At 41.6% G+C, this 101,090-nt stretch overlaps 1 protein-coding gene across 6 annotated transcripts; it reads right to left on the reverse strand.

The window, feature by feature from the left end:
• Positions 1-573: 573 nt before the first annotated feature.
• LOC144271612 (multidrug resistance-associated protein 1) lies at positions 574-96,574 on the reverse strand. 6 transcript variants are annotated; one of them, XM_077829061.1, is made up of 32 exons: positions 96,424-96,574; positions 52,906-53,082; positions 51,048-51,173; positions 49,515-49,652; positions 47,766-47,891; positions 44,007-44,068; positions 42,997-43,128; positions 40,717-40,944; positions 39,658-39,835; positions 38,770-38,931; positions 37,790-37,882; positions 35,384-35,587; positions 32,357-32,503; positions 31,586-31,673; positions 28,763-28,832; positions 27,434-27,560; positions 24,416-24,592; positions 22,533-22,700; positions 21,580-21,757; positions 17,793-17,819; positions 15,427-15,511; positions 14,327-14,465; positions 12,118-12,325; positions 10,829-11,139; positions 9,682-9,881; positions 9,104-9,230; positions 8,373-8,474; positions 6,782-6,928; positions 5,627-5,785; positions 4,106-4,272; positions 3,003-3,197; positions 574-2,106 (listed from the first exon to the last, which is right to left on the reverse strand). In XM_077829061.1, exons 1-32 carry the CDS (start codon positions 96,469-96,471, stop codon positions 1,998-2,000), a joined length of 4,605 nt encoding a protein of 1,534 aa, XP_077685187.1. In that variant the 5' UTR covers positions 96,472-96,574; the 3' UTR covers positions 574-1,997. The 6 variants fall into 6 exon arrangements, with proteins under 6 accessions (XP_077685187.1, XP_077685192.1, XP_077685191.1 ...); XM_077829066.1 differs by lacking the exon at positions 96,424-96,574 and adding an exon at positions 75,293-75,310; XM_077829065.1 differs by lacking the exon at positions 96,424-96,574 and adding an exon at positions 74,792-74,828.
• Positions 96,575-101,090: the final 4,516 nt, after the last annotated feature.

A 101,090-nucleotide genomic window follows, 5' to 3' on the forward strand; every position in this document is an offset into this window, starting at 1 on the left:
GTAGAGCAGGGAGGTCTGGTAAAAATACAGAAAAGGCCTTGGAAACTACTCCTGGTGATCAATGACCACATCCCTTAGTCTAAAAGTCAGCCCTTGGTAACCAGAAGAACCACCTTTATTTGCAAATGTTATTTTAATGGAACAGCTATGCAGTGAAAGCGCCACCTGAAAAGAGCAGCAATCATCAGTTGGACATCTTGGGCACTGCAAAGCACCCACATTGGGGAGCCAATCTTTTTTACGTGCCACCTCTGAGAAGCGCTCTCTGCTTATTTCACATTGTAGTACTGCCATGGTAACAGAGTTACCATGTAATCGGAGTACTATGATCTGCTCATCCAAAGCACACACTTCCCCACATTCCTCTCAAAACAGGCCTCAGAACAAGGCTGATTATTCTCATCTATTAATTCTTTAACTGGTGATGATATTTTAGAGGCTTTGTTTTCAAGGCATGATCATCAATCTCCGATGCACCCACAGCTCTCCAGGCCTTAAGCCCTTTGTCAATAATGGCGCAAACACTTTTGTCATTAAAAAATTACAAAAGGAGTATAAAAATCGGGACAATCATTTTCAACCAAAGAAAATTTACTCCAAGTTCTTTGCAAATATTCCTATTTCCATTATAGTCGTTACAAAAAATACCAAAGAAATTTTCAGCATACTCAATTTTAAAGAATCATAAATTACAAAAAAATAAATAGCTTTTATTCTAAGGGAAGACACTTGTCTAGTTTTAAGGTCGGCAACATAACTTCCAACAGTCCACATTTCCAGAGTGGTAGATATTTGGATCCATCTGAACTCAAACTACAGTAATTCAGCAATCTTTCTATAAAATAAGACTGTATGGAACTTTTCTTTTTCCTACTAAGTAAAAAACAAAAAAACAGAACACACTTAAGTTGGAGCTAGACTCTATTGTGAATTAAGCTCTGTCAAGCTACTCTGGAACCCACGCATTTTGATTAGTAAAAATATGTATATTTTTTGGAACAGTAAGAGCATTTTGCACAACAGTTATTAGCAGCAGCAGCCTCTAGAGAAGGTTTCTCCGTTTCCATAGGGCTAACAGTCCTGGATGTGGCACGGCTTCTGTATTAAATGAGACAGTGAAATGCAATGACCAGTAATACTACAACCAAATTATAATATAACTGACTCTGAAGCCTTCACTCAGGTAAATCCTTACTCATAAGAGTAACCCTGCCCCCACTGGTACTTTTCGCATAAGAAAGAATCATTGAGTGAACAGAGAGTACAGAATTGGGTACTTAATATTGAAATACATTCATTTTTGCATTCAAGCAAGAGTTTGATGTTATAGTGACTTCTGACGATGATTATGCTTTTTCACATCAATGAGATGGACATATTTCTGCAAACTTGCTGCTATAAAGTATGAACACATATGAAAACTTTAACGTGATGCATAAAAGCACTGACCACATACAATAAGTGCCAAGACAAGACCGGATACATGACAGTATTTCATAAGGAATAAAAACATTGAGCCATATTGCTATTCCATAAAATGTCCTGAGTGCATCCCACACCAGATGGTTCTTAAAATGGTAAATCTCAACTGAACAAATAGGTAGCATTTTACAACGATTTTTCAAACAAAAAGGACCTTCAGAACATAAGCAACTCAAAAGAATGTCTTCTGAAAGCAAGAAAAATCCTAACATACATTTTTTGGACTGCAGTTTAATCTTTTGCCTCAAATCTATCAAACAGGTCTAAGTTGGGTCTTTAGCACAGTACATTCAGAACTTCTACTCCTTGCAAAATAAATCCTTAAGGAAAAAAGACTTGCATTTTTGTTACTTTTATCTTTTTCATGCTAAACTTAGATTTTTCCGGGTCTGAGGTGAAAGCGTTTGGTTTGAGTAGCAGAACAAAGGAAGTCAGAATTCTCAAAATCCTCTCAATGTGTATAGTCAGTCAATTTCCACTCCTTTTCCCCCACACATACAAGCTAAGTTCTTGTATTATACCAAACCCGAATCTTTGGCCATACTATAGAAAATGCCTTTCTTCTGAAGTAGATTGGCTGGGGAATCACACTCCACAATTTCACCTTTATCAAGGACTATAACTCTAAAACAAGAAAAGAGAAAATGGTCAAAATACTGACTTATTTGGAATTTTAGCCATCTTAGCATAGCATCTCAGCCTGCGTTATTTTCCCATGGTTATTTGCAAGAGCTTTCACAAAAGGTGAAATTTGTCCCCAACCTCACTAATCCTACTGCAGATACACCGATTTACTCTGTGCTTAGACTGCCTAAGCAAAGCAACAGTGTTACTGTAACATTAAGGCTGTGAAAGCAAGCTCTAAGAAGTCAGGAAACCCAGCGTTCAGAATCGAAATGCTACCCCCAACTTGCTGAGAGCTGGGAGAAAAATACTGCTAGTACCCCCAAGAGGGAGCATCGACCAAATGTGGGGGGGCCTCCGCTGCATGAATGGCTGGAATGCCTGAATTAGTACTGAGTGAGTGTTAATAGAGGCAGTGAACAACTGCAAGTTTGGTGGGGATATAATGCCCACTTCTCCTGCTTTGTCCCATCCATAGTGTGGCTTCCCAGTCCAATTACAGGGGTCACAGAAAAAGTGGAAGAGTAGAACACCTGAGTCAGGGGCTTATCGAGTTTTGATTCCTACCCCCCACTCAGAGAAAGAGGGAACATTATAAATCTACGTTTCAATTGTCAGAACAAGTGCTGCCCTCAGCCACATCTGTGCAAGCATGCTGTGGACAATGGGGTTGCACAACCATAACCCAGGACAGAACTTGACCCTCAGCATGCTTACACTAGCAATACAGACACACACAAACTCACAAATTTTAGCTGATAACAGATCTACAAACGTAAGGAAAAAATATTTTTAAAAGTTGATTGGTGTCCTTTTTTGGTTAACATCGATTCCTATTCATGTAAGATACGGACACTAAAGACCATTCTCCCTTTGCAAAAGTTGCATCACTTTACCTTTCATAGTCCATAATAGTGTTTAGACGATGTGCTATAGTTAAAACAGTGCAGTCTTCGAATTGAGTCCTTATTGTTGACTGTATAAGGTCATCAGTTTCAAGATCAACAGCAGCAGTGGCTTCATCTAAAACCAAGATTTTGGACTTCCGAAGTAGAGCCCGAGCGAGGCACACCAGCTGACGCTGTCCGACACTTTGTAAAAAACACAAAAAAGTTAACTGTAAGAAGAAACTTGTATTTTATTTCACATCCTAACTTTGTTACCTGCACAATCTTCTGTGAATTTTAGGTGCCGAGAGTCTAGCAAGCTTTAGATATGGAATTAACTTCAAGTTCTGTTATTTCTTCTCTATAAACGGAGGGTGTCTTACTACAGCTTCCTAATTCTTTAATTTTTGAAGAACTTTTGTTTTTAAAAAGGTACATGGAAACCATTTGTGATGTGTAAGTACACCAGACTATAGTATTTAAACGGTGCAGACTGTGGCAAAGTTCTCCATAGTTTTGAATTTGAACTGGTTTGGTGGCCAATTTACAATCAGTAGATTAAATGTATTTAAGATTAGTACTGCAGTTATATTACAGCTGCAGTATGAAACCTGCATTCGTTAGGTACAATTTTCTCTCCAAATTATAAGCACTACAGCAGCCTGAAGTTAACCAAAAATTTCCCAAAATTGCCCAAGCCAATTTATATATTTAATATTAATATTAATATATTTAACTTACTATTTCTTAAGTATGTACTTTCACTTACGTGGCTTAAAGCTTAAAATATTTTTTTTAAAAAACACCTAATTGTCTCTTTGGCAATTTCACATTAAAATTTCTCTGTTTCCCCAACACAAGATAATCCAGTCTTATGCAGTGAATAAAAACTACAATATTTATATTTTTAGGTCTGTTTTGATGTCCGAGATGTATTTTAAGGTCCATGGGTCAGTGATCTCATGTTTGTACTGCACCAATCACGTCACAAGTAGTAAAATTGAACCTGCAGTCTGAAATAAAGTGGGAGGAACATACAAGCATACGTTTCTCATATGCTGTCAAAAGTTTTAGCTTTAACAGAAAATTTTCACTGAAAAGTTTTATTGTACCTTAGATTCTCTCCACCTTCAGAACACTCATGATTAAGTTTATCAGGAAGAGACGAAACAAAATTTTTCAAGTGAGCCAATTCCAAAGATGTCCAAATTTCTTCGTCAGAGTATTTGTCAAAAGGGTCAAGATTCATACGCAGAGAGCCAGAAAATAATACTGGATCCTAGTCAGAAAATAACATGCACTCAACACTTCCACATACAAAGAAATATGGCAAATGTTCAAGAGATTTCATTTAAATGGCAAAGGAAATGGTGTATTTGGTAAGCAACCCAAGGAATATAATTAATTATAACAAAAGATCTTTTGAGTTCAATTGTTTTTAAATAAAGTGACTCGTTTCTTTCTTGGAAAATGAATCTGCAGAAAGATCCTCAGACTAGTTGCAATACCAAAGAATATATAGAAACAGCTTCAATTTAAATGCCAAAACATTTTTTTCAAATAAAATGGCATGTGAAAAACAAACTGCAAAATACACTCCCACAAGATTCAAAGTCCAAACTGGCTGCATCAGTAAATGCATGGTGTCTACAATCTACTTATTCCATTTCCTCTTATGGCAATTAGTGATAGCAAAGCTGAAATCTAATATGGAATGATCAAAAAAGGGCAAAAGCAATATAATCCCCGACCTCAAACCTATTACCCAGATCCTAGACAGATGAATTGCAGAAAACCTTTTGCAATTATTTAAATCCAGTTCCTTCTTGCATTACTATAAATAGGCAGAAAAGCGTGTACACTAAAAGCAAGTAATTTATTAACATAATAGTTTTAAAAACTGAATTCAAAGACATTTGACCACCAAGCCTAGGATGCGGAACTGACTCAGTCATGTGGCAATTTGATAAGCAGACATCAAGCCCAAAACAATAACATGAGCCTGAACCCTCAAAACTAGAGTGCCCTGTGGCATAGCTCCATATGATTAATGTTGTTTCTTACTGTTCCTAAACAGAAGTGAACTGCGGAGACCAGACTTGATCTGCCAAGTTATTGTCAAAACAGAGTGAAATTTATTGTGTCCTAGTGTAATTCTAGTGAGAAGTCTCCACCTTGTAATATGCAGTCTATATATGTCCTCTATTGGTCCAGAAGAGCTAGAGGGTTCTAAACCTACTAAGGCCCACATCATGCCAGCTGCACTGCCTGGTCAGACCTCCACACTCATGCTGAGCAATTCGCAGCATCAGGTCCTATGTGACTATTGAAAATCTATTACAAGGCGTTAACTAAATGAGTTCATAATTTCAGAACGCCCTGGATCCTGCCTCCATGCCAGCAAACCAATTCAGATCCAAGTTTGACTTGTTACATAAAGAAAAGGAAACATGCCTAAGCCAGCACAAAAGTCTGATCCAAAGTCAACTGAAGTCAATGGAAGGAGTCCCATCAACTCCACTGGGTGCTGAATCAGACACTAATAAGGTATTAATAAAATACGCATCCAGTTGATTAAAGCCTCAATAGCCTTAAGAAATCAATTATGGTATTGGCAGGAACTTTGCACCTACCTGGGGAATAATGGTGATCTTGAACCGCAGGTCATGGAGCCCTATCTTTGCCACATTAACTCCATCAATAATAATCTCTCCCTCTGCTGATTCATTGATTCGAAATAAACCCAGAGTAAGGGAGGATTTTCCAGCACCTGTTCTTCCAACTATTCCCACCTATTAGAAGGCACACAGAAAGAAGTTATCATTTAATAATTCTGCGGGAAAGGATAAAGTCAAAGTGCCACCGAGAATCTCCTGAAGTGGACACAATTTCAGATGTAATCCATACATTTACCCAGTACAAAGCAACTATGTTAAGAAAATGGAGAACTAAGTTGGCACAAGCAACTGATGGTGCATATATACAGAAAATGAAAATATCCTTCAAACAGCACATCGAAATTTCAGTGCACCTAGAAAAGCTTTGGGACTTTTCTGGACAGGAAAATGGAATTGTGGTGAAAATGTGAAGTAGGAAGTGCTGACAAAGTTCAGATCACACCTGTTCCTTTCTTTTGTATGTGTTTTGTAGTTACAGTGGTGGAGCTATAGGTTTTGATCTTGTTTTTCCACCTGAATTCAGGCTACAATTGTGCTCATTAACATAATACACAATTGCATGTCTGATTAGGAAGTTACATAAACTTGTGCCTTTTTTTGGATTTGTGCTTGCATACTAATATAAACTGCCTTGTATTTATTTTTAAATAAAATACATACTAACCTACATAAAAAAAGGATACACAAGTCAGTAAAATGTGGTACATGACACACGACTTAGGCTTTTAGAAGTGCAATTTAAACTTCATCAATTTGCCATTTCATTTTGCTTGTGTTGAATAAAAAGGGCAACTGGTTAAGGTCACGTTCTCCAGTACAGTCCTTTGTATTTCTATACCAGAAGAGCACACGCCCAGGAAAACAGTGAGCACGTGCAACCCACAACAGGGGTCTTGTCCCACTTTAGCTGGCAGCTGTAGTGGGCTCTTATTGTCTTATAAAGACCAGCCACTGAAGGACTCATTCTTTTAGCTCCAATGGTAGAACCTCATCCTTTTAGTGCTGAAAGTCTCAGGGCTCAAATCCCATTGTCAGCTGAAGTGCTATATATATATATATGATAGCTTATAAAACGCAGTGTGGGTATAAACAGCGAGCCATGTTACTTACCTTCTCTCCTCCATTTATAGTAACACTTATGTTTTTCAGAACTAAATCCAAGTCCTCCCGGTAACGTAAGCCATAGCCTCTGAACTCCACTTTGCCTTCATGAGGCCAGTTGTTTGGTGGAGCAGTTTGCTCAGTACACCATGGAGCCTGAAAGAACAATTGCCCACCCATTCAGCTAGATCATTAATAGATCTATTACCCTTTTGACCCATCTGACTGAGCAAATGAAGAAATAGCTCCACCAGGGGTTGAATAAGGAAGAAGAGGCAGAAGTCTCATTTTCAAAAAGGGCTGTCTGGAAAATCAAAGGGGCAAATTCAGCTGCATCGAAGACAATGAGGTTACAAGGTATAATCAAGGGCAAGATTCGACTCTAAAGCTATGAAAAATGTGTGTCTTGACTAAAACAAGCCTCACCTCCCGGGATAAGTCTCTCTACAATTGCTGATGTGAGAACAGCAGACAGCAAATATTATGACAAACTGGTCATGCAACAGAAAGAATGAGGAGTACTTGGGGCACCTTAGAGACTAAAATTTATTTGAGCATAAACTTTCGTGGGCTAAAGCCAAGTACTCCTCATTCTTTCTGCTGATACAGACTAACACGGCTACCACTCTAAAAAATGGTCATGCAACAGTTACACACTGTTGTGCCAACCCAGAGAGCCAGGTTTAGAACTAGAAGAAGCTTGCCTGAGACAAAGGAAACTGAACACTTTGCATGGTGGTAATGAATGAGTTCTGACTCAGACTTCAGTGGGTGTGTAAACAGAGCAGGGTTTTCACCCTAATCAGCAGTTATATTAAAGCAGAGATCCCAGTGGGTTCATTACTAGAGCCAATTAAAAACAAACATTCTTAAAATCAGGAAATTTTCCAAAAGTTTTTAGTTTGGAGGAACCACAAGTGGAAAGGAGGGAGGAGGAACTCTCTGGTTTGTACCCCACCCCAGACATAACTCACACTGGGCTGGGTTTTGATTTGAGGGTTTGGGCTTCCTATGAACACATTGCCCAAAATAAATAACGTGGGGGAAGAAGGTTAAGAGGAGAAACACATGTGACCAAAAGAAGTTTACATGAGTCATCATCAGACTGAAAATGAATTTTGCATAGCTCCATTTGTTAATTTAGTATGGACTAGACAGATGACAAAGGCTTCCTACAAATTAAGTGCATATAGCGATAGAGAAAACAAATGCTAGAAGTGAAGAAAAATACCTGCAAAGTTAACATTCTGCCACTAGGGGGCACTCTCAGCATTAAGGATGAAGAAAACAACTAGCTCTTAAAAAGCAAATTCCAAGTACAAGTATCTCTGGATTCCCATATCAGTAAGGGCTGAGATTCCATGAATGCAGCAAATTCTGCCCACTAGCAGAATGGCAAGAAACATCTTAGAGTAAATTCTTCTGTTCAGAAACCAATACTGTCGTCTAGCCAGTTAGGAGGCAGGTTGACTGATTTGAAAGAAAGTCCCCTTTCTGTCCCATTAGAAAGGCAGTGACCGTACAATGCAAGCCTGAAGCATTGGTTAATAGCAGGGAAGATCTTTAGACGTAATTATACAACCTACTAGCCACAATGTACCTCTTTCTCCATTTCAGAGTATTCTTTGACTCTTTCCACAGCGACAATGTTAGTTTCCATCTCAGATGACATGCGAACCAGCCAGTTTAAGTATGTTGTAACCTGCAGAAAATTCCTAAATGGAGCGTTTACAATACAAATGGACATCAGCATAGAAAAGAACATTTAGCATGCAATACTGAGATGAAAACCCGAAGTGCCATCTGCTCATTAAACGCACAACACAGCACTTGGCTTTACCTGGATGGGATGAGAACAACGCGCCCAATTATGAAATACAACTGGGACCAAGTTTTACCCTCAGATACACATGTGCAATGGGAGCTGTATAAGCATAGAGCAGAACTTGGCCACTAGTGTGACCCCGAAACCAGCTCCCCATTTGTCCTGCTGGAGTCAGTGTCTCACATCACAATTTTGTTTCATTATTTCAAAAGGTTTCTCCTTTCAGCCCCTCCCACATAAGAAAGCCCCATCCCACCTGGGCTCTAAATCTCTTTTCAAATCTCATCTGTAAACATTTTCCCCATCACATGCTCCACAAATCAGTTCTCTCTCCAGGACTTGTTTAGTTTCATGAAGTATATGGGGATTCAGTTCCTACTGACAAAGCCTATTTATGACTATAGACGACAAATCAATTCTCAACTCTAATTCCATTACAGATTTATATCCTGATACCGGGTGGACGTGGTCTTAAAAGTGCAGAAAGATTTCCTGAAGTATATTACCTGCAATGAATAGGACACTGACAGTCCAACTAATCCAGGGCTGAGGCTGTTGCGAGCAATCACTGCAAACAGCGCCGCAAAGAGGACTATACAGTTCCCCACACATTCCAGCCGGACAGCCAGCCACCTGCAAGACAGACAAGTGATTCCATTTTCCAGAAATATCTGATTAAACAAACAAAAATTCAGGGTGAACATGCTTAAATTCGTATTTTTTTTTTTAAATATATGGTTACACTGAGGCATTTACATCTACTCATCCCCTTCTTTGCCAGTGACATGGGAACTGACACATTTGGAGCTATCTGATCATTTCCAGAAGCATGGGGCGCAGAAGCACACGAAACTAACTCTTAGGGGCAGAAATTCCTGTTTTAACCTTGAAAATGTGGGGTCTCAGGTACCCAACACAGCCACAGTTCAGCTAAATGAACAATGTGCAGAGAAAGTGAAGGGAGGAGCAAAACTTCCTCTGAAATCAATGCGTTGTACCTGAGTAATGGAGCGAGGACTGCACAACTGCACCCTCGCTATGCCGCTGCTGTCTATGTGCTGACCCAACACTCATGCCCATCTACCTGTTTGCAACAATGCTGGGGAAGTACGCTTTCTGATTTTCATCCACTTTTAAGTCACTCTGCTGTTTGAAACGTGTCTGCTCCTCAAAGGCTCGAATGACACTGACACCCAGGAGAGTCTCGTTAAAGTGAGAATACACTGGAGAGCGGCTGACAGATTCAAGACGTTTCAGCTGGCGAGAGGTGGCCACATAAAATCTCTGGAAATCAAGTTGAGTAGAACACTGAGTTCAAAGGTGCAGCACAGCCTGGACACAACTTCAACTACAGGGAGTCGAGGCAGCCAACTCTCACCCTTATTACTCTGGATAAGAGTACTACACATCACTTAGAGAAATCCAATTTGCTTCTATGAAAATGCACTGATTCATGGATTTTAAAACCAGAAGAGACCATATGATTATCTAGTCTGACTGCGTTTTTAAGAAGCATGGTAAAAATAGTATTGTGGGGGCCCGTGTTTGTGATCTCCAAATGGCTCAAGATCACATTTTCTCACACCAGGAAGATTTATTTTCCCCTCAAATGCCAGTCCTGCAAGCTCAGTCTGGGACCTGAGAGTCAAGCTGAGTTCTGTTTGTCTCAGGCACCACCACCAGGAAAAAAAGATTCCACAACTGGAACTTGGCGAACAAACCCACTGATACAGGAGCCAAAAGAGAAGCCAATTCCCTTTCCCATGGCTGTATTGGCTCTGCAGGGATCACCAGAGTAAAGCAGTGAAGTGATTTTTTTTTTTGGGGTGGGGTGGGGGGTTTGCCACTAAAGTAAGCAGGAACGACAAACACAGGGAGCAAGACTGGAGAGTAAAAAAGGCTGCTGTCAATCCTATCTTCTCCCTGTTTTAGGCTCACTTTTCTGACTATACCTGCACTTTCTACAGCTGTGCCTCTCCAAAGCACACACTCATTGCTTGAATTATAGGAGTTTCTTTCCAGTGTCCTATTCAGACAGGACAAGTAGAGAATGCTCAGCTACTGGAAATCCAGCAAGCTGACGGGCCTGCCATGCACAGTGCACTTTAGATAGTATCCGAAAATGGTCAGTCAAACGTGGACTCGAGACACATTAAAATCTAAAACCTAAGTAACAAAAGGAGAGGAGAGAGACACGCTGGCGAGAGAGCTCAATGGCCGACGTTCCCTACCTGCACAAAGAAGTAGACAAGTCCCAGCGGCGGAATGATGATGGCAGCTATTGGTGTGGCCAAGAGAATGATGATGCAGGCCCCGATGACGTTAAACAGTGAGCCCATGAACATTTTGATTATCTGAGGAATCACAGAGTCTATAGTGTCCATCTCTTTAGAGAACCGGTTCACTAAGTTCCCACTGGGTGTTCGTTCAAAAAAACTCATTGGAGACCTAAGGACACTGTGAAGCAGGCCAATGTGTAGGTGTCGTGAGGCAAATATCCCCCCTATTGACACAGCCATTGAGTAGCCAAACACAGCAATACCTGAAAAAGAAAACCAAGTTGACAACTTTTCCCTCCCTGAGCAGAAACGTTTTTCCTAATTGTGTTTATTCTTTGTTTGTAATCAATGAAATCTAAACCATAGTAAAATTTAGTCAACAAATTCAAATCAATCAATCCTCACTGAAGAAGGCAGATGGTGATCTGAACTAGTTGGACTGAGCAGTAAAAGACTCTTCAGTGAAAAAGGTAAGCTCATCTGAAGGAAGTGTTTGCCTTTCAACATGTGTTTTCAGAGTATTTGCACATGTGGCCTGCTTACATTCTGCTCCACTTTAATATAAGCTGTTTATTTCTTGTTGCAAGACTGGATGCGGCAATTCTGAAGATAAGTGGGATATCGTGTGCTTAATTTCAGGTCAGACAAAGCCTATTTATGCACAGAACAGACCTAACAGGCAGCAATTGTGCAAGCTTCTCTTGGATACTCTGTCAGCGTGTCTGAATCCTGAGGTGGCAGGACCCGTGTAGTAGTGAGAGGATAGTTTAGTAGTCCACATGGCTCTGGCAATCCTTAGCTGCTGCTCTAGAACTACCAGTAAGGCTGCCAAAGAAGATCAAAAGGTGTGGCAGCTCCTGACCACTGGGAACTGGACAGACACAATTCATTTCATACAGGTCAAAGAGCCATCGGATGGCGGTAACTTTCAGTCACCACAGACCTGGGATGGATTTGAACCAGGCACCCAGAGGCTAAAGGTTCCAGATCCCACAACCATATGCATTCTAGCTTTGTTTCTTACGTTAAAAGAAAACCAAATTCACTAACTGAATAGTTTATTGCCATTAGTTAAACCTTCCCATAAAAAGCAAAATAAAATTCATGGGAGCGAAAGACTCCTGAGGAAGCCTTTGTGCAGTGCTGGACACACCAAGTCACTGATCTTTTTAACATTTGGCTTAATATTTTGAACCAGTCAGTTAGTTTTAAAATAGCTTAACAGATAATTCCAGGCAAACCTTGAGACATTCCCAGTGCTCCATACACTCCTAGCCGGACGTGCGTGTGCTGCTGAGTCCCATTAATAATGGGATCGTCTGTCCATAAACTTAGCCAGTAGTTGGAAGCCAGGGCGGCTATATGGTTACACATAAAAAGGAAGATGCTCAGAAAAGAGACAAAGAGTCCAATGGCTTTCATATATTCCCAGTACACTGTCGCCTTTACCTAAAGATGCAAGAGGAAAAAAATAAAGGTCACTTTACACAGGAAGTGTAAGGCCTAAAACACCCATATATGTAAACACCACCTACAGGATGGTGAAGTCAACATACTGGTTACACAGTTTACACCTTTATGGTGGGCCACAAAATACCTACGAGTCCTGTCCCAGAAAGATAATGCCTGGCAGCACCAGTGCACATTCTAACAGAATGCCTTTCAAAGGTTAGCTCAGTGACCCACAACTGCCCTGGGATGTTGGCAGGCAGTGCTGCCTTAACACACATGGAGAAAGCAACACAAAGATTAAGCGACTTCCACAAGCTCACACAGGAGATCTATGGCAGAGCCAGGAATAGAATGTCAGTTTCTGGGCTTTAGCCATAAAACCCTCCCACCTTTTAACTGGAGGATCCAACCATAGGCAGATGGGAGTACCACAACCGAAGGAAAAACTGAGCCCAAGGTTACTTCCCAATACGTATGGTTTGGACTTTTTATAAGCTACATTTAGAGATATATTCAAGTGAAATAGTTGTCATCTATGCTGTAGCAGAGAAGTATTTTCCCCTTAAAGCACTAGCTTACAGATCTCTTACAAAAACCCTCCATGTGCTGGGATTCAGCACTTGGATCTGACAGTGGAAACTTGGTTTTCATCCAGTTGTCAGTTCCAATCCCTCTAGAGTGTGGCTCGGGTCACAGAGCTGGTCACAACCTTGTAGCCTCTTTCCAAGAAGTGACCGCAATAAAGTTATAATTAGCAGCTGAAATTTTCACCTCATTTTTTCCAGCTTGCCAGGTAATGGTGCCAGCCACACCAGTTTAAGTGAAGCTCTCATTTCCTCCCTCTCTGCCCTTTCTGGGCCTTCAAACAAACCTGGGACACAGGTTTAATAGCATAGAAACAATCAATGAAGTTACAACGAAGTCAACTAAAAAAGTGTGTTCACCCTCCTTCCCAAAACTAGTTACTTGCTCTTTGCAGAGATGCTGCAACAATCTGTATAGTGGTAGTGCTGTGAGGCACTGAACCAAACTGTAAACCCTGTATATCAGGGGTCTCAAATTCCAATCACCAAGAGGGCCACATGAAGACTCGTACGTTGGCCCAAAGGCCGCATCACCCCCACTCCATCCGCCCCCCTGCCTGCCGGGTGCAGCAGGGGGCTCAGGGCAGAGGCTTGGGGTGCAGGAGGGAGTGCAGTGTGTGGCAGGGGGTTGGAGTGTGGCAAGGGGCTCAGGGCAGGGGGTTGGGGTCTGGGGTGCAGGAGGGGTTCGGATTCTGGCCCAGCACCGCTTACACCTTGAGTGGCTCTGGGGTGGCAAGGGTGTGGACCTGGGCCAGGGTAGGCTCCGTGCCTGCCCTGGCCCCGTGCCGCTCCACTCCAGGAAGCGGCAGGCACCCTGTCCCTGCAGCCCCAGGGGGAAGGGGGAGAGCAGAGAACTCCGCGAGCTGTTCTTGCCTGTGGATACCTCCCCTGAAGCTCCCATTGGCCACAGTTCCCCGTTCCTGGCCAATGGGAGCTTCAGGGGAGGTAACCACAGGCAAGAACAGCTCACGGAGTTCTCTGCTCCCTCCCCCTCCCCCCCCCGTGGTCACAGGGAATTAGTGCCTGCCACTTCCCGGAGCGGCGTGGGGCCCTCAGCATCACGGGGTTGGCAAATCCAAAGCCCTGTGGGGCCAGATCTGGCCCGGGGCCGTAGTTTGCCCACCCCTGGCCTGGAGGGAGGCTGGGGAAGCGGCGCGCTGGGGAGGGGACTGGGGGTGTGTGTGCAGGGAGCTTGGCAGGCCGCAGGGAAGAATCCCACGGGCCGTATGCGGCCCATGGTCAGCATGTTTGAGACCCCTGCTGTATATAATGGAAACCACTTCAAGCCAGGGGGTGCTGCCGCACCCCAAGCACCGCTAGTTCCAGCACGTACATTTGAATGCTATTGTCTCCTAAATCATAGGGATTTTTGATCAACTAAATTTGGAAATGAAAAGAAATAATTAAATCTCACCCTCCCAGTCTTTGCTGTGTCAGCCTCCGTAAGTCTCCAAGCATTCTTTTCTGCTGGTGCCTTCTGAAGCTCTGTTGTACTAGTCTGGTTCAAAGACTTCCCTGTTTCCCCACTGTAAGTTGATGAGTTACTGAGTTGTCTGAAAAAACATTTTTAAACAAGCCATCATAACAGGGACCAGTTGTTTACTTGGCAAATGGATTTCAATGACCTAGATCTACAAGTCTGGATACAATCTTACTCTGTGCTTCGCTGAGCCAGACAGAAACCTCCCTAGCAGGAGAATGCATGAGAGAGTGTTCAGCAATAACCCACTCTTCTCTACCTGATTGCACTTCCTTACCACCTGAAGACAAATGCTTCAGAATAAGTACAAAATGATGGACTAACAAGCCAGAGAGGGGTTCTTGCTTGAGCAATCAAACTCAAGCAAGAAAGATTCCTTGGTTTAAAATAATCAGCCTTTCTGTATCCTGCCCTTGTATTGTGCAGATGCATGGATTCAAGAGTATTCCCATCATCAGCAGGACTGGAAAATTAAATACATTGAATACATTACTCATCAGTCTTCAAAATTTGCAGTCAAACTACTTCCAGAAATGGGCATATTCATCTCTATGACGTTTAAAGGAGAAATGGAATGACTTGTGGGTATCCTGAATTGAAGCTAACCTACAAAATGCAAACCCATGCATGGAACAGGCTCAGATTTTCATGGGATATTCAATTTTTGCTGGCACGTGAACTTCCTTAGCGCAAGGCTTACACTACAGAACGACAAAACAACCTTAGATGTTCTCTTTGGGAAGCATGAAGGAGAGAGACTATTTTCCAAGTCTTTGCTCAGGTCAAAAGACATTTAAGACTTTTAATCATTTAAGGAAACTCATTCTCATGAAGAGCAGAAATACTGTACTTTGCACAGTAAGAGTAGGCTGCAAACTGTCCAGCATAAAGCAGAAGTAAAAGACTAAGGGCTTGTCTAGGTGAAGAGAAAGTGCACAGAACACTGGGCTGTAAATGTACAACATACTAGTGTGCCGCGCACTAACAGTTCCCTAGTGCACTTTGACCTACTCTACTTTGAAACAACTACACACCTACGTATCGGTTTTCCTGTTGCTTCATTTGAGAGAACACCATTTTCCATATGCTTTCCTTCTTTCACAGTTGGGCTGTTTGCATCTGTAGGAAAAGCAAAAATGAACAAAGTTGGCCACAGCTAGAGAAGTCATAGTCAAAACCCAGTCAAATATTTCACACCAAAATTGCACCCAAAGGGGAGAACACAATTAAGCAATTAATACTCAATATGATAATTACTTCTAATAGGTTTTAACAATCATACTTTTTAGCACTAGTTTGAATCTTAATCTTATGAGCAAATGCAAAGACAACAGAATATTATGCTCCTTTCCCTACTCAATGCACACTAATTTTAATAGTTTGAAATAGAGTTAAGAGAAGTGTTTGACACTAAAGCACACATCAACTTCATAGTACAGTACATGCTAGGGCTAATTCAGAGGATGCTCTAAGCTTTTTCTACTCTTCAAGAATTCATGCTTTGACTATTCATAAAAAGGCAAAAAGTTACTATTTTAGAGCAAGCCAGAAATAACACAAAAGCTTTTTCTGGATTTTTAGTGCAGAGGTAGAAGATACGTTCAGAATAACTTGGAGAATGCTAGCTTTCCTTCAGCACCCTAAAACACCACACACACTACACAGCAGGCAACAAATTTTCCAACAGGATTAATCAAGTACATGCTACTGAGGCTGAGTAACTAGAAAGGCATTTCTATAAATCTAACATTAAGCAAAAAATAGATGTTAAGTTCCCCCTTAATACATCTATATATATCCATTCTATTAAGAAGACGCAGTATTGCATTTAGGCAAGTTAACCCGAAACTCTTAGAAAACCAACTCAAAATTTGAAGTTTATGTAGCTTGTGAAACAGTAAAGATAAACAACAAGAATTAATTTCAAAGCTTTCTTTGGGATTCTTTAATGAAACTCTATGAAACAGTGTCTAGTGTGGCTATTAGCTCCTGACATTTATATTTCACCATTTTCCACACACAAATCAAACAACTTTTTTCCCTTAAAGAAGTACCTTCTCTTAGTCTGGGCAATAATGTTTCCATGTATGCAGGGCTGTTCAGTGTTTAACCCAGAAGGAATTCTGCACACACACATTCTTAAAGAGGCTGAATACAGCCAAAAATAGTCAGTTTGTACCTATTAGGGGAAAAAAAGCATTTAACAGGGAGACAATTATTTAGACCTAAAAATGTTTGTTTTGTTAAAAATGAAAATGTTAACTGTTTCCATGAACTATTTTTCTGAACAACAAACAGCTAACTCCACTGAATCGCAGCTGTTTGACTTATGGCATTCTCTACTGCGTTTGCAAATGAAACACTGACACATCGTGCTAACGCCAGAAAGTCAGAAAGCTAAACTGATTGGTGCTATTTCACTGTCCATCATGAGTGAAGTGCAAACAGTGAATAAAACAGCATAAATGAAAACTTTACAGTATTAAAACTAAGAAATTTACAAATGAAGTTTTTAAAAGTGAGAAAATATTTTAAGTTTTTGGGTTTTACCCAGACAGTATTTCTTTAGGAGAACTTCAAGCATTCAAAATTCCTTTCAATTGCAAACACTGAATTTAATGGCAACCCTTATTCCACTTTAAAAAAGCCCACAGCTCCCAAACAGCTCTTCAAAGTCAGATTTAATTTTGTACACAATAAATATTTCTGCGCATGTTGAATGCAGTATTTGAGAAACAAGGAAAGCTCTCAGAAGTATAATTAATCTGGCACCATACCAGTGAGGATGCAAACTCACGAACAACTATCCTTATTTCATGTCTTAGTCACCACTGAAGAATTCCTTTTCAAATCATAAGGTCATATAGTTAGAACACTAAACAGGCATTAGAGAAAGGAAATGAAGGAATCATTAACGCACCAATCCTGCAAACTCTCATGCATGTTAGTGGTCTCGTTTAATTCCATGTGATTACTCACATGCATAAGCATTTGCAAGATTGGGCCCTCAATTTCTCTCTTCCTGACAGGTTTGATGTTTAAGAGACAAGACCCATCTCACCCTGTCAATGGGATATTCAATAAGGATTTCCATCTTTCATATTTATTTTCCCACCCTGCCAAAAGATTAGGCTGCACTGAAATAAACTTAAAAACCTAATAGTAAAAGTTTAAGACTTTTTACAGTGTTTACTCTCACCAGATCTAGAAACATACCAATCTTCCTTATTGTGAAATGGACTAAGAGGGGCCATTAACATCTGGAAGGGGGTATTGTAATGAATATTTCGAGTTTAAACGTATACACTGACTTTTCCAAAACCATGCACATCTTTCATAGCACAGTCAACTATTTCCACTATCTACATGCAGAAAAGCACCTGAGCAAACCAACACAAACCTTCCTTGTCTTCTCCTGTCTTTGGATCTGTGTTCAGGATTGGGGGGGGGAGGGAGAGGGAGAAAGGGGAAAGAAGGTGATGAAACAGTTAAAGGCTATAAAATAAGACTCAGACAAACTTTCTCCTTTCTTTGCAGCTGTATATTAATGGAAGCAAGAAGAGAATGGTAAAAAGAGTGGGATTTAAAAAAAATAAAATGATTACTTGCTATGAAAGTTTACTAAAACAGCTGCCCCGCCCCCAACCTTCCAAAATTAGTTGCAGGCTTATAAAGAAAAATTCAGAGTTAATGCTGGAGCCCTTCATAAATATGTTGAGATGAAAGCATGAGACATTTATGCTATTCTAAGTCAAGTTGGGTGGAAGGAACAAGTGAAGAGGTTAGACTAATGGGTAGCCCAATTACTGCACCAACAGAGGAGCAGGAAACAGGTAAATTGGAAAGAAACTATGGGAGGGTGGACGGAAAGCTGTGTAAGGCTGAGACAGCATTAAGACAACATGGGAGGACAGGCAGCCAAACTGAGCTTTGGAGGTGGCGGACAAGTACTAAGGCCTCGGGAGTTTAGGACACTTATTTATATAGTGGTGACTCCTTTTTGTTAGTTTCCATAGACCTATACAGTCTGCCTATGTGACTACAGATAGAGATACACAGTAATTTGACTTTAGAAATGAAGACTTCTCGTTTATATGGCCCTGTTAATTTACATTAGTCCATGTGAACTAGGTAGAGAGAGCAATACCTCCATTTTACGGATAGGGAAAAATTAAAGCAGAGATAAAGAGATTTGCCCAAAACTGAAGGACAAATAGTGATCAAACACTATGATAATACATTGCACTAGCAAACACCACAAAGGTGCCCCATGTGCATCTGGGTCATAGTAATTAAGAAGAATTACATGCAGTGATGGCAAATCAGTGCAGCATACTAAAAATACTGGATTTCTTTCCAAAACAAGATACCCAACACACCAGTGGGAAAAGACTTTCCAACAAAAGCAAGGGCATACTTGTTAAGCACGTTTACATGTACAAAGCCTTCAAAAAAGAAAAAAAAACTGCCTAGGTGAGCTGACAAAGGCTAGAACCAGCAACTTACAGGAAATACCTGTTCAAATTGCAAAGTATTAAATTTTATTGAGACTACAAAAGAAAAAGACAGATTAATCCTTCTCTTTGAAGTCTGCTCATACATTGAAGTCTGTATCAGCTATCCTTTAAATAAGAGTACATCTAGCTGCTTAAACTTAAAGTATTATTTCTTTAATTCTATACAGTGCGCAAGTTAACCATATTTCTTCTATTGTAAAGGCTTCTCTGTGGCACTTGACCCAGTGGTAGGTGAGAACCTCACAATCTTTACTTTGCCCCACAGCTCTCCCAGCATGAGAGAATGGGAATTGAGACAGAGATTAAGTGACGTGCCCAAAATCATACTGTGACAGGGACAGAAGACCGATCTTCACAGTCTCGGCTCAGCGCGTTAGCCAGAGGATCATACCTCCCCCAGAACGCCAGTGCCTACAAAAGGTCCAGTGGAGCTAGGGTTGCCAACTTTCTAATCGCACAAAAGTGAGCACCCTTGCCACGCCCCTGCCCCACCCCTTCAAGGTCCTGCCCCTTCTCTGAGGCCCCACACCCTGCTCACTCCATTCCCCACTCCTTCTGTCACTCGCTCTCCCCCACCCTCACTCACTCATTCATTTTCAGTGGGCTGGGGCAGAGGAGGGGGGTGAGGGCTCCGGCTGCGGGCAGGCTCTGTGGTGGAGCCAGAAATGAGGGGTTCAAGATGCAGGAGGGGGCTCTGAGCTGGTGCAGGGGGTTGGGGTGTGGGCTCTGGGATGGGGCTGGGGATGAGGGACTTGGGGTACAGGAAGGGGCTCTAGGCTGGGAGATGAAGCTGAGGGGTTCAGGGTGTGGGAGATGGCTCAGGGCTGAGGCATACGGTTGGGGCATGGGATGGGGTTCAGGGTGTGGGAGGGGGCTCAGGGCTGGGGCAAGGAGTTGGGATGTGGAAGGAGAGTGTGGGATGCAAGCTCTGGGAGGGAGTTTTGGTGCAGGAGGGGGCTCAGGGCTGGGGCAAGGAGTTAGGGTATGGGACAGTTGTGGGGTGTGGGCTCCGGGTAGCACTTGACTCGGGGGGGGAGGGGGGCTCCCTGGAAGCGGCAACTTGTCCCTCTGCTCCTAGGCCTAGGGATGGCCAGGTGGCTCTGCGCAGTGTGTGCTGCCTCTGCCCACAGGCGCCACTCCCGCAGCTCCCACTGGCTGCGGTTTCCAGTCAAGGGGAGCTGCAGAGCTGGCACACAGGGCAGGGGCAGCGTGCAGAAATCCACAGGCCATTCCTCTGCCTGGGAACCAGAAGGACACATCACCACTTCTGGGAGGCGCGCAAAGCCAGGTGAGGAGGCTGCCAGCCCTGCCAACCAGACTTAACAGCTCGGTCAGCGGCACTGACTCTGAGTGGTACTGACCGGATGTCCTAGTCAAAAACCGGACACCTGGCAAGCCTAAATGGAGCAGATTCAACAAGCACATTCAGAAGACAAGCTGAGCTCTTCTACGCATTAATACATGCTCTCACCAAGGAGGCACATTCTGCTCTGCTTTCTCCAATAATCAGAGGGGCACTGTCATAGCTTTCTATGGGCTGGGAAGGACAGGGCCTAAATAGGGCAACTCTGCTTCCTACCTTACAGACCCTCTCACTGATCTCACTCTCCACCCTGTTCCCTAGTCACTCTCTTTTTCAGCCTCTCTTCGCCTGTCATTCCCTTCCCATTCACCTCTCCCATTGCCAGAAAGGGGATGCAAGCACTGCACTTCCCTCTCCTGGCCCATGGTAGAGTGCAGAAAACTACTCACACTTCTCTCCTGGCTGAGAGAACAGGCAGCAAGTCAGTACAGCTCTACTGCTTCTCTGACAGCTTCGTTCATGTTCTGTGGTTCAGTGCACTGCTCATGTTCTACTGGTAATGTTCAGGCAGGATGAGGATTAGAGCTCCAAGCACCCATGCAGGACTCCAGGTGACAGTGTGAATTATGCAAAAAATAGCAAGAGCAATCCACTTCCTGCAAAACCTGCCATTTGTGAGCATCAGCAGAAGGTGCATGCCAAAGAACACGTCCTATGTGCACACAGAGGGAATATCAGTAGAACACCAGCCAAGCACACTAAATACACTGCTTGTATTTGAGCATTAACGCAGGGAACAGAGCCAGAAAACAATTTGAGCAGGTCTTGTAAGAAATCAGACTGGGAGGCCTAGATCCTTCTTCCGAGATTTGCAGACAAGGTGCAATACTAGAAAGTTACAAAGATTCCCCACGTTCTCTAAGTGTGGAAGCAGCTGTGTTGTAACAGGAAGCGCCGGGAAAAGAAACAGCTGCTCTTTCCTGCTCTCAGATTAAGTAAGGTCCTATTTACCTGCGGGACTCACCAGCCGTGTGGATAAGAAGTCAGAGATTCCACGACTTTTAGAAATAAACAGGTGCCCAGCCTTAGACTGACTTCAGAGCTGTATTGGACAATCTGAAAGGATTAACGATTGGGCTTCCACAGGAGATTATTCTACAGCCCAACAGACCTCACCTGTTATGCTGAATATTGAATACCTGGTTTTCAATTCTACCAGCCAATCATGGATACCTTCATGAAACAAGGATCCCTGACTATTTTGATCTACCATGGGGAAGGAAAGGCACTTGAGGAAGTATGCTACCACAAACCCACTAGCAAGCAGCACATCATTTTAGCTCAGTGGAGTTTCTTTGTAAACTTACCTCCATTCTCCACATCCTGGTCAGCGTTAGCATACGTACGAAGAAACTCGGCAAAGGCCCCGTCTTGCTTTAGCAGCTCTTGGTAAGATCCCATCTCAGATATTTTACCATCAGTCATCACTATAATTGTATCCATGAGAGGGAGATAACTGACCCCATGGGTTACCAAAACCCGAGTCTAGATTTAAAAATATAATATATTATATATATTTTGAGTACAAGGCTCTCTTTAAACAGTAACTAAGTGTTAAATTCTTGCAGTAAGTGATGCACATCAGATTTTAATTATGTGCATAAGGACACACGCAACAGGCACATGGTAATTTTTAGAAAAAATTAGTTCTCATTTTTTAATTGTTGTTTTCTCCAGCTGACCTACATCTTAGGCCTTTGGAGTCACTGAACTCTCTCATAATACTTTGCATGGATGCTACTGTATCTTTCATCAGAGAGGCTCAAAGCACTTAATAAACACTAAGCCCAGATTTTTAAAGCTATTGCTCTGCTCAGTATTCCAACATCTGACATAGGAGCATGTTTCTCATTTTCAAAAGTGACTTAGGCACCTAAGTTTCACTGAAAGTCACTGGGACTTAGGCACATAAGCACCTAAGTCACTTTTGAAAATAAGGCTTAGGCATTGCAATGCTGAACTGAGTAACACCTAAATACTTTTAAATATCTGGGCCTACATCTTCACCTCTCTTCACTTTACAAATGAGTAAAGCAAGGTCAGAGGTTTCATGTGACTTTCACAAGATCATGTAACAAGTCAGATCCAACTGGAAATAGAACTGAGGAATAAAAATGATAACCAGGAAGTAAAATGGATGAAGTTGTTTGAAAGGAGCTTTCTAGTTCTTGGAACCTTTTGAACCAACCTTAAAAATCACAGAAAGGATCATTCCACAGAAAAGTCACCCCGATCCAAAGCATCATTTAAAAATACCTACTTTGTTTTTCAGGATTCCCTTTGGTCCAATAACTTTGTCAAAAATATGCTTCCCAACATGGGCATCAACAGCAGATAAAGGATCGTCAAATAAATAGACATCGGTGTTACAGTAAACTGCCCGAGCAAGGCTGACTCTCTGCTTCTGTCCTCCAGAGAGATTCACACCCTGGAGAGGAAGGTAATGAAGTGCTGTTAGGTTTTGTAGTAAAATACATTGTTTCAGTTTGTGAAGGAGGGTAAAAGTCATAGAAGGCTTCTGTGAAGGCATTAGAGGAGCTTCAGCTTCATGATAAACATACCAAATATTAGACATTATTTCAGTAGCTTAATAGTGTTTAAAATCGCGGGCTAATGCCTCCTTTTCTGATATGTCTGGAAAATCTAGACATTAATTAACGTCTGTCCAGGCCTCTAAACACGTGAAACACCATAGAGTGGCAGGGACCATATCTATCGGTCTCTAGAATACCTCTCACAAGAGGGAAGAAGTTCTAGATAGGGACTTTTGACACGACTGTAATACAATCATCTCTACTGCATGTCCTGTAACTTGTTACATTCACAGGAGTTCCATGAATTAAAGTGGGAGTTTTGTGAATGGAATGCACCTCCTACATTTTGCCCAGAGCTCGGAAAGCATTTTAAACATGATTGTAGTTAGTTTTCTTACTAAAATGGGAAGCCACTTCAGTGCTGTACTGATAAACAAGCATTTAGTATCCATGATGAAAAGAGGAGTTCTTGATTGTATAGGAACTATTTCATATTACAAGTGAAAAATGGAATGCTTAATAAATATACTCTGAAAAATAACCCATTTGCAAACTCAGTTCTGTAGTTATCATGAGAGCAAGCCAAAGCACGACTAGCCCTAGGTTTTGCAAGGGCCTTATTCAGAGACAGAAGTGCAGAATTCCTGTTTAAAAATCCTCTCCTCTGTGGTCTGGCACTCTATCTTGCAAAATTAGCGACAGACCACGTACACTCCATAATCTGGAACTGTTTGGTCAGCCCACACCAGAACTGTGAGCCCTATGCACTCTCCTTAGACACTGTATACTCCCAGGATGCACCAGTGTGGGAGCGCCTTCTGTACACCTTACAAAGCATGCAGGCGCCTTCCCTCCACCGCTGTATGCTTTGCATGGTGTGCAGAGGCTTGGTAAGGGCTTTTCAAGGGCTCTCCTCCTGTTTCCCCATTGACAAACAGCCCAATTCACCTAGCTGCCTGCTCCTTTCAGGTGAGGGGTGGCTGTACTTGGATGAGCGCTTAGCTTAGTTTGGTTGGAAAGTGGATTTGTACAGGCACCAGGGGCCTTTGGGGCCAATGAGACAGCTGCTGGAAAGAGTCTGCCCAGTGAAACATCAAGCTGTCTTTCTTAGCAAGTCCACAACTATGGTCACTCCAGGCGAATTGCATAGGTGGCCTCAGTCCCTGTTAACATATGTTTACACATTTTTCAACACTTAATTAAATTTGTGCTAAGGGTCAGTACTCTGAAAATCAGAACCAGTTTTCACAGGAACATGCAGCAACGAGGGTGATTTCCGTACTGTTCGTCAAGGTTCAGCTCTTGGACTGCTTAATAATAATAATAATGAAAATCCTTGTAACTACATCAATCTATTAATGGGGACAGGCTCTCTTCCCCAGCTCTCTTAGCATTCTAAAAGCACCACTTTTGCTCAACCTTGAGAGAGAGAGAGAAAAAAAAACCCAAAAACCCGAAACCCACCTTCAGGTGGAGACCCGGTCTGGAAGATTTCTGCCCAAAAGGTTTTCAAGTTCTGTACAATTCTAAACAGGGAGTTAGAATGGAAAGTATGTGTCTTTAACTCCAATGACTGCATCCATTAGGATGCAGGGGAGTATCTCAATACCTTTTCCCCTATTTCTGTTCTGTCTCCCGAAGGAAGAATCTCTATGTCAGGTAGAAGTGCACAAGCCTCAATTACACGTTTATAGTGGCTCTCTTTCATCTCCCTCCCAAAGATAATATTGTCCTTCAGAGCTGCATTCTGTATCCAGGCTTGTTGAGGAACATAGGCAACTGAGCCCTATAAGAAACAAAAGTCAGCTATTCAGATTTCACTCTATTTAAACATCTTAGACATACTCAAAGCACCATGCAAACAATAATCTACACTCAACACCCTTGTAAGATATGTATGAGGCCCATCGTACAATTGGGCAAACAGCGATAGTGTATGTTTTATAGTGCAGCTGGGAGTGTGCTTCCCAGTGCGGGCAAATAGATAGGCTAGCTAAAGAGAGCTAGCCTGCTAAAACAGCATGCGGCTGTGGCAGCTTTGGTTATCCATGCCCTCTCTTCCATGTAATCATGTTACAAGTATGTTTTGGGGTATGGTCTTCAAATGGAACACACGTCCCCCCCAACATCCACCTTGCTGAATTCTCCATCCAAACACACGTGCTCTGTAGAAGTAGAGAGTGCTAAAAAGTAGGGCTGTGGCGTGATTTAAAAAAATCAAAATAAAAAAACAATTTTTTTTTTAAAAAAAATCATGGTTAAACAATAGAATACCATTGATTTAAATATTTTTGGATGTTTTGTAATTTTCACTTATAACAGACTACAGAGTGTACAGCGCTCACTTTATATTTATTTTTGGATTACAAGTATTTGCACTGTAAAAAAACAAAACAGTATTTCAGTTCACCTCATACAAGTACTACGGTGCAATCTCGAACCTGAGAGTTGAACATAGACATGTAGAATTATGTAAAAAAACTGCATTCAGAAATAAAACAATGTAAAATTTTCTACCTTGCAAGTCCACTCAGTCCTACTTCTTGTTCAGCCAGTCACTCAGAACAAACAAGTTTGTTTACATTTGCAGGAGATAATGCTGCCCGCTTCATATTTACAATGTCACCTGAAAGTGAGAACCGGTGTTCTAATGGCACTTTTGTACCTGGTGTCGCAAGATATTTACATGCCAGATGCTCTGAAGATTCGTATGCCCTTCACGCTTCAACCACCATTCCAGAGGACATGCGTCCATGCTGATGACAGGTTCTGCTTGATGACTATCCAAAGCAGTGCAGACCGACGCATGTTCATTTTCATTATCTGAGTCAGATGCCACCAGCAGAAGGTTGATTTTCTTTTTTGGTGGTTCGGGTTCTGTAGTTTCTGCATTCCTCTTTTAAGGCTTCTGAAAGCATGCTCCACACCTCATCCCTCTCAGATTTTGACAGCCCTTCAACTTCTTAAACCTTGGGTCAAGTGCTGTAGCTGTCTTTAGAAATCTCACACTGGTACCTTCTTTGCATTTTGTCAAATCTGCAGTGAAAGTGTTCTTAACATAAACAATATGTGCTGGGTCATCATCCGAGTCTGCTATAACATGAAATATATGGCAGAATGCGGATAAAGGAGAGGATATACAATTCTCCCCAAGGAGTTCAGTGTCAAATTTAAATTAATTCATTTTTTTTTAAATGAACATCATCAGCATGGAAGTATTTCTTCTGGAATGGTGGCCAAAGCATGAAGGGGAATACAAATGTTGAGCATATCTAGCATGTAAATACCTTGCAACGCTGGCTACAAAAGTGCCTTGCACATGCCTGTTCTCACTTTCTGGTGACACTGTAAATAAGGAGAGGGCAGCATTAGGTCCTGTAAATGTAAACAAACTTGTTTGTCTTAGCAATTGGCTGAACAAGGAGGAGGACTGAGTGGACTTATAGGCTCTGAAGTTTTACTTTTAGTTTTTAGTTACATTGTTGCAGTTATGTAACAAACAAAATCTACATTTGTAAATTGCACTTCCATGACAGAGATTGCACTACACTACTTGTATGAGATGAATTTTGATTTAGTTGGGGTTAGTCCTGCTTTGAGCAGGGGTTGGACTAGACATCCAGAGGTCTCTTCCAACCCTAATCATCTGTGATTCTATGAATTGAAAAATACTATTTCTTTTGTTTATCATTTTACAGGGCAAATATTTGTAATCAAAAATATACACTCTGATTTGAATTACAACACAGAATACAATATATACGAAAATGTAGAAGAACATCCAAAATATTTAATAAATTTCAATTGGTATTCTGTTTAACTATGTGATTAAAACTGCGATTAATCGTGCTTAATTTTTTTTTCAGTTAATCGTGTGAGTTAACTGCGATTAATCGACAGCCCTACTAAAAAGGCAGTCAGGCTCATATCTTGACTAAGAATGCTTCAGAAATGCATGTCACTGCTGAATTATTAAATGAAAGATTGGAGTATTTCTCCATCACATACAACAAGCTGTAAGGAAAAAGATGGCTAGTATTGAATATATTTTGTTAAAAAAAGGGGAGAAGGGGAGAGAGGGGAATGGGGGTTGCAACATGAGAAGTCATGTCTTGTCCACTTTGTTTTTCCAGGAAGATTCAAAGGATGACAGAATTAATAAGACTACATCATAGGCACAAAGGAAATGAAAGTCAAAAAAAATTAAGAGGGGAAGTGATTTTTTTCAGATAATTTAAGAACTTTGGATTTTTCAACTGAAATCTGTATTAAGAACAAATTTACAGCTAAAAAAAGGTCTTTGTAAGAGATTCAACCCTGCCCTCTCCCTTTCAGTTTAGGGCTGAGAGTGCTTCCAAATAATTTCTCTAGGTCCTCCACAAAGACCCCCTGCAAAAACAGGAACAAAGTTTTATATTCCCGATATTTCCATGATAAAAACAAAATGTTAAATACCATGCACACTTTCAGGCCTCTATGTACATCATAATGCAGCACAAGCACAATTCCTCCCCCCACACCCATAAAAAAAGAACTTGTTAATTTGAGAGGCTCCCCCCCACAAGCTATGGAAGTATCATCACTTCAGAAGTGCCCACAAACAGAACTGTTATCCAGACATTCCTACCTTGACAGCCACATATCCTTCCCTCTTGTCCATCTCTCCTAGAAGGGCAGACAACAATGAAGACTTTCCACAGCCAACCTGTCCAACAATGGCAATCAGGGAGCCTTCAGGGACAGTGAAACTAATGCTGAAATAAATCACACACAGTTCAGCCTCCCTTGGTACAATACCACACACAAATAATGGTGAGCATTTTATTGTAGTATCAAATACAGAGAAACACCAGATACAATCAGAACACCCACTCTATAGCTGCTGACAATTGCAACAGTTCATTGATTCTTTAACAAGAACGTGAGTCTGAGACTGCAACCTTCTATATGCAGAATGTGCCCAGCTCTGCTTATACATAAACAATCATATAGTCTCAGTATGTGATCAGTCCTCCAAAAAGCAGCTGCCAAGACCATCCTTCTTGCCGACCAGTCTGATACTCTCACCCTTTCTTGAAACTCTCTGCACCAGCTTTGCCTCATATTGTCTATACAGCACTATAAATATGCATGGTGTTTTATAAACACCAGACAATGTCTGTGTCCTAGAAAATATATGATAAAGAACAAGGGTAATTAAGGGAGAGGATAGGGAGAAGGGAAGGCTTCCAGCAGTAACATCCTGCAGGTCCACTGGTTAGCACAGTGTGCATCCTGAGGATTTTGTAAAGTTCCTCTCCTACCCATCCCCAGTACTCGAAAGAAGAGGGCTATAGATAAAATGTTTAAGGGGGAGACTTGGAGGATAGGGTGGAAGCATGGCAGGGAAGCGGATATAGGTGTAAGGAGCCCCATGGTTGAAGTCATAAAACAAGAAGGGCTCGTTAGTTGTGCAGCTTGTACTAATTACAAACCATTCTCATCACTTTGAGCCTCCGGAGAACTCTGCTCCTACCTCCATCTTCTCTTATTCTCTTCCTCTACCCTAGCCCTGCACATGCTCTACACCAGATTTTCTCCTGGCTATTCCTTTTGACTCCTTACCCCACTAATAACTTGGTCTTCTTTCATACCAACCTGTATGCTTGAAAGAGACTCCTAATTAGAGGATGCAAAAGCTCCATTCCCATTCAACAGTCTCTCTCTCCTCATGCCCCCCCCCCCTCCAAACCCACACACCTTATAAAGCATGAAACATCATATCTATGTCTAAGTGAAATGGGTTTGTATTGCTGTTCCTTCAAGGTTGTAAACTGTTTGGAGCACAGAGTTACCATTTTAGCAGAGCTTATTTATTGTGCAGTGATGCACACACTTCAAGCTCTACAGAAATAATTAAAGTGATAAAGATTTAGTGCAATTATAAGCCAGAACTAATTAGGATACCAATTCTTACTCGTTCAGTGAGGGAGGATCATTTCTTGACCAACTAAATGTTGCATTCTTCACAATAATGCTTCCTCCAGCTAGCAAATAATGAAAAAAAAATTATGTTTAGATGCAGGCCAATAAGGAAACAGTTGTATGATGTACACTGCACTGTGCCATGGGAAGTAAATCCAGACACACAGAGAGAGAGAGAGAGAGAGGCAGGTCCAATGCTATTTTAGGAACAGAACTCCAGCACTCTGTTTTCGTTAATAGCTCACACTCCATTTTTGACTGATTCTACAAACAGGGCTGGGGTTTTCAAGTTACAATCATTTGCTGGCCATAGTACAGGTATAGCAAGAATATCAAAATACTACCTTGATACTCAACTGACAGGACTTTGAATACACACAGGGTGTCAAGCTGCTTCCTCTTCCAAGAAATTAGATTTTACTATTTACTCCTTTTAGCACTATAAAGCCAACAAAGAATCCAGTTGAGGAAGCTGGATTCTATTCGGACATGCAATTCAAAGGAAGCACTAAAGGCTGAGTTAACAAAACTGACATTAGAAAAAGCAGCCCTAACTTTTAAACGGAGCAATTTTTCTGTTCCTACAATGCCACATTGCACATTCACTTTTCAGACTTTAGAGCAGTGGTCACCGACTGGTCGATCCTGGGGACTCTCCCAGTTGATCGCAATCTACAGCGGTGCAACTAAGGCAGGCTCCCTGTCTGCCCTGGCCCGACGCTGCTCCCGGAAGCGGCCACTGCGGCCTTGTGGCATCTTAGCATGCTGCTTCTGCCTGCAAGCACCGCCCTCTGCAGCTCCCATTGGCAGGGAACAGGGAACTGTAGCCAATAGGAGCTAAGGGGCCTGAGGTAAGTGCCGCTCAGCGAGAGGCTGCATCCCGACCCCCAGCCCCCTCCCAGAGCCAGCACCTCAAACCCCCTCCTGCACCCCAAACCCCTGCCCCAGCCCTGAGCCCTCTCCCAGAGCCAGCACCCCATACCACCTCCTCCACCCCAACCCCTTGCTCCAGCCATGAAACCCCCCCCTCCCCACCTGAGCCAACACCCTGCACCCCCACCCTATCCCAACACTATCCCAACACCCTGCCCCAGCTCGGAGCCCCCTCCTGTACCCAAACTCCCTCACAGAGCTTGCACCCAACCCCCTACCCCAGGCTCAGCCTGGAGCCCCCTCTCACAAAGCATACCCCTTGTCCCCAGCCTGGTGAAAGTGAGTGAAGGTGGGGGAGAGCGAGCGACGGGGAGGGTGTGTGTGGAGTGAGTCGGGCGGGGGCTCAGGGAAGGGTGGGGTAGATCCTGGGTTGCCCTTAAATTCAAAAAGTGATCTTGGGTGTAAAAAGGTTGGACACCACTACTTTAGAGGGACACACTTTCATATCCACCAATCCTAGCAGAGCAGAAAAAAATCGAGATGTTACTATTTATTCCTTTTAGCACTGTAAAGCCAACAAAGAATCCAGTTGAGGAAGCTGGATTCTATTTGGACATGTGATTCAATTGAAAAAAAGGAAGAAGGCAGACAATAAGGGTCATAGCATGAAACTCTGCTGACAGGAAAACCAAGTGGATCTAGTAATGGAGAACCCACCTGAATGCATTCATAGAGAGAGAGAGAGAGAGAGAGAGAGAAAACATGAATGAGAGAATATTGTATTACCTTTATAGAAAGGATGGCTAGGGAATCACTTATCAAGGTTTAAACCAGCTATAAGAGCAGTGCATTTTACAACATGGGGTATTAAGATTCTACAAAACCCTACAGTTCTGTGACAAATCCACAGAGACATAAATTTATATTGCAGCAGCACCTCAAGGTCACCACCAGGTAGGGCCCTGCAGTGCTAGATACTGTACAAACATAATGAATAACTGTCCCTGCATAAAATGGGAGACTGGAGGAGTGTAGTAGTATTAATTGTATTTAAGCAGAGTTGGATGACTACATGCAATTCCATAAATGAAGAGAGGTATGTGTCACTATGAGTGAGAGAACCTGGATTTGTGCAGGAAATGGCCTAACTTCATTATCATGCACATTGTGTAGAGTTGTCACTTTGGATGGGCTATCACCAGCAGGAGAGTGAATTTGTGTGGGGGGGGTGGAGGGTGAGAAAACCTGGATTTGTGCTGGAAATGGCCTAACCTGACGATTACTTTAGATAAGCTATTACCAGCAGGACAGTGGGTGGGAGGAGGTATTGTTTCATATTCTCTGTGTATATATAAAGTCTGCTGCAGTTTCCACAGTATGCATCTGATGAAGTGAGCTGTAGCTCACGAAAGCTCATGCTCAAATAAATTGGTTAGTCTCTAAGGTGCCACAAGTACTCCATTTCTTTATGCTGGGGGAGACACTTACTCTTTCTGAGTGGAGTTTAGATGCTCTCCACAAAAGTGACTACGGGTTTTCTATATAGGAATGCTTTTGCCATCTTCTGACCTACACCGACTGCTAAATGAAAATTACTTTTCTGCAAGGTGTCCACTGTGTCCATTTAAAGCTGGTTAATTTTACAATAACCCTCCTTGTTTCTTACTGACGCTGGACATGTGCATTTTATACTACAGACAAGAAGGAAGAAAAGAAAAAAAACTTGAAGAAATTGCACAAAAATTGAATTGAAAAACCCACAGATCTCTCTTGCCAGATACATAACTCCCACAAATTGCAAAAAATTATTTTAAAAGGCCCACAAAGACACTTTAGAACCCTCTCAAAACATGCTCTATTGGGCTCCAGTACTTGTAGTTCATAGCACTGGAAATTAGCACAAACTAGGAGCAAATAAAAACTATACAAAATAAGGACTTACCATCTTTGATAGAACCTCTGATTATGCTATCTGGCTCTAACTCTTCATGCGAGAGAAATAACCTGAGACGCTTTAAGGAAACACTTGCCTAGACATGAAACAATTGAAAAACTATTTTACACACAGCTTATAAAAAATACGGTTTCATTTTGCTTTTTTAACTAGATGTTAAATCCAATATATTCCTCCTACTATAGCCACCACAAGCCACTTCACCCACCCCCTCCTCAGACTGGAAAAAACAGACATGCGTTTATTTGTACCGCAGTAACACCCAGAGGGCACAACTAGGATTGGGTTCTGATTGTGCTAGGCACTGTACAAAGGGTACACCTATGCTACGAGGTTATACCAACATGCCTATGTTAACATAGCTACGCCGGCATAGCCTCCAGTGCAGACGCAGCCTACACCTGGGAAGGAGTTTTTCTGTCAGTGTAGTAACATCCCCTCTTTGAACAACATTGGCTACCTTGATGGAAGCACTTCCACCAACGTAGCTATGCCTCTACTGGGGGTTATGTTGGTCAGGAGAGCTATGCCAACATAGCTATGTCAATGTAACTTTCAAGTGCAGATCAAGCCAAAACACACAGGAAAATAAGAGACCCAAAAACTTTACCTTTTAAGGTGACTGCATTTCAGTGGTGGGTAGAGACTTCTATATGCACGTAGGACTGTAAGGCTTTAAAGCATTCACACACCTCAAAAAAGCCACTATATATAGATATATCACTTCGAGTTAATCAGTCACTAATATTAAAATCTTACTTGTACCATGCTGCTGATGACCATAGGAAGAATATTCAGTGGGAACCTGAGGATGTTGAATAAGGCTAATGAAACAAAAGCTTTCTGAGCATCCAAGACATTGTTCTTATCTACCAGTACATAAACAGCAAAGGTGGATAAAGCAACCTAAAAACAAAGACAGAATAATCACGATTTGTATTCTTTTCTCTCACATTTTTAAATTCAAATACAATGTCTTCTCTTATAACTAGAGCCATATTTACACACTGAAAGGCAATTAAACAAAAACTCATTCTTAAGAACAAAAAAATAATCAGAATAAGCCTTTGCAAAACAAGTATTGGGTCTTAACTGTTTTGTTATTCAACAGCTGCTGGCTTCTCTTGGAAAACTGAGAAAGTGTCTCTCTCTTTACAGAACAAAGGTGAGACAAGGCAAAGGAGAAAAAAGTATGCTGATTAACTCAGGTGTACCAGGTTGTGTGTTTATTTTTTGCTTTCTCTGCCTTCTAGTTTCCCCTTTTCCCTCTGCTAGTTACAATCACTGCACTGTACCACAGCTCTGAAGGTGGGCGCACAGCTAACATAACTAACAAGATTTAGATCTTGCCCACACTACATTTTATAGATGGCTACCAACAAGCCTGGTTTTCACAAGCATAGCTTCCATAACTGGGGGTAGAAGAATCATTTAAAAAATGTGTTCTTAAGCATACTAGAAAATAAAACTCTACAGTATCCCACCCAGTTCAGGAAGAGAATCACTGTGCACACATAGGTGCTGGAACCAGAGGTGCTAAGGGTGCTGCCACACCTTCTGGCTTGAAGTAGTTTCCATCATATACAGAGTTTGCCATTTGGTTCAATGGCTCTCAGCACCCCCACTATACCAATTGTTCCAGCATCCGGGTGCGTACTTAAAGAAACTATATGCTTGACTATGTCATCAACCACATTTAAACATATAGTGTGGCTAAGGCATTATGTACTAACAAAGAAAACAGTAAGATAACAAAGACTGGCACAAAGCCAAGCATGGCTGCTCCGAAAATTCATCCCTTAAGACTGCTCAGCTCACCTTTTAGCTCCTCTTCTCCCTGACAGCCACTCCCACATGCCTTATACCAAGGCAGTATAATAAATCATGTACCTCAGTACATCAGCAGGACTCAATAACGCTTTCCCAGCAAAATCATCACCTGCTATCCAGTTTGAGACATCAAAGTGCCAACAATGTTACATTTAGTTAGAAAGACTAAACCTCACTTTATTTACTTAATGCACAGTGAATAGACTGGTTTTAATTCTGCATGAGGTCTATTTAAAAAAATATGTAAAAACCTATTTAACTGCTATGAAGGCCTGTACTGTTTTTCTTATGCCTGCTGACTCAACTGTGCATGGTAAGGTAGCTTGTTTATATGTTCGTTTATTCAGACCGATTACTACAGAGAAAAAAGCCCTCCTGTAGAGAGAACTAAAAACAAAGACGGGTCCAAACAATAACTTTAAAGGCAGAATGTTTGCCCACTCCTATGTTACTGGAATCTATGCTAAAATACACTGTTATAAGCACACACTGCCATAAAAAGATACAATGAAGTGACCAGTTTCATGAAACAGATACTGAACAATTTTATAAAGATCCCTGGTTAGAAGAGCAACAAAGCAGGGCAAAAAAAGAAAAGGGTGTGTGGGAAAGAAGTGAACCAATTTGAAAATCCTATAGTTCTTCATAAGTTGGTATCCTGACTGATAAAAACCGGGGAAAGAGAAAGTTATAAAATATCCCCTCCTTCAGAGTCCAATCCTGCTCTTGTAGAAGCCTAGTGACACCACTCCCTTTAACTTCTATGCAAACAGGCCCATTGACAAACATTCATAACACACTGACGTTTAGGTAGTTGGGTACGGAAATTAATCTTCTTGGCTTCAACAGAGATAAATTGAAATAAGGAAAGTCCCTCTACGGAGCTGTATTTAGGAACCTAGTAAATCAACTTTTAAAAATAGCCATCTCAGCCTTCTTTTAGAAAAACATTCACTAAAGAATGCTTCTGACTTCTCCCATGCAGGATGCTGCTTCTTCTGCCTTTTATCATACCTATAATGTCATGTAAACACGAACAGCACTTAGAAGGAAGGAATCCATGAGTGGAAAGAACACTTAAACACCTTCAAACGGAACATACATATTTTACCCTAATGTAGGCATGGTTTGTTTGCTTCTGCCAGATGATGAGAGCAACTGCCCTTTGTTCTATCAGGGCCACAAGAAATTTTAATACAATTTGTCTCCTCTCTTCCATTTCCGTGCAAATTCAACTAGTCACAAATAGTCAGAGACAATATTTAAATGTGGAACAAAACCTTTTTAAAAGTTAGAATGATCCCAGGCTACAGAACAGCTCTCTCCGGCCAAATCAGCTTTACCAGGGTGGGTGGGAAAAAAGAGGCATCCACACACATCTATGTAAGACTAATATGTGGTGTGGTTGGAGATACAGAATATTCATTTTGATCAAGGCTCTCACCTGGGAATCTGTGTAGCATGCACTTCTATAATATAATTTTTTTCCAGAAAAATTACAAAGTATAAATGTTAATGTAAAGGGAGGTCCCAAGAGGCGCTACCTAGATAATCTATATATAATAACCTCCTCCTGGAGGGCATTTTGTTCTGGTTTGTGACCAAATTACTATTATTACTATTTACTCCTTTTAAGTTTCAACAACATTTGTAGTACTGGTGATTATGAAAGCCCAAGAATGAACCAAGTCACTGCCTATCAGGAAACGTTTAACTTGGAGGACGTTGTTAATATTAAAAAAAGACAAAAGTGTAGAGAAATACCTTTTCTGAAAGTGCTGAAAAGCTGACTGTTGAACTGCATGTTGCTGTGGATAGAGTTCTGTTTACAAGACTGAGTTCTCTGAATAGTGAAAGACCAGTACAGTAACTAATAGGAAAGCAGGACTTCGCTCTCACTGTTTCTTTGGGCTTCTACCACCCAGAAAAGCACAACTTCAAACCTGATTTACTTACCAGAAAAGGAGCGCACACCCAAGTGAACGTAGCCGCTGCTGCAAGGTAAGCAGACTTTTTAAGCACTTTCAGCTCTTCCTGTCTGATCCCCAATACTTTCTCTTTGAAGGCTAATTCCCAAGCATAAAGTTTCAGCACTTTAATTCCATTGAGAATTTCATTCATCAGCTTAATTCTGTTGTCTTTACTCTTCATATGGGCTACCTAAAATCCCATCACAAAGGAACAAGTCATCAGCATAGCACAATACTTGGCATGTCTACAAAGCCATTTGAATAAACCAATTTAGCCCATACAAATTTCTTAACTGTATATTTTATGTTGGTGAAGTATACCTAATTATTATGGGGAAAGACCACTGACAAATGCAAGCGAACAACAAAAGTGCCACCTTACCATCAAACACAGAATTGCAGAATTAAACAAATATTTTAACTAATTAGGGGTGGTTTTGGGGAAAGGCAAAAACAATTTCACAAAAATAAAGTTGTAGACATCTTTGTAGAATTCAGGAACTCAATGGTCTCTACTGGCCTTAAAGTCTGACTTTATGTACAAAATGCAGTTTTAAAAAGTAACTCCATTATACCCTTGAGCTTCACTGATGTACGATTTGTATCTAACCCTCGGCCACCCCACACACTTTTCATTCTGTTCAGACTCCTGTTGGCTATGAGCCAACAGGTGATAAGTCTTCCAATCAGCAGCGGAAACAAAACTACCTTCCCTTCTTGTTACTTAACTTTGAGCATTTTTCCCTCCACTACACCATTTATATGTTCACTTCAGAAGCCTCCTTCCTCCTAGAGGCCTTTCCAAATTAAGGAAAAGAACCTTTGAAAAGATGTACAGTTCTAGGCATGGATGGAATGTGATTCAGCATAAAACAGTCAGGAATACTGAGTTCTAATCTCAGCTCCGCCACCTACTCACACTATGTCACCTTGGGCCAGTCACATATCAAACCTGTGTCTTATTTATAAGTACATTATGCAGATACTACCTTCATCATAAAGGACATCTTACAACAGGGAAAATACCTACCTACTATTCCTCAAAGGAACGTTGGGAAGCTTCATCAGTGAAATGTGGCACTTGAAGAGGCTTGGATGAATGCACTATGCAAGTGCAAAATTCAAAGGAGTTTCACTTTATTTGGGTGGCAGCAGGGTCATATGATTCAATGCAATGATCCCCATTAAGGGTCAACATTTACCCACAGTAACCAGACTGATACCTGGGAAATCTCAGCTATTTCGTATTCTGGGGTTAATTTTCAAACTATAGTTCACAGAAAAAAAATGACCATATTTAAATGGATTTATATTCTTTGTCCTGATTAGTTTGAAAACCAAAACTGAGTGTCAAGAAGTATTCTAAGGTTTGTTAATGGATTGACATTAACATAAGAAGAGTAGTCTACTGGAATGCTGTTAAACTTAACTTTGGGATGCTTGTAGGTGACCCAAATTCAGTAATACACTTGATCCAAACACTCTGGTATATCAAAATAATTATATCAGATTAATCTCACCACAGGGGGCAGTATCTTAAAAATCCTCTTCTAACAACAAGTTTAATTGCCTATCAGAGAAATCTGTGTCAGAGTCCATACAACAAAGTTGTCAAGCATAGGTGCTGGCACTAGGGGTGCTATTGCACCCCCTGGCTTGAAGTGGTTTCCGTTATATACAGAGTTTACAGTTTGGTTCAATGGCTCTCAGCAACACACTATACAAACTGTTCCAGCACCCCTGTTGTCAAGCAATCAGTTTTGTAACAAAATGTGTTTATCAGTAGGGGAAGTGACTTCTGGGTGTGAGTGTGGTTTTAGAAGAGACTGCTAACACTGAAAATGAAAGCCATCTATGGACAGAAAAAAACCAAAACAGACCCACACAGTGACAAAGAGAAAACTATGTTTACAAGCATCATCCTGGAAATGTAAATATTTCACACATAAAATGGACTACCGCTTACTACATATCGAGCCAAGTTCTCACTTCATTTCTTAGAACAGTCAGCTAAAGGCCAGTTAAAATGTGTGCTGTTAAGTGTTTAATCCATCATCTCAGGCATTCTGTTGAGTTGGATAACGGTACCTTACCACTGTATCAGAAGTTACTGCATTTTATATGTGACTTCAAAAAAAAAACAAACCCCCACTGCAACACAACATTGCAGGACATCGGTGCATTTTTACTTCGGAAGTGTTTTATGCATTAGCTTTGCTAGTCACTGGTGGGAAGGCTACTGTCAGGCAGCGCATGCCCATTATAAAAGACACCCTGGCAAGCAGAACAAGAATTTGAATAGTAAGCTTTCAAGAATCAAATGGGTCACATAGAATAGTAAAATAGTAACATGTCTTAAAGCATATGCACATACAAACATGAAGCATCATACCTGATATGTTTTTGTCTTCATTGCCATCACAGCATTTACTGGAACCAAAAGAATCATGACTGCCACACCTGCTAGGACAGAAGGACCTAAATTCTAAGAGGAAAACACAAAATACACACACTAGTTATTTAGAAAATGTTAGAATACACCTTTAAAGATCTTATATCAAAGTATTCTATGTAGCATAAACCCCATGTGTACATATAATTTTTCTGTATTTTTCTATCCCTTTCCTCCCTCCTTTTTTTGACTAAGGACATATGCAGATAATTATGATCTTTGCTTCTTCAAAGCTAAAATGCAAGGTCCTTCCCCATATGCCTCTCAATTTTTTGTTGGGGCTATTCTTTCAAGGTAGAATATAGGGGGATGAGTTTCTAAGATCCTGCCTTAACTTCCTGGCTGTAAGCAGAACTGGGGCTGCCCTTCTGATAAGTGCCTGGACTAGAAACAGCAGGCATTATCCCAGCATGATGGGTGTCGGGATGATGAATCAAATGAAGAGGTCCTTCATCTGCCCACTTCTCCACCAAGTGACACAGGGTAAGCAGAGTCCCAACAGTTAACTGGGTGCTCTGGAAGCACAGGACGCCTAAATTCACATGGCACATGAAAGGGTTGCCAAGCTGGCCAGCCACTGGGGCTCAAGATTGCTGAGTGAAGGAAGGGCTGTTGACAGGACGCTCACTTTCTACACAGGGAATGGGTAAGAGAAGCCTATGTCCCAGCAGGGTACTTGAGGAGGCTTGGGCTAGATTTGCAATTGAGAGCCCTCTGCCTCCTCTCTTCCTTCACAGTGGCAGCATATAGCACTAAGTGGTTCTCCATGCAGTAGCACATTCTCACTCTCTCCTGCTCTACACCCTCCAATGGTCTGACATTAGCTATCTATAGTCTTGAACTTCAGAAGAAGATACCTGGCCACTAGTTGCTTTCACTTACCATAAACAAACAGGAAACAAGAAGCATGACATAATTACCTGCCATAATAAATACAATGCTAATATAACTTGCAGAGGCGCAGACCAAATCATGTTTATATAGGTAGCCAAGTCCATGAACCTCTGAGCATCCACAGACATTAGATTTACAATCTCCCCAACAGTAGAGGTCTTTCTTGCAGAATTTGTAATAACCAATGCCTGCGTGTAGATAAAAGGGAAGACATTGACTATAGTTGGCAAAACAGCTTCTATTTGCCTTTATTTCATACTGCAACATGAACAGTTTTTCCTGGAGTTTAATTTGTGGTCACAGGCAATGCTTCTCTCGCGTACAGTACTAATTTTTTCCCCTGCATGTCTAAAAAGCACTGTATACTGAATATGCAGTTTTAATCAGGGTTAAACACATGAGCAAATTGTTTCTGTTTGGGGTTTGTTTGGTTTTAGTGCCAGGGGTTGAGTGCTGGCTTCTTGTCATATGCTTTCCTGCCTCACCTCCTGCAGAGCAGCTAATCTAAAGCTTTTTTAAATAGCTCCAGGTTGTTTCAGGCTGAGACTATGCATACTGGTGCCTGCTTGGTTGCTAATAATCCTCTCATTATACTGACCTCTGTCCCATTTCTGTGCAGATGGAAGTTTAGTTACCATTCCAAGGTAAGATGTGAAACAGGCTGGGGTTTTGTTCTACATGATCAATAAAAGCAGCTTCTTAACTGAAAGTATCTTTAGTTTACAGCTGTGGGCTGAAGGAGGTCTCTTACATTCTGTTTACCATTAGATACTAGCCTGCGCAAAGCATTCCAACTCGTTAAAATTATGTAATTTACTCAAATTCATCAATAAGATTTTATTGCAGCTCCTCCGCCCCAATTTTCAGAGGTGCCGTTACCCTGGTGATGATGTAACGTTTAAAAACATGCATACCTTGCGGTAGACTGCACCAATGACAGCTGTTTTAAGCCTCATTCCCGTAACAAAGCAAATATGGAAGTACTGGTGGAGGATCAGCGTCTGCAGACAGGCACATGCAAACAGAAGCCCTGTGTACAGATAGCCTTGCCAATTTGGGGCATCTTTATTGTTCACAAAATTAATTAACAACCTGCGAAGAGAGGATTTGGCGAGGTTAATACACAGTGTCAGAGCTTATCAAATTTCCAGACAATGACTAGATTATTCCAGACACGATATCCCAACAAACGCACCAAACTGGTAATAGCGAACACTAGGGTATGGCCTCAGTCAAGTCACAAGATTTTTACCCAGACTTTGTAACTGAGACGTCCCCCAAATTCCCCCATCACACACCACCTTCCTATCCCACCACCCATTCCCAAGTGTCCCAAGCTATAATCTGGGAGCTTGAATTACCAAACCTTCTTGGAAACTTCTAATATAGGTCTTCTTCAATGCACTGACAGAAGTGATCACTAGTAAGGTGCATGGCTATCTCAAAGAGAGAATGAGCGCAATATATTGCATAGGCTCTGCACTGACTCAGAGCTACTGCCACAGGATTGTTTCATCACCATCCAAACTAAAGGTACATCATTTCCACTTAGTGTTCCACTTCTTCCCTTTTATTATACCAGCACACCTTTCCCCCCTCACTCTTCCATGGCTTCAGCTACAGATTTTAAGGGTTACTTTTTGCTTCAGGAGCCTTTAGACTTTCTCTGTGATCCCATGAACTGTCATAGATTAACATTAGCTTAGATGAAGCTGCATTCCTGCTGCATCTGAACTTCCATTGTCAGAAAGGTCACTCTCAGAGTATCAGAAGGGAATTGGAATGCTAGATCCCAAATTGGAAACCAGTGAAGCAAAGTCATTTGCATGGAAACTCTAGTGCAAAAGGAAGCAACTTGTCAGCTGTCACAGCTAAAGGTAGAGTAGCCTGATAATAGCAAGAAGGAATCAAAGAGATCTACCTAGGTACTTCGTAAACAGAGAAACTGAAGAAAGCATTAAAGGAAGTCTTACTTTAAGATTTCCGGGCCAGAAAACATCATAAGATCATGACAGGCTTTAAACAGGAAGCTCATGAGGAAGTATGGTCCAAAGGTTTTGTACAACACTTTCAACAAAGAAGGTGCAGAGTTCCTTTGAGATGGTTTTACAATCAAAGCTTCAACTTCTTCTGTCACATCGCCATCTGAGTTGCTTGATTTCATTTGCTTTTTGGGTGAATACACCATTTTTATGGGTTGCCTACAATAATAAATAATAATAATAATAATAAAGAAACATTTCTTTAAATCATTAGGACATTCTATTGAATCGCACTGACAACTATTTAAAATGAATGAAGGTGACTTCTGTAAAATTGAACAAAAGAATGAAGAGTCTTAAAATGAGAAGTCTACTCCAGTGGCCAAGAAAAACTAGCTTAGGATATGTCTACACTTACTGTGACGTCCAGAGTACAAACACTGCATGCCCAGCTAGTGCAAGTTTAAATAGCAATGTAGTCGGTGAGGTGCACTTAGATGGGTACGGTACAGTAGAGTGCCTTACACAGCTGAATCCCAGGGTATATACCCTACCCAGACTCTCTACTTGCCCAAGCCATGCCTCCCACGTCTAGCATTTTATTTTTAGCAGTGCAGTGTCCTCTTGCTGGAGCCTCTCTCACTGCAGTGAACTCCTCCAGCAGTGGGGAAAGGCTCTGGCAGGGGAGACAGCAGGGAAAGGCTCCAGCAGCACGGAGGTAAGCAGGGAAACACTCTGGCAGCTCACTGCAGCTGGAGCCTTTCCACTGCAGCGTGTAACTGTGCATATAGTGCATGTACTCTACACTTCACCATGAGTGTAGACATGGCCTTAGATACTTGCCGCCACAGGGATTTGCAGTCATCATGATATTTGCCATCATTCCTGTCTGTAGCTCCAAGTGTCCCTGCATCCGAGATGGTAGTTTACCAGCCACTTTTGGGACTGGTAACCCAGTGTTTCACAACATTATGGAGGGATCTGTTTATCAGAAGCTACTAGCCTTCGGTTAACTGAGCAGCACTTCAGAAGTGGATTTTTTTTTCCTTGGAACAAACGTTCCTAAAAACCACACCCTATAGCTATGGAATACTCAGTTAGGTGTACAGTTATATGTGAGTTGCAAACTCAAACATGAGTTTATTGTTTATATTACTGTAGAAGCCATAGATCCTAGTCAAGATTCCCACTGTGCTAGACACTGTACGAATGGAGTTAGTAGACACAGTCCCTGTTCTTAAGAGTTTACAACCTAAGAAAGAATGATGCTAAATCATCCCTAATGAGTAGAATGAAACCATAGTTAAGTTAATGCATCTGGTGTATGCCAAACCATATTTCCCAGGATTTGAGAACAGGCTGCAGGTAAAACTATGTTTCTGTGTATACTATCTACCATAGGTGCTGGAACCAGGGGTGCTCTCGCACCCCCTGGCTTGAAGTGGTTTCCATTGTTTATAGTTTGGTTCAATTGCTCTCAGCACCCCCACTATACAAACTGTTCCAGCACCCCTGCTATACACCTAACTAAATTGAGAATAATGTATGAACTTAAAGAGTTTTTCCTTCACTGAACAGTGACTTCAGTATGCTGTGATGACATAAGCATGAGAAAAATTTGTAGACAAAATGAACATTGGTTGAAAATGATACAAAATAAAATACTGCAAAGGTTGTAGTCCATTTGCAAGGTGAGAAAATCTAAATTTAAAAGAAACAAAAAACCTTCTTCTCTCACACATATACTCACAAGGTTGCTCCTCAGTGTCTAAGCACTTAAGGGCAAATCCTGAGATCCTTATTCAAGGAAGCATCTAATGAGCTTATGGAAATTTGTCTGGGTAAGAACCAAATATTATCTTATTTACTATTATCCTATTCACTATTATCCTTGAGGCATTAATGGGCAAGTGGATTCATTAGGTGCTTTATGATACTTTGATTGTCAAGGACTTCTGGAACATGTTCATAAAAATATTTCCATAGCAAATGGAATTAACTGACTGGATAAAAGCACACACTAGCATAACGTGTGATCAGTTGCATTTCACTAGTATTTCTCAGTTAGCAGCTTATTTTACTTTCACTCATGTATTTTACATATAAATAAAATAAAAAATAGTTTCCCCCTTCATATTCAGTTTTCTTGACATAAATGGAATTCAAGAAAAAGTTCCTGTATAAAATGGATCTTGACCAACACCATCCAAGTTTACTATATTCTATTAGCTACCACTTTGTATTAATAACTGTTAGCATAACTGAACTTACTTCTTTGTATTTGCACACTCCTTCGCCCAGTACCTAGCCAAACCTTGCACTACCTCCTCAGATGTGTCCTCTTTGTTTAATGACCACAAGTCTTTAGCTTCCAATGGTTGCCGATATCCCTGAATCATCAGCCTATATTGGAAAGGATCGTCATCAGCAGTAGCATTCTTCAGAGAGCGCCAAAGCAAGTTATACCCTGTATATCTAATTTCGTAACACAGAGAAATGTTTATCCACCCCCAAAATGCAGCCAGCCTCAAAGCGAGATGCAGTAATTTATTTAACAATGCACAGAAAAATTAGGATGAGTAGTAATATAGTGCTTAAATGAAACTGCAGAGAGAATTTAGGAAGCAGAATTAAATTATCCCACTTGGAATTTAGCAACGCAATTAAAACTCATTTTATAAACTGAACGATAGAATTTTTATTAGCCTTCATTTTACCTTTACTTAAGACCGTGCTGAGACACTGGCCAAATTCAGATTAAGAAAGAAGTTACCACCTGCTTAATCACCTATAATGCTTTAAGTGTTTATATATTCCTTAGTGCTCTCCCATCCAAATAATGGCATCAGACAGCTTAAGATAGCGGATTTGATCACAATAAAGGAAGCACAGTTGAAGATAAATAAAACGAAACTACAGATAACCAAGATAATTTTTTAAAAAATAGATCAGTGTATTGGCTTTGAAAAAAGGAATCTTCCAACAGTCAGAATGATGCAAGTTTGTTTCCACTCCACCACTCCTATTCATCAAACATTAAAATGCATCACTTAATGATATATGTTTATGAGGCTACATATGCAACATCAGCAGAATTCAAGAGATTGGAGAGACCTGTCATTAGAGAATAAAAGTAATTATTCACCTATCAGTTTCTTGTAGTTAAGTGTCTATTGAACAATCTTAAAAATCTCTACAGGTCAGGAGAGCCCTGAGTATCTTCTGAAAGCACAATAAGTTGACACATGATTGCTGCATTATACAATGACTTATTCTCTTACCCAGTAATCCACCAGAATGTAATTTTGGAAAGGAAGGATGCATTAGACTCTGGGCAGGGATTCTAAAGGAAAGGAGAGAGAAAGATGTCAGCCCTGTAAATAAAACCTATTGAAAATTAAAAAATACTACTTTTATCCTTATGAAATTTACAACTTTATAACAACAATTCCTCAGCAGGATTAAGTCTCCCCTTCTTAACCTAAACATCCTTCCTCAAGCAGGTTATTCTTCACAGGGTATAGCACGGCATCAAGGATGCCAATGGTTTACTAGAATGGAGCACAATAGCTTTAATCTATTTCAGTGACGCAGACCAATGCAAAATACACTCAGACAATATCAAGAAGTTACATGAACTTTACAACACATATACCTCTAGACCAGTGGTTCTCAACCAAGGGTCCAGGGCCCCCTGGTGGGGCCACATGCATGTTTCAGGGGGGCCGACAAGCAGGGCTGACATTAGACTTGCTGGGGCCCAGGACAGAAAACCAAAGCCTCACCACATGGGGCTGAATCGCAAGGCCCGATGCCTTGCCACCCGGTGCTGAAGCCTGAGCAACTTAGCTTCACAGGTCCCCTGTGGCATGGGGTCCCAGGCAATTGCCCTGCTTGCTACTCCTTAATGCTAGGCCTGGCTTTTATAAGAAGAAAAATAGTAGCTGTAGCACAGGTGGGCTGTGGAATTTTTATAGCATGTTGGGGGGGGAGGCCCTCAGAAAGAAAAAGGTTGAGAACCCCTGCTCTCGACAACCAAGCAGAACCTTCTATGTTATTTCTCAGTAACTAGTAAAAGATAGTCTGGTGATGGAGTGGAGCTATGGGGAAAACCTACAATGGAATGATTGAGGCATCTGAGCACCAAAATTCCATTTTTAAAAACCTATTTAAAAATTTGGCAAATTTAATTGAAACAAGGAGAAAATGTATGTTTAAGCAATTGCAGTGCTTGCAAAAGGTGCCAAAACTGATTGTCCTAGAGACTGCAGGACTTTTAAAAACAAGGTATACAGCACTGGCTAGCAGCATATAATCCTGAAGTGTCTCAGCCCTCTCAGGGAAATGGCTAGTTTAGTCTCTATGCCTATTGAACTTCTGGCTTCTCTGCTGAGACTATCTGCAAGGATATTGCTCAGTGTGCCACTTGTGATGGTGATTTTGGTGATGTGGTCTGAAACTGCTTTTAAACTAAGGCAGTCATTGGTGCATGGCCATTTTTAAGTCAACTGTTCTGATCTTTCATACATTCCCCCCTCCCCCCAAGTAGCTAGCAGACTTTCATTAAGTCTGTGAAAACTGGCTTCTTAGAACGAGAACCACATTAGAACATGGTTTTCACCCCAAAAAAGCCCAAGCCTGAGGAATGAAAGAGTGCAATTGGTCAAAGAAAATTAAGTTACCCCTGAAGAAAGTTTTCTTGTACATCACATATGCAAATTCCAAATAGAAACATCACAATTGAAGTTATGCTGGTCTCCACCCTCTGACTCATCACAAAGTCAGCACTGGATTCCTAGTTTGGGTTTTCTATCCCTTTATATCAAGTGTAACATTAGCCTTAGCTAGTTAAAAAAAATATCAGTAGTTGCATTAAGTTAAAAAGAAATCTTGAAAGAATTTCAAAGGCAATACTGTGGATTCAGTGCAAAATTCCAGAGGAAATTATACACTCCCCTCCCTCTATTGTTCCCCCTCAAAACCATCAGCATATCAAGAACGCAGTTGGCCACTCCTTTGACACATGTAACCAATAACCATAACACAGTGTATTATAAAATTAGAGCAGCTCATGCACTTTCACCTACAAAGTCATCTGTCACCATTACAGAGATGACGTGAAAAATACAAGAGTTGAATTTTTTTAGGATTAATATTTGTCTCATGTTTGTTTCACTCAACTTCTCCATTAAACTGCATTCTAAAAATGTTACAACAAAGCAGCACGAAACAGATCTGCATTTCTTCCCCCTTACAAATGACTGAGCATCTGACCTATGGGGGGGAGGGGGAAAAATGAACTATTCAAGTTGAGAAAAATTAATACTGTTAAGAAGCACACAGAGAAATATAAAAATAGTATATTTATGTATGAAACAGACTGCATTTGGGGGAGGGATAAGGAACTCGACAGTTCCCAAGTATTAAACACTTCTAGCACTTTGCCAGATCAAAAACAATGCTACTTGCAAGCAATTGAAGCACTCTGCCTTCCTGGAAAAAAGCAGTTTTAAACTGACTCAAGAAGGCATATGGAAAGTATTAAATTTTCTCTGTGTATCTCTACAGTCTACTTATAAGTAAGACTACGGTTTTGTCACGGAGGTCGCAGAAGTCCCGGAATCTGAAACTTCCAAAGACCTCCGTGACTTCAGCTCTGGTGGCTGGGAGCCGCAAGATCCTGCCGCCTCCTGCAGTGACAGGGAGCTGTAAGGTTCCCCCACTGCCTGAGAAAGTTGGCTGCGGGTGGGGGGAGTGCGTGCTCAGGGGGACCTCTGCCACCCCCAGCCACCACAGGGGGGGGGAAGGGGGTGGAAGAGACCCTGGCATCCCCCAGTATTGTCAATTATTCAATAGACATACAAATAGACATACAAACCTTTCCCCTTCAATAAATGCTGGGCATTTAGGAAGAAATATTATAAAAAGATAAACGATTTACTTATATGCACAATGCGTTACAGTATTTCAAAAAGAGAATAGTCTTTAAAAATAGGCTTATGTTTTGTTTAATACCTACTGCTCACTAATTACCATGTACATTCTTAAAGATCTTGGATTATGAGAAAAGCTTTTATACACGACAACTGTGACCAAAGCAGAGAAGAAAACATTTCCAAGGCACAGTCTGTCAGATATTCAAGTTGACAAGAGAACAAAATGATGACATTTAGTCCTTCTGTTGGACACAATTGGTGCTCACATCTAGAGCTACAATTTCAGCCTTTTACAAAACCTAATGGCAACAGACATTTAATCCACCTGTATTACTTTACCCCGATCTCTTTTTCTGGAGTGGTCACATTGACCAAAAGACCTGGACTGCTGATCTGCTTAGGAGACCTCAAAGGATCAGCAGCATTATGTCGCCCAACAAGTTATGCATATGAAGTCAGCACTTGCCAAGGGTGATACCTGAGATACCAGTTACACCCTGCATTTAAAATAAAAAGTAATTGTGGTAACTTGGTAAATGGCAACTTTTAAAGATAGCAACTGCTGTAATTTGCAGCTAAAACAGTAAGCTGTGATATCAATTCCTTCTTTCGCCAATTTCAGACGTACTACATCAGCCATTACTAGCTCAAGGACTGTAGCACTTCCATACACAGAAGAGGTCCGTAATATTTCCACTTTACAACCCATAGCAGTCTCCAGAAGCTGGAGCCACGCTGTTAGCCTACCTCCTCCCTCTGCCAAGTAGGCCTAGATCTTTAGCGTCACCGCATAAAGTGTTGCCAAAAACCAGTACAGCAAAAGGAAGAAAATGCCCTTTTATCATTGAAAATCCATTTTGAGTAGCTGACATGTAAAGTTAGACTTGGAGTTAAATATATGTGAAACTGTTCAAGTAACAAAAAGCAAGCACTGGGTAGAATTAAAAAAAGTACAGCAAGTGCCTTCTACTGCAGTTTAATTCAATGGGAATTGAATTATGCAACATTGTCCAGAATCAGGCCCTATAAATCACTATAAACATATTACAGGTAGGACACTATATTCCAGTCTACTCCTATGCAAAAACATTACTGAACACTTACAGGATCATTAACTGTTTCAGAAAACAGAGGCGGTCTTTCTGGGAAGCAGGACAGTATAAGCTGTATTAGCACGAGGACGAAGTAGCTGTAGAAGGTAACGTAACGAAATACATCAACTTCAGCACCCTAAAAAAAGATTTGATATTCTGGTTAGAAGATGTAAAGCAACTACTTAATGTACAACAAGTGACCAAGTAGCAAATACTTTTATTTGGAAATAAGCATCTAAGCATCAGAGGAAGTACATATTCTTGTCAACCAAGCAAAAGGTGGGTTCTGTGCTGCTGGTCAAACGGAGCCACAAAGCAGCAAGCATTCCTTAGGAGAGTATTGGGCATTCTAGGCTAAATGCATCGCTGACAACATTCTAGGACTCGCCTGGATAAAATAGAATGTCTGGCCATCTCTACGCAATACACTGTTGTTATGGCCATGTCGGTCCCAGAATATTAGAGGGACACAGTGGGTGAGGTAATATCTTTTACAGGCCCAACTTCTGTTGGGTGGGGGGGGAGGGGTGTGAAAGGGAAAGAGAAGGAGAGACAAGCTTTTGAGCTTATACAGAGCTCTTCTTCAGATGACCTGTGTAAAGCTCAAAAGCTTGCCTCCCTCTCACCAACAGAAGGTGGGCCAATAAAAGCTATTACCTCATCCACCTTGTCTCTCCACTTCTATGCAAAACATTACAGGAGAACAGCTTTATCTTTGTGGAACTTTTTTGCACCAGGTTCACCTGAGGGCACCACAAACAGAATTCCTGAGTTTCTCCTTCTCTTTTTCTTTTAAGGCCTTGTCTACACTAGAGTTTTCAGCCACTGGAGTAGCAACACGTACAATCACCTAGTACAGATGTGGTGTTTAAGCCATTACTGGCACCAGAGCAATTCACTCCAGTATAAAGCCAGGATCAAATCACAAGGCGTTTCATAGCATAGCAGTACATGATTTGACCAAGCCCACAGAGGAAGTACGTGTCAGACCTGGGATTAAAAATTAGTCTACTACACCACGTTGTGTTCAGTCACCACAGCTTCCTCTTCCTATGCTTATGCACAGCACAGCTCAATCCAGTGCTCCCAAAGAAAGTAAAGACAACTTAGGCTGAAGAAAGTACAGGGCCACTACTAAATCCAATACCAACTTAATAGGAGCTGGTCAAATTTTTCCAAAAACCTCACAAAGTTGAGGAACTTTTTCAAGAAAATTACATTCCATTTTCAGCCAGCACAATAATTTAATGAATTAGCCAAGGGTAACTTCTTTATTACCCAACCACAGCAAGATCTAAAATATTCTAACTATACAAGAGAACACTTTGACCAAATGGGCACATGAAACAGAGCTACCATCAAAGCAAGCGCTTCAGGAAATCCTCTGTATAAACAGGAAAAAGAACTAAACTTTAGCCTGCATTGTTTCAGATGTAACAGTACACTCCTTCATTCCATTCAAATAGGTTTTGAATGTTTCTAGAAGTTCCAGTAAAAATGTTTTGCTTTTAAACTGCCTTGCCAACATTTATAAGCCCATCAAACCTCTGATTAGTTTCAAACATGGAAAACTAAAAAAAAGTAAAACAAGCATAACTTAATGGCGCTTAAAAGCTCAGGAATGAAAGTACACTTAATGGATCATAAACTTGCTCAGTGTCTTAAGAAGCAATGATGGGCAATACAGATTAAATCATTAAACAAGTAGCCACTGTTATTGCAGCACTTAACTCACCTTAACTGAAAAGTAATCACTTACCAGGTTTAAGGCGTGCAGTATTTTGGACCTGAAAATTATTGTGGCGCACAGCAGTGCAGTGAACCAGAAAATCAACATTACGCCTGAAGACTGGACTCCTTTCATTCGCTCATATTGTATTAAAAATGTGGCAAGCAACTACAGACAGATAAAAAGATAGCATAAGCAGGTTATGTTCATAAAGGTTAAGAAATAAAACAATACACAAAGCAAGCACAATATATGAAGCAGAAGCATGTCTATCCAAGACCATGATTTAGTGTTTCTATTCGAGTATCACTCAGAAGTTCCAACTATGTCTCAGTGTCTTCGGCCCTTGACAAACATAAAGCTAGTTCCTACTCCAAAGGGTGTCAGTTTAAAAAACACAATACAGAGAGAGGAAAAGTGATTGATAGTACCTACAAGCAGAGCACCAGACAAAAATATGTTCAAAGCGTCCAAAGGGGGGAAAAAAAAAGTCACAAATCAACATACACAATCATGTCTAATTATGAAGATATTTTAACCTTTCCAAGGGATTTCCCAGGGCTAAGCGCTTGAAAGCTGTCTTAGCAAGAGTTCATCTTTAAATAATCATCTTTCATACTTGTTAAAATAAAGTTACACTAACCAATGTGATGTATGTATGTCGTTTTTTTCCATTTCCACACTGTTTAGAGGAATTTTTGTACACTTCAGGAAACTCATGTATCCCTCGTGTAACATAAAGCACGTTTACAATGGGTCCAAGGTTTCCCATTTTAGTCACATCATTAACCTGCCATTATATTATGGTCAGGTATGGGCCTGGGTTATTCTTTTCAAGTGTGTTGTTTTAACTGAGTTTTAAATTTGTATTATTCCTAACCTGGGCTGAAGAAAAAGAAAAAAACCTCTCTTTAGTAAGGAGCAAGTTGATTTTTTTCCTGAAGAAGCACAATGCAATCAGCTTTTAAGAAAAGCTAACAGGATAGTACCTGCACTTCCCAGCTTCCTAGTCCTGAACATCTAGCACCCAGTGCACAGAAAACTTATTTTTTAACACTTTCTATCACAGCATCAAGAGTTTGAGCATGAACACCACATGTAGTTCAGTCAGACCCAGAGAACTCACTGATCTATTACAAATATTCATAACAATTTGAAGTTTTGTTTTTAAAGTTAAGTAACGTTGGCAACTCTCTTGACTATATTTTATGGTTTTAAGAACTTCTATTTAGAGTTACTTGCCCCCGGATTAAATCAAGTTCTCAAGCGTGTGCATGAGTAAATGGCACCTCTAACCTCAGAAAAAGTGTAAATGTCTAGAGCTAGTCTGTATGCTTCTCAACATGCTGATACGCAGTTTTCAGCACACAGTTTGCTTTACATAAATCAAAAATCAGCATTTCAGTTCAGTATCAAGTGAAATCTGCAAATGGTGATTGTACCTAATGGAATGAAAATGCTAAGCAGCTGCAAAAAAAGGCAACATGTACAATTGAGAAAGACCAATTAGTGGTCATGATTTCGCATCACAGAAGGAATCGGAGTAGAATGATTTATACTTACCATTGTTATGCCCAAAACTGTAGGGTTAATGATAAAAACTGGAGGTCGGAAAGTATTTTGACTTCTTTCCCAGAAAGAGTAGAAAAGGTCTGCCCAGCAGATTATCCACAATAGTAAGCCCAAGGCCTGGAACATAAAAGTATGAATAAATATTGAAAGTGAACTCTTATCAAGTGTAACAAAATGTCTTTTGGTACAACAAATTAATACATACACAGTCAAATGCAATTGCCCTATGTGTGTGGTCCTATTATGCAATTAAAATTAGTCCAACTATACACAACTTACGCAGTACATGAGGTAAAAAGATAATCTTCTCTGTAGGTTCCCGATTAAAAAAAAGAATTTTAGATTACTGTGTTATATAGTTTAGATTTATTCTAAATGTCATATCACACGCTAACAAAGCAAAAGATTGGAGTATCTCTCAACTTAGGCTGGGAAGAAACGCTTTAAAAACTGTAAGTTTACAAGCGGGGCAGAAATCCCCCAAAATACCTATTAAAAGGTACCACAGCTCCTCTCAAAGGCTCTTGTTTGTTTTACAGAGAAACAAACTCTGTTAAAAGATTGTTAAATGCCAGTTGCGTGAGAGAAATGGAACAGGATGAATAGAATTACTCTAAAAAGATAGGCTTCAGAATAGCAGCCGTGTTAGTCTGTATTCGCAAAAAGAAAAGGAGTACTTGTGGCACCTTAGAGACTAACCAATTTATTTGAGCATAATCTTTCGTGAGCTACAGTTCACTTCATTGGATGCATTCAGTGGAAAATACAGTGGGGAGATTTATATACATAGAGAACATCTACCAATCTGATATATGCCATCATGTGCCAGCAATGCCCCTCTACCATGTACATTGGTCAAACTGGACAGTCTCTATGTAAAAGAATAAATGGACACAAATCAGACGTCAAGAATTATAACATTCAAAAACCAGTTGGAGAACACTTCAATCTCTTTGGTCACTCGATTACAGACCTAAAATTTGCAATTCTTCAACAAAAAAACTTCAAAAACAGACTAACAAGAGACTGCTGAATTGGAATTAATTTGCAAACTGGATACAATTAACTTAGGCTTGAATAGAGACTGGGAGTGGATGGGTCATTACACAAATAAAACTATTTCCCCATGTTTATTCCCCCACCATTTCTCAACTGCTGGAAATGGCCCACCTTGATTATCACTACAAAAGGTTGTGTCCCCCCGTTCTCCTGCTGGTAATAGCTCACCTTAAGTGATCACTCTCCTTACAGTGTGTATGGTAACACCCATTGTTTCACGTATATAAATCTCCCCACTGTATTTTCCACTGAATGCATCCGATGAAGTGAGCTGTAGCTCACGAAAGCTTATGCTCAAATAAACTTGTTAGTCTCTAAGGTGCCACAAGTACTCCTTTTCTTTTTTCTAAAAAGATACACTATTATATATGCTTTATGGTCAAAAACCTGATTAGTTTAATAAAATCTTTATATTTCAAGGGTTGAAACTTCAGGATCAAGTGGCCAATGCAATGAGGTACTTCCCAACTTCAGGGCATGGAACACTCTGTGGAGGCTGTATCCAAGGGCCAGTAACACGTATCCGCGCACACTCAAGGACCTTGAAGGATAGGCGCCTTTTTTTTTTTTTTTTTTTTTTTTTACACCTGACATACTTATTCTCAGGCAGCCCATTGACATGACAGCATAAAACTTGGAAACCAAATTCAGGTGAATTGTATTAATGGACCCCATCCCAGTACAAACATTTCATGGAGTTAAACAATTTAAAAACAAAAAGTCAATTTGGTACAAACCTGAAAATAAAACCAAAATACATGACACAGACTCTGAAGTAAAAGACACTTACTGTTTTGGCTTTGTTGAGATGAGACATTTGGATATAGCCCCTGTCATGATGACGGAGGTACAGGAAGTATATTGGGAAGCAAACCCACAGGTAAATGCAAGGCACCCAGACAAGGACAGTATTCTGAAAGCACTTAGTGAAATCTGGATTTTCTGTGTGCCAGGTCAGGTTCCAATCCTGAGGAAAACAAAATAGATAACTAGTGAATGAAAAAGCAATAATAATTCACCACTTTAAAAAAAGAAAAAAAAAACACAAAAAACCCCACACACCTCACCACCCACTTGTGCCTGAGGAGTCTTATTCTTACTGGACTGTTAAACTAAATCTGGATTAAAGATTAAGATCAAATGGCTCAGGATTAGAGAACATTTAAAGTTTTGCTTCACCTCACATTGCTGTGGTAGCTGTTGTGAAACCAGCACAGAGAACAATTACCTGTTTGTTTTTTGATAGCGGTTTCTTGAGCAATCTTCTTATTCAACTGGCATACTGAGACCTTTAGCTTCACTAACTAGTTATTTTAGAAATATCTCCGTAGAAAAACGCAGCAGTTTCCTGTCCCCATTACACCTGTTTCAGAAATGTTACTTAATATTTGTGTGAAAAACATATGTAAAGATTAAAAATCCAAGATTAAATAAGAAATCTTGAAAGTGCTGCTGTAAAGCCAGCTTCACGGGGCATCACTAAATAGCATGAAAATTCTCTCGATCCTTGAGAATTCTCCAAGATAATCTGTACAACTAAGAGGGAAGATACTTTCCCTTTTAGCCTGATTCCTGCTCCCTGTATGAAGCTGACAACTTCTAAACAGGAGAAGGATCAGACTATGTATCTAAGAGTTTGTCCACATGGGACACAAGCCAAGGTGTTAAATCAACAGTGTGCTAACTTGCCACATAGTACCGTCCCAGGTGGACACTACGTGACTGCTACAGTGTGCTAGAAGTTCTGTTGTGCACTTTGATGTTACTTTTCTTATGCTCTGAACATGGTGCATAAACAGAGTCTAATCTAAAGATATCCTGTACAGAAGCCAAAAGAATACTGACCATCACAGTAATTGAAGTCTGATCACCATTTTCATTACTGGCCACAAAGCTATACACAAAGTGACACATACTCCTTATCAAAGGAAATCCTAGTCCAGGAGAAATCATTAGTTTGAATTAAGGAAAAGGAGACTACAATGCAGGAAATCATACATGATTATCACTACCAAGATGAAAATATAATTATGAACAAAATCAAGTATTGGGATAGTAAAGTAAATAGCTACAGTAGCATTATAAAACTGAAAATAGCATGTAATTCAGCAGCAGATAGTTTCTCTTCAAATATTTGAAGAGACCGGTTACTTCCTGTTTTGAAAATTAAATTTTTTCACATACAGAATGATACAGCAGGACAAAAATGCTGTGCCAAAAGTAAAACAGAGTATGCTACAGTTAAAGACACCTGCCAGCTAGAGTTTTAAGGTCAATATTTCACATATCCGTTTTTGTTTTTTTTAATTACTACAACACTTAAGATTATTGTAATTAACAGTTTAGAGAAAAAATACTTTGTTTTCCGTTGACTTCACATTTTACAGCATTGTGTAGAAAGTCAGTAACGATAGTCTCATTCAACAACTCATATAGCATTTTATCTGTAGATTTCAAAGCACTTTACCTCCTTTGTAGAGTATGGGGAAACTGAGGCACAGGGAGGTGGAGTGACCTGCCCAAAGCCACCAAGCAATCTACTGGCAAAGCTGTGAACAGAATTCAGCCCTCCTGAATCCCAGGCCACTAGTCAACAGCCCACACTACCACCTTGAAATTCTTCCCTATCCAATGGCAGAAGGAAATCAGAGGCTGATGTAACCTCGGAAATATTTTTAGTTCATCTTTTTTAGACTAGCTAGGTATCAGGTTTACAAGGTTCTAATCTCTATCATTTTAAGTGCTGTGTCATACAATATATTGCTGTTTTATGAACTTTCAATTCCTCCAGAAAGTGTTCTACAGGGGAAAAAAAAAAACCTATAAAGTATAGAGACATTCCAGTTTAAACCAAAAGCAATTATCCTAATTCTTCAGGAACTAGTGTTTAACAAAACCAACAACCTAAGCATGGAGCTGAAGAGAGAGAGCAGAAGGAAGCAATGCTCATTTGAGAGTCATTTGTACCCTTTTCAGTTATCTGCTACAAGTCACAGCCTGAAAGATTTTGTTTTATTCAGAGTTCAGTTCTTGGTTACACATAAAAAGTGATATGTTTGGCTGTCACACAGCAGGACTATAGAACAAGTAACAAAATGAGGCTTTTTAAAAAAAAAATTATATCTTGTTAGCAGTGAAATAACAGGTTTCTGATCAAATACATACTCAATGTAAATACATAAACACACAGAGATTTTCCTAGGAAGTAGTGAAAAGAACAGGCACTGACAATAAGTATCAGAATGGTAGCCATGTTAGTCTATATGAGCAAAAACAACGAGGAGTTAGAGCCTAAGGTGCCACAGGAACTCCCCATTGTTTTGACAATAAGTAAAATCTCAAAACTGGAAAACCTGAATCCTTAATTATGTTTCCAGTGTGTGTATTTGTGTTAAAAGATCTCACTTCACCACTGGGTCAAACAACTCATTTGATGATTCTGCAGAAGCTATAATGAGAATGCAGTTGCTATACGTGAAAGTCATTGAGCTAGCATGCTTATATATTTCCTTATCCCTGAATGACCCCATCTTTTATTGGACCAATGTGTGTTGGTGACAGAGACCAGCTTTCAAGCCACACACAGCTCTTCAGGTCTCTGTGGCTCAAAAGTTTCTCTCTCACAAACAGAAGTTGGTCCAATAAAAGATATTACCTCACCCACCTTGTCTTTCTAATATCCTGGGACCAACATGGCTACAACAACACTGCATACCATTGGGATTTTCAGCTTAGTCATGCTTTGCCACCACACAACTGTTTCCTGCTTTAAAGATTTCAGTTTTGCTGCTCCCCATACAATAGTCAAGAGAATACAGTATCTCTCATTAAACTGGATAGCAATTTACAGACCTTACAACAGTTGAGACAGTTACAGCAGTACCTGATTTTATGAACAACAAACTCAGACGTGATCAGTTATACAAGCCATTTTCCCAGTGGGGGAAAAATAAAACCTACCACTTTCATTATGTAAAAAGAAAAGGAGTACTTGTGGCACCTTAGAGACTAACCAATTTATTTGAGCATAAGCTTTTGTGAGCTACAGCTCACTTCATCGGATGCATACTGTGGAAAGTGTAGAAGATCTTTTTATACACATAAAGCATGAAAAAATACCTCCTCCCACGCCACTCTCCTACTGGTAATAGCTTATCTAAAGTGATCACTCTCCTTACAATGTATATGATAATCAAGGTGGGCCATTTCCAGCACAAATCCAGGGTTTAACAAGAACGTGGGGGGGGGGGGGGGAAAACAAGGGGAAATAGGTTACCTTGCATAATGATTTAGCCACTCCCAGTCTCTATTCAAGCCTAAGTCAATTGTATCCAATTTGCAAATGAATTCCAATTCAACATTTTCTCACTGGAGTCTGGATTTGAAGTTTTTTTGTTGTAATATTGCAACTTTCATGTCTGTAATCGTGTGACCAGAGAGATTGAAGTGTTCTCCAACTGGTTTATGAATGTTATAATTCTTGACATCTGATTTGTGTCCATTTATTCTTTTACGCGGAGACTGTCCAGTTTGACCAATGTACATGGCAGAAGGGCATTGCTGGCACATGATGGCATATATCACATTGGTAGATGTGCAGGTGAACGAGCCTCTGATAGTGTGGCTGATGTTATTAGGCGATACAACCGTATTTGCTCCAACCCCTCAGACAGAGACAAACACCTACAAGATCTCTATCGAGCATTCTAACTACAATACCCACCTGCGGAAGTGAAGAAACAGATTGATAGAGCCAGAAGAGTTCCCAGAAGTCACCTACTACAGGACAGGCCCAACAAAGAAAATAACAGAACGCCACTAGCCGTCATCTTCAGCCCACAACTAAAACACCTCCAACGCATTATTAAGGATCTACAACCTATCCTGAAGGATGACCCAACGCTCTCACAAATCTTGGGAGACAGGCCAGTCCTTGCCTACAGACAGTCCCCCAACCTGAAGCGAATACTCACCAGCAACCATATACCACATCACAGAACCACTAACCCAGGAACCTATCCTTGCAACAAAGCCAGTTGCCAACTGTGCCCACATATCTATTCAGTGGACACCATCACAGGGCCTAATAACATCAGCCACACTATCAGAGGCTCGTTCACCTGCACATCTACCAATGTGATATATGCCATCATGTGCCAGCAATGCCCTTCTGCCATGTACATTGGTCAAACTGGACAGTCTCTACGTAAAAGAATAAATGGACACAAATCAGGTGTCAAGAATTATAACATTCATAAACCAGTTGGAGAACACTTCAATCTCTCTGGTCACGCGATTACAGACATGAAAGTTGCGACATTACAACAAAAAAGCTTCACATCCAGACTCCAGCGAGAGACTGCTGAATTGGAATTCATTTGCAAATTGGATACAATTGACTTAGGCTTGAATAGAGACTGGGAGTCGCTAAGTCATTATGCAAGGTAACCTATTTCCCCTTGTTTTCCTAACCCCTCCCCAACCCCCCACCTTCCTCAGACGTTCTTGTTAAACCCTGGATTTGTGCTGGAAATGGCCCACCTTGATCATCATACACATTGTAAGGAGAGTGATCACTTTAGATAAGCTATTACCAGCAGGAGAGCGGGGTGGAGGAGAGAAAACTTTTTGTAGTGATAAACACCCATTTTTTCATGGTTTGTGTGTATAAAAACAAACATTTTCTGTATTTTCCACAGTATGCATCCGATGAAGTGAGCTGTAGATCACGAAAGCTTATGCTCAAATAAATTGGTTAGTCTCTAAGGTGCCACAAGTACTCCTTTTCTTTCTGCGAATACAGACTAACACAGCTGTTACTCTGAAACCTATAATTAAGGATTAAGTATCTAAAACTGGCATTGACATCTATTTCATCTCCTCAATAACACAATTTCTGAAACATATAATGTGGAGGGGCGAAAAAGGAGGAAGGTATAATCTGTACAAATCTGACCTTTCTCCTGCCACGAAACATACCAGAAAAGTGGTTTCTTAGCAGCCAGTCATTGTACTGTTGCCAAGTCACTGACCAGACAGAAAGAAGTGCTCCATGCATTATTGCTGTACACAGTGGCAGGAGGTTATTCTGAAAACATGCAGGTAATTTTTAGTTCAACTGACCTTTATATTTTCATTTGTCTTTCATACAGCTGTACCTCAAAATAGCTTGCAAAAGGATTCAAGGTATGACAATCAGAGCCCAGAGACTCCAAGGAGAGAACAGAGGGGCGCACCTGCCAAAAAATAAGCAGCTAAACTAAAACTTCTCAAACTTTTGTACTGGTGACCCCTTTAACATAGCAAGCCTCTGAGTGCGAACCCCCTTAAATATATAAAAAAGGCTTTTTAATTTATAAACACCATTATAAATGCTGGAGGCAAAGCAGGGTTTGGGGTGGAGGCTGACAGCTCGCAACCCCCACGTAATAACCTCACGACCTCCTGAGATGTGTACACAGTGATTATTAATGCATGTGTTTGTGTATATAGAAAACTGCGCTCAGAACTTGTGGTGCAGTCAAGCAGGACAGGCTGCCTCCCCAGTCAGATGAGACTAGTTCCAAGCACCTAGCATCGTACAAACCAGGAGTAGACAAACGATGGGCCATCAGAGTTAGCGGAAAGAGACAGACATGACAGCTAAAATTTCCCACTCTGAATAAGTATGAGTCACTATCAGAGAGAAAGAAAAAAAAAGCCCTTTAAAAAAAAAAAAAAAGCTTGAAACTGAGGTCTTCATCCAGAAATTGAGGAACAGTCACTTGGTGGGGGCTGCCTCTGAAGTGCTCCATCTCCTCTGGGATAAGGGGTTATGCTGGAAAACTGTTCCAAGGCAATCGGTAACTTGTATTAGAAAAGGGATTTTCTTCAGTATAGAGATGTAAAGCCTAAGGTTGCATCTTGAGGTTTATTTTCCTTACTATTCTACCTTTGAATCAGATTTTGCTATTAAATAAACCTTTTATTTATATCCCAAGCAGTCTCTGATGTGCAAACTGCACGGAGTGCACACACCAAAGTAAGCTGGTGTCTGTGGGGCTGATTTCATGCTTTCGGGAGTGATGATCCAGAAGGGAAATGCTCAAATTGTCTGGTAATTAACAGCCTGGGGACGGATGGATTTGGGGAGACTGAAGGAGGGACTGTCAGTGTCACGCTGCAAGGAGTCACTGGGCTGGTGGAAGCCAGGGTGTGACCTTGTGCTTGTGGACAGGCTAGTGGTGTCAGGGCTCTGGACTAAAGCTGTATAGTAAAAGGCACCCAAGGTTACATGGCAGGCAGAGACAGAACCCCTTACTGGTTGGGTGATCCCCAAAACATCACGCAAGGGAACACCGCTTTAGAGATAAATACAGTTAGTGAGAGTCAAGCAAAGGAGTAAACAAGAAAAGCGTAGGCAAGGCAAGACGGTTCAGGAAAGAGCTAGACTGCTACTAGAAGTTACCAGCTGTAATAGCAATGCATTTTCCAAGGCTGAATTCAAAGCCCATATACTCCCATTGACATCAGGCCCCCAGGGAGGGAGAAAATGAAAGTATTTTCACGAAGAATTATCCAACGCTGAAATGGCTATAAAAAGACCCCGTAATCAGTTTGGTTGAGAAAGAAAATACAAGACAGGCAAAATAAAAGATTTATAAAATGACAGGGCAAAAGGCACAGAGGAAAACGAGGAACTAGGCAGACAAGTGTAACTAAGCAAAGAAATACCAAAATACTGGATTATGGGGAAGTCTTAACACTTTAGACATTTGTGAAACAAGGAAATCCCAATTTGTTTTTTCTTCACTCCTGAAGGCTTTTCCCAGCTGCAAAAGTCAGGAAAGCCCTTAATCCAGAGGCCAGTTTTAACAAGCTGAGCAAAAGAAAGGCTCCATAATGACAGTGAGGACATTCAGTCCTTGGGAAGTTCAACCAGGGCAGTAAATCTAGTCCAGAAGTGGGCAAACTACAGCCCACGGGCCACATCCAGCCCGTGGGACTGTTCTGCCCGGCCCCTGAGCTCCAGGCCCAGGAGGCTAGCCCCCGACCCCCACCCCGCAACCTCAGGTCACTGCGCCACTGGTGCAATGCTCTGAGCAGCGGGCCTGTGAGTTCCTGGAGCAGCGAAGCTACAGAGCCTGGTCTGACCCGGTGCTCTGTGCTGCGCAGTGCGTGGCTGGCTCCAGCCGGGCGGCACAGCTGCCTGTCCTGGTGCAGCCGCGCTGCCAGCCACTGGTGCTCCAGGCTGCGTGGTAAGGGGGCGGGGTTGGATAGAGGGCAGGGGCGGTCAGAGGGCAGGGAAAAGGGGGGTTGAATGAGGGCAGGGGTTCCGGGGGTGGTCAGGGAGAAGGGGTTGTTAGATGGGTCAGGGGTCCGGGGGGGCGGAAGGGAGGCAGTAAGGGGACAGAGTAGGGTGGATAGGGCAGGAGTCCTAGGGGGGAAGAGGTGTCAGGGAACACAGAGGGGGTGAGACGCGAGGGGGAGGCTGTTTGGAGAGGAACAGCCTCCCCTAACCAGATCTCCATACAATTTCTGAAACCCGATGCGGCCCTCAGGCCAAAAAGTTTGCTCCCCGCCCGGTCTAGTCTGTTTCCTCACTAATACTAGATCATCACTGTGATTTGCGGGCAACTGAGTGCTGCAATAGTCTTCCTTCCAGCTAAAGGCTTGGGTGCGAGGACAGGAGCAATACAGCATAAGAATTTAATAATGTGGGGAAGAGGATGAAAAAAAAAGCAAGCAGCTGATTTAAATTCAACCCATTTATGTTAGTCAGGCAATCATAAAATATCTATACCTCCTGCAGTCCATGTCAGTTTCATAGTTTCACATCCTTAGTGCAAATCAAGACTCTAAAAAAGTCAGGAAAAGTGTAGCAGAAAAAGAAAACTTAGTGGAATAAACTGAAGTTAAAGACAAAGTTAGTAATAACGGTGAAATATGAAAATGGCATTTCTACTGCTGGATTCAGAAAAGCAATGAGGCAGTAGCGACTCAAAAACAAGTCACATACGGGTACCACCAAAGATTAACAGCTCTTATTTTTCCCCACCCCATTTAATGACACTTAATGCTTCTATTTTTCAAGTGAAAAAAATTTACTTGTTAGCACAACAAATAAAGAGCTCCACATGTCTGCTGAATTACTACTTCATAAAAACAGCAATTTTGTAGCTTGCAGTGCTCTGAAGCTGTTGGAAGTGGTTTGCAAATTGAAATTACTGTCCCATGGAAAAAAATAGGGGCAGAAGGAACCCACTGGTCGCAAGAGAAGGAAGTCTAGTGTGGAACCGCACTTCTTAGGTTGCATTGGGCATTGAATTTTGCAGCAGTTTTTCTGGAGATGGCTGCTGGTTTTGTTTTTATTGTATTATTTTAATAAAATGTCAAAGTCCCTGCAAAATAGTAGATAAGTACTTCTTATATATTGATTATTAATAAATCTACCACCAATTTCTTTAACCCGTTTTAAAAGTTACATTTTTAGCTCTATGGTTGCAAAAAATACTGTCCCAAGTCGGTACTAATACTGAGCACAATATGCAGGCGGAGATTAAAACAGGTCTTGAGGCCAAGTAATAGCTCCTTCCACAAGCATAAAAGGCCCCCCCCAAAAAAAAACCAAAACAAAACAAAAACACAATTTAAGTAAAAAGTACCCTTGCAAGAAATGAAATTGGCACCAGGTACCCAGCGTTCACATGGACCCACTGAAAAAACTAACTACTACTAATCAAACCTGGAACTGCATAAGGTTTGGAAAAGTAAGGGTTAAGCATTTCCTCAGACGTGAGTGTTGAACTCTTCCTTCTGATAGTTGATTCCCCCATAAAGCCTATGCTTATAATACCAACTCACTTAAAAGCAATTCCTGTCTGAACTTTCCTAGACTGATAAGATGGTGGTGCTGGCAGCAAGACTAAGGGTATGTCTACTCTAGCAAGTTTCTGTGCCACAAGTTATACTACATTTATTAAACCGCTAGAATTAAACCGCTGTTGCATATCCACTGTGCTCCTTGTGCAATGGCAAAGACGGCAGTGCATTGTGGTAGCTATCCCACTGTGCAGCTGGCCGCAGGGTGCTTTGGGAAGGGTTTGCAGTGCCTCATGGGGCAGGCACAGCGTCACATGATGCAGGTTTCCCAATCCCATTGTTCCATGGGCATGCTGCTTTTCAACTGAAGAGGGGTGAGGGGGAAGAAGAGTGAGTGTGTGTGTGTGTGTGTGTGTGTGTGTGTGTGTGTGTGTGTGGAGGGGGACAGAGTGTGTCAACGTGCTGTCTTGTAAGTTCAGACAGCAACAGGAAGCAACCAATCCTGAGGCAGGGGGCGGGGGAAACCCCAACATCAGCTCCCGCCTCCTTCCCTGGGCTCTCTGCACAGCCTCTTTTTTTTCTTCTCTTCTCTTCTCTCTCTCTCTCACACTCACACACACACAGAGTTTTCAACAGCAAGAGAATTCCACATTAATGGTTTGTGTCCAGTATGTGTGTCCCGGAGCAGATCAGCACAGCACTCAATGGCTGTCAGACATGGTGCTTGGAAAGGGGAAGAGCGCATGACTCCAGGGCAGTCAAGTTCCAAACAATGAGCAGAGTGGTCACTTGAGGCATTATGGGACAGCTCCGGAGACCAATTACAGCGCAGAAAGCAATCAAGTGTCTACACTGGCAATAGAGCACTGGAGCCTCTGCGCAAATAGCCTTACAACTCTCATCAAGATGGTTTTTTTGCAGCACTGCAACGGAGGAGTTTCTGCTCACAAAGTGGCTTGGCAGTGTGTACACATCTGCAGTTTAAGCGCAAAAAGCTGCTTTACTACACAGAAACTTGCCAGTGTAGACAAGCCCTATGAAATGTTCTCTCCATCGATGGGAGAAAAAACTAAGGAAAGTTGTGTCCTAAATATGTCTAATTTTGGGAATAAACATTCAAAACTATGTCTGACTTTGTAGCTGGCTGACTTCATCCCTGGCATGCAACAGTTGCTGTTAAAGGAGCAGCCACATGCCTACTGTTCTCATGTCAATAATCCTTCTTAAAATATGCTGTGGTTCAAAGTTTCCATTGTCAGAGAGGAAAAAATTAAACTTGCACACAGCAGGCTTGAAAGTGAGCTAGTGCTCTGGAGGTGCAGGCTGCCAGGTATGCTGTAAGTGCCATGTTTCACGAGCTACCTTAAATGGAGAAACATTTTAAAACTGAAATTCCACATTAGATAAATCTTTGTGATGAACACAAATTGAGATTTAAATATCTCAAGCCACCACTGTTTAAAGTCAGTTTAAACTAGAAATGCAGTGGTTTATAAACAAACATCTATTTACACACACACTTGCTAAATCTGAGTTATGATACCTCAAGTTTAACTCCGAACAATATAAACAAAGGACATTTTAAATTAAGGCAACATTCCTATGTAACACCATGCCAATTTGAGCATTAGACCTCTACCATCAAACTCCACTCTACCAGCATACTTGTATCCTTCCCAACAAACGCACAGAAGAGGATAGTATTGTTGAACTGAAAGTGTGTCAAAGATCTGAAACAGCTACACAGCAGCCTGAAAGCTTTGAGAGCAAGGCATATAAGCTTGAACATTGGATAAAGCTCTCTTTGCCAGAAGAATATTGATCCTGTTGGTGGGTTAGTTCAACAGCTTCCCTTAGTCCTGCTTCCTGGACAACTCCACTCCAGACACCTGTTGAGTGAAGAGCAGAGTCTGCACGAACTATTAACTTAACTAGTTAACTAAACTAGTTTAAAGCTTTAACATATTGTCCTAAAATTTTCTTATCACCTTAATTAAGCATAAAACATAAATAAACAAAGAGCAGGATCAATTATTCTGTCCTGGGGCACAGGTAGGCTGTTTCTATCATTAAATCCTTGCTGATCTGGTGGGGGTTCCTGCATTGCTTCACCCTCCCTTTGTTAAACACATATCCTTTATACCGTGTCTCCATAGGCACAGGATTATTAAAACTATTAAAACATTCTACTCTAAATATCCTCACACCCCCCCAATCCAAAATCCCTTTAACTGACAGAGTTTTAGAAGGCAAGTCAAAATGTAATTGGTACCTCCTTATCTATCTTCTTTTAACCCTCGCTATCCTCCTCCTCCTCATTCAATCCAGCTGTCCTTTCATTTCTTACAACAGTTGTCTTATTTTAACTTATCTGCTTTTGTGGCCTTGGAGTTATGGGTTGGCTAGCTCTGTTCAGTCAGTACCCATCCTCCCTCGTCTGTTGTTCTAGGGAGATCTAAAGCTGGCTAGTAAATCACACTGTCTGGTTTGGTTTGCCCTGTTATCTCCACAGACGATAAGACTCAAACCAATTTTCAGGGTTGGTATTTTTTGGTTTTTTTTTTTTTAAAAAACAACCTTTGAAATCTGTGTCAACAAGAAAAGTTCCCTTTTACATTTTCTTATAACATTATTAAATATAGAATATCTACTTCAAGATTTAATATACATTTATCTAAGTTCATTATACATTTCTTTACACACCCCTGGCTAGTCTTCACCCCCATTAAGTCTTAGGGTATGGCTACAGCGGTTCAGCTACACTGCTGCAGCTGTACCACTGCAGTTCAGACACTTCCTATGTCGATGGAAGTGGTTTTTCCATCAATGTAGGTAATCTACCTGAGACACACTAGCTAGGTTGATACTGGAAGAATTCTTCCAGCGGTCTAATAGGTCTACTTAACCCCCACTGTAGACACAAACGACATCAGGCACAGGACACAATTTCTCCCCATCTCTGAGTGATATAGCTAGGTCAATGTAATTGTTATGTATAGACCAGGCCTCAGGCAGGCGTTTTCAGCACCCTCACTACTCAATTCCCTATTCAGTTTCCTTCTTGTTAGCTCGAAGCCTAAGTGTTTTGTTGTTGTGTGCATATGATTTACGCTTTCAAAAATTATACACAAGTGTCTAAAACAGAGGTGGGCAAACTACGGCACGTAGGCCACATCCGGCCTGTAGGAGCATCCTACCCAGCTCTTGAGCTTCAGGCCAGGAAGGCTGGCCCCTAGCCCCTCCACCACTGGCCCTCCTCTCCAGCAGCCTCAGCTCGCTGTGCCGTCAGCACTCTGGGCAGCGGGGCTGTGAGCTCCTGCCAGGCAGTGTGGCGGCGTGGTTGGCTCTGCCAGGGTGGCACAGCTCAGGGGCGGATTTACCAGTAAACACAGGGTGCCCTGGCACAGGCCCTCCAAACAACAGAGGGGCCCATGGCCGGCCACTTGGGCAGCTCAGCACCAGCACACCCTCCGCCGGGGGGGGAGAGGGGGGCTGCACTGCAGGAGCAGGGAGGGAGGCAGCCTCAGGGAAGCAGGCAGGAGCTGCGTACAGGAACACAGGTGGAGAACTCAGGAGGAGCAGCAGGTGGCCACGCAGCCGGCCGGAGAGAAGCGGCACTTTGAAGGGGAAACCACCGCTTCTCTCCGGCTCTGCTGCTGCCCCTGCTCCTCCTGAGTCCTCCACCCATGTTCACAGGGCCGCATTCCGAAAGAGGCTTGAGGGAGGGATCGGATGAAGGGATTCCGGGCGGGGGCAGCTGGCACAGGGGGTCCTAGGCGGAGGCAGTCAGGGGACAAGGAGCACGGGGGGTTGGATAGGTCGGAGGTTCTGAGGGGGAAGTCAGGGGGCAGATAGGGGGCAGGCTGTTTGGGTAGGCACGGCCTTCCCTACCTGGCCCTCCATACAGTTTTGGAACCCCGATGGGGCCCTCAGGCCAGAAAGTTTGCCCACCCCGGTCTAAAATGAGAGCTTACAGGCCATAAGTAAACTGGACAAGGAGGCACGAGTGTGCAAGGGGCAGCAGCAGCAGCAATGGTGAGAAGAAAAAGTGGGCAGGGAGACTGAATGACCAAGAGATGAGCTTCTATCCCACATGCTGGAACATTCACAAGGTTTGATATTGGCTTTGTATTACAGTATTACAGGCTTTGTATTACAGTGGTCCCACTTAGGGATCAGGATCCCATCACGCAAGATGCTAGAAACTTAGAGTAAAGTCCTTGCCCTAAAGTGCTTATTTATTTAAGTTAATTATAAGAGGCTACAGGTGGATAGATATTAGAATTTAATCATGTTTTGATAGAAAAGGCTCCAGACACAGAAGAGAAAAAACTCCATACAATTTGCTAACCTGTATCTGCTGCCTAAAAAGGCTCTGCTGTTTCATTACTAGTACTCACGTGTAAGAAGCAGACATTCATCCCATAAGCAGCATTAGTGGAGATGGCATTACACAAATCTCTGTATGTCACACTATAGACTACCATAGCTCTTCCCTTCCCACCCCATCCCACCCTCCCCTTCACAATTGTACAGTTGTCATTAGACACTTAAAATATTGCATTGAAAGTTAAAGTGCTTTATCATCTTTCAGGTGTATTAAGCAATTATATCAGCTCCCTCCAACAACATCAGAATCAGTTCTAGGCATGGTACTAAAGCACAAAGACAAGTTCCTCATTCCAAGTAAGTTGGGCACCTAATGGTACTAGGGATCTTTCAAAAGTTCTGGTTACCTTATAGTGCAGTGACCTCAATGCCGTAACAAACATGATCTTGATGTTTTTAGTCTTGCAACCGGAAAGCCCTTGGCAACAGAAGCCTGACTGGCTGTGAGTTGCCCAACTGGATCTGATTCCACCAAGCCCCCAAACACACAGGTAAAACAAAATTGCTTCTTCCACACAGTGTGTGCAAGGCCAGACTGCACGGAGAATGCCATTTTTTAGATCATGCATTGCACGCAAAACCTTGTTGCATGCCTTACTTAAAAGGCCAGACAGAAGTTCAAATTTCTAAAGACAATAGTTTGAATTAAGGCAACCTGGTGTCTCATTTCATCTTACCTGAACACATGATTTTTCATTAAAAAAGGCTTTTACAGAGCAAGAAAAAAAAATCACCACCAGAACTAAAGGACTGCCTGAAAATGCTGACGGAGGAAATCCGATCTGGTATGTAAAAAACTAACTGTGGAGTTGTTACATCTGACTTCTCAGGAAGAGGTAAAAGCAGAGAAAGCACACAGAGTGGTGCTCCCCCTGCCTTGGCCTTGTAATAGACCCAAAGATGTAATTGTTAAATGTCATGATTAGCAGAAGAAATAATTATGAAAAAAGCCAGAGAACATTCAGAGCTCATACTCAAAAGGCCACAAGCCAGTGCTCAAGTCCTTAAAAAAAAAAAAAAGAATGGCCAGAATGCATGCAGAATGCATGATTTCAGACTGACAGGTCAAATCACTGACCAGAGCGCCCACAGACATGCCCAGCCAGGCACACTACAAGGTAAAGGTGAAAGACACATTACCAGAAGTACATAAACACCTTTCTGGTTCCCCAAAAAAGTGCCAGAATGGCACTCTGGAGCATTCTAGCATGACAAGTGCTAGCACAAGCTGCATTTTCCCCATGAATTCTGTCCTTACTTTAAAAGAAAAAAGAGCAGAGGGAAACTACAGCAGCACTCACGGTGGCAAATATCCTCTACTGATGGGGATTTAAACTCTCATTCAGCTTCCAAAATCATTATTATAAAGTAAGAGACTTTAAATAAGCGAAAAATACACTCCAGTCACTTAGAATATAAATTCAAATCTCAGATGTGCATTTGGATATTCCAGAGTAGTAACTAAAGACAAGCTGCTGAAAAACTCTAGGCAGACTATGAAACCTAAGAAAAAGGAAGAGAGGAAAAGGAAAAAAACAAAAGACTCTAGAGACTGTACTGGCAATGGCAGAAGCTACTAGATCGCACACCCTGGTTCTCATGGGTGACTTTAATTTTCCTGATATCTGCTGGGAGAGCAATACAGCGGTGCATAGACAATCCAGGAAGTTTTTGGAAAGCGTAGGGGACAATTTCCTGGTGCAAGTGCTAGAGGAGCCAACGAGGGGGGGGAGCTTTTCTTGACCTGCTGCTCACAAACCGGGAAGAATTAGTGGGGGAAGCAAAAGTGGATGGGAATTTGGGAGGCAGTGACCATGAGTTGGTTGAGTTCAGGATCCTGACACAGGGAAAAAAGGTAAGCAGCAGAATACGGACCCTGGACTTCAGGAAAGCAGACTTCGACTCCCTCAGGGAACGGATGGGTAGGATCCCCTGGGGGACTAACATGAAGGGGAAAGGAGTCCAGGAGAGCTGGCTGTATTTCAATGAATCCCTGTTGAGGTTACAGGGACAAACCATCCCAATGTGTCGAAAGAATAGTAAATATGGCAGGCAACCAGATTGGCTTAACGGCGAAATCCTAGCGGATCTTAAACATAAAAAAGAAGCTTACAAGAAGTGGAAGGTTGGACATATGACCAGGGAAGAGTATAAAAATATTGTTCGGGCATGTAGGAATGAAATCAGGAGGGCCAAATCGAACCTGGAGCTGCAGCTAGCAAGAGATGTCAAGAGTAACAAGAAGGGTTTCTTCAGGTATGTTGGCAACAAGAAGAAAGCCAAGGAAAGTGTGGGCCCCTTACTGAATGAGGGAGGCAACCTAGTGACAAAGGATATGGAAAAAGCTAATGTACTCAATGCTTTTTTTTTCCTCTGTCTTCATGAACAAGGTCAGCTCCCAGACTGCTGCGCTGGGCATCACAGCATGGGGAGTAGATGGCCAGCCCTCTGTGGAGAAAGAGGTGGTTAGGGACTATTCAGAAAAGCTGGACGTGCACAAGTCCACGGGGCCGGACGAGTTGCATCCGAGAGTGCTTAAGGAATTTGCGGCTGTGATTGCAGAGCCATTGGCCATTATCTTTGAAAACTCGTGGCGAACGGGGGAAGTCCCGGATGACTGGAAAAAGGCTAATGTAGTGCCAATCTTTAAAAAAGGCAAGAAGGAGGATCCTGAGAACTACAGGCCAGTCAGCCTCACCTCAGTCCCCGGAAAAATCATGGAGCAGGTCCTCAAAGAATCAATCCTGAAGCACTTACATGAGAGGAAAGCGATCAGGAACAGTCAGCATGGATTCACCAAGGGAAGGTCGTGCCTGACTAATCTAATCGCCTTCTATGATGAGATTACTGGTTCTGTGGATGAAGGGAAAGCAGTGGATGTATTGTTTCTTGACTTTAGCAAAGCTTTTGACACGGTCTCCCACAGTACTCTTCTCAGCAAGTTAAAGAAGTATGGGCTGGATGAATGCACTATAAGGTGGGTAGAAAGTTGGCTAGATTGTCAGGCTCAACAGGTAGTGATCAATGGCTCCAGGTCTAGTTGGCAGCCGGTGTCAAGTGGAGTGCCCCAGGGGTCGGTCCTGGGGCCGGTTTTGTTCAATATCTTCATAAATGATCTGGAGGATGGTGTGGATTGCACTCTCAGCAAATTTGCAGATGATACTAAACTGGGAGGAGTGGTAGATACGCTGGAGGGCAGGGATAGGATACAGAGGGACCTTGACAAATTGGAGGATTGGGCCAAAAGAAATCTGATGAGGTTCAATAAGGATAAGTGCAGGGTCCTGCACTTAGGACGGAAGGACCCAATGCACCGCTACAGACTAGGGACTGAATGGCTAGGCAGCAGTTCTGCAGAAAAGGACCTAGGGGTGACAGTGGACGAGAAGCTGGATATGAGTCAGCAGTGTGGCCTTGTTGCCAAGAAGGCCAATGGCATTTTGGGATGTATAAGTAGGGGCATTACCAGCAGATCGAGGGATGCGATCGTCCCCCTCTATTCGACATTGGTGAGGCCTCATCTGGAGTACTGTGTCCAGTTTTGGGCCCCACACTACAAGAAGGATGTGGATAAATTGGAGAGAGTCCAGCGAAGGGCAACAAAAATGATTAGGGGTCTGGAACACATGACTTATGAGGAGAGGCTGAGGGAACTGGGATTGTTTAGTCTGCAGAAGAGAAGAATGAGGGGGGGATTTGATAGCTGCTTTCAACTACCTGAAAGGGGGTTCCAGAGAGGATGGTTCTAGACTATTCTCAGTGGTAGAAGAGGACAGGACAAGGAGTAATGGTCTCAAGTTGCAGTGGGGGAGGTTTAGGTTGGATATTAGGAAAAACTTTTTCACTAGGAGTGTGGTGAAACACTGGAATGCGTTACCTAGGGAGGTGGTAGAATCTCCTTCCTTAGAAGTTTTTAAGTTCAGGCTTGACAAAGCCCTGGTTGGGATGATTTAGTTGGGGATTGGTCCTGCTTTGAGCAGGGGGTTGGACTAGATGACCTCCTGAGGTCCCTTCCAACCCTGATATTCTATGATTCTATGATTAAGTGAAGCTGAACAAGAGAACTCAGACACCTGCGGAGTAGCCTAAAGATTAACTAGAAGGGACTTCCTGGAAGTCACCAAGAATCAACAGGCAAACAGACTAACATGGCTTCTACTCTGAAACAGGCAAAGTGTAACTATGTTAGTGTTATAAAGAAACTAGTATGAAGTGTGTTTAACTGGGGTGACCACAACTCTGATAGCTGGTTTCTGTATTTTAAAAAGTAGAGGGGGGAAAAGGACAATAAGGGGGAGTCTGAGCAATGGAGGAGATTGGACATCTGATTTGTGTCCATTTATTCTTTTACGTAAAGACTGTCCAGTTTGACCAAGGTACATGGCAGGGGGCATTGCTGGCACATGATGGCATATATCACATTGGTGGATGTGCAGGTGAACAAGCCTCTGATAGTGTGGCTGATGTTATTAGGCCCTGTGATGGCGTCCCCTGAATAGATATGTGGGCACAGTTGGCAACTGGCTTTCTTGCAAGGATAGGTTCCTGGGTTAGTGGTTCTGTTGTGTGGTATGTGGTTGCTGGTGAGTATTTGCTTCAGGTTGGGGGGCTGTCTTGAAGCAAGGACTGGCCTGTCTCCCAAGATTTGTGAGAGTGTTGGGTCATCCTTCAGGATAGGCTGTAGATCCTTGATAATGCGTTGGAGGGGTTTTAGTTGGGGGCTGAAGGTGACGGCTAGTGGCGTTCTGTTATTTTCTTTGTTAGGCCTGTCCTGTAGTAGGTGATTTCTGGGAACTCTTCTGGCTCTATCAGTCTGTTTCTTCACTTCCACAGGTGGGTATTGTAGTTGTAAGAATGCTTGATAGAGATCTTGTAGGTGTTTGAGGGGTTGGAGCAAATGCGGTTGTATCGCAGAGCTTGACTGTAGACAATGGATCGTTTGATGTGGTCAGGGTGAAAGCTGGAGGCATGGAGGTAGGAATAACGGTCAGTAGGTTTCCGGTATAGGGTGGTGTTTATGTGACCATCGCTTATTAGCACTGTAGTGTCCAGGAAGTGGATCTCTTGTGTGGACTGGACCAGGCTGAGGTTGATGGTGGGATGGAAATTGTTGAAATCATGGTGGAATTCCTCAAGGGCTTCTTTTCCATGGGTCCAGATGATGAAGATGTCATCAATATAGCGCAAGTAGAGTAGGGGCGTTAGGGGACGAGAGCTGAGGAAGCGTTGTTCTAAGTCAGCCATAAAAATGTTGGCATACTGTGGGGCCATGCGGGTACCCATAGCAGTGCTGCTGATTTGAAGGTGTACATTGTCCCCAAATGTAAAATACTTATGGGTAAGGACAAAGTTACGAAGTTCAGCCACCAGGTTAGCCGTGACATTATCGGGGACAGTGTTCTTGACGGCTTGTAGTCCATCTTTGTGTGGAATGTTGGCGTAGAGGGCTTCTACATCCATAGTGGCCAGGATGGCGTTATCAGGAAGATCACCGATGACTGTAGTTTCCTCAAGAAGTCAGTGGTGTCTAGAAGGTAGCTGGGAGTGCTGGTAGCATAGGGCCTGAGGAGAGAGTCTACATAGCCAGACAATCCTGCTGTCAGAGTGCCAATGCCTGAAATGATGGGGCGCCCAGGATTTCCAGGTTTATGGATCTGGGTAGTAGATAGAATATCCCAGGTCGGGGTTCCGGGGTGTGTCTGTGCGGATTTGATCTTGTGCTTTTTCGGGGATTTGATCTTGTGCTTTTTTTTTTTTTTTTTTCTTGAGCAAATGCTGTAGTTTCTTTTGGTAACTCTCAGTGGGATCAGAGGGTAATGGCTTGTAGAAAGTGGTGCTGGAGAGGTGCCTAGCAGCCTCTTGTTTATATTCCGACCTATTCATGATGACAACAGCACCTCCTTTGTCAGCCTTTTTGATTATGATGTCAGAGTTATTTCTGAGGCTGTGGATGGCATTGTGTTCCGCACGGCTGAGGTTATGGGGCAAGTGATGCTGCTTTTCCACAATTTAAGCCCGTGCACGTCGGCGGAAGCACTCTATGTAGAAGTCCAGTCTGCTGTCTTGACCTTCAGGAGGAGTCCACCTAGAATCCTTCTTTTTGTAGTGTTGGTAGGGAGGTTCTCTGTGGATTAGTATGTTGTTCAGAGGTATATTGGAAATATTCCTTGAGTCGGAGACGTTGAAAATAGGATTCTAGGTCACCACAAAACTGTATCATGTTTGTGGGGGTGCGGGGGCAGAAAGAGAGGCCCTGAGATAGGACAGCTGCTTCTGCTGGGCTGAGAGTATAGTTGGATAGGTTAACAATATTGCTGGGTGGGTTGAGGGAACTATTGCTGTGGCCCCTTGTGGCATGTAGTAGTTTAGAAAGTTTAGTGTCCTTTTTCTTTTGTAGAGAAGCAAAGTGTGTGTTGTAAACCCACCCAGCAATATTGTTAAGGAGAGTGGTGGGGGGGGGGGGGGAAGAAAACCTGGATTTGTGCTGGAAATGGCCCAACTTGATGATCACTTTAGATAAGCTATTACCAGCAGAAGAGTGGGGTGGGGGGAGGTATTTTTTCATGCTTTGTGTGTGTATAAAAAGATCTTCTACACTTTCCACAGTATGCATCCGATGAAGCGAGCTGTAGCTCACAAAAGCTTATGCTCAAATAAATTGGTTAGTCTCTAAGGTGCCACAAGTACTCCTTTTCTTTTTATGTTCTATTAGATAGCAGTAAATTCAAATCTTAATCTAGAAGAGCTCTTTGATTTAAATGTCAAACCACTACTTCAGCAGATGAATAAAAGATATGGCGTGCTGAGAGACAGATGCAATTTCTTGCTTGAGAAGAATTAATGTTTTGCCAAGGATCACTTTTCCTGTTTCAAAGTCTTTCTTGTGATCATCCCAGATGAAACCCTAGCAGGAATACAGAGGATATTAGAATTTATATGGAATAAGAAAAGACCAAAGGTGAGTGCAGATACTTTGTACAGACCCATTAAACTGGGTGCACTAGCTGTTCCACATATCTATGGTACTATTAAGACAGATTGCTCAAATCGGTAGTGGATTAGGGGTGCTCTAAACCAGCCAAACTCTGGGTCTTTATTGAACAAGAAAATTGTGACCGTGTAAACACTGCTAGGTTACCATGGCTTAACAACAAAAAAATCACACCCTCCAGAAACGTATACACATCCTTTAGCAAAGGAGACACTGGATTTGGAATAGAACTAGAGAAATTATTTTCTCTCACCAATGATACCCATTGCAAATAATCCAGATCTTAACCAAATCAAACCAAAGAATTTTCAAGATTAAAGTTAGAAAAGTTTCTTTCCCATTTAGAGATCAAAACTAACTTTCCCTCGCCTACTCTCCCATGGTATCAGTACTTTCAAATTAGACATTCTGTTTCTCAATTTTCTTGAAAAACCTCTTTCATACAGAAAGCTAACTTCGATAGAAGCAATGGTGTCTCGTCAGGTCTGAAACAAAAAATAATTTACATCTTTGCAGTCAATTTTTTTTTTTTTAAAGAAAGATGTGCATATATGACACACTGGGAAGAGGACTTGCATATGGAAGTTTCCCCAGAGGAATGGAGTTTGATCTGGAAAAAGAGGACCAGCAACCTTAGTCTGTGGCACACACAAAAAAAAAAAAACCCAAAAAAACCAACCAAAACATTCTTTATTTAAAGATACTGTTTCAATGGTACCTCACACCAGTCAGGTTAAAAAATAGACACTGAATAGGGACAAATATTGGAGAAATTGTGATGAAGGGATTTTATGCATATATGGTGGGCATGTCTAGTTATTAAATCTGTAATCAGATATTACAAATTATTTATTACCAAATGATCCTTTGGTAATTCTCCTGGGACTTGTTGGGGGGGGGGAGGGGTCACCCAAAAGGAAATGCAGAATTCATCTTGTAGCTGCTCAGCTATTGATATAGTCTCATTGGAAAAAGAAAAATAGTCCAACCATAGAGGAATGGTTAAATAAAAACAAACAAACCCACCCCACAACCACACACACAGGGTTGTGATTATATACCCTGCCAAATAAACTGAGGGCAAATAGATACTTACATGTTTGGTTACCTTTTATTCAAAACTCACACAACATACGTTCACTGGCCAAAAATAAATAAATAAATAATTTTTTTAAAAATATTAACGTTTGACAGACATACCTGGTCTGTTAAAAGTGTAATCAGAGATTTCACTCAATTAAAAAAATATATATATCACTAGGAATGATGTTATAGGTGATGTAATGACTCTCAATATGGTCTCCCTATTAAACAGAGACCAGATTACTATTTTCCTGTGTGTCTCTTTAAACATTACATTGTTGTAATGATTGTTTGTTTCTGATATTAACTTGACAAGGATTTGTAAACCAGTTAATCCTTCTTAAAAAGTTTTTAAAAAGGCTTTTAAATGTTTACATTTGTTGACACAAAAGCCAGTCATCTGTTATGTTACCTAGACTGCACACTCTTCAGGACACCAGATTCTGTATCTGAAAAACACAAGTTCATTTTCATTGCTGCAATATTCTAAGGAATAATAGAATAATGACAACTCTTTAAAGGCAACATTATCTTTTGACTAACCTTTTTACACAGAAGAATGGTGCTCTGTTTATACCAACCATATGCAATAAGAAAGACTGACTGCAGCTTACTAAGAGTCAGAAGGTTATTTATAACAGATATTCAAGTCTCTACCTAGACAAGTAGAGGAAGTTTTTAAGATACTTATACACAGTTTAAAAATGCATTTTTATAGCTACATATTATGTGTAAGAAGGGTACGGAAGCAGGCATTAGGAGTAATTTACAACATTATTGTTTTTAAAAGCATACAGAAAAGAATTCTATTCACCCAAACACTAGAGTTTTCTCCCAGATCTCCAAAAGATTCTGTATTGTTTACTCATGATCAATTATGCAATTATGTAGAACTATAGTACTGATCACATACAGTAAACCTGTGGACCAACACTCCATCTGATTAGCTGCTGATCTGATGGTCAGACTTTTTGTAGGGTCCCCCTTTTCTCTATGAAATATGCAGATGGCTTCTTCCACATATGCTCGCACATGCAGAGTGTTTTGAATAGATAGCCTTCAAAGTCACACCACCACCAAATTATCAAACAGCCCATCACCCTGGTAACAGCCTGCTTAGATAAACCTACTTCTCCCTGTTTACTCCCCAGCTTCCACAAGCGAGACTGCCATGAGTGTTTCTCATTTTAAGTAATTAAAAATAGGGTGATTCTCTAATGGCACATGGGGTTTCAAGTTTAAACCACCATGAGAGTTTCAGACCATGTCCTCACTGAACAAAAAAAAAAAAAAATAGATGTGTTTTTACCACATGGTAACTAATGCACTTTGGCTATCTCACACAGGAAACATGGAGACAAGGCACTGTAGTTTTACCCAGAGGGAAAACGAGGTGAGGTCAGCCACGGTTGGGGGCACAGTGCTGGCTTCACCTAGCTACCTTGCAGTAAACCGGACAAGTATCTGAAGTCTCCATTTAGGATTTTATGGTGATAAGGTAACTAACCTGTGATAGTTATCTCACTGTAAAACCAACTTTGTGGCAGCGAAGACAAGGCCTGTGTTACTGATGAGCAAGCCCTCCAGCTGATTCTCCTTAACTTACTGATAGGCATGCTGGGTGCAATTGTTCAGGAGCCTCAGGGTAGGACTATACTACCCGCCTGATCGGGAGGCAGCGATCAATCCAGCGGGGGTTGATTTATTGCATTTAGTCTAGACGTGATAAATTGACCCCAGAGCGCTCTCCCATCAACTCCTGTACTCCACTGGTGTGAGAGGCACAGGCAGAGTCAACAGGGAGCGGCAGCAGTCGACTCACCACAGTGAAGACACTTTGGTGAGTAGATCTAAGTATGTAGCTGAAGTTGCGTAACTTAGATTGATTTCCCCCCTGGTAGACCAGGCCTTAGACAGAGAGAAGGTGTTGAGGGATGAGCTTCATCCCATCCACCTCCACATTCCTGAGTCACTCTGAACTCAAAGTCTAGAGACTTCTATTGTTTATTTTCACTGTTTTTTATTATTGGTCACATGGACTTGATATTGGTCACATGAGCCTTGGTCACATGAGCCTTGTTTCTGTGTTTAGAGTGTCTCTAAACACAGAAACAAGGCTCATCATTAATGTCTTTCAAACCAAAACTAAAATGCTTAAGGAAAACATAAATATCAGCCGTGCTCCAACAGAAATATAAAATGGCGTATGGCAAGAGATAGGAAAAAATAATCCATCTGGTCTAAAAAGAAAAGGAGTACTTGTGGCACCTTAGAGACTTACCAATTTATTTGAGCATAAGCTTTCGTGAGCTACAGCTCACTTGCATCTGATGAAGTGAGCTGTAGCTCACGAAAGCTTATGCTCAAATAAATTGGTTAGTCTCTAAGGTGCCACAAGTCCTCCTGTTCTTTTTGCAAATACAGACTAACACGGCTGTTACTCTGAAACCTCCATCTGGTCTATTACAGTTTACTTTCACTACAAGTGCTCCAAGGAACAGGAAATTTATAACAGACTCTACCATTACGGGTTCCCTTATTGCATTTTGAAGATTATAAATGAAGAAGTAAGTTTACACTTCAAGAACTCCTTCCAGAAAAAGGATCTCCAAAGTATGGACTTGCATAATGCTAACACAGCAAGTTTGCAGCACAGCCAATAATAGAACATGCATCTCATGACTCCCAGTCTTGTGCTTTAACCACTAGAGCATACTTCCTTTCATGGAGAGCCCAAACATCAAGCACTCCTCATACTCTGCTTTGGTCCTGATGTAGGACCAAAGAAATAAGGATTACAAGTTCCTGTGACAGAAAATATTGCATCTGCTGAAATAGTAACTAATAATTAATAAAAAAGCAGCATTTTTGCTTAGCCAAGCTGAAAAAATGGGAAGTAGATGCCTAAAAAGTTTCAGAAAGAGCAAGTTCATGATTTTACATGCCACTAAAATTAGCCATTGTAATCCAGGAATCAAAAAGCCTCTGGTCCATTGTGTGTTCTTAATTGCAGGGAAATTGTGACAAAAGATACTTACAAACTTTCAAAATATAAATACTTATCCTCCAGCTATGGACAGTTTAACAGCCCCACATCCTGCTGCCTGATGGTACAGCTAGAGGAGACACTTGGCCATGTGTCATTTAAGACCCGTATTTTTAGAACCAAATGGACTTTCTTTTAATTATTCTGGGAAACTCTTTGGTTTTAAACCACGATCAATTAAAGACATACGAAATAAGTTGTGCCTTCATTACTTTGCATCTAAGACAGTCTTTTGGGTTAGCCTCTCTCATGTCGTAACTAAAGTGACAGTGAAGATACCAAGTCTTGAGGTCAGACTATACAGTGGGCTTCAAGTTTTTGTAACTTCTTGTGACAGAAGGAAGGAAGAGGTAGTTTATAGGACCTAAAGGTATAAGTGATCTATTACCAGACCAGTATTATTTTCCCCTTCTCTTTCCAAGAGATGATAATATGAGCCCATCAAAAGTAAGGAAAAGGTCAGCCCTTGTGGCAAGCTTTTTTGAGACACGGCCCAGAACAACCTCACTGCAGCCTAGATAACTTTCACCCAAGCCAGAATTAGCAAGGCTTTTTAAACACACACACACACACACACACACAGAGCACTGGCAGCTAGAGAGAGAGAGAGAGAGATGCCAGGACATGTTTTTTCCTTATGCATTTTTGGAGTGATCTTGAAAGTGCTCATTTGAACTGAAGGCCATAAAGACTGATCTCCTCAACTTAAAACAGTACAGATGGAAGAAGGGCATCAAGCTACACTTTCCCCACTCCTGTCCTGGAGTAATCTACCTCTACATTGACAGAGATATAGTAATTTCTTTGCATGCTCAAATCTTTGGTTTCTCAGCTAAGGCAGTTCAGACAGGTGTGGTAGTGATATAGCTCTCAACCTTCCCCACATTTAAACTTAATTTGCTTCCATCCCACACTAATCTTTTATCCTGCCACTGGCTTTCATGACTGTAAAAACCAACAACTGAGTCATGAGAATGAGGTTATAAAAAATTATTTTATGATAAAGGTAGCCCCACATTGTTTAAAGCTTCCAGTCTCCTCCCTCTCTCTCTCTTTTTTTTTTAAATAAAGACTGTCCTGTATTTGGTCTTGGTCCCAAGTTATGGGCACATCTGAGCCTCTACCGTCGGCTGAAGTAAACCGTGTAACAGCAGTAACCAACCTTTTTCTTTATGAGCTCTCTACTCTGCTATAAAAATTCCACAACCCAGCAACGCCACAGCAACTTTTTCTCTGCACATCCAGTAGATTAAAACCCAGGGCCCGTGTTAGGGTATGGCAAGAAGTGCAATTGCCCACGGCCCCTCGAAGCTAAGTTGCTCGGGTTTCGGCTTCAGCCTCAGGCAGTGGGGCTCGAGCTTCACCTTTCTATCCCGGGCCACAGAGAGTCTAACACCGGCCCTGCTCTTTGGTTTATTTTGGCAGATTCCCTGCAATCTGCTTGCAGCCCCCTGGGGGGGGGGGGGGGGGCCTGGACCCTGCTTGAGAGCTGTCTAAAAGCAGTACAAATTATCAGCTGCACAGTGCAAGACATTACAAAGGCAAACCCTGCCACCACTAAAGCGGGCAAAGTTACTCAGTCTGCACTAGTAACTTCACCACACACATCAAAACACCAAACACTAGTGTAGATATTTAGCAGAAACTCCCACCCCACCCAGACCTGCAAACAAGTTTGAACCCAAATGATACAAAAATCACTGAGACAAGTGGAAACAAACAACAAGAGACATCAACTCAATCTCAAAGTGCTCTCTCATTACTTTATCTCCTCTTACATCAAACATTACTAAATAAACCAGCATAAATTAGCATACACAGAAATCACCATCGTACAAAGTAAGTAGTATCTTACTACTACTAAAGTTAAACAAAACCTTGAGGCATCTTTTTGCAGGAATTGCCCTCATTAAGTGGAATTACTAGCTCTTCCAGTCCGTTTGCCTTTCACAATCCAATTGAGACCAAATATTCATTCTCCAGACCATTATTACTAATGCATTAACGTACTACTACTATTTCACTTATACATGAAGCCAAATAATGATCTAGAAAGTAAATTAGACATCTCCAGGTTATGTATGCTCAAGAAAGTGTTAAATTTTAGCAGCCATTCCATATAATGATTTCTTGCTCAGTGGTTTGAGCATAGCCTGCTAAACCCAGGGTTGTGAGTTCAATCCTTCAGGGGGCCATTTAGGGATCTGGGGCAAAAATTGGGGATTGGTCCTGCTTTGAGCAGGGGGTTGGACTAGATGACCTCTTAAGGTCCCTTCCAACCCTGATATTCTATGATTCAAACTAAACTAGTGGTATCTAGATCTGCAGTGTTGTTTACATTAGCCAGAGTTTAATAAAATCAAGTTACTAAATTTTCAGGTAGGTCCCCTGGTCGAAGACTGCAGGATATAATCCTGTAGATATAAAGATACGGAGAATATCTTATTGCCCTTATATAAATCCATGGTAAGCCCACATCTTGAATACTGCGTACAGATGTGGTCCCCACATCTCAAAAAAGATATACTGGCATAAGAAAAGGTTCAGAAAAGGGCAACTAAAATGATTAGGGGTTTGGAAAGGGTCCCATATGAGGGGAGATTAAAGAGGCTAGGACTTTTCAGCTTGGAAAAAGAAGAGACTAAGGGGGGGGATATGAAAGAGGTATATAAAATCAGGAGTGATGTAGAGAAAGTGAATAAGGAAAAGTTATTTACTTGTTGCCATAATATAAGAACTAGGGGCCACCAAATCAAATTAATGGGCAGCAGGTTTAAAATAAATAAAAGGAAGTTGTTCTTCACTCAGTGCACAGTCAACCTGTGGAACTCCTTCCCTGAGGAGCTTGTGAAGGTGAGGACTATAACAGGGTTTAGAAGAGAACTAGATAAACTCATGGAGGTTAAGTCCATTAATGGCTATTAGCCAGGATGGGTGAGGAATGGTGTCCCTAGCCTCTGTTTGTCAGAGGATTGACATAGATGGCAGGAGAGAGATCACTTGATCATTAGCTGTTAGGTTCACTCCCTCTGGGGCATCTGGCATTGGCCACTGTCAGTAGACAGGATACTGGGCTGGATGGACCATTGGTCTGACCCAGTATGGCCATGCTTACGTTCAAACCAATTTTATGTAGTCAAGAAGGAAAAAAGGAAAAAAAACAAGTGAATAGGAGCAGGAAGTTTCTCCATGAGTTGATATAATTATTCCATCATGAAAACATCTGTGTGAACTCTTTTTCCACCTTGAGTTCTCTACATCTATCACATATTAGTCTATAAAAAGGTACACATACCTCTCCATTCAGATATCTATATGCATCTCTTTTACTCTCTAATTCTTCCTCTGCCTTGATACTGGTCTACCTTCATAACCCACAATACCACAACAAACAAGTGAACCAGCACTCTGGATACCTAGGTTTTATTCCCAGTTCTGCCAATGGCCTCTTGGGTTACTTTTGGCAAGTCAATTTCATCTACCTGTGCCTCCTTTTCTCCATTTATAAAATGGGGATAGTGTTTCTGAGCTACTGCATAAAGCACATTGAGATGATTCTGACGGAGAGCTAGGTATCATTACTATTTACAGCTATTTTTGCTTAGGACTCCTTTTATCCTTCCAGCATGTCGAACAAGTTTATTGCAGAGTTGTTGTAGCTGTGTTGGTCCTAGTATATGAGACCAGCTTTCAAACTCCACCAAGCGCCGAATGAGTAGGAAAGATAGTAAGTACAGTTAGAGACCACTCTGGCTTAAACAGGAAATCTTCAACCACCTGAAGCTCAAGCGTCATACCAGAAAAGTAGAAACTGGGTCAAGTTAGATGAAGGTTATATTAAAAAAAAAAAAACCAACACAAGCGTTCAGGGACAAAATTAGGAAGGCCAAGGCATAAAACAAGATTAACCTAGCTAGGGACATAAAAGGTAACAGAAAAACATTTTACAAATACATTACAAGAAGAGGAAGACCAAGGACAGGGTAGGCCCATTATTAATTGAGAAGGGAAAGACAACAGACAACACAGCAATGGCCAAAACGTTAAATGCCTTTCTTGTTTCAGTTTTCAACCAAAAAGTTTAGCAGTGGTCAGACGACTAACATAGGGAACATCAAGGTAAATGGGGTAGGATCTGAGGCTAAAATAGGGAAAGAACAAGTACCATAATTTTTAACAAGTTAGATGTCTTCAAGTCAGCAGGGCCTGACAAAAATACACCCTAGAATACTTAAGGAACCAGCTGAAGACATCTCTGAGCCATTAGCAATTATCTCTGAGAACTCATGGAAGACAAGGGGAGATCCCAGAGGACTGGAAGAGGACATAGGTACTATATATTATATCTATAAAAAGGGGAATGAAGACAACCCAGGGAATTCTAGACCCATCAGCTTAACCTTGGTACCTGGAAAGATAACGGAGCAAATAAATAATCAATTTGTAAGCACCTAGAAGAAAATAAGGTGTTAAGTAACTGTCAACATGGAAGTCAACAGTCAAGAACAAATCAGGTCAATAGACCCTGCTTGGACACACAATTTTTATCCACATCCAATCCGCGAACATGGTCTGCAGATATAAAGTGGCTGTTTGCAGATTTGCGGGACTCTAGATATAAAATTTGGATCCACATCTATCCACAATCAGCAAAAGTGGTCCATGGATATCTGCAGATTTGCACGACTCTACACATCAAACCCACTTAATCTTCCTTGACAGGGTAACAAGCCTTGTGGATGGGGTGGGGGGAAGTAGTAGATGTGGTATAGCTCAACTTTAGTTAACCTTATGATACCATCTCAAATCAACCTGCTCAAATCAACTAAGGAAATATATTCACCCTAGATGAACCTAGTATAAGGTGGGTGCGCAACTGGTTGGAAAACTGTACTCAGTAATTATCAATGGTTCAAAGTAAAGCTGGAAGGGCATATTGAGTGGGTTTCACAGGCATCTGTCCTGGGCCCAATTCTCTTTGATATATTCATAACTGATCTGGATAATCACATAGAGCAGTGGTTCCCAAACTTGTTCCGTTACTTGTGCAGGGAAAGCCCCTGGCGGGCCGGGCCAGTTTGTTTACCTGTCTTGTCCGCAGGTTCGGCCTATCACGGCTCCCAGTGGCCACGGTTTGCTGCTCCAGGCCAATGGGAGCTGCTGGAAGCAGCGGCCAGTATGTTCATAACACCTGTCATGGGTGGTATAGACTCTAGACAATACTTAATCCTGCCTCAGGGGACTGGACTAGATGACCTATCAGGGTCCCTTCCAGTCCTACATTTCTATGATTTCTTCAGGTCTGGGAAAGATAATCAGAGTATCACAGCTAAACACAAAGTGGAACAGATTTTTTACACATAAGGAGCTGAAACATGATGCATTCAAAATGAAGTGGGCAATTAACACCTCTGCAGTCATCAAACAAAGAATTTACAGATTGTTGGGTGGGTTCCAGATTGTTGAAATGAGACACAAAACCAGTATCTATAGTGAGCCCAGAATTGTTGGTATCTAGCAGAATTATGAAGTTAAGCTCCCAGGCTCATCTTTTGAAGGTGTTGTGCAGGTTTCCCTTGAAAGCAAGGACTGAGAGGTAAGATATGGAGTGATTGTTTTGTGGAAAACATTCACCCACAGGTAATAGGGTGTTTTTGTCATTTTTCCCGGTGAGTTCATTTGAGAGCGTAGTGATTGTCTAGTTTCACCCACATAGTTGTTGGAGCATTTGATGCACTGGCTGAGGTACACCACATGTTTTGATAGGCATGTGTAGCACCCATGGATCTTGGAAGGGGTGTTGTGGATGGTATTGATCATCATAGTACAGGAGATACGACTGCAGGTTTTGCATCTGTTATGGCAGCAGTGTCTGGCGCCACTTTGTATTGGTGTGTAATGGTCTCTGGAGAGTTTGCTTCTGATTATGAGCTTGGTGAAGTTGGGGAGTTGTCTGAAGGCCAAAAGAGGAAGTTTGGGAAAGATTTCTTTCAGGATGTGCTCTCCTTTGAGTAATTCTCCCAATTAGGTTGTAATTCTTTGATGATATCCCATAAAGATTCCAGGGAGGGGTGGGTAGGTGACAGCTAGGGGTGTGCAGTCATTCCCCCGCCCCCAATATTGAATCAGGTTCTCTCACGGAACTAGGGTGCCCCATTCCACAACAAACATTGATTTTATCTCGAAGACTAAAGCCAAATGTACTTCACGTACTGTGAACACATTTGCTTTGGACATTTAGTTATTTATTTTAAATTCAGCATTTGCTATGGCCGTTTTAAACTACAGCTGTTTTTGTGCCTGAAAGTTTGACATTGGCAGCCTACTATTGTGAATGTGTCCCCACGCTTCACTGTGCAATAGCTGCTTATACAAACATTATTATCTGATATGGCAGACATGTTATCTATTTCTATAAGTAATAGAAGGTTATTGCTATGCACCAAGAGCAGCTCACTTATCTTGGAACTCTAGGGTTGAGCTTAACTAATTAAACGAAATTACTACTACAAATTACGATACAAATATTTTCAATTTAAATCCAACATGAAATCTGATTAAATAAGACAAAAACTGAAGACATTTATTTGTCCTTTATGACAATATTTATCAGGAAAATTCTTCTCTCTCTCTTATCCAGTGTCCCTACATGAAGAATGGGACCAACACCCACCTACCTCACAGAGTTATTATGAAGCTTTGCAAACTTCAGCTAATCACTCTTAGAGCCCCACTCATAAGAGTAGCCATACTTGGTCAGACCAGTGCTATATCTAGATCAGTACCCTGTTTTCTGACAGTGGCCAACGCCAAGTGCTTCAGTGGGAAGGAAAAGAACAGGACAATGATAGCCCTGTCATCCATCCCCTGTCATCCACTCCCAGCTTTTGGCAGTCAGAGGCTCAGGGACACCCAGAGTGTGGGGCTACAAGCCTGATCATCTTATCTAATAACCACTAATGGATCTATCCTTCACAATATATTTAATTATTTTTTGAATCCAGTTATATTTTTGGCCTTTACAACATCCCTTGGCAATGAGTTCCACAGGTTGACTCTATTGTGTTAAGAAATACTTCCTTTTGCTTGTTTTAAACCTGCTGCCTATTAATTTCATTGGGTGAACTCTGGTTCTTATGTTGTGTGAGGTGTAAATAACTTCCTTATTCACTTTCTTCACACCAATCAAGTTTATAGACTTTTATCATATCTCCCTTAAGTCATCTTTCTTCCAAGCTGAACTGTCCTGGCCTTTTTAAGTCTCTCCTCATGTGGAAGCTGTTCCATACTCTTAATTATTTTTGTTGTCCTTCTCTGTACCTTTTCCAGTTCTAATATATGTTTGAGATGGGGCAACCAGAACGCTACACAGTATTTAAGATGTGCACTTACTGTGGCAAAACTGAGTGATTGGGCACAAAATGGCAGATGAAATTCAAAGTTAATAAATGCAAAGAAATGCACATTGGAAAACATATCCCAACTATACATATAAAATGATGGGGTCTAAACTGACTGTTACCACTCAAGAAAGATCTTGGAGTCATTGTGGATAGTTCTCTGAAAACAGCCACTCAATGTGCAGCGGCAGCCAAAAAAAGTAAACAGAATGTTGGGAATCATTAAGAAAGGGATAGATAATAAGACAGAAAATATCATATTCCCTCTATATAAATCCATGGTACACCCACATCCTGAATATTACGTGCAGATGTGGTTGCCTCACCTCAAAAAAGATGTATTGGAATTGGAAAAGGTTCAGAAAAGAGCAAGAAAAAAGGTTGGCGTATGGAATGGCTGCCATATATGGAAAGATTAATAAAACTGGGACTTTTCAGCTTGGAAAATAGATGACGAAGGGGGGGATATAATAGAGGTCTATAAAATCATAACTGGTGTGGAAAAATTAAATAAGGAAGTGTTATTTACTCCTCATAACACAAGAGCTAGGGGTCACCAAAATTAAATTAATAGGCAGGTTTAAAAACAAACAAAAGGAAGTATTTCTTCACACAATGCACAGTCCACCTGTGGGACTCCTTGCCAGAGGATGTTGTGAAGGCCAAGACTAACAGGGTTAAAAAAAAAAGTCTAGATAAGTTCATGGAGGATAGGTCCATCAATGGCTATTAGCCAGGATGGACAGGGATGGTGTCCCTGGCACCTCCATTTGCCAGAAGCTGGGAATGGGCAACAGGGGAGGGATCACTCAGTGATTACCTGTTCTGTTCATTCCCTCTGGGGCACTTGGCATTGGCCACTGTCAAAAGATGGGATACTGGGCTAGATGGACCTTTGGTCTGACCCAGTATGGCCGTTCTTATGGCATTATGATATTTTCTTCCTTATTATCTATCCCCTTCCTAATGGTTCTTAACACTGTTAACTTTTTTGACTGCTACTACACATTCTTGAAAAAGATACAGTCAACCATCCACAATGACTCCAAGATCCCTTTCTTGAGTGCTAATAGCCATTTAGATCCCATTATTTTGTATATACAATTTAGATTATGTTTTACAATAAGAATTACTTGCCATTTATCAACTTGGAATTTTATTGACCGTTTTGTTGCCCAGTGACACACTTTGAGTTCCTTTGTATCTCTTCACAGTCTGCTATGAAGTTAACTATCTTAACTAACTTTGTACGATCTGCAGACTTTGCCACATCACTATTTACCCCTTTTTTCCAGATCATTTAGGAATATGTTGAATTGCACTATGGTCCCAGCACAGATATCTGGGGGACACCATTATTCACCTCTCTCCATTCTGAAAACTGACCATTTATTCCAATCCTTTGTTTCTTGTCTTTTAACCAGTTACTGATCCATGAGAGGACCTTCCCTTTTATCCCAAGACTGCTTAGTTTGTTTACGAGCCTTTGGTATGGGGCCTTGTCAAGGCTTTCTGGAAGTCCAAGTATTTTATGTTGACTGGATCACTTTGCCTACATGTTTGCTGACCCCCTAGTAGATTGGTGAGGCATGATTTCCCTTTACAAAAGCCATGTTTTGACTCTTCCCCAACATATCGTGTTCATCTAGGTGTCTAATCTTTCTGTTCTTTGCTATAGTTTCAACCAATTTGCCTGGTACTGAAGTTAAGTTTACTGGCCTGTAATGGCCAGAATCACCTCTGGAGTCTTTTTTTTAAAAATTGGTTTCCCATTAGCTATCCTCCAGTCATCTGGTACAGAAGTTGATTTAAGCAATAGGTTACATACCAGTTAGTAGTTCTGCAATTTCATATGTGATTTTCTTCAGAATGCTTGGGTGAATACCGTCTGATCCTGTGACTTATTACTGTCCAATTTATCAGTATGTTCCAAAATCTCCTCTACTGACACCTCAATCTGGGACAGTTCCTCAGATTTGACTCCTAATAAGAACGGCTCAAGTGTGGGAATCTCCCTCAGATCCTCTGCCATGAAGATGGATGCAAAGAATTCACTTAGCTTCTTCACAATGGTGTTGTCTCTTCCTTTAGTGCTTCTTTAGTGGTCCCAGTGATTGTTTGGCAGGCTTCATGCTTCTGATGAATACAAACTGTGGCGGAGGACCCACCATATTCAGAGACATTGTATTTCCAGGAAGTTCCCACCAAAGTGAAGAAGAATTAGAAATAAACTTCTGTCTTGTCTCTTTTTTGATTAAATACTTTTGGCTGTGAATAACCTAAGTAGTCCTTACGTAAAATAAGCAATGTTTCCTTTTTTCTCCCCTAAATTCAACCTAGGAAATCAGGCAAATTATCAGATTCTGCTTCTTAGGATGGATAGGTTGAGACTCCAGTACTGTTAATGGCAAAAGCAGAAGGGGAGATATTGGGAAAAGGCTCAGGTTAGTAGTTGCCCTATCCACCATTTAATTTTTCAAACAATATGAAAGTCAGCCAGGCATGAGAAGGCCAGAGGTAATTTTTTTACCTTTCCCTTCCAATACACACACCCCAAATGCAAGACGATTTAAAATGTAAATAATTTGACTCAAATGTTATTTGATAGATCACAACAAAAACGTATAGAAAAATTAAACTCTGTTAAACTAAAACTGGAGACAATAACGTTGGAGGCAATTAAACATAGTAGCTATTTAAAAATGTAACTGTACTGAGACAGTCTCAACTGTGAGCTCTCACTTAGCATACACACAGAGCTAGGTCAGCAGCTGCACAGTGCACAGTAACTTCTAGATCTGCTTTGATAATACTGCTGGTATTGAACATCTAAAGGCAAAGGGGAGCTGCTGCTTGCATAATGAAGTAAAAGTTAAACTGCATTCATAAATTAATGATACTATAATAAAAGCCATCTCAAATCACAAACAGGATTTTCAGTTTAACAGGACCCTTAAAAAAATGACAGAGCTGAAACTTGATTAAATTCACACTCCAAGCATGTTTTAAGTTTTTAATGTATTGTAATCCTTTTACTCGAGTGTAGAATTATATAAAATGAGAAGCAAAATTACCTGTTGCAAACATAGTTTTGCCTTTTTATATTATTCATTGCAAGCTTTGAAATGCTGACTGAAGCAAGAGAGTGAGGAAGAAACAGTGCCCTTATGAAAAGGGAATTTGGTCTGAGGGGAAGAGAGGGAGAAACACTGAGTTCTGCAAGCTAAGTTAGATACAAGTAAAAATTAAGAAGCTGAGTGGTTAAACAAAGATGAGTTAAACCATGAAAATGGCAAAGAGTAAACAGGAAGATAAAGAACAGGTATGATCTGGAAAGGTTTCAAAGATGGAACATTAACTGAAAACTGATCCTGTTTAACACACTACTTGAATGTACAGAAAAATAGCAGCTGGCAATGTTTAGAAGGATTATTAACATGCAAATTAAGGAGGACATTTGCTTATCTAAAAGTGCAGAAATTCCAAGATATTTAGATCAGAATTCTATTATTAAAGCAGCAAACATTGCCAAAATAAAGGTTGCATCAGCATCTTGACAGTACAGTACTCTTCTCAGGCTCCTAATTTTCCACAGAATGAAGCAGTTTACAGCTACTCTCATCTTTACTATTGAGGCATGCCCTACCGAGAATGCTTCCCAGCACACAATGCTCCATCTTAACCTGAAAGGCCTTCAGAGGCTGCTCAGATCAAGCTGAAAGCAAATGTATGATGGGACCTACACAAAATTAAAAAAGCCTGAGGCATTTGCCATGCAAAATTTCAACACACAGTTGAAGTTTGGCAAAGCAATCAAACACACAGCTTCATAATGGAAAATGTTGTGTAACCTTATTATCCAGTACTACACACACATTGTCTACTCTCCAGAAAAACAGTATTTATTAACTAGGAAATTACTTTCCACATTTAAATAGGATTAAAGTTGTGACAAACTAACATGACAAAAAATTCCTTAAGGTTAGTTAACATGGTCCTTAAATAGTGGCTTTCAGAGGGAAAGAACATAACTTTTACCAACAAAAAGACATCAAACTATCTAAACTGTTTAACATTAAGATGATTATCCAAATGTATTCAAAGCAATTTTCAAGGGAGTTTTCAGAGTTACAAATGTGGAGATACAAGCACATATAAAAGTATATTTCTAGATTCTTCTTCCAACTAGCACTGATTTCTTTAAGTCCCTCTAGTAATCCTGTATAAGCACCTTTACTCTTGCAACTCTGGCTATCTTTTCTTCCTTTCCAATACACCATTATCTGTCTTTCCATGTTCATTTTTAATTTTAGCTTTGCAACTATTATTTCATTTTCAAGGAAGATGTAGGCTGCCTGGATAAGATTAAAAACCTGACAGAATCAATTCAGGCTTTCAGCCTTTCACGGAAAATAATGCAGTTACAATTTATTAATCTGTAGTATTTTCTGTACTATCATCCCTCAAGTTCTTGTAATTTACTGACAACTGAACCACAAACTTCACTTGGGACAGTCAGATTTCAGATTCCCAGAAGCCAGAAATATCCTTTTATCTTAGTCAAGTTTATATGTAAATACCATTTAAGCTGCAGTTAAACAATGGTTAGGGAGGGCTTTAGTTACGCCATTTAGGGAGGCCATGTCTAAACTTACAAGCTTACAGTGGCACAGCTATATTGATATGTAGCAGCATTATGACAGTGGGAGAGAACTCTCCTGTCAACATAATAAAACCAGCTCAACGAGCAGCAGTAGTAATCCCGCCGACATTGCGCTGAGCACAAGAGCACTTATGCCGGCAAAACCTGTGTCGCTCAGGGGGTGTTTTTCCACACCCCTGAGCGACAAACGTTTTGTCGACACAAGTGCTAGTGTAGACATGGCCCCAGTTTACCAACAGAAATGCGAGAAAGCCAATTTTCAAACAAAGAACAGGGTGAATGTATACAGTCAAGCAATGATACAACCTAGAATTTAGAAGTATGAGTTTAAAGTGGCAGTATTTGAATATTTACAAAATGTTATATGCATGTTTCCAGTATGGTTGCTGTGAATTACTATGTATTAATATATGAATATCGATATGTAATATTTTTAAATGACTTTGGTCAGTGAGGTAAAGTTACTGTCTAACTATGGTGGGTTATTAGAATTTCCTGTATGACTACTGATCCGACTTAATAGGGGGCTCTGGGAAGAAGAAAAAGAAAAGCAACACAATAGATCTAGATAAGGATTCCCCAGCAATATACTTGAAAGATAACAGGACAAGCTGTTAGCTTCAAGGATCTTGTCTGAAGGAACAGAACTACTGGGTGTTAGCCTAAATCTGACCTGCTGATGTAATCACAGTTAGTACCACGGGACTGCAACCCAGGGCCCAGTCAGTGTGGAAGACTCTGTAATTTCATCTGGAGCCAGGTGACAGTTAAGATACGTCTAAACAGCAAGCAGGGACCCTGACAGCAAGTCTTGGAGCCTGGGTCTATAGATTCAGGATTGCAGGGCTCATGAGCTGTGTAGATGTTCAAGGCTTGGGATCTGAAGCTCAGTCCCCCTTCGTAGGCTTCAGAATCTGAATGTCTACACAGCTCTTTTTCGTACTGAACCACAAGCCTGTAGACCCACACTATGAGACTCACCGACACAGGCTGCTGCATACATGTAACCATAAAGGATAGAGACCTACGAGGGATGCATTCAATGAGAGCAAGAGAGATCAGAGGTGCAGTTTGCTCAATAACTGTGACAGTTACTTACAAAGCCTCTACACTAATATTTTAGGGATGTTTCCCAGTGTTGCACTACTGTACCACCATTTCAGCTTTATGGGTGGCAACAATGGTGGGAGCACTAGTGTATTCAGAGCCCAGACATTTTTACCATGCGGCAAAACAGAGCAGTGAAAATACCTGTCAAGTGACTACCCTGGTCTTACACTATTGTCAGTGGGTAGCAATGGTAGAAATGAGGAGAGATTTTATGAAAATAGATACCGAAGACAAGTGCAAAAGGGAGATGAAATGGAATTCTATGTGCTTTATTGCAAAGGGTACTGAATATCCCTCTATCACATGTTATGGCGCCTCCTCATGGCCATTCTGGGGAATAGCTCACCAGGTCAAAGCCATCCCTCCACCTCTGTCTTTTTGTCTGCAGTCCCCTCTCACTCCAGGAGCTGCTTTGGCCTCTTCATTATGCAGCCCACAGGCTAGGTCACTATCATGCTTTCCCCTTCAGTTGTGGGGCGGGGGGGTGAAGAGGAGGAGGAGAGTCTCTTCCCCCCAACAGGCTCAGGCAGTCTTCCTGTGCACTGCCCCGCTGCTGCCACTTCCCAGTCACTAGTTGGGGAGCCCAGGCCCGCCCTCTACTGCAGGTTCCAATGGTTCTCAACATTTTCCTTTCTGAGGGTCCCCTCCCCCGCGCCCCCAACATGCTATAAAAAGCTGTGCCACAACAAGTGCAATTGCCCAGGGCAGCACACCACAGGGGGCACCGCGAAGCTAAGCTGCTCAGGCTTCAGCCTCAGCCTTGGGTGCTGGGCCTCGAGGCCCTGGGCTGCAGTCCCACGCAGTGGGGCTTTGGCTTTCTTCCCCGGGCCCTAGCGAGTCTAATTCCAGCCACGCTTGGAGGATGCCCTGAAACATGTTCATGGCCCCCCAGGGGGCCCCAGACCTCTGGCTGAGAACCACTGCAAGTCTGTTCCACCCCATACCTTTCTGCATTTCCCTGAGCCCTTTCTTAACCTTCTGGCTCTCCCTTCCTTCTCTGGGTCTGCCAGCTTCAGCACTCCCTCCTCCCAGGGAGCAACTGCAAGCTACATATCTGTGCAGGATCCAAACACTCCTCCCTCTTCCCAGAGACCAACTGCAGCCTGTCCCAGCAGCCCCATTTGTTGTCAGCTTCCTGGCCACACTGTTCCTACAGATGTGAGCTTCTACTAATGAAGGCTTCTGTCTGAATCTTAATTCCCCCAAGCTTGCCGCCTAATAGGCTAATCGGCCCCACTGGCCTGCATTAATTCTTTCAGTGCAAGTGTGGAGAGGACACCCCATCACAGCAGCCACTGAAGTCAACTGAAGCTAAGGGCACACAGTCCTTCTATCTAAGGAGGCTCTTCTATAGAAGAAGAATCCAAAAAGCAGGTGGCCACACCACAGAAATGGATGGTGCAAAGATACGTTAGGAAGACTGCAACGGATTTCTAATTCTCAGGAAGAAAGAAGATGGTAATGATCTACCTATCTGCTTGTTTCTAGAGCATCCATCAGCTTGGACAAAAATTCCAGTACATTGTGGCATCCACTAGTGACTTACAGCCTCTTCCCAAGAAGTGGCTACATTTCAGAAAAGTTGTATGATTTTCCGTATACAGTTTGAAATACTTTAGAATTAGAATCGCTATTACTAATTGTTTGTATGAAAGACAGGACATTTTAAACTACTACTTTTTTATAGGTTTCAGAGTAGCAGCCGTGTTAGTCTGTATCCGCAAAAAGAAAAGGAGTACTTGTGGCACCTTAGAGACTAACAAATTTATTTGAGCATAAGCTTTCGTGAGCTACAGTTCACTTCATCGGATGCATTCTTTTTTATATTTTATGGAACAAAGATGTTATTTAAAAATATATTACAGATCTTTTGTTTCTTTGTGAAGCAATGTATTTGTAAAAGGGGCATGACTCACTTGGTCTCCTAACCTGATTTCAGTTTTCACCCCCTGAAGTAATTGAAGAAAAAATGCGACAGATTGTTTCACAACAAACAAGTGCACAAACAGGGCTCATGTTTTACCAGAGCTTTCAAACAGAAAGGATATGACCTATAAATTTTTTTGGGGGGAGAGGGGTGGGTTCCTAAAATTATCTGATCTACAAATTCTATTCCAGTACGCTTCTTTCTAATGGTCAGCCCCTAAGAATCAACCTTTCCCTATGGGCAACTGTATTTTTTGAAAAACACTGAAAAGACTGCACATATTTTTCAAGTCAGGGATTTCACAATAAGGACAGAATCTCACCAAATAAAACATACCAATGGCAGAGTTAAAGAAATAAAGAAATCTGCCTTTATTCACAAAAAAAATTGACTATTCATAATTTATTATTCATTAATCAATCCATATTAATTTTAGAAGGACTGTAAATTAACTCTAAAAAGTATATGATCGCAACCTTTACCTTTTTAATTAAGGCCACCAGATCACAGCTTAGCTCAAGAAGAAATAATTTGTTCTTGTACTCATGCTTTGGAACAAACCCAAGAACAATGGGAGTCTGAAATCCTCAAAGTGATTGCGCGTTACCCAACTAATTAGTAAAAAGTGATACAAAGGCATATCCATCTTGAAAATAAGCTCTATAACTGAATTTTTCATTTCGCATTTGTGATATTTTAAGTTACGAGAAAAGTCAACAGGTAGTTAGAAACCTGAAGAAGAAAAAAGAAAGAGTTCACACACTGTATGCATGTGCCTATTCAAACTGAATCAGGCAACAAACTCTAAAAATGTACCCAACATCTATTTGCTCAAATATAATAGGTGGGGGGAAATATATACCCTGCCAAAGCTACTCCCTTGCTTTGCCACCATACCACATCTCCTGCTATTTAATTAAAACAGTTGCGTGCTGTTTATTACATATATGCTTAACTGTAATATTGTCAATAAACTTTTTCTAATGCAACAATGTTTGGATAGCTGAGAAACAAAACAAGATATTTGTTGAATGTCACCAATACTCATAGATAACATATTTGCTGAATAGTTTCTGAACACCTATTGAGCAAGATCAACACCACTAGAGAACAAACAAATAAATTTCATGAGTATTGTTGAATTACTTATCTTACAAATTCTCTCTTGAAGTAGCCAATCAGCTTATTATATGTTTAAATATTATTTGGCAGATATGTGAAATTAATGGATTTTTTTTCAGTTCTATTCAACCATCCCTACTTACTAATATATCTTGCTTTTCTTATATTTCTCTTCTTCTCTTTGCTTTAATCGTCAATATATTTTTCCTTCACTTCCTTCACTGTTTTCCTCTTTCCATATTCTCTCCCTGAATTCCCACTTCTCTCTTCCTTTATTTTCCTACGTTGTCCATTCTACCACCTCCTTTCCATGTTCTCTATATATTGTACTTCACTTCTCCAATTTATACCCGTCAGTCTCTTTCCCACCCTTTCTGACCAAATCCATGCATTGCGCTTGGAAATTTTACCAGACACCCAATAGCCGGAGCAATAGCAATAACAAAGCACGGCAACAGCCAGAGGCCAATATGAAAAGTAGCCTCCTAGCTGCTACAAGGGCATGCGTGTTGGGTCTCTGCTACTCAACCCCTCTCATAGCTCCCTCTCTGCTGCAATGGAAACCTATAAAGCTGCAGAAAAGGCACTGAAGTGGTATGTCTTCATATTTATCAAGATATACCCCATACCTGCACACTGCATTGTACACAAGTGGCTCACATTTGGGAGGTTACCTTCACAACAGTAAGGACTGGAGCCTTTTTTTAAACATGAAAACTTATGTTTTGCAGAAAGGAAAAGCCAGGGAAAGCCTCCTATCTGCCACGGGAGAATGGATTTTTCAAGCCCCAGTCACAATTTTAATACCTCTCAAAATTTTCAGGAAAAGTAGAAATAAAGCAAGCGCTCAATAGCTACTACAAGTCAGCCCAGAGAAAGTCCTCTGAACTCATGTACAAACAATCCAATGCACTTAATGCAAACCGGTAACATTTTCAGCAATCATGAATCTTACCATTATAGTCTGATGAGTAACACAGATTACTACTTCAGAACGATGTATCTTCCCAGGAACTCTCTCTCACTTCAAGCAAGTTGGTTTAACAACTGCTCCAGCTTGCACAAGAACTGTTTTTCAGTAAGCAAGGCAAGTTCCCAACTTGTAAACGCACAATGAGTTACAAGTTCCAGCACAAGTAAACCCTTAACTATTTACAAACCTTCAACAAAAAGCATGTCAGTTATATCTATTTATATGACTGAAGTAACTGAAAACGTGAGAATTCAAAGCTGTAGTTTATCTGACCAAAGCAGGAAACAGTTATTACAATGACCACATGTATCCACCACTCTATTTTGTGGCTAGTACCCTGAATACTTATCTAGTCTACAAGATATCACGTAAATTGGAATCACAGAAAGCACAGGTTCAAGTTTCACTAGAAACTAAGATTCTATATTTGCAGTAGCAAGTGAAAGCCCCATTCAGGATTAGGGCTCCACTTGATCCACAAAGCAAGTGTTTTTTTTAATCTCAGGTATAAAGGGGAACATTCCCATAAACCTCTATTCACACCCAAAGTTACTTTGTTTACATTACATTCAAGGTGATAAGGCAAGTTACATGTCTTATTAAAGAGACCAAATGAAAGCAAAACCAGAGAAAAATTCATTAACAACAGCTTTAAGAGCAGGGACCATGTACATATAAGTGTTTGTACGGCGTTTAGCACAATGGAGTCCCGATTCTGACTTGCTACCAGAATATTAATATTTAAAAAACAATACAAAGCAGAGAACCATGTAACCAACCATAGTGTAAGAAAAGCACATTCCACTACTTGATTTGGACAACCAGAATGTAGCCCATGTCCTAACTACTCAAATATCCAGATACAAAGTGCAGTTCAACATAAGATTGTAGCTTACAGAGAAGTGGAAGGAGAATCAGAGTTTGGGGCACAAAAACCACAACAATAAAGATAGAAGAACCTTTGCTAATTAACTTTTGAGAGACCACAACAAAGAGCCACCCATACTAATTTATTTACTTAACATACACAATCTAACCTTGATGAGACAGAAAACAATTAAAAGCACTTTTTCTCTTAACAGGTGTCACAACTGCCATAGCACAGAACAGGCAGCTCTGTTTGTTACTCAATAAACATGTGCTGTGGGCTTCACAATCTCTTTAGTTGTGGGCTTGTTAATCTATAAGCCTTATGTAGGTGATGCATCCTCACGCTCTGCCTGTAAAGCAGCCTGTACCATACAATTGCACGACTCACCACCACCTCATGGGGCCAGAGCTGCCCGTTTTCACCTCGGAGCTACCTAAACTGAAACTAAGCTTAGCCTAGGTGCGATTATCAAGATCTTGCAGTGAGTAAATACGTTTAGGAGACAGTCCTATACCACCGAGAAAGGCACAGCCTCCACACTAATCAGTCACAAACCCATTTCCCAGCCCATCAACCCCACCACCCTTTACATAACTATTGACAGGGCGAGAGAACTAAGAGGCATCAGCCAAGCTCTTGGTACCCTGGCGCTTCCCCTGGATGGGCGGGAGAGACTCTACCCCTTCCTCAGACCAAGGGCCCTGCACCTGTTCCCTCTGGGGCCCTGCAACCCCGCTCCCGGCACTCCCTTCCTGGAAGGGAAGAGGGGGCTGCACCCTCCCAGAGAGGGCCTGACCCGGGGAAAGGCTGCGTCCCTTCCAGGAACACCCTAGCCCGGCTTCCCCGTGGGGACCCCAGCCAGGCGGCGTGCGGGAGCCGCGGAGCACGCGGCGGCAGGGGAAACGCAGCCGCAAACCCCGCGCCGCTCTTACCCAGAAGGGCTCCGAGCCGCCCGCGCTGCACAAGCCCTGGATCGCCATGGAGCGCGGCGACGGCTAGGGCTGCCCGCACTCCACGCTCGCTCTCCCTCCCCAGCCGGCGGCGGCGGCGGCGCCTGCAGGGAAGTGGGGAAAGGCGGCCGGGCGAGCCGCTGCCGGGCTCCCTGATTGGCTCCTCGGTCACGGGGATGCTGGGGCTGTCTGCGGGAGCCCGCTGTCCATGCCCGGTGGGTGCAGTGCGCACGCGTTCCACAGGGCGCGGTTTCTCGCGGGCCGGCCCTGCCTAGGCGCCGCCCAGCTACAGCGTCAAGCGATTTAATGCCTCCGGGAAGTGCAATGATCCACGCAGCCTTGACTCGATAGGCATTAGGGGGCGTCACGTCATTACTACCCCCCTCATGGGGCACAGCTCCTAGTGCAGGGGTGGGGGCAAACGTTTTGGCCTGAGGGCCACAGCGGGGTATGGAAGTTGTATGAGGGGCCATGAGTACTCACAAAATTGGGGTGGGTGTGTGGGAGGGGGCTCTGGGTTGCGTGCATGCTCTGGGGTGGGGCTAGGGATGAGAGGTTTGGGGTGCAAGAGAGTGCTCCAGGCTGTAACCAATGGGTTTAGAGGGCGGGGGGGGGGAGGATTAGGGATGGGGCAGGCTGTTGGGGCACGGGGGAGAGGAGGCTCTGGCTGGGGGTTGAGCTCTGGGGTGGGGCTGAGGGGCTTGGGGTACAAGAGGGGGCTGTGGTCTGGGATCAGGGCTGTAGCAGGGGATGGGGTGCAGGGCAGGCTCAGGGGTGCAGGCTCTGGGTGGCGCTTACCACAAGCAGCTCCCGGAAGCAAGTCCCCCCCTCCGGCTCCGAGGCATGGCCAGGCGACTCAGCGCGCTGCCCCAGCTGCAGGCACCACATCTCCAGGAACCTTGGCCAATGGGAGCTGTGGGGGGCAGCGCCTGTGGATGGGGCAACGCATAGAGCCACCTGGCCATGCATCTGTGTTCTACGAAGGAGCCGGGGCAGGGGGAGGGTGTCACACCAGTTGCTTCCTGGGAGCCATGCGGAGTGGGGCAAACCCCCAACCTGCTCCCCGGCAGGAGCTGAGGGCCAGATTAAATGGTCTGGTAGGCCCGACGTGGCCGGCGGGCTGTAGTTTGCCCACCTCTGCCGTAGTGTAACCTACTCTAAACTGCTATAGGGCTCATGGTGCACGTTACATTTACCAGGTGTAGATGACATACTATAAGTGCAGTGTAACAAGTTCTCTAACTGTGCGCAGTGGAGGGCTGCAGAGCATTTGCTGATGATCTACCCTGAGCTAGTGGGTCAGAGGATGCTGGTGCTCCCTATTTTCAGTTGAGAGAAACAGAACTATTGGGAGGAGTAAATTAAGGGCCTAGGCCACTTCCCACTGAAGCTAGGGGAAGTCTTTCTAGGGGCTTGATCAGGGTTTAGATCAGGCCCCGCATGAACCAGTGTAGTTCATATACCTCACTTTTTTCAAAACAGACCAAATACTGGCCTAAAACACAGCTATATGCATATACTTTCCCCATGTTACATTTCCAAACGTTCAGTGCAAGCAAGTGCTGTAGTTACCATGTTTTTAATAGTGAATGCAAGAAGATATGAGCAACACTGAAGATGTTTGAGTACATAACATGTAGAACAGCACACACTATATGGCCACTTTTCTTCGCTACCTTATGTACACTATACAGCCAGCAACTATATGAAACACATCTGATATGCAGAGCTGGTGTAGGGCTCAGACAGTATCTCTTAGGCACGGTATCAGTGTTCAACTGATAATGTGTACAGTCTATAGCACATGTAGTGCAAAATATCCCTGGGCAGTGATGGCACTATACCCAGCAGGAAAGGGTGATAAGCATACATACTACACTACTGTGATTAAGCAATATATATTTGGAAATATTTATTTTGCAGGTCCCATAATGAACCTGCATTTAATTTTCCTTGTAATGTCTTATATAGTTAAGCTAAATAAGATTGTGTAAAAACACAGGTTAACTACAGGTAATACAAGTGGAGTTAATCAGAAGTCTTTGTATTCTCCAACAGCACCACATACCATATCTTGGTTTCCCCTTACTTGTCTTATACTTAGATAGCCTCAAAACCCTTCGGGGGAAATAGAGATGTAGTGTATAACCACAGACAGACAATGGAACACTACTGTCCCACGCAACGTGTTTGAAGGTCAAGATGGACCCCCACACACATACACACAAGCTCTCCACCTCAGGAGGGCTGAGAGTATGCATTCAGTACACAGTGATCTATCACACCTACTGCTCTTCAAGGCAGAAGAATTACTGACAGACTCCGATGAAGTGAGCTGTAGCTCACGAAAGCTCATGCTCAAATAAATTGGTTAGTCTCTAAGGTGCCACAAGTACTCCTTTTCTTTTTGCGAATACAGACTAACACGGCTGTTACTCTGAAACCTGACAGACTCTAGTAGAAGCCAGGATATGTAGCTCTCCTTCACAGCAGAGTCAAATGGCAGAATTTACATAGCTCATTATACTTGTAATTGTTCTTTATTCACTTTACACAATAAAACTAAAATGGTCCATTCACACCACAATCGAATGTTTAAATATTAACTTTTGACGGACTTAGTATAATTAAATATTTCTAAATCAGATTTCATACATCCTGTTCTTTCTTTAAGATATTAAAAACTAGTTGGAAGTTGTTTAACCCTTCCATGTCTACCATGACCCATATCCAAAAAAATGGGCACAGAGTAGTACTTAATGTGTATATGTACTACGAGCCCCTACTACAATGGTTTTAGATGTGTCCTCTGTGGTGGCTGCTCCACGAAGGATATACACCTTAATAATATTGACAACTACTAAGGATTAAGTTGAAAACACTGAGGTTCTGGAGTTTGTAATTTATTATTTTTAATAGCACTGTAAAATAGGTAAAATATGCTGAAAAGATAATAGTCCTTCTTCTGAAGAGGTTACAATCAAAAGACACATGTGGGTACAATATAAGGCAATACATTGCAGGACAAACAGACAAGAGGGTGATATAGCCAGAATGCTTCATGGACATGACAGGTCTTCCAACGAAGAGGGAGATGCCTTACTAGGAGGAAGGCATTTCCAAGCAGAGGGAAGGGAAACCTAGTATGAAGTCAGAAGTGGAAAGACAATACCTAATCTGTCTTTTCCTCATCTTTCTCTCCAGACAACATAAATGCAAAGATGCCCACACAAAACTTACATCACTACAAAAATACTCACACCTTCTTGTCAACTGTTGGAAATGGGCCACCTTGATTGCACTGGCCTCATTAGCACTACAAAAGTAATTTTCCCTCCCTTGATATTCACCCCTGTTGAGAATAGGCCACTTCTACCTTAATTGAATTGGCTCGTTAGTACTGACGCCCCACTTGGTAAGGCAACTCCCATCTTTTCAGGTGCTATAATATATGTTCTGCTTACTGTATTTTTCACTCCATGCATCTGATGAAGTGGGTTTTAGCCCATGAAAGCTTATGCCCAAATAAATTTGTCAGTCTCTAAGGTGCCACAAGGACTCCTCATTGTTTTTACACAAAACTTAGTTTCAAAGCCCATGTTCAAGATCCAAAGTATTTTATTAAGACCATTTGCTTTGAACCATCAGGCTGTCATTATACCAATGATAATGACCAGAGTTGATGGTATTCTTGTTGTTCTAAAGTTTATCCAAAACATTTAATAAAAAAATCCCCACAGACATTGACAGTACATTGTTCCACCAGCCTCTCAACTGGAATAGGTGTGCTATCGTATTTGGTGGGAGAGCATTCAGGTTGATAGGTCTCATAATTTCAAGCTAATTTGACAAAATAGATGGATTCTTTTTTGCAGAACTGCTAAATAACCTACAGCAGTTGGATTCTTTATTACTACATCTGAGGAAAGTTAGTTTAGTACTATACTTATTCTGATTTTGTTTCTTGATTAATTAATTTTTGTTTTATCCTGTAAAATAAAAGGAGTACTTGTGGCACCTTAGAGACTAACCAATTTATTTGAGCGTAAGCTTTCGTGAGCTACAGCTCACTTCATCGGAATGCATCCGACGAAGTGAGCTGTAGCTCACGAAAGCTTACGCTCAGATAAATTGATTAGTCTCTAAGGTGCCACAAGTACTCCTTTTCTTTTTGCGAATACAGACTAACACGGCTGCTACTCTGAAACCTGTTTTTTCCTGTGTAATTTAAGTATTTCCATACAGCTTTCAGATTATATTTGGATGGGTTGTTTAGATGCCATCTTGCTTAAATTGGTAAAGTCTGACACAGTGGGATTTCAAGAATGCAAGTAGGTGTAAATCTATGTCATTGTTAAATAATTTGTTGAGAATTATACCCGCTTGCATTCTTGAAATTTCTCTGTCAGACAGTACCAACTTTAGTGAAGATGGCATCTAAACGAACCCATCTACATATAATGGAATATAACAGAGAATGTATACTAAATATTATTTTAAAAGTCTATGGGGCTGATTAGTATTGCAATACGAGTGGCAATAAAAGATGTAAAAGCATCAAGAGAAAATGAAAGTCCTGCTGGATTTAGCAGGAGTTGGATCTGGCTTTAAATTAAACTTCTATCCACTTCATTCACCACAGAAACTTT

Source organism: Eretmochelys imbricata, chromosome 10 (assembly GCF_965152235.1).
Source record: "Eretmochelys imbricata isolate rEreImb1 chromosome 10, rEreImb1.hap1, whole genome shotgun sequence".
NCBI classification, from domain to species: Eukaryota; Metazoa; Chordata; order Testudines; family Cheloniidae; genus Eretmochelys; species Eretmochelys imbricata.

What these genes read in the sequence shown, in the direction of transcription:
- LOC144271612 (XM_077829061.1), bottom strand. Translation starts at nt 96,471, where the DNA reads ATGGCGATCCAGGGCTTGTGCAGCGCGGGCGGCTCGGAGCCCTTCTGG. An exon ending in ACAGGAAAACCGATACGTAG is followed by an intron (nt 14,466 to 15,426) that starts GTGTGTAGTTGT and finishes ATGTTTTTTCAG; the next exon opens with ACAACTCAGTAACTCATCAA. An exon ending in CCCAGCATTGTTGCAAACAG is followed by an intron (nt 9,231 to 9,681) that starts GTAGATGGGCAT and finishes TCTGTCTTGCAG; the next exon opens with GTGGCTGGCTGTCCGGCTGG.